General features: G+C 41.7%; 4 protein-coding genes across 13 annotated transcripts in view; 2 read left to right on the top strand and 2 right to left on the bottom strand.

Moving 5' to 3' along the window:
* Positions 1–28,426, bottom strand: part of gbf1 (golgi brefeldin A resistant guanine nucleotide exchange factor 1) — a 95,880-nt gene extending 67,454 nt beyond the window's left edge. For all 7 annotated transcript variants that reach the window (XM_061227564.1, XM_061227566.1, XM_061227565.1 and 4 more), the window contains exons 1-3: positions 28,166–28,426; positions 23,627–23,730; positions 23,267–23,333 (exon numbers count right to left, since the gene is read on the bottom strand). In XM_061227564.1, the coding sequence (XP_061083548.1) occupies positions 23,267–23,333; positions 23,627–23,730; positions 28,166–28,181 (187 nt within the window). In that variant the 5' untranslated portion in view covers positions 28,182–28,426. The remainder of the gene's footprint in view (positions 1–23,266; positions 23,334–23,626; positions 23,731–28,165) is intronic.
* Positions 28,427–32,980: 4,554 nt separating this feature from the next.
* Positions 32,981–61,106, top strand: pitx3 (paired-like homeodomain 3). 3 transcript variants are annotated; one of them, XM_061228239.1, is made up of 4 exons: positions 32,981–33,079; positions 47,033–47,159; positions 52,620–52,825; positions 59,641–61,106. In XM_061228239.1, the coding sequence occupies exons 1-4, from the start codon at positions 33,065–33,067 to the stop codon at positions 60,184–60,186; spliced, it is 894 nt and encodes a 297-aa protein (XP_061084223.1). In that variant the 5' UTR covers positions 32,981–33,064; the 3' UTR covers positions 60,187–61,106. The 3 variants fall into 3 exon arrangements, with proteins under 3 accessions (XP_061084223.1, XP_061084224.1, XP_061084225.1); XM_061228240.1 differs by lacking the exon at positions 32,981–33,079 and adding an exon at positions 33,598–33,774; XM_061228241.1 differs by lacking the exons at positions 32,981–33,079; positions 47,033–47,159 and adding an exon at positions 51,623–51,989.
* A 10,632-nt stretch (positions 61,107–71,738) lies between these two features.
* On the top strand, positions 71,739–80,076 carry LOC133118649 (inactive pancreatic lipase-related protein 1-like). The gene is made up of 12 exons (XM_061228778.1): positions 71,739–71,787; positions 72,369–72,523; positions 72,809–72,931; positions 73,329–73,463; positions 74,167–74,275; positions 74,439–74,558; positions 75,004–75,123; positions 76,100–76,218; positions 77,438–77,567; positions 77,895–78,012; positions 78,547–78,714; positions 80,004–80,076. The coding sequence occupies exons 1-12, from the start codon at positions 71,739–71,741 to the stop codon at positions 80,074–80,076; spliced, it is 1,419 nt and encodes a 472-aa protein (XP_061084762.1).
* Positions 80,077–93,820: 13,744 nt separating this feature from the next.
* Positions 93,821–136,376, bottom strand: hspa12a (heat shock protein 12A). 2 transcript variants are annotated; one of them, XM_061228918.1, is made up of 12 exons: positions 136,074–136,376; positions 114,642–114,715; positions 114,263–114,390; positions 111,636–111,822; positions 110,486–110,590; positions 109,628–109,744; positions 106,147–106,318; positions 102,595–102,681; positions 101,599–101,703; positions 100,174–100,432; positions 96,017–96,120; positions 93,821–94,520 (listed from the first exon to the last, which is right to left on the bottom strand). In XM_061228918.1, exons 1-12 carry the CDS (start codon positions 136,111–136,113, stop codon positions 93,889–93,891), a joined length of 2,010 nt encoding a protein of 669 aa, XP_061084902.1. In that variant the 5' UTR covers positions 136,114–136,376; the 3' UTR covers positions 93,821–93,888. The 2 variants fall into 2 exon arrangements, with proteins under 2 accessions (XP_061084902.1, XP_061084904.1); XM_061228920.1 differs by lacking the exon at positions 102,595–102,681.
* Positions 136,377–144,179: the final 7,803 nt, after the last annotated feature.

Raw genomic sequence — 144,179 nt, 5'->3', positions numbered from 1 at the left:
GTGTGATAGGTGCTTGTAAACACTCTGGTCTGCTTTCACATGAGAAGGGTTTAAGGGCAAATGCTGTTCCACCCGACGATCATTTAACATTCAGTCAGTTTCCAGCTTCTGTTCTTTCCTCTTTTGTTCGTCTCCTTTCCTCCCACTATTACCCAGCAAAACCCCTTTAAGTGTTTGCATCAACCAACTGATTAAGGAGTCTTTCATTAATCAGGCCTTTTCCTCTCCCAATGATAAAATAAAAATAAACACCTGCTTTTGAACCAACTAGGTTTAATGTTAATTATCTGCCAACGATCAGCGTTTCTACTGGACAGAAAAGGGACCTTCTACATTCTCAACCCCACATTTTCCTTCCCACAGTGCACCTTCTGGGGTCCACCAAGGCCCTGTGCTCAGTCCTACTGTCTTTCATAGCTGCAGGATGAGGTTTCCAAAGGGATTAAACCAAACTCAGCTCAGCCTGATGAGGTCATACCGATTCCTCACACTTTCAGCTCAAGCATGGGAACTGACAGTATAACATGTGTTTGTAAAAGAGTAAAAGTCTGTATTCAATGGCTTTAAAGCTTCAATATATTTTTGCTTTCATGAATGGAAATATTTATTTTTGTATTTAAATAGTACTGTTATTAGCTTTAAATGCATTTTTAAAATTTAAATTAATCCTGATAAGCATAGGAATTCATGAGGAAGCTCTTGTTAATTTTTTTTTCCATAGGACTTTACTTCCCGCCAGGGCTTCCAATAGTCAGTTTCTGTATCAGTTCTGTCGAAATTTCCCTGTGTTGATACCCAGAGGATTTAAAAGTAAACTTTAACACACGATTGCTTACATTTATGGATTTGAATGGATTAGTTTTAAATTCCATAACTGCACTCTAGCTTCCTTATACACTTTCAAAGTTGTAATACTGTTTACCTTTTGTCCCAAACCCGGGCACCCCGAACACTGCCACATTATGATAAACTAACAGCCACAGTTAAGAGATCTGATAACACAACTCCGTGCTAGTCAAGCTCCAAAATGTACGATAACTTTTTCCACGTTGTTATTGTTGTTGTTTTTTTTTTTTTTTCTTCTTCTTTTAAACACGTTGCAGAATTCCCCTCTCATAAACGGGAGTTTTGCCGGCCGGTGCGTCTCCGGGCTCTGTTCTGCACACGCAAGGCTGAGCCTATCCGATTGGGCTGCATCACTGCCATGGAATGCTGAAGTCCACATTTTTCCCATTCAGCAAGAAAAAACGGCCTTTCAGATTCAATCAGCTAGAAATGTTGCTTTGTTTTTATTTTTGACTGAACTTCCTGGAACCTATTATGGAGCTGTCAGGGATGTATATTTAGCTGTGGAAACACAGGCCCCTCTGGCCCCCAGCGCCACTGCTCATGTCACCTCTGATAAACAGAAAAACAATTGGCGATCCTTTGTCACCTTTAAAGAAAATGGCCGTACGTGAGGGAAAGGATTTCAGCGGGCCCGAGCGCAGTCAGAGGTGAACCCATCATGGCTGAATGAGGAGCAGGCCTTCTGAGCGGCGACGGATCGTCCCCGGGTGTTCTGCGGGGCTCTGGTGTCGCCTCGGCCCTAAAGCGCTTACGCTGGGGCCCGGGGGAACGGAATGGCTGCCTCTCTCCGTCTCTGGGCCCTCTCCCTGCCCTGCCAGCCCTGGCCTGCAGACTGCAGAGGAGATCATGCCATGGGCATGGGCAGAGCCAGGACATAGAGGAGGCCAGTGGATCACTGGTTTGACACACTACAATGCATCAGAAGCTTAGCACTGACAGTGCGCTAGCTGCTCCTTTACTGAGACAAATTACTGTCAATGAGTATGTAAAAATACCCTCAATATGCATAATCATTTGTGCAAACCAACTACAGATGGTAAACGGCAATAAATGTAGGTTTATTAAAGGAATTGAATAACTAAAATCCTATCTGCCTCACGATTAGAACAGAGATTTAAAAAGCCAGAGATACTCAAATTACAACTCCACAAATATTTCCTAAGCCACTATAAAATGTGTGCCTAATTTGTCTCTAATTTCACCTTGTTTTGCGCTAAAAGTGATCTTAAATGTTGCCTGTGTTGCCTTTTAAATTAGCTTTTTCATCCCATTTTGGCCTAGTCATTCACTTTTCCCTTTTTCTTTTTGCATGTTGACACTGACACTTTTTACACACAAACAAACATCAATCTGCACGTGGCCTGTCCTCTTCCCAATTTCACCAGCAGAGGACACTTCAACAACATAATCAATCATTCATTCTATTTCACCAGTAATATTAGAACAGTGGCCAAATTAGCAATACTGGTAACAGCATGACGTTTTTGGAGAATTCAAGAAATTTAAAAAGAAAGCAATGCAAAATTGCAATGGTCCAAACTTGTGTGAGCATTTCCAGATCCAACAGTCACTTCTCCAAAGAGACTCATCAGCTTCAATAGTTGCAAAGGTTTCAACACATTCAGCAGTGTATTGCACAGTATAACACAGGGCCCATAAGAAATATCTTCAACCCAAAACACCACAATGGCAAGTAATGCTATACCATATGCAGATTAACTTATTAGCTATGGGTATGCTCTCTTATTTGAATGAAATTTAGTTTGCAAAGGAACTGCACAAAATAGTAATCGTCTAAATTTTCATAAAAATTTGAATGAATCCAAATCAGATTTTCTGAATAGCTGCACTTAGAGAAACTGTTGTGGAGAGAAAAAAGGGCCATTGTTTTGAGCAGCTGAGACTGAAAAGAAAATTTATGGAAGATGACCTCAGAATTAATGAAAATGTCATGGAGGACACACAATCGTACACCCCCCCCCCCCCACCCCCTCATAATTTCATAGTGCACTGCGGCTCTGGTATGGCAACAGATTGTGGCAGCACTGCAAAATAACCTTATTCTCAATACATACTGCGCACAGCTACGCTTTTCCAATGGGGTAAAACAAGGCTACTTATGCACTCTCCCACCGTCTCTCACGTCACGAAGACGAGTTCCACCTCCTCTCCTCCAAGGCACCGTGAACTCAATTACCATATTGTTCTGATCTCAGCTCGCGCGTTTTCCTTGGAAACCGCGGCGCGCTTCTATATAAAGGCCAGGCCTATACAGTAAAGAGGAATCTCTGCCTTGAGCCCTAGATTAGACTGACCTATACTTGACTCAACAGCGTGGCTACGGTTCAGAAGTTCAACTCGCCGAAGTTCCCCGTGACCCCCGTGTCTGAAATACGCAGCCCCTGTGCAAGACGCAGCGTTCCCAGGTCGTAAATTTAGGGTCAGCGTTTCAGCACTCATAACCGCTCTACCCCTGCCAGTTTAGCAGGAATTTTACAGTTAAAACCACAGAAGCTTTGCGCATAGCAGGCGAGACTCCGGTCCCACTGCACACGGCCGTTTGCCCTACTTAAAAGGTGCCTGCAAGGAGGCGCCGCACCTCGCAATGCTGTACACTGCAGTACATTACATTTACATTTCGGTCATTTGGCAGACGCTTTTAATCCAAAGCGACTTACAAGTGCATAGGTTCTTCCAGAAGTCAAAGCATCACATCCATAACTAGGAAAATACATGGGTAGTGCTGTTTTAAACATATAGCCATCATAAGTGGAATTTCTTTTTTTATTTTTATTTTTTTGGGGGGGTTTAGACAAGAGGGATAGGGATATCAGAAATACATATCAGATATCAGAGGATACACAACCATACACCCGACAGTGCTGCAGTGTGCATTAACCGCATCTAACCTGCGGCACAGCAGGTCTTCAGCAAATCCCAGAACTGCATGTGTCAGTATCACCCAAATTGTTTCCCCCAAACAGAATGAGACATGCAAAAATTCCTGGTAAACGCTGTTGTGGTCTCACTGATACCAGTGTTTAAGCCAAAGCCGAATATCTTGTTAAATAAAACACGGTAAGGACAGTTGTTGAGAATGAGCGCCAGCCTATTTGACAACAAGAGGCCCATTATGAAAATAGGGTGTGACGCACTGTAGTTCATTCAACAACCTGCCTGGGGACGATGACAAGCTGCATTGTCACTAACTAGTACCCAACAGCTGGAGGTCAGACGGATATAAAATACAAAAAAATAAAAATACAAAGAAATAAAACGTACTGTGTGGCTCCCAATACAACATGTCCACTCCCTACCTCCCGGTAATTTCTAATTAGCCATGCATGTTTTATGCTGTAGACTGTAATTATTGCACTTATGTATAAATATTATAGTATTCTTACTGTTATAGTTGCCAGAACGGTGTTATTGCTAGACAGTTTCTGATTAATCAAGTTACCTGTGTTCACTCCGGGCCTTCCCCCCTAGGGTTTTCAGTGCGCTTGTCACTGGTTATGATTTGCTCTTTATAAGAGCACCTGCCAAATGACTGTAATGTAATATAACAAAATGGATGAAATACTCATTGAGTCACATATCTATTACGTTCATTCTGTCCGCAAACCACAACAGTCATCACTATTACCTGGAATGACCAAGTAAACAAGCATAAAGGCAAGAACTATGACCGATTGCTCTGATATACATATTACTATACCAATAGAAATACAATCAGTACCCAATTAATTTCAGAATTTGTGATAGGTTATCTTGCTAATGCTTCAATCACTAAAAATTGTAATTGGTGTTTTTAACACCTCTAAAAAAAATGTTTTCGTTCATTCGCAAGAAAAAGTTCAATACAGCACAATATACAAACCTGCTATCAATCAACAAATCAATCTCAACCGAAGAAATACTTGTGAAAGTTAGGGGGAAAAAATGCCTAGCTGTCAAAACTCTATTAAATTTAGTTCTCATAAAAATGACTGGCAGTTTCTAAGTTAGGCTGGGTGGAATTCAGTTTGGTCTTTTCCACTCGTTACCATTAACTGACACTAATAAATCAGTCCCATTACAATGGGGTCCACTACTGCATTATACCTTGCATCAATCCTGTGTCATAGGCAAGTGCAAGAAATATGACAGGGGCACTGGAGAGACATGTGTACATAATGTTAGACTCTTATTTTTACTCTCATATTCCCAAGACAGACAAGCAAAACTGTATTTTTTAAAATATATACAGTTGTTTGAAGAGATATTATAATATCAGGACAAAGCCTATTTCCACTTACAACACAAAACAAATAGAAATGTAATCTTTGTCTTTCGCTCAACAAGCAAATCTGTGTGCATACGGTTCGTCTTAGTTTATCCAGTTTAACCCCGAATTGATCTTCTGCTGCTCAATAAAGTCAACATTAGCAAATATCTTTAGACAAACAGCCAACAACAAATACGTTGCTAAAAGTCAGTTTGAATAGGATTTCTGGGGTCCTCATCATGTCAGGAGCCCGTGCGTAGGTTAGTAAACTCTTGACACCGCTTCGATTTCGCACCCTAGTTTCGCTTCTGCGTTTCATTCATTTATTCATTAAATTCAAATGTCATCCTTTGTAGGAAACATAAATAATAAAAGTCAAAAACACAGGAAGCCAGCCACGGGGGGGGGGGGGATCTGACACGGCGGCCATTTAAACGTGAGTGACAGAAGATCTCATAAAAATCACTTCCAAATGCTAGCAGCATGTCTCGCACTCGGGGAAAGCGGAAAGACAGCTCCTCTCGACAAGGTGAAGCTCTGGAAGTGTAAAGCTGCCTGGATCCCCTCTGTGCCCCTGCTAGAGCCGGCCCGCAGGCCGCCAGCGCTGCAATAAAACAGCCTGCCAGTATATCGCCGGGGCTATTTTGCTTCCAGGCCAATCAACACCTCCTTGTTGTCCCGGTTGTTAGCATGTCTCCCAGTCAGCTGCGCGGGGCAGCGGGGTCCGCCGTCTCGCCCCCCTGTCAGCGTGCCGGCTTTTGTCAAAATTTGTATCGGCGGCGCTGACCTGCGTCTATTTAAAAAGAGCATGTCAACAGGTTTAAACGCTGCGCCACATGTCAGCTCTTCGGTTCAATATTTATTGCGCTGGTCCCTGGCAGTTGTTTAATCGCCGACCCGCCCGGTGCCCCCGCCCCCTCCCTCCCTCCCTCTCACCCCCGACTGCCCCGCCCGCCCAAGAAAGCTCAAACCGATGTCACCTTACTACACACTCCTTTCAAAACCCCCCAGCTGCGTCCAGAAATAGGCTTTCCTTTTTTAATTCCCGGCATCTACTTGAAAGTTATTGCCTTGGCCGGCGTTCCTGTTCCACGCTGAAACTGGCAGGCCGATACAGTGGAACATCTAAAGACACTTGTTGGAAGGCCTCAGTGGGGTGTAACAGAGTCCCCCCTGGCTTTCAGTGACCGACGGAGAAGGCCAAGAACGTAGCCTCCTTGTCAATCTCGACGGTGGCTGAAAGGGGGGCCCACACATCTGTCCCCTGACTGGGGGGTGCTTATGAGCCTCACGTGGGCTCCATGTAATGAGATTTACTTTTCCAAGCAATGCCCGGCTGCTTAACGTCCAGTGCACAGGGCCCTTAGTACAATTCATTATATTCATTCTAACTGCAGAATGCAAAAGATACTTTGGGTCTCATTTCAACTGTCATTAACAATAACACAGCGAACGTTGTTTAAAAGCCATTGCCAACTGTAACCTCCAACAGAAATGCCTCGAAGGATAAACACAGGAGAGGAGATGCGATGGCCATCTGAAGGCTTGTGAGCTGCCCAGTGATGCGATTCGAGTCCATGTCATCGGTCCCAACTCTGACAAATGGCGTTCTGAAATCCCAAGTTGCATTCTGGGACAGAAATCAACTGGACGCATGAAGCTTGATTAGCAAATGATCCGGATGATCCCCGGATGATCCCTGGACAATTGTGCATCTTCCATCCGAGGGATCATCTGACTCGCAAATGAACAAGATGATCCTTGGACAAACGTCAATCTTTCCATAAGCAAAGAAACAACGAATGCTCAAAAGTCTAACTCTTCTGATGGTCGAGTTCATTCCAGGCTTATTGTTAAGCAATTAGTCTTGAGGGTGGAAAGGGGTCAAACTTCTCCGTTCACTCTTCTGAGTTAGCTGGCACACTTTACTATAACACCCAACTCACAGTCTAAGCAGGGCAGGATGTTGACTCAGTTTAGCGTTGCACAAGCGTTCACCTCTGAAGACTTAATCAGATAAGTAGCAGGGAGGCAATAATGACAAACTTGTAAAGCCCTCAAGACCAGGGCCTGCTTTACCAAGGTGCCTCTGTCAGGAAAGGGAGTTAATTGACCGAATCAAAAGCATTAGAGTTACCCTCAGTCTTATCCTATTAAGACTACCCCCAGACGCTTCACAGTGGTACGAGTGCACGGCAAGGCCACTCATAAAAGGTAGACATGCAGAGAACATGCCCGTGTCAGATCTCCCCGATGGACCCCACAGGATTCCATCAGTCTGAGTCAGAAGCAGGACTCATCGGATGTGAATTTTCACTCTTCACAGCACTGATCTTTACCGTGTGTTGTGTGTGGGGCGGGAAATTCATTATTCACTAATGATGAATGCCTAAAAAATTCAGGCTCCGAAATTAAAATGAAACCATTTGGGTGTCTCGGTGGCGCAGCCTGTAGAGCACTGACCGCATGCTCATTGCGAGCCGCGACGTCGGCGGTTCCAATCCGACCGTCTGACATTTGTCGCATGTCTTCCCCTCTCTCTCGCTCCCATTCTTCCTGTCTCTCTATACTATACTGTCCAATAAAGCTGAAAAAGGCCTCAAAAATATCTAAAAATAAAAATAAAAAAAATGCAACCATTTAACAAGCCAAAAACCCATCAATCTGCTTTTATATCTCCTGGATCATAAGTCTTTTCTGAGTTGGATATTAAGCAACCAAAAAAAAAAAAAAAAGGAAGGCCTCCAATGAGCTAGCTGGCTGTGTGTTCACATAATGACATTCTATTAGAATTCTATGCGCGCAATAGAGAACCTCTCGCTCCAAAAATGAACTCTTTGTCAGAAAGACGATATATAATTATCTACAATATGGATAAAGGGCACCTGACCCACCAGGAATAAACCACTACACTCGTAACTCAGCACTGTCTGCGTTCAGTGGGAAAAGCAGGGAGTGAGCGGCCATCAGTCCTGCCACTGCAGTCCTGAAATAACAGGAAATTCTGTCAATTTAAATGAGCAATGATGCACTGTCCAGCTATTCCGTGTTGCGGGCTTTACACTATCTGAGGAATAGCAGTTGGTTGACCAGAGGACAAGGAGTAAACTTACTGCATATTTACTGCACACTGAAAGTGCATTTCCTTCCCCCTCACCCACCCCCAAAAAACAAATAAAAGTTTGCCAATTCCCCCCCCCCCCCCCCCCCATGAAACCCAAAAGTGCCAAATTCACCACCCGTAGCTACAGCAGAAGACGCATCACCGGCGGCGTAAACAACGACGGCAACGAAAACGTTCCTGCGATTTTATTTACCCGCGAGTGGGAGGGCGTGGAAATCGCTGGTCGGAAACCAGCGCGTAACAACAATGCCTGTCTAATTGGATATGTGTATTAGAGTGTCCGCGGACGCGGGACCCTGATGGGCCATGAAATAACAAGCAGCTGCTGCTGTGTGGAGGTGGAGGAGGGTTATTAGGCCGGCCTGTCAAGGTTGTCAGGGAGCCGCACTGGGACGCCCCGGCTTAAGACGTGCACGGCACCCGGGCAGGCAGCGCCTCCCGCAATACTAATGCGGCCCTTATTTCCGCGCCCCGCACCCCGGCCCCGCGCGCTGGGCAGTGGACTGTGCGCTTCCTCATCGCCGGGGCGTCCGGGCCATGGGAGGCCATTATGTCGGCTAGCTCCAGAGACAGCAGCAGATCGCTTTATTTTATTTTATTTTTTTTTACCCCCCCTCCCGAAGTTAAAATGCAGCCTGGTGTCCACAATAAGGCCCGCTGATGATAGAAATGACTTGTAGGACAAAACGGGGCTCGATCCAGCGTGACGGCACTGCGACGGGGCAGTTGTTCAAATGTTTGAGACGCGAGTACAGTATTGCAAACAACATTAGAAATGCAAGATTTTTTTTAAGACTAGCATGAATAATGGGAGAGCTGCTTTAGCACTCATTGAGCTTTCATGGATTTAACGGATCCCACGTTTTTCTTGCTTTAATAACTTCAACCTTTCAACAGTTTCCAGTCAGTTTAAGAAAAATGTAGACCCACATCTCATTCATTTTCAAAGAAAAGGAAAAAAAGAATTTGATTATAAAAGCCATCTCCAAACAATGCACCCCAACAATACAGTATCTAAATTAGCCAGAAGAGATGACTTTTCGATAACCAGCGCTGGGCGCATAGAGGGATGTCAATTAAATGAATTCATGTTCAGCTAGAAGACCCCTGCGTGACCACGAATCGTGTCCGTGCATACGCACGTCGGCTGCATCTAAAATTATTCCGGCCTCGCTAAAGTCCAAATTAGCAACTGGGTCATTAACACACTGAAAGTAAACACCTGGCTGCTCCAAAATGGCTGATACCTGGCCCTTTTCTCTCCACCTTCAGACGGCGGCTCCTGCCCGTCAACGTGTCAGCACATCCCAGCCAGGGCTGTTTATAGAAGGGCTCGTCAGGCGCGACACGCACAGGATGACGGGGGGGGGGGGGGGGGGGGGGTGTTGAAACGACCTGAAACCCACCTTAATTCCCCCGCTTTATTAAAGTACTCAGCCCGCAGAGCGTGCGGCCATTACCGCCACGCTCAACTTAAACCCATTACCCCGAGGATGAGCGCTGGGGGACCCGTCGCCTATCGAGATGCACGGGGCCAATTACCACCTCGTAGGAAAATGATTAGCGGGAACATTATGCATCCCAGGTAGCGGCCCCGGGAACTCCCGCGTCGTTTATTTGTTTACGGCTGACGACGCGTCTTCGGCTTGACCTGGACTGATCCGCGGACACCGTACAGGGGGCGACAAGACGTGGAGAACTGTGGCGTTTAAATGTTTGACATTGTCTCGTTGTACGTTTTCCGAAAATAGGAAAGGAACGTTCTGTAATGTTTTGTCTGTTCAGTGCGTTTTTCAATAGCACACCCGGTTTTGTTCCGTTAGTGAACCTACAGCGAGTGACCACCAATTTGTTATGAAGGATGGACACTCAACTTTAGCATAACAGAACTGCATCCGGGCGATGATTTATAATGAACTTCATATAAACCCTATATGGATAGAAAATCTTTTCTAATTCAGGCCCACTCTGCTCTGTACAGTAGCCTGAGACAATATCAGGTACAGCAATAGAATGAGCTAGTAACACTGGCAGTCATTAGTTTTATGAAAATATGTAAAGGCTAGGAAAACCCAATCCAATTTCTGCATGTATACGTCACTCTAAATAACTAATCAAGGAGCGGAACAAACGAGATTTGTATTAAGGCAATATTAATTCAAAGAGCAAAAGTAATTAGCCAGCGATGTTTGTTCATCATCATATGCTGCGCTGATGGGGGGATTATAAGAGAGTTCAAAACAAAAGCTGTGTAATAAAGACTTGAGTAAATTTGCATGTCCGCCCCCCTGCCGATCCAGGATCTCCACCGATCTGAGTGGCACGGGAAGCCTTGAGATTCAAACGTCCTTTTCCTCCAAGGACTCTGTGAAGCAAGCACAGTATCCGCCGATATAAACAGCATGGTGCGGACAGCTGACTTTCCAATTTAACACCATGAAGGATTGTGACATTTTAACGGCACTTTAACTTTAGCAATCGGCCTGTGGCCAACAACGCACCTCCAAGACAGCGCTGTAGACCAATGAAATATGACAGAACTACTAATGTCAACGGGTGGCCATTAAAAAAAAAAAAAAAGAAATCTACAAGTGACTGCAAACTTTCCCTGACTGCATGCGAATGGTCCGTGTTAAGCACTGCTCACGCACCCTCCCGATTTGGCTACACCATTTTCTAATGTCACATTGATAAAGCACCTTGAAATTCAACAGTATCTGGAGGGGAGGGGGGGGTGACACATTCCAAGTAGCTCACGTTAAAAACCATAGTGACAAGCATTAGTCTCATTCGGGGGTGATAAGGAGCACCCCTCAATGAGACAAGAGGGCTGAAGAACACCTTGGGGAATGGGGGGGGGGGGGGGGGGCGTTATCCTTGCCAGTACGCGAGCTCACGGGGTGGGGGGGCAGGATTGTTTTGCTCCTGTCTTGCCCTCTGTTCCTGTCAGCACATCCGGACCCTCCCCCCGACCCCCACCCACCCTCCCAAACCTCTCGCCCGTCCCCCACCCCCCCCCTACCCCCCAGGTCCATGATTAATGTTCCTCTGCTGGGACCCTCCATCCACTCAGCACATTGTTGAGAGGCTCTGAAACAGGACAACAGTTGCATCCCTCTTCGCACTACGCCTAAGCCCGCCCTGTCAGTCCTCGGTTAAAGGACGATTAACTGGGCAGATTTACAACTACTAACCAGTGCGCAGAGGCAGCCTGTCTGAGGGGACGCTTATTAATCATGCCCAGATTGACAGACATTTACACTGTGACGGGCCCCTGTCCGTGCCCCGTGCCTGCCGTCACAAATGCAACGGTACAAGGCATCCCCTTTTATTTGTGATTACGGTAACATTCTGGAGAAAGCCCTTTTATTTGTGATTACGGTAACATTCTGGAGGAAGCCCTTTTATTTGTGATTACGGTAACATTCTGGTGAAAGCCCTTTTATTTGTGATTACGGTAACATTCTGGAGAAAGCCCTTTTATTTGTGATTACGGTAACATTCTGGCGAAAGCCCTTTTATTTGTGATTACGGTAACATTCTGGTGAAAGCCCTTTTATTTGTGATTACGGTAACATTCTGGAGAAAGCCCTTTTATTTGTGATTACGGTAACATTCTGGCGAAAGCCCTTTTATTTGTGATTACGGTAACATTCTGGTGAAAGCCCTTTTATTTGTGATTACGGTAACATTCTGGTGAAAGCCCTTTTATTTGTGATTACGGTAACATTCTGGAGAAAGCCCTTTTATTTGTGATTACGGTAACATTCTGCTGAAAGCCCTTTTAATTGTGATTACAGTAACATTCCAGTGAAAGCTCTTTTAATTGTGATTACAGTAACATTCTGGTGAAAGCCCTTTTAATTGTGATTACAGTAACATTCCAGTGAAAGCTCTTTTAATTGTGATTACAGTAACATTCTGGTGAAAGCCCTTTAAATTGTGATTACAGTAACATTCTGGTGAAAGCCCTTTTAATTGTGATTACAGTAACATTCTGGTGAAAGCTCTTTTATTTGTGTCAACCTTCTAACTAAAGTTTCAAGCGTCAATTTGCTGAAGCACCCATGTTATGTAGTGTTAGACAAAACATCCAAGTATTTATCAAAGCTAAACAAATCATTTTGTGTTAATAAAATTGCTTTTCCACAATAAAAATGGTCTGCTTTTCAAGAACAATGTTCTACTTAAGTGTGCTACTTAATGCCTATCTTGTATTGTAAATACATTAAATTATGTCTAATCAAGTCAAGTGCTGAGAGGGGTACTTTTGAAAAACAGCCAATCATTGTTTTCACTACATCACTATCTGATGTGAGCTTCCAAAAGAACTGAATCACCACAAATTAGTGGATCCCATTAATTAAAAAAACCTAGAAAAATAACATTGAACTTTTTATCAAGCCACCTTATAAAATCTATATTTAAAATATTTGTTTAACGATGCCATTTCATGTTATTAGTCAGACAAAACGGACAAAAAGGTTTCATTCATGGGCAAAGTCAGTCTTGATGACCGACCTCCAGCAACAGGCTAGGTCATTACTCAAGGACTGTCATCCTTTGCAACCGGCATCATGGAAAGCCGAATATCCCTTTATGCACACAAGCACAGCAATGGGTCTCAAGTCTTTCCTACAGGCGTTTAATCTCAGATCTCACTTGATCTTCTGCTGTACTTTCTTGTTGGGAGACAAAATCCTTGAGCACTGTGAGAAGGAGGGGAGGGGGGGGGGGGGGGGGGGGGCGCGCTGGGGGTTTTTGATCCTGCCAGGGTGCTAAGTGTCCCACCCCTGTCCAGAGAGGCGAGATGAAAGCGGGCGAGAGGAATGGGAGATGGGACAGGACAGGGCTCCGTAATGGAATCCCTGGTCTCCAGTTTGGCGCAATGGAAAGGAAGACCGCCTCCTCCCGGGACAGCAGTTGTAAATTCCCGACAGGGTCACAGACGCCTGCGGTACTGTACGGCAAGCCTCTGTGACATTCACTTTGGAGAGTTAAAAAAAAAAAAAAAGAAGAAGAAGAAGAAAAGAATTGACAAGCACAGAATTAAACTTTCCTTTCTATCTGTGGAACAGCGAGGGAGGGCTGGTCATCACACGCATTCATTTCAAAATGCACTATACTATATTAAAAAAAAAAAAAACTTTAAACTTTATTTATTTTTTTATTTTTTTAAACACGCTGCTTAACCACATATTGGTTGCATGGGAGGCTGCAATAACTGAGCTCCACGTGACAGCTCACACGCTCACGCTGGAGAACGTCGTAAGGCAAACAGCGGGAAACGATCTCGGTCTTAATCCGCAGTCTTAAATCTTCTCTTAGGTTCATACAAGGGCAGATCCGCTGAACACACTTGGCGGGTAAACATATTAGCATAAGTGACTGAACGAGATGAGTTATGAGGCCTCTTCTTACTTGGCCTTTGACAAGCGCGCTCCCGCGGTGCGATCTGGAGTGATTTACGGCGGGGGGCTATCGGATGGCTGAGGGCCGGAGGAAGCGGGGTTTTGCAGACGGCTGGAGTCTGCCGAGGGCCGGCCCGGGGGGGCGCAGCAGCTGAGTGTCCGAAAACGCCGCACACTTGACCTTGAACTGCGTTGACACGTCAGCCTCCGTCCAAAGGCCCTCCTGGAGGAGTTATTGCCAAAACACCCAGGACCCCCCCCCTCACAGGGGACACAGCCCTTAGCCCATCGGTGAAGATTTACCGTTCTGATATGCATTTCGGAAAATTTTTGTTAGCACTGCAACTGTGCCTCTGCCATTGGACCGACGCGGATGTCCGTAGACTACTGCCACCAAGCTGTTGAATAACGCTCCACTGTCTCCAGCAGGAGATGTGTAGTAGGTATACATACTGCAAAAATAAATGTAAGAAGTTGCCATTCTAACAGAAAGATTTTAAGTATAGCAACCACAAAAAAACCTTTTAAGCAAAATGACGGTTACTTTCAATCAAAATGGTTGTGAAAATTCCATTCTTCAAAGTACGAAACATCCTTTGGTTTTTCTCAAAAGTTGGCGAGAATATTTCTCACTGAAAATATTCTCAACTTCAAGATAATTGAAGAGAAATAAAATTTAACAGCAATGGTCATCTAGCTCCACTTGCTCGGCAGCAATATTCCTTTGCTTAGTCAAATCAATTGTACGTCACTTTGGATAAAGGCATCAGCGAAATAAGCAAGCATTGAATAAGAGGTTACCTTCCCTGCTGCCATAGAACTACAAGCAGCATTAATTGTGCTTTAAAATGAAAAATTACCATAACATAAGGTTACAATTTCATTACAACCACTGTCATTTTGCCATCACCTTTATTATTATATTGGTGAAATCATCTACACATTGCAGGAGGATAATCTCCAAAAGGGCACGGGTGAGAAAAAGCCGATGATCAATTCATTACCAGCAGTCTGCATGTGATTTCCAGGGCCCTTACAGTCGGCGTGTGATTTTCAGCGCCCTTAATCTGGACCGCTGGTCTGCTCCTGGTGATTGTAGACAATTAGAAGTGTGCTTGTGAATTCGGTTAGTGTTAAAAAGCGTCGAGCAGAACTGTCACTCACACGCAGAGCTGACTCTGAGTCGTACGGGCGTCGGAATCGCTAAACCTGTATTTGTATGAATAAAAATGAGGGGATTTAGCCGGGCTGCTATCTCCACAGACTTGTCAAAAATCTGACCTCAGTGGTGGAGGGGGGGGGGGGGGGGGTGAAACGCAAGGCTGGTGGCTGAAAAAAATGCACCCCCCTCCCCTCAATGAAATGGCTAACATACCAGTGTTCAATCTGCATTCTCCCCCTTCCCTCAAACAGCAGCATATTCCTCTGTACACTCAATAAAATAAATCCTGCCGAATTATACGGCTGGGGATCGAAACAGATTTGCCAGGTCGACGTTAAAGCTAATGCGATTCCTACCAGGAATATTCTCTTGTCATTGAAGGAGTCCGAAGCATCGCACGGAAAGCAAAGCAATACCGCTCCGTCCACTGGTCCAAGGGCCACATTTGAGCCTTCCTATTTTTTTCCCCACCATAAAATATCTTCAGCTAGGTTTCTTTCCAAAAGCCATGAAGACAAACCAAAACAAGATCCCCATCACGCCCAGCATGCCTATCAAAATCGACAATGCTTACGGACACAGAATTACCTGCTTACAAGCCGAACTGCAGTGAAACGAAGCCTGTGTGAAGTAGGCCATTTAATATGATTTAGTGCTCTCCAAAAGTATTCACACTTAATAAAAATATGTTTTTTATTAGTGCTCAGAGAAAAAAAATAAAACTTAATACTTTTCCAAGTTCATCTCCATCTTAGATAACTGTACCGTGGCCTCCCACTGACTCCTACTGGGGCATAAAGAGGATGTCTATGCGTCATCCACTACTGTGCAAAATGACAAATAATGACTAATAAATCCACACAAACAACACAAATTCCATCTAGGTCATTAAAAAAACTGTCAGCCCAAATAGAAAAGGAAACATACCACTTGCCCGGAAAAAGAACACAAGTGCATTACATACGGCAAGACAGACGGATGAGAAGGGAAATTAGGCTAAATGGTCACAGTCAGAGATCTGCAGAGCCTGGTTTTATCTTGGGGACACAAAGTCTCCAAATCCATCATCAGATGCCATCTCTACACCAGCAAGACTTTTGGAAGAGACTGCTGGAAAAACTAACCATATTGAAAGTAAGTAAAGAAATAAGCATCTGGAGCCTGCCAAATGGCACTAGGCTGCAATGGCCATCCGTCTACAAAAGCTGCGGTTATTGAGTCCATAAACACAGACCAAAGGACGGGAAGAACCATGAAACATTCTGTATAAACGAATGGTCAAAGATACCCCTAGTATGTTCACCTATACCCTACAGACAAGGAGTAAGTAGTGATATCCTTGTGAAGGGAGAGTTCACAAAATATTGAAAAAACAGGGGTGTGAATATCTGTGACAGATATTTAGTTAAAAAAATTATAACTTATAATTCATGTATAAGCAATGACAGAGTTTTGGATAAATGTGTGTTTCCATTGTAATTGGTCACTTAAGATATACAGATACAAGGTACATTTACAAAGGCCAATATATAAGGCAAGGAGAATACTCTTATACCATAAACCATATCAACTTCTCATATTACAGCCATATGAACAGGTAGACAAACATTTCTACTGTATAAAGGCACTGCAATTCCCTCAAATGATCAGCTCTATATTTTTGCAGAGAACAGCAAAATGATACCTCAAAATTACTACTGCCAAGCCCATAAACAAATAGCTGTGTTTGTAAGCGTGGCAATTGCCAAATAATCTAGTCTCCATTTTTAAAATAATTGTACACAAATGGCTGTATACGGTTATAAAAAAATGGCCAATAAATAACAGTGTAATAACAAATATGATTTCCCATAAAGCCCCCCCTTTTCCCACCCCCGAAAGAAATTATTCACAAAATATTCCCCAGTGTTTACAAGCTGGCATTGCGAATTCTGAAAGACCCATGTGCCGAATGCAATGCCATGGCAGCGTCTTCCTTGGCTTCGCTCGCCATCCTTACCAATGACAGATTAAGGATTTAGCAATACCCCAAACATCCCAGCACAAGAGGAACCATTGCCTCAAGCTGATATTCACGGGTTCCTCAGGGAGGAACGGGGGGTGGCAACAAATGTTCCACCAGCATGCAATTCCCCCACTGTACGCTCTTTGTGTGAAATAAAAAAAAGAGAGAAAGCCTTGTCCCAGAAGTGTAGGAAATTATTTTTTCGAACGAGAGACAACACTTCCTTTCCCAGAACAATTTATCTCTCAGGCTGACAAGACTCCCTGCTATATTTACCCAACTAAATTTGCAGATGATATACTTCCAGCTGCACTCTATACACATGCTCCTGCCAATCACCGGCGCGGAGCAGGAGGAGGAGGAGGAGAATGGAACCTTCGACGACGGCAGAGCCGCTGAGAAACGCTTCCACACTAATCCACGTTTCCTTCGCCGCTGGCTTTTGTTGTTAAAGGAGATAAAACGCACAGTGTGAAGGGAGTTACAGGGCTTTCATTAGCCGACAGCTGGGCCAGCCCGGACGCAGAGCGCGGTAGCCCACCGCGTAGACCTCAGACAGGGATATCGCAGAGGAGAGAGGCCGGGCTTTTTGTTTGCTGCGCTGCTACGGAAAAAATAAAATAAAACAAAGTGTCGTAAAAAAAAAAAAAAAACACTCGTCTACCCCTTCAGAGGACACACTCGAGTTGGCCTTAGTGGTACATTTTCCCATCTTTCGCCATGTACCTGCATGCACATGCAATACAGACCAAAAACTCTGAAGAATCTGACAATCTGAATGAATCTTTTTTTTTTTTTTTTTCCACAAAGATAATCTGTGAGAAGGGCTGAGATGTGAGTACAAGGGCAAGAAATGAAAGCTAAATCAGCACAGCTCATTAAAATAAAGAGAAGGATATTCTCAGAGAGAGCTTACGACTATGAAACAGAAGTATGTACAGTAGAAGGGGGGGTGGGGGGGGTGGGGGTAGAGAGAAATTGCTTGTTCCTGAAGCCTGGACCCAGAGAAACTAACAAGGCCTTTGGTGTTTGGAGGATGAAAAAGCGTGGCGGATTCCTGCCTTCCCGGGACCAGCAGTGCCTGTCCATCTCGCCAGCATTCCCTGGAGAGTGCAGGGAGAGACCGCACTGGAGGGGGGGAGGGGGGGTGGTGGGGGGATCCATGTGTTCTAGCTGCCGCTGCCAGGTCTTCCATTGTCGAGGCATGACGACACGTAGGCAGACCGCAGTGCTCCCTGCCCAGGGCACTTCCTCACGCCCCCGCCCCGGCACTAACGCAGGGCTGGCGGCCTGATCACTCCGTACAGCTGGTCCTCGGACAGTCACCATTCCCGACGTTTTAACGGTGTTTTCGTTTTTTTATGTCATGTTGGGCAGACAAGTTAAACACGTGCATCCAGACAGATTGGGTGCGTTTTACACAATGCTGTGGACTTCCATCAGGTTCTATCGGAGCCATTTTTATTGTAGTACATTAGCGAAAACTGATAATACAATCTCAACTCAACCAAAAAAAGCCAAACACCCAAAAGGAACCACGGAAATTAGTCTGGGACCTGTTTAGAGGGATACCGTCAGCTGTGCGTGAGTTTTAATCAAAATTTCGAGGAAATCAGCACGCTCGCATATGGCACTAAAACGATAGGTAATTACTAGACTACACACGGGAAGCTCAGCCAAGGTCAACAACAACAAAGATGTAGCCAGTAACACTGCACGTGCGCACATGTCGGGCGGCATCCATTTCAGGTAATTATATTGTGGATCGTCTCACAGGTGTCTCTGCGCAGAGAAGTCTGTGGACCAAACCACTGTCCTCAAAGGCACTTTGAACTTCAGCCTTCACACAATGTGTAAAAAGACCTGCGGCCATAATCCAGCACTTCTGTGACCCGCAGTCTTCAATGCCTTGATGAACCCATAAACTGCCCTCTAATTCTAATCTGCACAACAGGCATGAGTGGATAAAAAGATGGTTAGTAAAGAGGAAAAGCCATGCAACAGGCAAATTCAAATTCAAATTGGGGAGCTTAAGTAAAACACGAAAATGGCGACGTAAAGTCTCTTTCAAGATAATGTTGAAAAGATGTGCCCATACATATGCATAACATATGCATAATTAAATGAATTGAATTAAATTGTAAATCATCTTGATCAGTCAAGGACTTGAAGACCAGGATATATTTTCAGCAACAGGACCAAGCTAGGTCATCGAGAGTTATCTGTCCAAACCTTGGAACACCATCTTATAAACAAAGTTACTACATGCAGTGTGTTCTGGGTGTTTGTATTACAGTCAATACAAAAATAAAATAAGATGTTTTTTCTGTTAGCTTTTCAGTGCTTCATAATTCAATTTGGTCAAGAGCCTAGAAGTGTCACTGTAAGCAACAAGGCCTAACAACACATAAATCACTAGTATGTTCTTTTGTCATAATGTAACCAAATAAACACATCATCTCCCGCGTAAACAGACTAAAAACATCTTGGATTAATATGGGCTCTCAGTGCGTTGCCATTAATTAGTAAATGAATAAAACAGGCCTATTTACATCCATGTTCAATCTTGAATGTGCCCCACGTGCAGTTCACCACAAATATGACGGCAATCATAAATACAACAATATACAGAGTTGTCATTTTTATAATGCGGGGCTTATTTGGTTTCAGCGTACTGCATAGTGCGTTACAAATCCCCCATGTGGACTGAAGTCCTCTGATAGAACTATGATTGCATTGAACACAAGTGTTTTACCGCTCTGAACATTCAAACTGTGGTGGTATAAGAGACCACCCAAAATGCTGACTGTAAAATCAAAGCACCAGCACATTTCCTGACGATTCAAATCCTATGTATTCATTCTCTAAACTGTGTGTGCACATGCATGCATAAGTGTTTAAGCGCACACACTATATTCCTATTGGAAAATAATTTTTAAAAACTGGCCATTCAACAGTGGATACATTGATGAGCACAGAGTGTCTTCGTGCGGTTATGTTCGCGCACTGCAGAACACTAGCACAAAACAGCATAACATTTACCTTAGACCTCCTGTTCATTACAAGGAATTTGGTTAAATGATGAACAAACGAAGATAGAGTTTCCATGGGACTGGAAATGATAAACTAAATAACCCCCAACAGTAAGACATTGGAAGGATAATATTGACAAATGCAAAAGGCCAGCGCTTCTCGGTGGAAATCTTGCGCGCACCTGATTAAATATGCTCTTGTTCTTTAGACGGAAAAGGCACTTTGTGCCCGCAGACTGAATGCGTTTAGCCCTGGGTCCCACCTGACCAAGGTTTATCCTTTGAATGTAGAGAAGGGGAGAAAAAAAAAAAAAATTGAGCATTAAATATTTGGCCTTCATTTTGAGCTCCTGCAGCGTTCTGATCATATGAAAAGAGGATATTGCTGAATCCGGTTATCTGTGCTATAATGGATATGGGAAAGTTGATCTGTATTTCAGAAAGAAAAAAAAAAAAAAGCTAACTGAAATGGTTTTAATAAAATCACCGCCAAGGCTGCAATTATTCTGTACGTGCGGTAAACATGAAACCAGTAATAACCATGTCTTCTGTTCTGTATCCAGCCTTGTGAATATAAATATGCATACTAATGTACATATTTCATGCTTGCAGATCAAGGGCAGGCAATATTCTGTCTTAGGTTTACATGCTGTTTGTACAATTGCGTTTGATACTTCTGCAGGAAAATTACTTCCTCGGTATACATACAAACTTAAGAGACGCCCACCACAACAATATAATTTCATGTTTACCTAAAAAAAAACACCAGGCCTTCATGTTTCTACAGCTTTATAATCCAAGCTCAGAAGCACATTTACATGGCCTGAACGGAGGCAACAACTAACCTCTATGGGCCTACAGCATATATCCTCACTCTGTCTTAACAAAAAGACACTTTCATGGAATAATGAGCAATTTGTTTGCCCAGAGTAAAGAACGCCACAGATTTCAAGTTCAGAGAAAAAACTTTAAAATTTTACTTTCAGAGCAGACTGTGTGCAGATTGACATGAAGCTGACATTTTCTCATCTACAACTGCTCTTACATAATATTACTTATCAGTGACTCAGACTAGGAAGAGAGCAGAACAGGTTTCTCTCCCATATCCTCAGTCATCACCGAGTTAGACAAAGCCTGCTGCTTATCAGCAGTGCTTGAAGGGAAAACTCAGGGCTAAAACGAGTTTTTTTTTACTACTTTTCTTCACCCTTTTACATTTTTCAGTTGCTATCCTGTCAGGCTTCTTCCGTATTGGCAAGATAATGAGTGCCAATGTACACCACATATTAAAGAAGAGCAGAGTTACTTTGTCATCAGAAGCCCATCTTGTCATTAGGGCATGACTCATATTGCAGCATTACCATTACAAACACAAAGCACAAAGAAATGTTTGACGTATTTGGAGAAATTATTATTTCCTTATTACTACAATTATTTGTGGTGAATTTTTGCGTGAATTCTTCCCTGAGGATGTCCAGTTGGGATGCGTGCAGTAAAATCCTGGAGCGCTGCTGCAGGTTAACCTGCTGCATGTGGAAACGCCGTATGATCGGTCCAGTATTTGCACATAGCCAGCTGGCATCAGACGGCCATTCACTGCACATCTACAAAGGCCAGCTGTGTGGATTTCAGAGCATGGATCTTTTGCCAGCCGCAGAGCTTACGCAGCCTGGAAAGATGGGCCTCTGTCTGGCCTGGCCTGTCTTTAGGGTGGGACGACAGCCTCTCAAAGGGCCCCAAGGGCCCACCCGACAGAGGGCCCCACACACCCCCCCAAACACTGTCCCTACCCCCTACCCCCCTACCCCCCTCTGCCAACCTCACCCTCCACAATAGTCTAGAGCAACAAGCATCAAATGAACAAGGGGGGTTACAGGCAAGCACGGCAACCAAACCACAGAGAACGATGGGCTAAACAGCATCAAAAAAGACCATGAGGCTAACAGTGGTGACAAGACTAGCAACTGTTACTGTACACAAGGACAGGTCAGTGCTATTAACATAAAGGACATAGGATATGTACCTACAAACTTCACCAACGATATTTTCCTTAAAAGTGCTGAAAAGAGACCGTTTTCTGATTAATTTTATCAGAGAAAACCTCCCAATGAAGACACAGTTAAAAGGACTTGGAGTGTCTTCAAAGCGAGCCTTCTGCTTCTGTTGCAAATTATCTGGCTCAAACATTACATAACTAGCGGCAGCAAATGACGGCTCGAATGACTAGTACCCACTTAGCTGAGAGACTTCATGCTCAGACGGCATCTAATGAGCACATTTCAAATTTCACAACATTGCTTGAGATAAAGAAATGACTCTCCACTATGATAACAGTTGAGGAATAAGTGCAATGTGGAAGAGCCGAGGAGGGGCAGGAATATGGACTTCAGATTCACACAGTAGGCAGCGGCCTCTTTATACACTCACTGAGCACTTTATTAGGAACACCTGTATACCTACTTATTCATGCGATTATCTAATCAGTCAATGGTGGCAGCAGTGCAATGCATAAGATCATGTAGATACGGGCCAGGAGCTTCAGGAAAGGTTCACATCACCCATTAGAATCGAGAAGAAATGTGATCTCAGTGATTTTGACCGCGGCATGATTGAGACAGGCTGGTTTGAGAGTCTCAGAAACTCATATAAAAAGTAATAAAAAAATTATAAAAAAAAGAAGTCTAATAAATACCTAATAAAGTGCTCACTGGGTGTATATGGTTTCTTTTAAATGCATTTTCAGTGATGGTAGGTAAACCGATGACATCTGTGTAGTTCTAAGTGTGGTTGTGTTGGCCATTGCTTAGATCATATACTTAATCTGAAATCGTGTTGCAAAATAGTTTCTCCCAAATTTTATGAAAAAAGCCCTGCATCCTATAAGCGCCCCAGAGCCTGGGCCCAAACACCCCCCTCCATTAAGATGGGCCTGGGTCTGGCTATTGGTGATGTTGAGTGAGAACAGCTTCAATCAATGTCACCATACCTACCTGTTCTCCATTTTGGTCAAGGGAGTTGCATGGCATTCAACTGTACAAAACATATTATTCCAAAATATAATGGCTCCAAAATATGGTAAATGGTAAATGGCTGGCAATTATATAGCACCTTTATCCAAAGTGCTGTACAATTGATGTTTCTCATTCACCCATTCACACACACACTCGCACACCAACGGCAATTGGCTGCCATGCATGGCACCAACCAGCTCGTCAGGAGCATTTGGGGGTTAGGTGTCTTGCTCAGGGACACTTTGACACACCCAGGGTGGGATCGAACCGGCGACCCTCCGACTGCAAGAGGACTGCTCTTACCACCTGAGCCAATGTCACCCATATATAAGGGGAGCAATAAAGCAAAGGAAGATCTCAGGAACAAAATGGAGGTGAAACCATGATTTGTTTGTGGGCACTAACCTTTAATATTGTTGAGTATGTCCTTAAGGTGGCTGAAGCTGTTGAGCAGTGGATCTTGTTCTTCATCCTGAACAAAGGACAACAAGAAATAGACTGAAAGACATGCACCACCAACCTTCCCGGTTCCAGTCAAGCACCTTAGGCACTAGACCACTTTATCCATACTACTCTACATGCCACCATTTAGTCAGGGCCTCCTACAAAAGGACATGGAACATCTCAAGGGGTTTCACCATGAAAATAAATAAGGTTTCCATTACATCCATTTTCAATTGCTTATTCCCTCATTTTAGGCTATATTTAGTATTTCTGCACACAGAATGCTTTAAGATGTATAAAATAAATGAGGGTTGCACTTACCAAAGGAGTGTGGGTGCTCCATCTAGAATTCCTCTTAATGGCACCCACTACAGTACTGATCTCTCCTTGAACAATGTATATATTCTTGTCCACCATACTGGTACCTAAAAGAAAACACACATAACATTTACATTTGACCACCTAGTTTATCTTTATATTGTTTTTAATCACAAAACTACCTCTCACATCATTCTTGAGATGTGCATATCTGTAGTTGCATTGTCGCCCTTTCGGCTGTTCTTAGCCGGGAGGCCGGTTCAAGACCTTCAGCAGATGGCGAGGCTCCCAAAGCAAAGTTCACCAGAGTTTGTTTATGACAGACGAGCTGTCACTTCTGCACCGTACATTTTTACTAGAAAGCAGCCATTTGGCACATCCCCGGTATGGTCAATGAGGACTGAAATCAGCAAACAACGCAGCAACAGTAACCATGGCCAGCAGGGCCACCAAGTCCACAAGGCACCGACGAAAACGGAACAAGGATTTATTTTAAAATCAATCAAAGATCACCCTTTATGACAGGTGGCATACAGATGCAGGCACACTCTTGGTACCATACCAACTCTCTGTGCGTATCCCATCGTACTTCTGATATTGACTACACATGCACGTTACAAATAGCTTTCAGCTTCTTTTCCCCTCCAGCTGAAACGCAGTGGGCGAATCTGCACTTCACACAACCCAAAGTAAGCGAGTGGATTTTGGCCGAAGCACTCGATCTGACAAACCAATCAGCATAATGCCAAGGTTATCTGGTCAGCCTCTGAACAATGCATAAACTACCCAGGGTAACCACACAATATCAGCTTGACACACTGTTAATATTTGAGTAGGAGTTTCACCATGTAGCTCAAAATGGGAGGATTAACCTTTTAGTTGGCCAGAAAGAGTGTAGGAAGTTATTACAGCACAGGGTAGGTGCAGCTGCACTTGGTTGAAATTCATGAGGATAAGATTTTATATAATATCAGGCAGTGTGGTGAAATTCAGTCCTCGGGTGACATGCGTTGTTTGCCTTTTCACTTTAAATGAGAATTCATCAACATTCAGCCTGAAAAATTACCCCTTCACAAATATACACAACTATTTGACAACACAGAGGTATACACAGTTCACAGTAATATCAGTGAATTACTCCACAGTGCAGGTAAGAGACGTAAGTTAACCCAATTTAACAATCATGCTAACTTACCAATAAAAGAAACCAAAGACTCAGTTCTCAACTGAAAAGCAAAAATACTTAATGGACTTAATTTATCTTGGTCAATTTAAAATCCAGAAAAAACATACATTGTTTTATCAATAGCGTGTGGAAAATCTTTGGCCCATAGGCACCCTTCTTAAAAGGCCCCCAAGACGCAGGCTAAATTAAGTACTATTGCATTAGTCATACTGTTGTGGTGAGAAAACACATTTTTGTCGAGACATTACCACCACTGCCAGTAGAACGTATTATGGATGTATCATTAGAAAGAGGTGACTCAAATAAATAGACTGAAAGTGTCTATTTGACTAAATCAGTGGTCCTGACTCCTGGTCCTGGAAAGCCGCAGGTTGTGCTGGTTTTTGTTGTTACTTAGCACTTGATCGATCAATTAAAGCAGTTAATTACACTGTTAACTCACCTGGCTTCCGGTGTCTAAATTGGTCGCTGATATTGAGGCGAAAACAAAAACTAGCTGCAGCTCGCCGGGACCAGGAGTGAGGACCACTGGTCTAAATTAATGTGGACCAGTCATAACAATGGATCACTGGAGAAGACGGAATGAAGCGACACAATTCTCTTCAAAAGACAGAAGGATGAGATGCACATTAAAACATACTCAATACATGTTTGTCATTGGCAAATCAGAAACATAAAATAAATTCAGCACTAAGTGCAAGGCAGAGAACACAATAAAATGAAAATGGGTTTTATTACCTAATTTGATTGACATTTTTATTTGAGACAATGGCAAGCTGCACTGGGACAGTATTGTCTGGTTGAATACACGTAGGTGCAGTCTGTTACCTTCAGCTCCCCAGGTCTGATTGGCTGATGTTGGTTTCCTCCACTGCGCTCACCTGTGTTTTTTTTTGTTTTGTTTTTTTGAAACACGCGGTATGTAGGTGTGGCCCTTTATTTTGTTTGATTAATGGGTTAAGGCCAGACCTGTCAAAGTATGCATTTTGTCATGAGTGTCACACCTATCATTGAATCCACAAGCTAATTATAAAATAATAATAGAACATGTATTTTCCGTATGTATAAACAGCCTAGATGTCTCCCAAAGACAAGTACTTATTATTATATCACAAGTGAGAGTAATGCTGACACTGCACAAAAGCAGACCTGGTCAAAGTGACAATTTTCCTTAATTTTATGATGCATCTGAACAATGTGATTTTGGTCAAAGGTCAGGTTACATTTACAGCGATGAATAGCCATGCCTTACAGCAGTTATTTAAAAGTTGTTCTGGATTTTCCGGATTCTCTGGACATCGATTTCGAACACGTCTGACAGGTTGATCTACCACATGCGAAGGCTATCGGATTGGGCGGTTGCACCTGCATCTTGTGTGCATGGCGTGCAAGCAGATAACATAGGATTGGTGTGATTTCTACATATGATTGCGGTAATCTCAGATTTGCAAAAAATATATATTATTCTTCACCACATGCTTCATCCCAAATCCATTATCAATGGCTGAGCACAGCTAATGTTAGAGGGAGAACATCTCACCAGAACACACAAGCCATTAAAAGGTCACTCAGCTTTTGGTCTTCTGAGCATGAGCAGAACTAAGGAGTTCTACGTCCGACTATTGATTAATGTAACCGAGTAGCCTCACACAGATCCTGCCTGCAATGATTGACCCCTATAACCTCCACCGAAATTACAGAACAATGTTTTCAACATGAATTAATGGGAAATCAGTTGATATCCTCTTTGAGACAGCCTAATTAAGGTTACACCAGCGATTAACCAGAGCTCTGAACTGCATTCCACTGTGGACAGGACAATCACTTTTTTATTTATCCAGGTGAGTACCATTGGGATAAACAGATAAATAAAAGTGAAGTAGCAATGTTGAAGACTGTGACAAATAAAAAAATGGTTAGGCTTCATAACAGAAAAAGCATCCCAATGCAATGTGTACATCCTCTGACAGGAAAGGTGTTTCAGGGTTTAAAATATAATCAAGCAGAACAAAAAAGGGATTGCACCAGAATCCCCTGAAAAGCATGATTCATTGATGCCAACAGGCTTCAGAGATGCAGCATGCCTTCCTGGCAGTGAGTAGACAATTCTTCAGTGTGTAGTTAGCTACTTCAGCCTCTTTAAATCACAGAAACGGAATGCTTAGCGATGTGACGTCAAGGATATAAACATACAACTCTGGGGTGAAAATGGTATACTCACAGAGTCTGAAGAGTCTGCAGTCAGCATACCCATAAAAATGCTGATAAAGAACTTAATTTGTTCTCATTCAGGGTGCTGTTAAGAAATGTCCCCACAAGCCAGATTTGCATACACTCGTTTCAGTGTACAAATTAACACAATTAACTCACCTGAACCTAGCATGTCAGCTCACCAAGTGCTGACAGCCAAAAAATTGTTCAAAAAGTGAAGTGTGGTCGCTGGTGGCAGCTTGACAATTATAACGCAGTAGCTACAACGTGCAACCTTTGACACTACCAAAACAAAAATATCCGGCTAAGTTGGCTAGTTAAGTAGCCATCGCTTCAAAGCTGACTTACTCTGGCTTTGGGAGGTACATCCCTTCAATGTCAATAGTTCAAAGTACTGGCCCATAAGTAAAACAGGCCTGTATATCTACCTAGCCAGTTCTCAACGAAAACTTACCTAGCTACCTCTAGCTGTGTAGCTAGCAAACGTATTTTCTTAGCTAGCAGGCTACATTAGCATACTGACAAAAACACCGTATGGGGCTAACTAGCAAGCTACTGCTGGATTTTGGAATGGTATGGTTGGCTAGCGTGTCATACGTCCAATAACCCTTTCTTTTTAATACAGCTTTCTAGCAAAGTATGCTGTCTTCTTGGGGCTGGCGTTAGCTATCTTAGCTGTACTAGTTTGACTAGCAAGAACACTTTGGTTAGCTAACGTCGACAGCATTTCAACGTCTGGCCTGGACGTGGACTCAAACTTATTCATTATTCTCACGAAAGATAAGAACCATCCTCTCTTTTAGCTAACGTAATACATCATAATCAGCCTTCAATGTTAACTTAACTATTTAGCAATACGAGGGTTCAACTAACCGAGGTTAAATTCTAAATAATGTAGCTAGCTAACTAACATTAGCTTAGCTAACTTTAACTCTAGCTAGCTACCAGACAGTGCAGTTAGATAGCCAGCTAACAAGCTAGCTGTAGTTATCGTTCTTGCACCGTGGACACTTGCTAGCTGCCCACATACAGCATTCGCATTATGAATCCAGAAAACAGCACCAATAACATTTAGAAGTTGTCACCTGATTTATTCATTCACAAAATGTACAAAACACACTGCTATCGATATAGTGTTGTCCTACCTGTACGGTTGCGCATCCAAGATGGCGGCCTATTCAATTTCAACTGATTTAGCTAGCTAGCTAATGACTGAAAATAAATTAATTAATTACCACATACGGGCAAACAGATACTATCAAAACATTACAGTGGCTGAAATGTCTACATTTCATATAACTCAATTCATGAAAATAACACATTAAACTTTTGCTGAGGCCTGAAGAACTGAAGATTGTGGAACTGTAAACCAGTAACCGGCTCACAGGCTGGACTTCGTAAACTCAGTGACGTGGAAAAGCAGTACTGAGCCAACCAACCTTGATGACTTGAAACGTGACAACTTTTCTAGCCAATCGTACGAAACTGCTCTTTTGCGTAGAACGCTAACACTTTGTGAAAGAAAACTGTATTCAATAGCTCATAGCATTCAAATGTTTCGATGCAGAATTTTTTTAAATCTGAGTAGATTTTATAAAATTGCTGCACAAAAATATCTGAAAACCGTCTTGAATAATTCTGCCTTGACAGGTCCGTGTCCTGTGAGGCGGGATCAGCCCCATATCAAGTTAGGTTATCCTACCGAGTCGGTTTTCCTTGATGACGACAGTGTGGAGGGTATCCTCAGACATTGTACACGTACAACAGCAGCAATTTCTTTCAAGGATGTAAACAACACCCTACTCGTAATGCCAGCGTTATAACTAATGTGGACATACATTTACTAGCTGTTTACCACCAATACAAGTTTGAGTTCATTGATTTCATTTGACTGATTCAAGATATTTCATGATTAAAGTAACACATGGTTATAATTTAAATATTTGTATATTGTAACTATTTAAATGTTTAATGTTATACTGGATGATGTAAAGTGTATCAATGTATAATGTTTTTTTTTAAAGGAAGAGTTAATATGTTTTACATGCAACAACTTTAAAATGCACTCTATGGGATTAAAGTTACGATGCTCCTGTGTAATAATTGAGTTTCTCAGACTTAAGAAAATTTTTTCACTGTGTATGTTCATTTTCAAACCAAGACTGCAATTGAACTGCAGCAAGCTGTTGAGTACATGCTAAGATGTTTTTGAGGGATGACACTCTTTTGGTGTCAAGTTATATTAGAAGATTAGATCATAGCAGAAACCAGTATACATAGGGATGGGCTGGGACTGAGTTTAAAGGGATAGTTCACTTTTTCTCTGACGTTTTTGTGCACAATTATGATTGTGTGCAGCGAAAGATATTTACATAGACGTTTTGTTCACCTGGAGACATTACAACAGCAAACATTGGGCATTTGGGGGGTTTGTGGTCTAAAGCAAGAAAATACACTCCAAAGTAACTTTAAAGCTATAGCCGTAAAAAAAAAAGTGTCACTAGGACACTTGGGATGTAACATTTTTCTCACTTCTACATTAGTGAGCTGTGGATTCCCCTTTATTTGTTTTAGTTGATTTCCTTGTGGCTCAAAGAGCACCTTGTTATGACTATTCTTTTTAATTTGACTGAACCAGTGAGGACCCCCATTAGGCTTCCCCCAATGACAAATTGTACAGAGATGCTTTACCTCCAATGGTTGTCCATAGGGATATAAAATAAAATAAATTAAAAAAAAACACTATAAAATGAATATGTTCAAGCTATATGTGCAGCCTCTGGAAACCTAACGCCACTGTATAAGTCGTTCGGAGTTACTCGAAAGGAGCACATATCCTGGCCCCAATCAACAGGTGTAATATCTATAACACAGATTTATTTTTTTCCCGTTCACCATCTGATATGACTGTATTGCATTCTGTTTCAGACACCCAGTAGCAACTCTTTCCAATCAAAGCTCTCTATTTGTTCTCTTGCAAAGTGTTTGATCACCTGCTGGGTTTGTAATCGCAACATTCCTGCAAACAAAGACATCTGCAAACAAAGGCATGTCACTCCTAGGCAGGCTAATGTATGAACAGCCCAGAAATGAATAGTACCAGGGAAAATTTTGTACAGTTTGTTATGTCCATGAGTACAGCACCTGCTAGGACCTTGTAGAGCTGTGCTATACAAAGAATGATGTCCTGTTAAATCAAACTGTATCAATAAAAAATCTGAACAGCCTGGGTACTTCACAGTAAATTTCATTTAAAATGAAAAGAAATCTGGTGATACTACATACATTCCATTAATATACTGCTCTTGATATTCTGCAATGGATAACTAATACTCAGTGTTAGCTGAAGGTATGACATAGCCCATTTTAGAGGCTTATAGTGTGGAGTTTAATCCATGCAATCGTCTGGTTTGGTTTGCTGTTTTGCACTTTGGATACAATACAGTACAAAAATGTATTAGATACTTCCTATTTTGATCTATATATTGTATCTATGGATGTTACCATGATTCTTTAGGCCTACTCACAAGTGTTTACTTGTGAGCAGACTGAAGGAAAATGTATTGATCTTTATTTTGCTGTTTTGAGACTTCATCAAGTGGTCTGATGAAAGGTCAAGTGATCACAGATAAATGACTTTCTGAGAGCTTTGAGCGTGCAAAGATGAGCGAAGAGCAGAGTCATCCTACCGTGTCTTTCCGAACCTTAATAGGGTTTCCAGACTCTAATAGAACCTGCAACGCTATAGAGCCCCAGTAATTAGCCAATGGTACAGGCTTGGATCCTTCAGACATCTCTATTGTGCACAGGTCCAGTGACTACCGCATGCATAACTGTGGTATATGCATCATCTGCAGGGATGAACTTTGCCTTGTTCCCAACTCTAAATAGGCCATACCTATTTAATGATGGTAAAATGACTTCACTAAATGAGTAGGTGAATCACCAGCTGGCCCCGGTTGTTTGTTCTTGCTAACTTCACCTTTTAGAGTACAGTTGCAACAATACATGAAGCCAGACCCCAACTAGCACCAAGGAAGATAGAGGTATGTGTAAAAAAAAGCTAACGAGAGTTTGAAAAGAAGGATGACATTAACATTGAAAAATATGTTTTTAGGCTAGACATAAAACCTGAGCACTATGACAATTTTATTCTGCTGTTTCGAAACACATTTGCACATTTCAAGAAGAATAACTAAAATATAGTAGCAAGAAGCACTCGAAACCATAAAAATCGTCACCTCCTTTGCTTTACTTGGAATTACTTATTTACTTATTTTTGTGAATTTCAAGAAGTTTTAGGAATAATTTAATTTATTTCTGTGAATTCCATGAAGATTTAAGTTCCCATAACATTAACCATAGTATCTGTGCTGTTTGTTTTCATTGAATTGCGAAATATACTATTCATGGAAAAAAAAAATCATCCTTGCTCTGAAAGTTAACTTTAATGACTAAAAACAACATCAATCACTGGAGAGACACAGTCATAAGTGATTATTATTGTGTGGATATGTTGTTTTTCTTTGTATTGGTTATTGAATTGGCAAATTTATGTTTTCCACACATAAGTCAGGTAAAGGTGTACTTTGCTACTGTTCACCTGGGGCTAGCAATGAGCTAGACTGGAGGCATACTCGCCTGCATGTCAGTTTCTATCAGGCCAGTTCTCTTTTAACCAATCGCACTCCCAGAGCTGGTAAGGGAAACTAAATAATCTCATTCAAGAAAACGGCCATCTGAATCTGATGGTTAAGTGGCTGGCTTTAGCAGAAGCCTATACACGATGTGGCCCACAGGGACCAGGGTTGAGTAATGCAGCACTATTGCTTGAGGTTACAGCCAAGGAGGAGGCAGAGAGCCCAATATTTCCACCATGTTCATTCAGCACTCTTAAGTAAGGAAGTTATGCAGTCACTTAAGACAGAGACAGAGGGGGAGTGGATAAAACCAATGGACAGCAGAGATTACATTTCCCACCTTGGGGAGAAAGAGAAGGGATTAGCCCTGTAGTGCTCTGTAGATAGCCCTGGTGTGCGCCTTGAAGGCATGACTATTTGGATTAATTAAGGCCAATAATTGATCAATTTAGCATTTTGGAATTAAATAGGGGACACTGCACTGCCCCAAGTAACAACATACAAGGCAGATTCATAATCCTTGTAACAGAGGTGGCCAATCCATGGTCCTGGATAGCTGACACAAGTTTCCCAGCTATTTGTCAGGGAATAACAGTGCCAGAACTGGGAGGAGACTATAATTTCAATTGATTAAGGTCCCAATTAGCCTACTATTCAAGTGATTCATTTTTTAAAACAAACCTCATTTACTACAGATCTCTAAGAAAGACATTGAGCGTCTCCACCTTCAGTGCATGCTATAGCCTACAGGGGTCCACCTGAACAAGAAAATATGGGTCAACTATGTTATTCCTTCACATGCCTTCAGAGGAAAGAGAATTACCTGGGGATACAATAAAGTGGCCTTTATCGTTGTTAAATTGTTAAATTGTACCCAATCCCATAAATTATATATCAGTAGACAGAGCCGATCTCTTAATTGCATTAACTTCCCCCATTATGACTGGCCACGCAAAATAATTACACAATAATAAACCACCCAAACTATTATCTATGGAATAGTGAATTGTATTAATTAATTAGTAATAGTAGCCTAACTAAATTAAAAATGTGTTTGAAATTGTGTTTTGATTGCACATGCTACATGGGAAAACACGCGGAATTTTGGGGCTTGTTTACGGCTGCAGTATTTCCTCGGTCTCTTAGTTAATTATACTTGGACGTGTGTCTTCATGAAATTCAATCGGCCTACTTATAAGCTAAGAAAGCGATACAATATTTCCCAATGTGCCTTGATAGACACAACCCTTGTTACTAGTGAAATGTTATTAAGCATCTTATTTCTGACATTTGTGAACGTGTTCCGCGTACGACCCCATATCTCATCCAGGTTCAAGCCTTGGGTAGCCTCCATCAAGAACGCAGGACAATTTCAGACATCAGAAGAGGAATGGGATTAGAGGAATGACTAGTGACGAAGTAATTTTCTATCATTATCTGTTGAATCGATTTGATTGTGTTACAGCCTAACATATGGGTATAGGCACGTATTGTACTATTTATCTTACTTAATGCGTTCATTTTTGGCTTTGCCTTTGCTTTTCCCGAGAAGTGGGCAATTTGCGCATGGAGCAGCTGAGTGTACGCTTCAGGAGGGAGGTTTTATTCATATTCAATTTCCATTACAAATGTGCGTTATGTCAGCGTTAGCCTCCAGGTCAGTACAAATGGGATTGGAAAAAGTGCATATCTGACCGGCGTGGTAGAGAAAACTGTGCTTCACAGACTACGGACTCAGAGCTTCAAGTATTATCGTGGTTAATTCCTGGTAACCACGAAACGCGGGGAGAGAAAAGGGGAGTGAGCGTCAGCGAGGCGTTGATAGCGAACAGAGTGTGTGTGCAAGTAAATGCAGTGAAGTGGGCAGTCCTCTGCGGTGGACCTGTCGCACAAGATATTTAGCATAAAGTCAGTCCCCCGCTTCACGGGGATCTCTTAAGCCCTCACTCTTCGGTCGTCTTCATGTCAGACAACATTGAAAGAAGGAAACTGGCGGTTTTTTCTTTACAAGCAAAGGAACTTTCTATCTGACAGCAACAATACAGGACAACCATCAATCCTCACCAAACTTGTCTTTTCGGGGATTAATCTGTACTACTAAACTGGGATTCAATGTAAGTGAACAACTTCGTCAATCTAAGTACTTTGAAAACATGGTAGTTCTAACCTATGTGTTTTGTGTAACAGTAAAACGGTAGGAAAAGTGGTATCATGTTAGTAGTTTTTTTTTACAGCTTTGGCTCAGCTTTGATTCTGGAGATGACAAGCTCTAACCAACCATTTTGTGCATTCGAAGTCGAGGCTGCGCACATTTTTAGTTCTCTCAAAGCGCCTCATGTAGCCTAGCCTTAATAAAAAATGCCCCATTTATCTTAGAAATACATTTAGTCGGTTTTAAAATAAGAAGATAGTTTGGGGGTAGCCGATAGACCCGAACTGTCAGACACAGAGCTTGTAATGGGATGATGATGTAGGTGATGGTCGTGTAGCCTACCAAAGCCATGGAACTTTGGCAATCGGTGTATTAAACACGTGAGATGGATTCATTATTAAGATATTTGGATATTTTATTTGGTCATGCTATTATCACCCGAAGGCGTTTTTACATTTTGAAAATTTTTACATTTTGAACCTTAAACCATCGGCGCGTACAAGAGACGGAACTGAAATGGACAATTGGAAGTAGGTTGTATGAGGTTCATCTATCATTCACAGTAAAAATAGATGTAGGCTATCCTAAAGGATACAGAAGCCATTCAAATTCACGACATATATGCGTGTTTTCAGCTATAATGAGAAATGCTCATTATAAATGTAGTAGTCGACCAGTTGTGTAGCCTAATATGTTGTCCACTTAATGCAAACTTAATTCTTCAGACTCCAGAAATCGCCCATAGGTTCAACTGCAGTAACAGTGTGTCTTACAATTATGCATCCTACTCCTTTGGCGTCGGTATGCCAATCTCTCATTGATCTCAGGGTGGACCGTTCAGTATTAGATTACAGTATGCTTAGTCGCCGTTAGGAAGTCTTCAGCGATCGATTTTTTTGTAAAGGTAAAAGTTCCCACATAAAAATGTGCTGCTTTTTGGTGGCAAGAACTTGAAAACATATCACCGTTGTGCTTAGGCAGTCAAAATATAAATAGGTGTTTTGTAGCCTATGTTAAAAGCGATATAGAGTCCAAATAAAACAGTGCGATTGCGTAGACATAAACTTTTAAAGTTTTTAAACGGGATATACCTACTTCAGAGTGTTTGAAACTGTGGAGTTCTTATGGAAACATATATTTGTCAACCGTAATAGGCTGCGCGTAATGTATCCCTTTAGCGTAACATAGCGTACATTGGCCTATCGTGCACTAGCTACTTATTATTTATTTTATAACTTATATATTTAAAAAAGAAATCTTCGGCCATGTTTCAAGGTGTAATGTGGATGTATTTTTTTTTTTGAACGGACGTTAACAAAGAGAAATTTTAGAGGTCAATCTTTGGGGGATCTATTCAAAATTGATAGGTGGCAGGTGCTCTCGGGTCACAAGAGACTGCGGTATGAAAAACAGACCCTTTATGCGCCCCCAATATCTCTCTCTCTCCCTCTCCCTCTCTCTCTCTCTCTCTCTCTCTCTCTCACACACACACACACACATGCACATGCACACGCACACGCGCACACACACACACACACACACACACACACACACACACACACACACACACACACTTCTTTGAGGATTCTATAAGCACAATATGTTTCTATACGAGCGTGTTTAAAGTGATATCTAGCCTATATTTTAATACGCGCAATATGTTTTAATAAGCACAGGTAATATCTTTTCGGATGTGCATGGATACGCATTCCAATATTGCTTTATTTTAGTTTTCTTTTTTTTGGATGCGCAAAAGTAAACTATAAGTAATGTATTATCCCGCTATAATATAATAAAAATATATGGAAAGTAAACATATAAAACATAAAACCATTTATATTAAACATAAAATGCTAAATAAACATAATGAATATAATAATGCTCAAAATGGCTACAGTCTGTGGTTATTATACTTTTCACCAATACACAAGCTGTTCGCAACATTCGTTATTCCTTCAAGTTTATGAGTAATTACCTGCATTTTTCCCCGTCAGTAACATTCGTATAGGCCTATACCATTATTTACCTGTGTAGCAGATTATTATATATTTTCTTGCTTTTCTCAAATGATGTATCAATTTAAATATTATCTAGCCGCTGTAAATGTACGCAAAATAAATAATAATAGTTTTGACCCATATTTGGCGATTTATAAAATAAACCCACGTAAAACAAATTTGACTTCGGCCTCGCCACGAGCCGAGTTTGTTTATTTTGATCGTATAATTTGCCAAGACCCCTCGGTTAAAGAATGCATTTTAGGCCTATATCAGTACTGTTTGGAAAATATATATATATTTCGTGCGCATAATTTTGAGGAATTGATATCTGGATGGTGGATGTACGCTATGGGAAAGCAGACCTCCCGCTCAGTTTTAGACTCAATGTAATCTCGCCAAGTCCGTGAGGTTGCAACAAGTCAAGTGTCGGAGGATAATTATATGTTCAGTCGCTCTGCTTTGTCAGTGGTCAAATGCGTCACGTGTAGCCTATATGTGAATGTGCCAAAATAATCACTACTTTGCATTAATCCAAAACATTTGTGATAATTCTGTTTTTTAAATGAATAATGAACCGACTAATGCACATAATTTCTGACAGAATATGTTTTCCATTGACAGCACACATTTCCTGAATTTCTCATAAACTCTACATAGAATTGAATTAACTTTTAATATTTTTCTGTGTATGAAATGCAGAGCACTTTACTGTTACAAAACCAAATACTTAGTATAGGCGTGGTTATTGGATATTTTGTTGCAGTGGTCTATAACCTTTTGCAAGAAATGAAAACGAAGCCAAAGTAAACACGACGGTTGACCAATACATTGTTGGGGAATATAACTTAAAAATGGATGATTTTGAAAAGTACGCCAAATATTTCTTTGTGAAAAGAGAATGTTCAGTGTTAATTTAACTGTAATTGATTTCATGAGTGCAAGAGTGATCAAATGTCTGTCAAAGCAGAATCTAGTTATTTACAAGTACAAACGGGATGAGTGAATTCGTCGTCGAGTAGCGTAATATGGTAGCCGACCAGACGACAGATCATTCCCGGTTTAGTGGACGATTTTAAACCTGGACCCTAATACCCTAAATCGATTATTATGATTTATATTTCGGGTGAGTCGCTGGGATTTGTCTTACACTCTGATATACGTGGTTGTTTTCAGGGTCGCCTCGTAGCAATAACCTCTCCGGTCCCAATGCATACAATATGTCCACGGCTTATTGGATAATTATCTGACTGGGAATTAAATAAATCTTTTTATTACTCTCACGGGCACACTGCTGAGGGAAGTTTTGAAAAGGTGGAATAATAAAGACATCGGTGGGCAGCTGGTGACAAGGGAATCGCTGTATCCACATGATTTTAATAATGATAATATCCATAGGCTATCGATTCATGAATTATCCTAATTTAACCCAACAACATTTCTCGTCTCAACGAAATACACACGTTAATAAAGTGTTCGGGCCGTAGCCTATTTGATATTGAAGCTGCCGTCACAAATTATAGGCCAAATGTTTTTTTCACTCTTTTTACGCAGTCAAAAGTCTTTCGGTTTTTGGTTACTTGAACATATTACCACGTCACAACTGTGCCAGCAAAGGGAAGCTGTCAAATCTATTATGAAAGCGTCACCTAAAAATACTGTTTTCATAGGCTAGGCCTACATATATTTTTTAATTAACATATAGTTTTTATTTTGTACTAGGTTGACTTAAAACGGTTGAAGTAAAACACGTGTACAAACAAATCACCTCCACTAAGAGCATAGGCTATCGTATAGAAGGCCAGCAGTGACATTGTCAGTGCATCTGGACTTTACTTAGAAAAACAAAGCGAGGCCTGTAGTTCACAGGTAAAAAAGTTATGGTTTTTACTGTCATTTTGAGTAAAGAAAAACACATTTAGCCTCACGCTGTCTGAGGTAATATCTGTTTTTGGTGTTAAAATAGTCAACGCGTTGATTATAATATGTAATGAAACATTTAATTGTGTACGCTGTATTGATTAGTAAGACAAAAATGCATTCATTTAGCATTGTATGTAGCTATTCATTCACTTCCAAGCATGCGATGAACAAGTGAGCACAAATAAGCATTTAAATTCATCACTGGGATCATGAGAAAAATATTATATTTCCTTATAGATATGTCAATGCATTTTCTATACAATTATGATAACCCTGAAAAGGGAGCATTTTATCATATTTTAATAAACAAATCGTGTTTGTCTTTGTACCACCATGAAATGTCACGTCTGTAGTGTGTAATCGAATAAACAAAACCGATGTTATTGTGATTTGCAAATTCGACTTAGAACAGAAATCCAATGGGAGGGATCCTTAAAACACGGATATGTGGCGCGGCGAATAAAAAAATTGCGCTTTGACACACGCAGTCATATGCAAATGCCTGTAAGAAGAGGAGAAATTAACATCTACAAACATTGGGCCGAAATTCCATCTGCCGCCTCCTCGAGGAGCTCCTTAATAAGTTCTCAGACAGCAAAGTGACACACATCTTAATCAAGTCTTAATCCAAGGAATTAATTCTCGCCGCGTTTATGAATAATTCCTAGGCTAATGCTCGAGCCCAGGAAAATGTATGCAGTCTGCTTCAGCCGAGCAAGCAGATGGACTCGCCAATCTCCTGAAAAATGAAGGGATTTTTGATTCCATTATTTTTATTAGATATATATTTTAATGAGATCGATGTCATACAGCTTATGCAAACCAGTCAGCTCTTACAAACAGGCTACCCTGTCCTTATTCGCTTCTTCGCCACGTCATCAACACCTTGTTGACTTGTATTACAAACTAATGCTTGTGAGGTTTTTTTTTTTAAGTTTTGTGTTTTTATTTTTTTTATTTTTGGGATTGACTGGCAGAGGAAAAAAATAATATACTCAGTGGTTGGCTGGACATATTCTGTTAGACCTTTTTAGCACATCATGCTAAATGTAGCCGAAGACCTGAATTTGGCTCCAATAACTGATAAGATGTAAATGCATACTCAGTTATTTGCTGTTTCTATTAAGGAGAGAGTTAATTTGCTGAAGGGAAAATCTTTCTTACAGTAATTGTCCTGAACTTGCTGTACAATGTAGGATACTAATTAAACACGCCAACCTGATGAGTGACCAATGTTTTCTGTTGAATACAGCCAGCTACAAGTAAAATTGGGGTGTTATAATAATGCTGTTATGATGACTACTACTACTAGTACTACTACTAATACTAATAATAATATAATAGTAGTAGTAATAATGAAGGTAAGTTTGGTTGGTGATAGTGAAAGCAAACAGCATCACTATTTTCAAGCTGGCTGGGAGCAACGGGGTGTTTAAAAGAAAGATCAGTTAAATCAAATCGTATTTGCCCTCATAATGTCTGCAAAAAGAGTGTAAATTGCATGGCCAGAGGAGGCCAGGGCAGCAGCTAAAAAAGGAACTCGGGAAATTAATATGCATGCATCTGGCTTTAGGTGAAGCATCCCTACTGGTTGGGATGTGACACTGAACGACACTGGTGCTCAACATGCCCAAGACCTCAAGGGAAGATTCATAAGAGACGTACAAGTGATAAATCAATCTTACACATGATTTAAGCTTTGGCTACAGTCACTGACACAACTATCTAGAAAATATGAGAAAATTGGGTGATCCATAGAACCTGCTTGGCATTTCTCCCCTTAATAAATGTAAATAAACGTAACAGCCTGCAGATTATCTGTCCGCAGTACAAAGGCTGTTCACTAAAAGCGAAAAGGTTCTGGGCCATAAAAAGTATCAGTTTCTTGTTATTTAATCCAAGCGTGTGTACCCAACTGCACAGCAGAAAGTGGCACTATCAGAGTTAATGTTCATTTTTTCATCTCAAAATGAGACAAAGAAAATCCAGCAAACATGGCAAGGTGTAACACTGCCTTGTAACAGAGCATTCTCAGAGCTGAAACACTCGGATAGAATCAGTATCAGCAGTATGTAATGTAAGTTTTGTGACTGAAAAGAAATATAGATTTCTTTAGATCAGTACTCAGTGAATTTCATTGCTTATATGGAAGGGAAAACCAGTCGGTTCGTAACATAACACAAATTGGTTGGTGGGCCACTTCAGATTGATTCAGATGACAATGGGTTACTGAAGTGTATTGAACACTAACCCGTTGACCAAAGCATCGATTATGATTCTTTTGATTCACATTCTTTTTGTATTATCATTATGGTAACTGGGTGCAGATTAGGTTTCTAACGTGGTACGTGTGCACAATTAACTTTAATCCTTAAATTAGAATAATGGCCTAAAACAGGAGTTGTCTTTGTGCACAGCGTTCTTGTAAAGCTGTGTGAGATTGGAGGAAGACTTCAGACTAAAACTTAAGTATGTGACTGAGAGCTGAGGATACCTTTGGGGTGTGTAGAGGTGAGGTGTGCTATGCACAGTGTGCCTGTAACCTTGGAGACAAACAAAGTGAGACTGAATGTGATTACATCCACTCAGCTGGAATCTTAGCTTCATACCACTGTTGGATTTTGAGCAGTTATGGTTGAATTTGCCTTTGGTGAATCAGTTTAGGAAAAATACTTATAATTTATTAAATTATATGATCAGCATTCGCTCTTAAATTATAAACTTTCTATTTATTACACTTCTGCACCATTTTGTAATCAAAACTATTGAAAAATATGTGTGAGCGAATGTACAAATATTTATGTTGCAAATATTATAAATAAATTGTTTATGAAATAAGAACAAATTCCATGGGACTTGATTCTGTGCTCATTTTGCCTTAAGACATTTGTGATAAGCACAATTTGTGTCTGTATGTGTGTATGAAAATGCCATCTGCAGCTGTATATGATAAGAGAAGGGATGCCATAAAGAACATCTCTAAAGCTAACCTGAACCTTGTCTATAATTTCATAAGCAATACCTACCCACTCTGAGGGTAATTTTAGGCAAGAGGTCTGTTTTTGCTGTATGTCAAAAGACAATTGTGGCTGGTAACAGCACAATCTCCTGGTTGTAGGCCACGTCTGTGTGTTTGCCTGAGCCTATTCTGCGGCTTGATTTAGAAGAAGAAACATAAGAATGCTCCTGACTCCAAAGTGCCACTGACACCTTGTCCAAGACGAAATAACCCCCCCTGTCACCCTTCGCCTTCGTCAGAAGGTCGCGTACCCCACCGTCACTTCGACAGCCCCATCCATCACTGTCAGCCTGGATATGCGTTTGTGTCATAATCATATTTCTGATTGAAATACCCTACACCTCCAACTGAAACCGGACACAGAAACACAGCTGTCCCTTTTGCCCACAAATGTGAGCTGTGTTGCAAAAACATATAATATAAATATTCAGTCCTTTTTATGGATTGGAATATTTGGGGGGGGGGGGGTTGTACAATTAACTGCTGAAAACAAAAAAAGTGTGCTTTGAATTCCAAATCTGTTGCACTGACCTGGACTTGGCTCACTACTTGGCCGCGATTCGCTTCCAGTGAGTATTTATGGATCTCAAGTGCAAAACAGCTTGGATTGGACTTCACCTTCTTCCCACTGACTTTGTGCTAATCACTTAAGCTGGGCTTTTTTCCTGCTACTTTTCTGAAGATAAAGCCATTCTGGACGGGCAATTTGATAACTAAACTCTCAATGTGTAATATAATCTCATAGAATAGAATATGCTCTTATAGTTTTGCAGTATGCCTTAGTCTTTAAATAGGAATATTAAGCCAGTTTTATTTTTTATTTTCATTTTTCATATATTTCAGTGACAGTCAATTTCATAATGCTGCATAAGAAATGGATTTGAAAAGTCAATAATATCTGGGTTATGTATGACAATGTGTTGGGCTTGAACTGGGTACAAACGTACAGGGAAATTGACAGCTTTCATTTGTATCATTTTTGGGGGGATATTACTTATGCAAATGACACCGACGGCAAAAACTTTTGAATTACCATCCTTTCTAATATGAATTTCCATGTAGAGCTTATGGCCTCATTTAAAGGAGACATTCGGTTAAACCTTATATTCAAATACAGAATATGAAAGATAAGTTTGTTTTTCCAGTGTATTTTGGACTGAAAACTTCTAACAGTGTCACACATTATTTTCTGAGATTCCAGTTCAGTTGACATTGCACTTTGATTGAGCTGCCCCCCAAATTTGAGCACTACAGCTTAGGCAGTGATTGAAAATCAATGGGAAAAGTAATGCCTTCTGAAAGCAATAGTTCTGCAGACTGACCTTCTTCTTTCATTTTGTATTTCAATAAAAATGATGTGGCCTGTATTCAATATTGATTTTAACTTGCTATTTTGTTTCAGTATTTTCTGCTGTAACTGACCCTTGTGCTGTGTGACTGGACTAAAAGTGAACACCACTCACTCGAGAATGAGCTGAAACTTTGACCAACAAATAACAAACAGAGCCTGAATTCAATCAACATTTCAGACATGTGTTTTTTTGTTCATAAACAGAGATTCACAAGTTAATGTTGATAATCACTGAACTTGGCAAGCTGTTTGTGAAGAAAAAAGAATGCTTGCACAGAGTTGTAAGTAAAAAATAAGAATAAATGTTGGTTTAATCTAAGCCTATATCAGCTCTTCCCAAGAAATTCAATCTCTTCTGCCTTGCATCAAGTAACAACATTTGATATTAGTGATTAGCACAAGGCAGAACTGCTTTGAAATCATTTTCACTAAAGTCCTACATGGGGTTGTCGAGGGGGCAACTCATATTCAGAGTGTCAGCTTGGTGCCATTTTTAAAATATTCATTTATCTTCCCTCCAAAATAGTTCTTGGCCTTTTTGAAGACTATTGTGGAAACTTATATTAAATGTCTTTCCCAGAGGCAATACAAACATCCAACAATACAGGAAATTAGCATCAAGCTAAATAAAACCATGCTTTGATACAAGAATAGTTAATATTTCACCATGCACATAGAGCTGAGTTTCCCACCCTTGCTGTGAAAAAAACAAAAAACTAAACAAATTTTGTTACCATTGCGGTTTGTGCCCCAACTAAATCACATGTTTGTTATGTCTCCTAATCAATGCTCACAGCCATTGCTCCAGTTGTAACCTGGAATGTGAATTGGCAAAAAAAGCAGGTTTTAAAAAAATAAATAAAATAAGTGCTTCGTACCCAGTGACATTTAGTGTATAAAGAACAAAGCCACCAAGCGTAAAGTTTTGACCTTTGTTTACTGGCCCTGTTGTGTAAACACGTGTGCTGAAGGTGTGGGGCCTAAGATATATCATGAGAAAAGTAAATATCAGCACAAACAGCATTTTGTTATCAATGTCAGTTGTTGTCGTGGGTTTTACACAGCAGGAGGAATTGCAGATTTCATGTAAAAATGAAGCAGTTGCCTGTGCAAGTGTGCGTGTGCATTTGCGTGTGTGCACTGTGCGTGTATATGTGTGCACAGGAGACAGTTTACAGGCCGGTGTTTGACTGTATGCCATTTGTTTTCTAAATGCAAATTGGCCTTACTTAAATAAGAGAATCCCCTGCTGGATCTCACTGAATATTTTCCCCATGTCCAGCTTTTTGGAAGAACATGGCAGAGTTGTTATAATGTTTCCAGATACTGAGCTCATGAATGCAGAGATTGAATTCATATTTTAAAACATCATTTCAATACAACTTTATTTTCATGAAAGCTTTTGGGGACAGCAGTGAGATTATGGGAGTGATTGAAAAGCACATGTCTATACATTAGTAAATCCTGTACTTTTAACTGTAAACAGTGCAGTGTAAAATGCAGTGTAAGGAATATGTTAAATGTATGTGTTTTCTTTGGAAGCTATAGTTCTTCATCACAAACAATACAGCAACTATTAATTCCATTTTCAATCGCAATATATAAACATAATTGGTGTGTCCTACAATGACATTCTACAGGAAAATAACTTGTAACTGTTTTATTTATTTTGCATTTTTCTTACCCCAGTGGAAACTGCAATAGTAAAAAAAAAAACGACTATTCTTCCTTTAACAGCACACCACTAAGCATAGGTCATATAACTGGTCTGATGTCTATCAAATGGGTTGGCATTCAAAATGATTGCTCAATTCTTACTGACAGTGAAACAATAAATTTGTATATGCAATAATACATACTTATTGTATTGAATCCAAAGTTTTGTTACTACTCATAATGTAGGATTACGGTGCACTAAATTTGATCATATAAATATATGTATAAGTGGGAATTCGTGATTAAATTTATACGACTCGTCATTTCATACCACATGAAAAGCAATTCCGTGCACTAAATTAATTTTATTTATTAATACATATAATTATTCTTTTTATTCAACAAAGGGAAAGCATGCATTTACGTCCTTTCTTCATGGACCTCAGTTCCTTTCTGAGAAATCCCCATTAAATGTTGCCATAAAAAGCAGGTAACAGGTGTGCTGGCTGTCTTAGGACAAGTACAAGAATAGGTAGAAAGAACGTTGGTATTATGTCTGAAGATTCTGTTGCATTTCTGTTTATTTCCATGTAATTCAGAAGTCATGTCATGAAGTGGAATGATCCAGTCTCAGCAACCAGCTCGTTAGCTTTAACTGGAGTTGCTTGCTGAAATACATAAAACTCCATAAAACTGCATACATAAAGAAATGTTATTCCGAGGTGCGGATTTAAAAAAATAATAAGAAAAAAAAAAGAGAAAGGGTCTGAGCTATCCGTCACCACATGCGGGAAACAGTATGCGTGGACTCTGAGGGGAAATGTATAGCACAGCACTTTGTAGACAAAGAGTGAGGTGTATTTAGCTTTAGCTGCGCGATGCCACTTCCATGTGAGCTGGCTTCCCTTACCGTGTTCTTCCTAGTGGATTGGGGTACTCATTACTGTTGGTCATATTGACTGAATTGGTGCTATAAAATGACACATATTGCACAATTAGCATATTTTTTATTTTATAAGGTGATTAAGCATTTTTCTTTCAAAGCTTTAAAAATCGAATCAAAAGCTCCTGTCTGATCCTTCTCCCAGTTCATGTTTATATTCCTTATCTATTTTTGAGACTTCATCCGGTCTGGTTCCATGGAAGCAATAGATACTGACTACATAGTTTCCTCAAAATCTCAGGTCAGACTTGGGCGTTGAGTCCCCGCCCCTCCCAAAACAAAAGGTGACTTCGCATTTTCTGCGCAATCCTCCCAAACGAAGAACCTTGTTTTGGTGCGTCAGGGCTACACTGATACTGTACAATTTCACTGAACTTTCTCTACTTGTGTGTTTACCATATTTACTTTACGGACTTACAGACTTGGCCTACCTACCCTGTGTACTAAACGTATGTTCATGAATGTACAACCGATCCTACGTGAATTGTACCATATCCGACCTGTTCTGTGTAGTTTGTTCTATGACCTTGGTATGCTCTTTTTTTGTACATCGCTTTGGATAAAAGCGTCTGCTAAATAAAATGTAATGTAATGTAAAGTTGAAAAGTTAAGTGCTGTGAGAGTAGCCTATTTTGCTTGTTCCTACATCAGTTGGACCACTGGAAAGACGCAGATTCCTGTAGGCAGTAATTGCGCATACCACTGAATCACGATGATCCGAAAATAACAGCCAAGCAAAACGGATAATCGTGAATTGATATAGAGCCACAACTGCCTTTCTGTGTATGAATAATTTCCAACTTCGTTTTGGAAAATTTGTATTCAAGTTCAAAATACATAGTTTTACGAAGTTCAAGCCATTCAATTATCTTCTCCATTTTGTGGGCTATACTGATCAAACCTCGTCAACGTAGCCTGTGTTTAATTGCCTATCAATATTCAGTTCAGTTTCAGCATGTGTAAGAACTATTGGCATTATTTACAATCGTTGACTATTTTCCATGATTTTTTCCTATTAGAGATTAAAGTTAAGGCTATTAGGTCTATATGCGTGGTCAACATAATAGTTCTCAAATACATAATAACCTATCTAATGGCAAAATGGGTCATTTCTCTTACCAATAGTATTTTATTTTCGAGATAATTTGTGACTCTTAATAGTAACTCTTAAATGTCAATCTGAGTTCATATTCTGTAGCCTATCTTTAGATTTAGAAGGGTTGAAATATATCTGGTCATATTCTTTATAATATACGTTTCGAGGCCTCTGTCACTTCGTGTCAATCAACTTCTCTTTCCGAATAAAATGCTGCAGTTCACGATTTTGTTCCCTTTTGGGTATTCGCGAAAAGGAGTTGAGAGGCGGTTAAGTAGACAGGAACCTTCCCCCGTCGTTAAACCCAGTCATGGCATCATAAATCTCAAGAAGCTTTGAGGGTGTGATTGTGTCCCCATATCTTAAAGGTGTTAACTGCGGTTGTATAAATAAACGACCTGTTATTTTAGGCTCCGTTACGTATCAGCCTCCCTCACGAGGCTTCTATTTTCGTCTGAAGTGTCACCAATCTATCTTGTCCCTTTTACCGTGAAGCCCAACAATAGAAGCAAATACTTATACCTATTTTGGATATTCAAATTCAGGTCATTCGAATCAGCATTCATTTTATCGTCTAATTTATTGACGGTATTATTGGACACGGCAATAATAATTCAGTTCATGTTAATCGTCCGTGTGATTTATTGTCTATCTCATCAGACAGCGGTTATTTTCGACAGTAGCCTACTGTTTTTACCATGTTTTACAAAATGATCTCGGTGCACCTGTTTTGAAGGCTAATGCTACACCTGATCGAAATTAAATCCGTTGACGTATGTCTACATATGGAGTATCTTCATCGTAGTGCACCATTTTTTGCTTCCTTGAACATAAAATATGTGCAATTTGTCCAAACTCACAAATGTCAGTACAATGTCCACCTTACAGAAGTTTCGCTTCAACAACTTCTCATGGCAGGACACATGCTAAAATGCCATCTAGCATGCTTTTAGCCTTTGCAGAACAATATCTCAAGTGAAAATGTGTTCCTTGGGGCTTGAGCGAGAACCCTCACTGTACACATTAATAATTATAAATACTTGCATGAAAAAAAAGGCACGGATACCACTGTTTCCCCAATACAGTAAGTCTAGCTATAGGCCGTGTTGCTCGTGTCAGTTTTGTGGAAGAAATATGGCCAGAATACTTTGAACTGTTTGTGAAATACAGCACGGCTTCGTGTCTTTGTTTTGTCGTGCTTTTGGTGACTGAAATGTGTCGCATTGCTGTTGCAGAGCCTGGCGGCCGGGGTTATGGATTTTAACCTACTGACGGACAGCGAGGCCCGTAGCCCGGCGCTGTCGCTCTCGGACTCCGGAACTCCTCAACATGACCAGGGATGCAAAGGCCAGGAAAACAGCGGTCAGTTCACATGTTGGCACGCGTTTGAACCGTCTTGAAGAAAACCAGCACAGTGGAATGCCTGCCTCGACTAGAAGATGACACCCACTGGTTAGAGGCCAGGGGGTCACATAAGGGTTATCTACAATTTTAAATTTACAGAATTATAGCCTACAAATTAGAAACAACAATCACAGTATAATAATAACAACATGATATTCATTGTAATAGACTAATTTTAGAAATAATAAATGCATTAGCCTATTATTCACGATTAGGGAATTGAGAACGTGCGAGCAATGAAATATAGTTACTTGCAATGCTTGGAATTGCACTACAATAATTTAAATCGCGCATTTTCATCAGATATTTCCGGTTAGTTTCCGGTGGTAATGGGAATAATAAATAAACAAAGACGATGACAAAAATAACAAATCCATGGCTTTAACAGGCTGTCATGTATTGTATAATTATTACGTAGCCTATTTATCCTCCCTGTTATGATAGGAGTTTGTGTCTTTATTGTGTTTATTTGTGTCTTTATTATAAAAAGGGTATTTACAATTTACTGATCTCTAGCGTTTCATGGGAGTGTGATTTATCCAGTATTGTTATCTTTATTGACAAAAGGCCCTCTATATATATATTTATAAATATTGTATATAATATGTATATATATAATCTCTGTATCCTATTTCTATATCCAAATCATTGCAATTCTACTAACGTACATTTTCAATATGGCAAGGGATATTATGCTACAATATTATTTGCATATGTTGTCTAAACCTGTATGAGCATCAGGGCCACATTCATGAGTTGTGATACATTTTGTGGAAACCGTGGCTTTGCCTTTTTCGAAAATTCCAAGTTCTGAACTTTAGAGGTTTAATTCTGTGAGACTGAAACCGCGCACGCGCCGTCTATGGAACACATCGGCCTATATAAGGGTAGGGCTACGGGCTATACATCATTTTAAATGGTGACGCATGGCGTTCAGTTTAATCCCATATAAACAATCGGATCAGATAGTGGCTGACATGCTTGTGTTTCCAGACACGCATTTATTATAAACTGAAAACCATTTTGATTTATTCATGATGTAGACCAAGTGCCCTCTAGAGTCAGATTATTAATGCGTCATTGTCACCTCTTATATTATTATATTATTGGCTAATGTAGTTGTGTGTGCAGCCTATTCACGTGACGAGAACAACAACAGCAAAAAAAAAAGTTACGTATGCCTACATTTTTACGAGGTAGCATACCGCTTTCTTTGGTCGGACAGCTAAATCGCATCTACTTCAGTCAGTAAAACCGCCTGTCCCGAAGACGGATGAAGTTGAAAGGAGAAAGGGCAAACATTTGTAATGTCCGTGCGAACTCGCTGATGGAATTTCATTGAATCAAACAGTTCCATCAGACTTTACAAGTGTGGACAATGTAAACTGAGGACAAAAAGTACAATTACAAACGTGTTCACTGGCTTTATGGGAATGAGGGAATGTGGACAAGGGATTATGTATAAACGACCGGGAATGATAACGAGGTGCCGAAGCAAAAATATTATGGGGCAATAAAAAGGTTTCCAAGGTAGTTAAGATAATCATTTTATTTACTAGTCTATAGGCCTACTTAACCGTTACACGGTTTCACACTGCAGGCATTTTATAATATTGCAAACAAAAAACTTAATCTGTGTAGACCTTGACCCACACATTTAGCCACGATTAAGACCTGAATAGCAGGCGATTACAGATGCAAGTCAATTCACTTTCTAGGAAATATTAGTCGTTTTTTTCCCCAATTTAATTCCATTTTGGACCCTAATTGGTCTGACTAAGTGCAATTTGGGTATAGCAGCTATATTTCGAGGCATGAAACTGGAGCCCATCTGAAACACTGAAGCGAAAATAAACGACGCCTAATGAAAACACCTTTTCACACGCCGGAAGTATTGTTTCGGTTTGATTATTTGTTTAATGCATTTCTCAGCAAATTGAAACGCAGTGCTCATGGGTATATGTACCACATCTAGTGAATAATTGCAGATAGTGAAATAATACATTATAACGGTTTACAATGAATAACAAATGACAACCGTCTGACAGGGAAAACTACCTTTTCAAGTGGACGCAATTCTTATGATTTTGGACAAACAAAACAATAGATTTATATCACTAGCATATATATCCCTAAATACCAACAAACCAAATTGGTCAAAGGCCTATACAATACCCTGCCATGTATTGGACGTCTTAATAAGAGACGGGCTGTCCATGAAAAACAGCGTATGGTATTATTATCATTACCCAAAACACCGCTCCCAAAGTTAAGCAAGACATGTCATTTTGAGTAAAAAGACTCTCCATTGACAAAGCACGCGGCACAAAATATTGCCACACACCAAGGGTCTGCGTGCGGCAGCAAGCTGATAAATTCAGATTTAATTACAACCATCTGTGTCAGGCCGCGCAGTTTGCGCTCGTAAATCCACCTCTAACAAGCCTTCAGACATCCAAGAGCTGAGAATATCTGAGCATGTCAGCCAATCCAACTTTCAAAGAAATGTTTGTCTTTGATGGTCCTCCCGAGGGGAAAGTATGTGTAACTTTATCATATACGTTTAGCGCACCGACGAATGGGAATTTTTATTAACATTCTTATTATTCCAATTCCTATAACGCTCACACCGCGCCTTCACGTAATGGTCAAATTTACATGAAACATGCTCTACATATTTAGGCTATAAGGCTTGGTGGGCAAGCAAAATTTCTCTATGGACAGAATTTCATAAATAAGATGTAGTACATCAATAGAATAAAATGAAGTAGCGTTTTTTTGTTCAACAATTAAACCAAATTATAGACTTCATTACATACAAACATGTTCCAAATGATGTCATTTTGTGGTGTTATCCAAAAAACCCTGTTATGCCCTTTGACCATCCTCGATTTAATCCAAACCGGGGATTTTAACCTAACTGAGTTAATTAGGCAAAATAACACTTCGCCCTTAGTAATTTAGTAATAGGCCTATTTATTTTGCCTTCTTAAACCCACTGTTGAAAGATCTTTTGCAAACGTATACACGATGAAATAGGCTTACGTTTATCAATCCGTTGGGAATAACAATGCAGGTTTTTCACAGACCACATTTTGTGGGCATATTTTTTTAATCACGAAAGATATCTGTAATAAAATGGCAATACTAGGCCTAATAATATTATTACTATTATTATTATATAGAAGAAGAAGAAGAAGAAGAAGAAGAAGAAGAAAATGGGAACATAATAGTAATAAGAAGAATAAGAATATTAATATAGGCCTATGTTTTAGTGGAAGAGGAGCCCAGTTGTCTGCCGGTTTATAATTATTATTCGACCGACCATCTTTCATTAACATTTCATCTTAATGGCCTCTGGACGCTAAAGATACTAATCTAAATTTTTGTTCTCAAGTCCTAATTTAATATAGCGGCGCAGGCATTCAATGCATAGAAGGCGATTCATTTTTTATCGAGTGCTGCTTTTTATTGCCTTTGTCGCCTCCAGTTTGATTGAAGGTGCATAGTGGAAGCCAAACCTAAAAAAAAAAATTAAAAAAAAGGTTTTGCTTCCAAAAATAATAATAACAAGCGTAAAAAGAGAATAATTGTTCATTGTTAATTGATATTTTATTTTATTAAGTCTGCTTTTTTGTCATGGACAAAAGGAGTCAATTATAGAGTGAACAGAGTTTGGCATGAATTTAATCAAACTTTGAATAAGGCTACAATTAAATGGAGGTTCACAAGGTGCATCTTCAGCAAAACAAATGGAAGGGTTCAGCAATCATTGCAATTAACTCGCCCATGTATTTCATTTAAACGGTTACATTTATTTGTATGTCAAAGCTGAAGACAAAATGTCGATTTAATCGACGCCCTAATGATGTATACATGCCTATTATTTGTGTTTCATAGCCAATTCATAAACAACAAAGTATCTGACTTAATTGAATTGCACAATGAAACCTTATTTTTAAATAGGGGTTTAATTTGTTCTTTAATACACAGTTTTGACGCTGTTGGACAAAGCAAGTGTTTGTCTATTCAAATGTATTTTACCATTCAATAAAAATGCCAGTACTTTCCTGCCAGTAAATACAAATAAAAACAATTGCACCTGCAAAATTATCTGAATTCCTATCCCAGTTGCAATAAATAACTTACTCTGCATTCGGTGCCGTTTAATTGTCCAATTCGTCTTTGTTGACAAAGCACTCAACCATAGAATAAATAATGTTGTAGATATATTTTTCTTTTTCCGGTATGCCTATGGGTAATTATTTGACCGAAACGCGTTTGGAGGTATTTCGCAGATGCTTAGAATGTAGGATTTTATGTTTTTGTGCGTGGATTAGCAGGCTAAGTTAGTGTCAGTTTACTTGCTGATAACAACGGGGGCTTGAACGTCATTGGTTCTGAAGGTGGCCCGCCGGAGTCTTCTAAACCACGTAGATCATTTATAACTGCTCCCAAAGAGCTAAGCCTATGCCAAACAGCCCCGAACCTGCCCTGTCACAAACGCCTGATCCCTGGGATTAGATGCCGAGCTAATTTCGCGCTTTCTGTGGGGTCTTCAATTTGCAGAGCTCGGATCCGGAGAGATAGGATTTTAGCAGACATAACATTGAATGTTTGGTTGTGGCGTTTACTCCAGTCTTGTTGGGGTCATCAGGGATTAGTGATTATTTTCGTCCTTTTTTTCCACGCGGGGAAACATGTCAGTCGCTGAACAATCCTGCCGGAATCCTAATGGACTTTGTCAGGCTAATAAACCAAAAAGTGTCGGGGGACGTAACCAGAAAGGTAGAGAGCCAATATAATTTTCATGTTTTGTGAAATGCCAATACTGTTCATACGCTTTGATGATATTCAATTTCAGAATGATTAGACCATTGAGGTTGTGCTTGCTTCATTTTTGATAATGATTGTATCATTTGTGTTTAGGAAGTTGATATGGAAAGCTTGTTCGTGTCCACTTCATAGGCGTTTTTAATACTAGCCTACTAGCCTTATTTTATGTGAGTAACATTTCGTTAATGTTTACGTTTCTGAAGCAAGCTTTAGGCTACATCTATCCATCAAAAGTGATTCTGGTCCACGTGTGCTATGAATGCCATAAACGGAGATTTGTTGGCAAAAATATTTTTTTCTATTTTATATCTCAGATCAGCTTTAATTCCCAAATCTTGTTAAATAGCATACACTAAATACTCTAAAAGAGTTCGTATATATGACTAATTTCGTATAGTAGCTATTGATACATTAATTTGAAATAATCGTCGCATCATGGGACAAATTTTATTTAGCCTACTTTTACGTAGTTATTTTCGTGACAGACTAAATTAGCTGCAAACAGACTAAGCACCAGTGGTTGTCTGTGTCTAAGGTGAAGGTTTGTCTGAAATTCTTTCTCTTTTTTTTGTATATGGGAAGACAACGAAAAGTCTCACCAGAACCAGACAGACGAGTCCAACGCGGAGGACGGATCGTTGAAGAAGAAGCAGCGCCGACAGCGGACGCACTTCACCAGTCAACAGCTGCAGGAGCTGGAGGCGACTTTTCAGCGGAACCGCTACCCAGACATGAGTACGCGAGAGGAAATAGCCGTGTGGACGAACCTCACGGAGGCGCGCGTAAGGGTGAGTCGCGTGTATCGAGACGTGCATTTCAGTCATTCTTAAGCATGCATAAGCGCGTGCTTGATATTCGTGCATAGGACTAGTGTCTCACAAAATCATAATTATTTCAGTATTATGCATATCTGGAATAAAAATTCCATCATGCTATGTTTTATAGCCTTGGTGCCGCTTGACTGGGAAGGTCTGACCACGGGTTGCATTTATGAATTGCTATACTGTTGCATTGATCAGTTGAGAATCACTTAAGCCTCTGCTCCTTTTGTTGGCCCAGTTTAAGTAACCTGTAGGGGAAATTGACAAAAGAAAACCACCGTAAAATAAATGAATGCTGTTCTGCAGCTCTTGTCAACTTTATTAAATAATTCCAACACATTCCTGATCGAGATTCTGCATCAGTATTACCACAATGAGCTTTGTCCTGAATTTTGAGCCAAGAATCAGAGCAAATGTATCTTTCCATTCTTACACAAAATCATGGAGTCAACAATCAAAGAAAGCGACAAGATTGACCAACTAAAATAGGCAGCACTTGTTAAATTTTCTCACTCAATATCAAGGACTGTACACTGGAGTTAGGATCAATATGAACCCTGCTTTTTGCTGCAGTAGTTGCATAGATTTGTGCAGTTAATTTATAAAGATAGCTCAAGAAATCAGGCACAGGCAATTTATTTTGTGAGGAATAACAACAGCGGGGGTGGGGGTGATGTACTGTGTAGACATTATGTAATTTTAAAAAACAATTTTATGTACATAGTTTGACAGAGTTGAATAGGTTTTCTCACTAAACTGGCATATCCAAACCAGAGTAAGTCTTTAATCTCCATTGCTCAAGTGAGAAGTTGTAGCATTAAGAATCTTTACCCCCCTTGTAAGACTGGCAGCTGTAGACAGAGCGCGTTTGCATCATTTTATTAATCCTCTTGTGTTATGCGCAAACCATTTAATAAAAACCGAGGCTATATGTGTTTACAGTGCTGTTTTGTCATCAGCGATGTCTCTTGGTTTACACGATGGTGTCACTTGCTTCGCTGAGTGTCGACTGAGGATGCGGAAGTGATGAACTAATCCGGTGGAAGTTTCTGAGAGTCGACTGAAAGAAGAAGCTGATTTGGCTTTGAGATATAATTAACACTTAAGGAATAAATGTTGTAAACTGGTCTTGGTCTTCACATTCGCAATCCGTGACTAAGCCGTCTAAACCCCTTTAAGGCAGCATTTATTGATATGAAATAATTTGGATTAGGATTGATTTAGAGTGTCAGTGTCACTACTTCATAAACGTCAGGTAAGACACGGTATATCCGTTCCGTTATTTTATTTTTTTTGGCCCGCAGTGTCAGAAATGTCCAGTCAAGCTTATAAGGCTGGACACACATGCTACATACTGCATCTGAGCACGTTTTGATGGATGACGCTTGATTGGTTGAGCCTCTGACGACCAGTGGATCAGATTCATATTGGCTGGAGGAAAGGTCACATAGCACAAGGTCTTGGTTGTTGTTTTGAAAGAACAACAGAACGGATGCTACTCAAGTCCTAATATCTGCCAGTGGCCTGCTGAACCCCATGTGTTCCACATTAATCCGGGCTGGTCGCATACTCTGACTATATATCCAACATACATTTCTGCCTAGTTGAATTATGCAATTTAAAAACTATGTGTTCCTGATACATTTCCAAGTCCAGGAACTGGGATCAGGAGCTGGCTTCTCGGACAATTGTCCTGCTGTCCTGTGTATTCCGTCCCCCCTTACAAAACAAGCTGCCAAATCAAATCTCTGGAAATGAAGCAAAGATTAATTCTCAAAGAAAATATACTTAGAAGTATGTAAGTTTGTGCAAAGTGCAAAAATACTGATTTAATAGGAATTAATTCACTAGAACGTGGTCATAAAATGATGTACTGCAACATTTTCTCAGAATTAATGCAATTAATATAGTTAATATACAATTTGCTTTTTTGGATTGAATGCTGGTGCTGCGATTAGCCATCATCAATTAGTAGATTTGCATGCTGGTATACGAAACAGTCATATTAGGGTGTAGGGTGGTCCACAACACCCAAGTAAAGGATCTAGTACTTACATTATTTTGAGATATAGTGCCCTCCAAATTATGCTTACCCTTGATAAAGGTTAAACAAACTATATTAATTAAATGATATTTCCATTCTCAAATTAAAAATATTCTACTTTAAGATTTAAAGCAGTCTGCCAAAATAACCATTTTGTCAAATACATTTATAATAAAAAAGTGTTAAATATTTGCACTCCTGTTTCCAATATTTTGTACACCACAAGGTTATTTGCAAGGATACTGAGTGTTTCTGTGAACATATTCAGCGGGATATAAGACCATTCCTCCAAGACAGAATCTTTCAAGATCCTTCAGCCTGTGCTTAGGGACTGTTGTTCTCAATTCAAACCACACATTTTTGACCAGGTTCAAGACTGGAATGGCCATTTCGTCATGGTCAATTCATGGGGGACTTAATAATTTATTGGTGGATTTTCATGTATGCTTGCTGAGAGACCCAGTAGATGCCCAACAAGTCCATAACATCACTAACATACGTATTTCACCATGAATATCTTACAACACAAGTGTCCTTTGTCCTGTTCCAATCCCACAAGTGGCGTGTATGGCCACCAAAAGATAGATTTTAGTCTTATCTGACCAGAACACCCACTTCAGTCAAAATTCCCATGGCATTTAGATATTTATTTTTGTTGATTGCCTTCAATAGTTTGTGGACTGGTGCCTTCCAAAAAGTCTGTTGGCATGGATGTGGCATCTTATGGTAAATTTGGAGACTTTGTGTCCCTGAGATACAACAGATCTCCAAGTCTGGCCCTTTTTGCCTCCCAAACCATCTGTCTCTCTGCCTGGCAGCAAGACACACTGTGTCCTCTACCAGGCCAGGCCTTAAACTTCTTCATTATCCACCTATAGTGGAAAGTGGTCTTTTTGTTTGTAGCCACCTCCTGTCATGAAGGACAACAACCCACATAAAGCAAAGCAAAGATAAACTGAAAATGTAGCATGTTAATGCAGATTCAATTTTGTTGGATTTTATTTCCGATAATTATTAGAGGTATGCTTAACTGTGATACACACACACACACACACACACACACACACATATATATATATATATATACACTCTTTATTTAAGGTGTAAATGGTTTGGAGGGCACTGTATAAATAGGAACCATATAAAAGTATAATTTGAAGGGCACCTGCGGCAGTTTTTTTTAAACAGCTTTTTTATAATCAGTTGAACACTCATATCAAATCTGAAACTGAATCTTTCTGAAAAATGTTAAGTCAATAAAAATCAAGTCACCCAAGGGAGAGAGGTCAGAACGGATGGGAATCTTACAGGAAGAGACTGGTCATCAGTGAGCAGTTTCATGTAAAGTAGGCCATGCTCGATAAGGTCAAATAGATATTTTCCTCTGGACAAATGAAACTATGTGCCCTTTAAACTGCACAGAGAAAAGTGTCGGCTATTCTGATTTTATACACGAATCCGCAGCGATGACACGGCGGTCGAGTTTGCAGTTGTTTGCATGAAGGAGATTGGGAACGGCGCCCGAAAGCTGGTCTCCACAGAGAATTTGACATGGCATATAAAGTATCGGAGAGCAAATAAATCCAAACTCGAGACAGAAGTTTGGAACTGAAACGGGGCCCGTTGTGACGGACGCAGTCAACAAAGCCAACTGCTCCTGTGACGCTCCCGCGCTGCTGTGAGAGGGGCATGTTGGAACGGGGGAGAGCAGATATCTCTCTCTCTCTCTCCCTCTCTCTCTTTCTCTTTCTCCCTCTCTTTCTCTCTCCCCCTCTCTCTCTGTCTCTCTCTTTCTCTCTCTCCCTCTTTCTCTCTCCCCTCCTCCCTCTCCCTATCTCTCTTTCTCCCTCTCTCACACTTGCATACAAATGAAAAGCAAATAAATATGCAGTAAAATCACAGCAGACCTCGGTTCTCGGAAAGCTCATTCGACTGAGCGCACGCCTCCCTTCCACATGTGATACACTGACCACAATAGACAAATAAGGGCCCGGCGTAGCACACTCTCGCAAACATAACACAACGTAGGGGCACTGCTCCACGTCTGTCTGCTCTCTGTAGTTAGCACGGTAAACGGACACCAGCGCAGCACGTGGGTACATGTAATGAGATCGTCATTTGGGACCAGAGTAGTCCTGCTTAACAGAGCGGAAAAACAAGATGTCTTACACCATCAAAGCTAAGGCGAGCCAAGGCTGCCGGTCAGCACTGGAGCAATACCTGCACACGCACGAGGCCTCACTGTGCCTCACTGTGACGCTCAGTGTGAAATACTCTCGGACAGAGTCCATATCGCACTGGAGTATTTTCATCCAGTGTGGACTTGCTTAATGAACTCTGCTGACACATTAATTACACTCTTTAATAATTGTGTTGCCTTAGCTTGTTCCGTAATTTTTAATGTTTGCTGATTTGACCGAGCTACATTTATAAAATAAGACGTAGGTTTATTTTATAAATTTAATTGGAAATCGCTCTGTGTCACTGCAGTGATACTAATTTCAGGTGGATAGATATTAGAACTGGATTTTGATCCCTGACCAGGTACACAGGAGAGCAATCTGCTGAATTGTTTCAATTCCCAGCAACACAAATGGCACAGGCACTGTTTTGTTTCATTTGGCTCCTGCCATAAATCCATTAAATTTTTCTATGAATTTGGTGTAAAAATGACCCGCCACACAAAAATAAATTGTGTGCTCAAGAAATGAATCATATCTCATCTTTCCCCCTCAGGGGAACCTGACTGAAATGTCTCCTGTTTTAATTTGCTATTATAACTTTAATCTTCCTCGTGCCCTCCAAAAATAGGACGTTAAAATTGACAAAACGGGAAGACCTGACATTTGCATTCAGCAGGAATTCATAATTTATATAATTGAGTGATTTAGTTTTAATAAATGATCTTCAGCCTGACTGTTTAATAAGACGGGTTCATGTCGTCAGATACGTACACATTTTCACAGCAACTCTCTCGGCATTGTCCTGCGCCATTTTGTGGCCAGCCCTTGTGAAGCCCGTCGGTATTGTACATTCGTACAGTACAATGTTATGTACTGGCATTGTGGCTGCCTGATGAAGCATGGCTGTACAACTGTGGTCCAGGAAAGCCTGTGTGTGTATGTGTGTGTAAGTTTTTGTTCAAGCGAATACCCCTGGCAATCATTTGCACATACTGGGGATACACAAATGCCAGTCATATTGGTATCAGGTGATAATGGCTTAAAATAAGTGTATTGGTATCAGCCAATAAACTACAATTATGGCAGCTGTGATTCTACAGTGTGACATGCAGGCGCCAGTTTGGCGATACATTTGATGCACCGCTGACACTGTAGCTGAAGTGAGAAAATGTTCAAAAAGTAGCGAATCGTAGCAATATGAACGTCTTAACCTGAAAAAACAGGCCAAACTGTGCGGAGACTCGTAGCTCTTAACTTAAATTAAGTGATAACGTAAGCAAGCTCAATTACTTTATGAAAAATGTGCTACATTTTCTCTGCGTTTCCGCATCGTGCGCCCCTAGCACACAGTGAAATGGATCAGCCCTTCTTGTGCACCCCATATTAAAGAGTTCAAAGTCAGGCTTTGTGGTCAGTGCCCACCCTCCGACACAAGATGGCTGTAGATTCTGCTCCCAGTCTGACCCCAGTATGATCCCTCTTGCCTTCCTCCTTGAGGATTATAGAAACGGTGTGTGGTAAGAACCTTGCGATGGACTGGTGGGGTGGAGTGGGATATGCTACACGTCAGCCTGCTACACAAACTGGAAAGAGTCCCGAGGCCCAAATGCGGTGTCCACCCCCATACCTTTCGAAGAAAATTGGCACGTTTTTGGGTCAGACGAGGGTGGGACCCATGACTCAGAAGGCGATTAGAGTTGTCTGTCTTCAGGTGCAAGGCTATGGTGCAACGCTTAGTCTACGACAAAGGGTTAAGGTTGAAAGCTCGGCTAAGAATGTTGCATTTTTGAGTACATTAACCGACACAAGTCATCCCTGACGCAATGGGAGAGAAGGTGGGCGAGACGATGTGTTTTTGAGTTTCAGTTGTGTGTCTGCTTGCACAAAGCAAAAGGTCCCAGAGTTTGGCCCTGTGAAGCCTTAGGCGAAATCTATTTCATAATGAGAACCCTAATGCTGCTACAGTTACGATTGTTTATCAGTCTTTTTTTTGGCACTGAATGAAGATGGCGTCCTCAGGGGCTTCTTAATGCGCCTGTATTGTGAGGCTTATCTCGGTTAAAAAGAGGGACGTACTGCTCCACCTGTTAATGCTGTCCTCAGGCAAACAAATGAACACACGTCGGGTGGATGAGCACAAGCACCTCGTACATGGAAGGACAGTGTGTCTACCACAGTCGCAAACACTTAATGAGATCATTAAGTTCATTGCTTGGTTTAATTGACGGGCCTTTTTTGACGTGTTTTACAGGCTAACCTGTTTTATAGGTTAATTGGCTGATGTGTTTTGCAGGTTAATTGGCTGATCTGTTTTACAGGTTACCTGGCTGATCTGTTTTACAGGTTACCTGGCTGATCTGTTTTACAGGTTAACAAGCTGATGTATTTTACAGGTTAGCTGGCTGATCTTTTTTACAGGTTACCTGGCTGATCTGTTTTCCAGGTTAATTGGCTGATGTATTTTACAAGTTAATTGGCCGATGTATTTTACAGGTTAATAGGTGTGTTCTGCGGGTTTAACGCGCTGACGTGTTCTCCGTCCCGTCCCCCTGCAGGTGTGGTTTAAGAACCGCCGGGCCAAGTGGAGGAAGAGGGAACGGAACCAGCAGGCGGAGCTCTGCAAGAACGGCTTCGGCGCCCAGTTCAACGGACTCATGCAGCCGTACGACGACATGTACTCCGGCTACTCCTACAACAACTGGGCCACAAAGAGCCTGGCCAGCAGCCCGCTGTCGGCCAAGAGCTTCCCCTTCTTCAACTCCATGAACGTCAGCCCCCTGTCCTCGCAGCCAATGTTCTCCCCGCCCAGCTCCATCTCCTCCATGAACATGGCCTCCTCCATGGTGCCGTCGGCGGTGACCGGGGTGCCCGCCTCCGGCCTCAACAACCTGAACAGCCCCACCCTGAACTCGGCCGTGTCCGCCAGCGCCTGCCCCTACGCCACCTCGGCCAGCCCCTACATGTACAGAGACACGTGCAACTCCAGCCTGGCCAGCCTCCGGCTCAAGGCCAAGCAGCACGCCAACTTCGCCTACCCGGCCGTGCAGAACCCGGTCACAAACCTAAGCCCCTGCCAGTACGCGGTGGACCGGCCTGTATGAAGACACTCCAAAACCCTTCCTACCCCTATCCCCAGTCACCCCAAGCCTCAGAACTCCCCGCCCCGTAAACACCTCCCCTCTCCTCCCTTGTGCGCTATCGCTGACTTCGAAGAACCGCGCAACAAGAGCAGACTGGTTAACAACATGTTTTGTTTGTTTTCGTTTTCTTTTTTTAAAGATGATGTACGCAACAGGAATAAGCTTCTCAATAAACACCGCTTCGCGACGGACCACACTTCAGAGGAACTCATTCAAAAAACATTTTGGAGACTTTTGTTGAGACCTGACCAACTGTTACGCAGAATTTAAAAAAAACAAACATGTCCTCTGTCATTTTGGACTGCATGAGTAGAGTGAATAGGGAAAAAAAAACAATGCTTTTACAATACTGGCGGCCAATGCTGGTGCACGCAGTCATCAGTGCCGATTACAACCGATGTAAAAGGGACCCGCGGTTGTAACTGCAGCTAGAGGATGTACATAACTGACTTTTTCCTTGTTTTGTATGTGACAACAATATCTATAAAATGTAGTACTCTGAAGATGAAAAAGCATGTTCTTGAAGAGCAGGATCTAGACTGACGTACTGTGAGTACATCCTTTAGGAATTTCCATATCTGTTACGAATTCCATTTGCTTCAGCAGGTCAAAGGGCTGTCGATGGATGAGGCAATGTCGGCAGCAAGTAGTCATCGAGGGAAAAAAAAAATACGAAAAATAAAAACCACAAAAGAAACAAAACAATAAAAACAACAATTTCTACATCCACCAGAGAATGATAATCAGAGTTAAAAAAGAGGCATTTTTAAAAAAGCCATTGAATATATAGATTTGTGTGGTGTTACAAAAAAGGGAGTCCATGACTGTAAAAAAAAATGTATGTAAGAGTGCAGTTGTTATAAAACAAGATTTTTTTCTGGTGTAGCCTGCTTTGTCTGTTTTTATGAATAGCTTATAATAAGAAAAACTACCACTGAATAACATACCCAGTTCTCTTCTAATGTCTTTATTTCTGGCATGCAACCTTAAAGACCAGCAACCTCGCTGACATACAGCATTCTTGCGACATTGCCGTAAGGTTTTAACAGCGTTGCTGCGATGTTGCCGCAATGTTACGCAACAGCCTGGGCGGTATTCGTTTACTCGTTCTGTCACTGATATGTTTGACCTACACTTGGAGTGACAGTCTTGGTGGGCTCTCTGCGCTATCCCTTAACGTCGAAGCGTTTCGGGTACAGTGCCTCTCGGATTGTTCCGGACTGTGTCGACATTACTTAAGCATGCAGGCTCGCTTCCCTGGAAGACGGAACGAAGGCAGCGTAATGGCAGCCTTTCGCTTCCAGAACTGACATTACATTACATTACAATGTGTTCATTTTGCAGACACGCTGATCCGGGGAGACACTCACAGCCGAGCAAGCAACTGCATTAAAATAGGATTAAAAGGGCAGCCGAGCTACGGAGGAGCACTGCGGACTACACACGTCAGAATCTCATTAATGTCTGTCGCTTGCTCCCGCACCGAATCATTTCAGCTCCTGGTTTTTTACAGGAAGTTGGCATGGTTCTATGAGACCACAAAACTCAGGGCACTTCTTGGTTCAATGTACAGTATACCAATAAACTAGCTGTTGATCTGCCCAGCAAAGACACTTTCCTCTGGTTCACACATCTGCTCTTACCCCAGTAAAATCTATGAATGAAATTAAAACGGAGAAGTAGAGTTATACAGCCTAACTGGCAATTTGATGGTACCATTAGACATTTTTTACAAATACAGCACAACCGCATTTAAATGTAAAATGTGATAAACTGGAAGGGAGTATCATGTAACATACCAGTTAGACAACATATGTAAGAAACAGATTCATTCTTTAAAAGTCTCTTTATGAAAGACCATGTCCTTGCTCATTATAGCTACCATTTGGTTACAAATTGCAGGGCATTAGCTACAGTCAGTCTCAGAATCACACAGGGTTAGACTTTTTGGTTTCTTCAGTCCAGAGTCATTCAACATTTATTAAATGTAATGCACAAATGAGACTTCCTCTCTTACATCTCAGTAGGTAACCTTTCAGGATGCAGTACTACATTTCTACAGTACATTATAAAATGTTTTAAATATTACTATTAGGCTATCAGGGATAACATCTGTGGGAATCTGGCCTGTGGACCAAACTGGCTAGACCTCTATGTCCTGCAGACATTCCACTACTGACTTTGAAGTTTACAGAATCAACATCTTTCCAAAATGTAAATGACTCAAAGCCTCCTTGTTTATTCTGGACCATACCAGACAACAATTAAAACATCTCAAACCATAATAGCCACGAATCAAGGTGAACACCAATACCCGATACCTAAGTAATGTTAGCTATGTTCAGTTAGGCTGTAGATTTGATCTAATCAAATAATTTGTTTTGGATAGATTTTTAAATAATAATTACAATTGGGTATATGGCATTATCATCACTGTTTTACAAACCATTTAGAAAAATATTTCAAAATTTAAAATGCAACTCTAACAAATACTTTGCTTTTATCTTAAATACACATATTATAGTGACATAATGTGTTGTCTACAACATGCAGTGTACTTGCATAAACTGAAATTCACAATGGGCGCAATGTTACCGTCATATTCCTTTAATATCTGAAGAATGCTACACTTTCTTAGAAAAAAACCACTAATGTATAGCTTGAGTTACAATTTTATATGATTAAAAAATAATATTTAAAATGAAAATTTTCTAAATGCTCAGACCGTATCTGTGACTCAGGCCACTGAAGCCACACCACATGATGATGAACAGAAACACATCATTATTCATATTCACAAATGAATAAAAAGTACAATGATCCAGGAAAAATAGGTCTCATTTTAAGGTATGAATAAGATGCTAAAATGTGTTGGTCCATGTCAAATGTCCTGATGAGACTTTGTTGAAACAATTACTTATAAATCAGTAATTTGTTAATTTGTTGCAGAGTTTAGAGTGCATCCAGCACTGTGGAGCAGAACCATAGGTGTGAAAAAGGTGAAGATGGTCTTGTATATATGCACACACACACACACACACACACACATACACACACATACACACACACACAACTGAGCCTGGGTTTTCAGCAGGGGGTCCCTGTACAGACATGACTATATATAGATTTGGGAAAATATTTTAAAATATCAAATATATTTTAAATATAACCCTTTTTTAAATTAGAATGGTGGTTCTGTAAATACCTTTGAGCCTGGGTCAGAAAAGGTTTAAAACCCCAACAATAGACTGAAAACTATGGTTAGTATTTCTGGGCAGCTCTCAAAAAAAAAAAAAAGTTCATAAACATGAGCCTGATCAGAATTGTGGGAATCAAAGAGGCCTTAATCACCATTCAGCCAACAGTGTGGTCTCCTTGAGTTTGGCAAGGTGAGCTTAGATTAAAACCCTAATGCTCTGAAAAAGACATATTAAAATGCCAGTACATACAGGTTAGAGATATGGCACACAAATATCCAATGTCAGAGAAGATGCTTTTTATTGCAAATAATCCTTAATGCTTGAGAGGTTTGGTCTTGTGATGAAAACCTCAGTCATGAGTTTAAGAGGATGAATATCCTTCTCTGTTTCAATAATAATATAAATGAATGGCGTTCCAATACAGGAATGTCATTCGGGGTTTGTACAGTTGTGCTGTTTCAGAGGACCATGCATGTTTTGCCCACATAAGATAGATGAGGACTTCCCAGAGTGTGTGTGTGCAAATATACCCCAGGGGTCTTTAGGAAAATAAAAATAAAAACATTTTCTTTTTTAAAGAATTCCTTTAAAAAGTAATATTGTATCAATCAAATCTGATCTTTACATCGTTAGTACTATTGTGATCACTGTGTTTATAAACCAGCTAAACTGTTTGAAATACATGTCATATAGATCCATACTATATTGACTTTATTTCATGTACAGAGCTGACATTGCATTCAGTGTTGAATAAAGGTGTGAAATATTAACCATTCTCTTAAGGAGCAGGAGCTACCCCACAAGGAGAAGAATACCAGGCACACCACATGGAAAAGCTTTGGGGACCCAAACATAGACAATATTCTGTGTGGTTATGCTATATGGACAGAGCATATTTAATACATATTTTCAACATAGGAATAAAACATTTACATCTAAAACATGTAGTTACTGTATGTTTTGAATATGTAATTCATGTTTAAGGAATTTTGAAAATGCTTAACAATAAAAGATTTAGCCTAATTGTTATAAATGTACACTTGTTTTGACAAAATGTGAAACATTTCACATTTTTACAACAAACATTTTTTGAAAAATGTTTTTCCTATGTTTTTGTGGCACATCAACTTGTGTTTTAGTGACAGTCTGTACAGTGTTCCCATAGCCACATATTCTGCCCGTTCTGATCTGAATGAACAAAATGATATAAACTCGACCCACCCCAAATGTTGTATTTAGCTACAGTCTTATTTGTGCTATGGCCAAGAAACATTACATGGCATATGGAGAAGACCAGTATTTGATCTTGTAACAATTTAAGCCTCCATTTAAATTTCCTTGGGACCAATACTGCTACAATTACAGTCAACAACAGATTAACATTAAGACCACAGACATTAAAGTCTCCGTTTACACACTATAAATATCTATGGGAATGTTCGGCCCTCCAGGAAAGCAGGGCCATGCACTGGGCAGTAGAAACAAAGGCAGAGGCCCGTACTGCAGCTCTGCTGGTCTCCCGGACTCAGCCGCAGAGCCAGGTGAATAAAAAACACATTTCAGGCTCAGCAACACTACACAGAGATTACTGCTCTAAAAAGTGCAAAGAACATTTCTTGAGTTCGGCAGATGTGGAGAAGGCACATGGCGGCCTCAAACTACCCCCGCCATTGTTGATGTTGTTGCTGCTGCTGCAGCTGCCAAACAAAGCTGTTTTGTCTTGCTTTCGCTGTGCCAGGAAACCAGAAAAACGAATTTCGTACGCACAGCAACGTAATGCAATTTTTCATTTTGTATGAATATGTAATTGGATGGCCTTAAAGCACCCCTTCCAAAAACAGATGATGAATCAGGGTTTTTATCCTAATGATAAGATTAATAAGTACTAAATAGTACAAAATATTATAATTATAATAAATAAATTATTATTATTATTATTTTTATTATTATTATTATTATTATTATTATTACTGGGAAGAAGAAAAAGAATATGGAGAAGGAGAAAGTGGAAATTCTAGCAAACCCAGATACATTTTCAAAGCCCCATTAAGCCTTCAGATGAGGGCTCTCATATATTGATATGGCATGACATCACCAAGTGATCACTCCTGGGCCTGAGTGACTCTGGTGTAAAAAAGCTGGCTTGGTGAACACAGTACCTTAAAATCTCAATTAAAAACAGGCACCAATATCCACACCATGACCAGCGAATGGCATGACTATATGTGGATTATAAGACATTCAGGAAGACTGTAATTTAATCTTCCTGAATTTAATAAAGAATCAGCACTATCATACATGTTCCAATGGAAAAAAATGCTTTCACAAATGAGAATTTCATTATGCTGTAATTAAAGTCTGTGCTGTCATTACAAACAAAAACAATTGATGAAAATGAACGAAGGCAGAAAATGTTAGTAACAGCAGCAGCAGTAGACGTTCCACTTTATTATTCTGATTCCTTTGGGAGGTTGGAAAGCCAGTAGCAGTAGCCCGCACACCTCAGTTGGAATAGCCCCCAATTTCGGCAGTGTGTTTTTCTATGGCTTACAAAATGGGGGCATAAGGACAAAAGAGGTTATACAGGTGAAGATATAAACCTAACAGGGTTTATTCATAAATGCTTTTTATGTGCAAGTATATTCCCGGGTCATGTTTTCATACAGGAGGATCCGAGGGACCTTCAAAGAGCCTCTGTTATCAGAAGCGTGGGAGTGAAGTGGCCTGCCACAGCCAATCCGCACTGCTACCTGCACTGACATAACACTACCTACCAACACAATAATATGATCCAATTTAATAAGGAAATGCAGCAATTACATAAGAACCGCATGGAGTGAAATATCAGACCCATCTGTGCCATCCTCAAGCTAACTAATTCACCAATTACAAGTACTGTTTGAGAAGATGGTTTAATTATTGTTCATTATTTTTTCATCAAGTACAAAGTGTATTGATGTCATGAGGCCGGAGTATTGAATTAAAACTTTGGAAATGTTATTCATATAAGTGGGACCTTAAACAGAAAGTGGCTTCAAGGTAATTAGTATTAAAAATATAAACAGAACAGGCAAAAATGTCAGATCTTAGGGGCTCTTTTTGCAATATGTTCTAAAAGAGGATTAAAGAAATTAAAGTCTGAAGGAATGACTTTCAGATCTTATTAACAATACAAATTAATCAGAAGAGAAAGACAGCTCGGGGTGCTGTTTTAATATATTGCTTGTTTCGGGAGCTATTTGCATGACCTGCCAAATCTTGAATAAATTTAATGAGGAATTAAACTTTTTTGGTTTACGGTGAAGGTTGGCAGAAGACAGAATATGACTTTTGGAGACTGAACACAGCAGACTAGTTCTGAACCGCGCCTCGAGAACACACTGCGGAAACTTGGCATTTCACAACTTTCAACTTTCCTGTTGTTAACATGCTTTTAACTTAACTTTGAGAACCAACCCTGAGGGAGAATTTTTTTCTCACATTTACATTACATTACATTACTTCATCTTTTTTTTCTGCTGAAAACCTGTAGAAGTAATACATGAAGTGAGGAGGACAGTAATAAACGGAATATATAAATGTACATTTAACAACCTGTACAATGAATGTGGGCAGCAAAATTAGCATATAATACATTTTTCAATCAAATTTTATACACAACGAATAATATGTCTGAATAGCCTTACAGAAAACAGTAATATAATGTACATATCTTATAGTGCTATCTCTGTTGGGAGTCAATTTACAAGCCAGAGACGTTTGACAATTTGGCACAATTTCCCATAATGACTTTCCGAAGTTGTAACTTGGAAGAAAAACATGGAAGCGACAACAATCAGAAATAGTTTTTCTAAAGAACTCGCCCTTTCCATAAATTGCCTCCATATCATAGGTTTTCATGAGGACTTCATCTTCACCAGGGCCACCAAACCCCAGTACACTTTTCCCCAAGCGGTAACTGAAAAATATTAGTGATGATGGAAAATGTAATTACAGTGATTTTATTTCTAATAATTACATGCTTCTGCACATGTTGAAAAATATCAGACGGGAGTAATCCCGTGCCTTTTAGAGTCCTTTATGGGAGGCATTAGGCAGGCTTTGTGAATGGTGGTTGGCTCTAACTTGCCCTCCTGTTGTTAAAAGCATTTATTTATAAACTTGTCTGGGGGGCTCTCAGACTTTCCTTTACTTGATAAACGTCCCACAATAAGAACACGCTCATGAGCCCCCGGGGGTGGGGTGGCTGGGGGGGGGGGGGCGCGGCTCGGAGGACCACACAGCATGGAGAGCAGGAATTAGCCAATCTATGTAATTAGCCAAGGCAGCGCTTCCCAGGACAGAGTCATAGCTGGATGAGACAGAGATGACAGCACAATAGTTCAGAGTCTACCCTGGCCGATGGTGAAAGGGTGCCTCTTTCATTTCGGCTGCCGAAGCCGCTTGAAAGGTGAACCTGTCTAAACATTGCCCCTGAGCGAGTCTAACGCCAGGGAGAGCCAGGTTCTTTTTGTTCTTTTTTTTTATTTTTTATTCACGCCCACAATACGACAGCGCCCTTTTTTTTCTTTTTTTTTTTTAAGCGAAGCCCTTAATTGCACTCCGGAGTTCCTGCACATTATCCTCAGTCCCTCAATGAAAGCTCCTGCTGTCAATCATCTCTGTTGCAAGGCTTCTGGTGCACCCCCACCTTCCCACCCCCCCCCACCCCCCATCCCCCAGGCCCAGCCCGGCCCAAGCCGCGGTCTCCGGCCCCAACTGTAATACATTAGCGGGATTAACATTCCGACAGTAAGCCAGCAGACCAGGCGGCTGCCCCTCCTCCCTGCCTGCCTCCGCCTGCCTGCTCCATCTTGCACACCAGTCTCCGCCCGCGTGCGGTGTACTTACACATCCAGGAGCGCAACATCGCTCCCTGCACCTATTCTCTACACACAGCACTGCACACAGCGCTAAACCCGGTTAGCCTCAAGCGCCTTAGCCCGCGATGGCCTTTTATTTTTATACCAATAATGAATATTCACTGAGACTGAATATTAACCTGAAAATTAATTATGAATTAAATTAAACTATTTGTTTCTCTCCCCCCCCCCCCCACCTCTATTAATTTAAATGGTGAGACAACTCACTCAATAATGTGTAATGAGCAGTAACACTACCTCCCGCGAGTCACAGTTAAGTACTGGCATTGTTATTGCGCTGACTAAATATTTGCGGGCACTTTGTAAGTTGCGCTGGATAAGATCATCTGTCACTTCCCTATTGTGGAAAGAGTACAAAACGACAGCAGACCATTTCTGAACACGACTGCCGGCACTGACTGACATAGCCTCTTATCTACTGCAGTATGACAACTCATTTGAATAATATAATACAGCTGCCAAAAAATGACATAACTTGATATTATTTTAAAGGGCACATAAACGACGATTTGAAGAACATGCAATAAAAAACGACATTCAAGGGAGTAGAAAAACTACATACACTGCAGGACTATGTGAACCAAAGAGTAAAAACTGCACAAAATATTATGCAACACATGTTACTATGCAACTACCATTGCAGTTTGTATAATAATCATACTGATAATTATTATAATCATTTGAATCCAATAATATATATATATATATATATATATATATATATATATATATATATTATATATATATAGAGAAGGCTTCTTGGTTCTCTTTCCCTCAGAGGAAGAACATTCCGTCTTCCTGTTTTCACTCCCCCCTCACCCACCCAGACACTTTCAATTAAGCTCTGTTTGTGTAAGAATCCTCCAGAAAAGCTTGAGCACCTTGGTGGTGTTTTTAAACAGGATTACCCCGGTCCTGGGAGAACCCAATTCCACAATTACAATCCATATGCCTTCTTAAGTCTGCCACAAGACGACAGCAATACCTGCCCTTTCTTACTTTCACAACTATATGGGCATCAGAAATAGTTTAAATTCAAGAACTGGAATTATGCCATTAATGATTTCCACATCATACAATGTTTTGGTCTTTTAACAAGGGTAGTCATAGTGACTATGTTAGTGTACACGTACTGAACATTTATTTCTTATAACTTCAGCCACGTTACAAATGTCTCAGTGACTTTCACGTGTCTCTACAAAATTCTGTATATGCTAAACTTACAACATAAAAAAAAACAAAAAACATATGCTTATGAATCCATGAAACACCATAAAGGTGCAAGTAAATTATGAGTATAATTATTGAATATGATAGATTAGCTAATCTTTCGGGCCTCTCTAGAAGTACCTTTTGATTGAGTAATCTTATCACAAAACTGCAGCTATAAAATAAAAATATGGCATTGGCATTTGGAGGGGGTAATTATATATACAGAGGTGAAAAAAGCAACACATTATCTGCTTACCTTATTGAATAGCTCAGTTATTTGAGAATCACTGGACAAACTTTTTCAGCGTGGAGCCTGAACACACTCATGACTCTCTAGCACCATCTCCTGGACCAAGTACTCAGAACACAGAACACTGGAATATTCTAGAACACAATGATACGCTTTAACATTTCTTCCTGCATTCCCACCCATCTCATAACTCCAGTTAGCCTCTAGCAGTGTCTGCCCCAGCCAACGCCCAAGGACATGGCAATGTAGTCAATCACAGATGCAAGACAAGTTTCAAAACAAATTATATGGGGTTGCTGGGAGTTTCAGGCACCATTCTAGTGGATCGATGGGCCGGCCATTTTGAGATAGATTCCCAACTACACAAGTACCGACTGTGGCCAGTAGCCCGGTGAGGTGACGTGTAATTGGTGGCAGCCTGGCCAAGAGTGAGGTCAGAGTTCAGCGGGCAGGGCTCCATGTCTCATCTCGCTTGGCGAGCGGGGCCCGGCCCGTGAGTCCGCCAGGCGAGCCGCACTTGAAGTGCCTTCCTCCCTCCGAATCGTTTCTCTGCCAGCTGGACTTTGGAGGCCACGGCGGGATGAGAAGTGGTGCTTGGCATCGCAAGCTTCGAAGGCGAGCGCATGCTTGCCTGTACTGTCCCAAATCACCCGAGGTGCCAGAAATTAGTGCTGACACGCAGGACTGGACCGTCCAATTGGGACAAAAGAGGAGGAAGCATTACAAATTTTTTTTATTTATTTGGTGGAGAATCCTACATGCAGGAATTCTTTCGATAGCAATTCATGCATTATATTGAATTACAAACTGCATTATACTGAAATAATGACTTTCCATGATTGCAGCATGATTCGGAAACTGTTGTGATGGAAAATGTGACCGTAATACCAGCCTATGTTTGGAACCTGATCTCCATTACATCGGTATACAAATGGCCCAGATGTTTAAAGGTTAAAATCAGGAGTGAGAGAGAAGCAGAGAGTTGGATCAGGAGCATTTCCCCTGGGCCTAGCTTTCTAAGAGGCCTTTCATAGGGTCATAAGAATGCCTGAAGACAGAGCGCATTACTTCAACACAGCACACTGATGTAACTACTCTTTTAAAACTGTGATAACATTTGTGATGTTGAAGTACTGTTACGATACTGATTGACATTTTAAGTCATTACATACAGCATGTTATAAAATTTCGCCGGATAACATGCCGCATATTTCAGTCTAGATAGAAGCTAAATGCAAAAAAATGTTAAAAGCATAGTCTCGATGGTTTAGATATTGGAAGCCATCTGACAGGCACCTTTAACATAGATCTACACACTGAAAGAGGAGAGCAGAGTGAAATAGTGTGAATAGTCAGAAAACTCAAACAGCCGCAGAGGTAAACAGCCCTTTCCCCTGGCCGTTGGGGCTCAGCTGGACCTTTCCCAGTGTATCAGACACAGGTGACGCAACACCTCTATAAAAAGACCAATAAAAAGGACAGGAGACGATATCTGGAGCCGCCATCCATGGTAAGTAGTTCAGCTGCAATTTCTGACAAAAAATAATAATTAATATAAATGTGTAATGCACTTTAACATTGTCACTCTACAATGAAAATATCTTGTGAAATATTATTATAATAACCATTATTATTATTATTATTATTATTATTATTATTATTATTATTATTATTATTATTATTAGTTGTAGTAGTAAACTAATCTCTATGTCCATGGCTGTGGATAACAGATAGTTCATACAAATTGTACCTAATCCGACCTTTTTGTTTCAATGACCATTGGTATGCACTTATTGTACGTTGCTTTGGATAAATAAATGCATGTAAATGTAGTAGTAGCAGTTGCAGCAGCAGCAGTAGCAGTAGTTCTACTAAACAATGATTAGTAAACAGTAGGTGTCCTTATGTTTTTCCCTAAACACATTTCAGATGCTTTTGGTGTGGATTCTGGGCTTGTTCCTGCTGGGCACTGTCAGGGGTAAGAATGAAATATTTTAACATAATTTGACTTCAGAGACATCTCTGAAAAGTATTACGTTTGTATGTGCAGCGTTCAGTAGGTTCCACTGCTGCAGAAACCTTCTGCCACCATTCTCCAGGTCAATGTCCAAACGCTTTGCTTTCTTCTTCAGACACCCCGCTTTTGTTCTCCCAGACCAAAACTTCCCAAACTTTCAGTCAACCTTTGTCATCAACTTTAATGCTGCAGGTCCTAGGTTTTTCTTCACGAACACAGTTCAGCAGTGATCAAAATTAACTAACCAAACTGTGTTATACAACAAAAAAAACAAGATTGCATTCACTGCAAATTTAAGACAAATGTTGATTTAACCGGGGCTCTGCGTTATTAATTCAGGAGGGTATTTCAAAAAAGTATGACTCAGGAAATAACCCGATAACTTTCATTAATATTTCAAAGTAACTTGGCCTTTTGCCCAATCAGATTACATCAGCTGAAAACATTGCTAAATGTTTGCTGCCTAACTCCTTAAACCCTACTTTATGAAATACCTCCCAAGTAATTACATGTTTTCGCTTTTTTTCTTTTTGCACCGACAGGCGCTGAGGTGTGCTATGAACACCTGGGCTGCTTCTCAGACGACATTCCCTGGGCGGGCACCACGGAACGGCCCATCGCCCAGCTGCCCTGGAGCCCGGAGAAGATCGGCGCCCGCTTCCTGCTCTTCACCGAGCAGAACCCCAACAACCACCAGGCAAGTGGGCAGGAAGCGAGGGGGGCAGCAAACAGGAAGTGACACAAAATAACGTCAGGGAAGGAGGTCGACCAGATGCATCTAGACCTGCACAAATCCGCCTTCAAAGCCCATTTAATCAGTGTGTGAGCTTAGTGTGTGTGGTTTAAAAAACATAACAACCTTTTCCAAGCATGTCACCCTCAGGTCCCAGTTTACAGTAAATGTTACGTGACGACTGTAATGTGTAATGCAGATTGTGTCCCTTGCGTAAAAAGGCCAATTGACTGCCCTTGACATCTGCAGGAGATCACAACAAAAGAGGAAGTCCTTCAGGCATCCAATTACAATGGAACCAGGAAGACGCGCTTCATTATCCACGGATACATAGACAAAGGGGATGAGAACTGGCTGATCGATATGTGCAAGGTAGACGGCGCATTTGTTTATTTCTGACCGGCGCTCCCGTCAACTAAGAACTTCTGTCTTTCATAGCAGTCAAGATGTGGAGCATATGAATCATATCACATTAATATTAACTGGAGGAAACCTGTCCTAGTGTTGTATAAGTTGAACTTTGCAACCAGACAGAATGCCTCTTCCAAGGGATTAATCGCATTGGCACACCCATAATTAAAGTTTAGTGCCTTTGTCTCCATGAAGTGCTGCAATCATTTTATATTAAAGACGAATATCATGAAATAACTTCTTACAAAATCTATTAATATTTAGCAGGGACCATGCAGTGCACATTGGTTGCACCAGAGTTAGCGATGAAGCCAATTTCCTCTGAAATGTCTCTGAAATGTCTCTGAAACGTCCTCAGCTGATGCTCCAAGTGGAGGACATCAACTGCATCTGCGTGGACTGGAAGAAAGGAGGGCGGACGCGCTACACCCAGAGTGCCAATAACATCCGCGTGGTCGGGGCGCAGATCGCCTACATGATCCAGCTATTCAAGGTAGACACCCAATCGCGGCATGCGTTAAGCCATCAACTTCACTCACTCTTGGGTTTACGCCAAGGCATTAAGGCTTAATAGCTGTACATTCAGCGTTATGTAACGAAATACTATTGAGCCGCATGTAATCGGTAACATTAAAAACTGTGAATTATGCCGGGAAGGGGCAACCCGTATCCTTATTTATTGTGTCTCAGCACATGTCTAAATTCAGTAATTTCACTCCAAGCTGGGAAATTGTTCTGGGTTATCAGCATTACAAGCATGTCATGTCCATCTCAAAGCATCATGTACCCATAACGGTACATTAGGTGTTGGGTGATTGTCAACCTTTGGGGAAAAGACAAAATTTGCACTGCCACTGTTTATTCCATTACAACCATCCCTGATTTTTTTACCAAACTGCCAATAATATACAGTACAACTACTGATACATAGGACGGTACAATTTCACTCTCAATGTGTATACTTGTATACTTTCCAGTAACTATACTTTCCATTCAGTTAGCCTGTACATTAAACATATAAACCACATCACTTTTGCAAGGGACACAAAGTTGTGTAACAATTGCTCCTCTGAGCAGCACACCTGCTCTGTGGGGAACATTCACACGGAGAGCAAACGGAGCGCTTTCCCTGGAAGGCCACAGATATCGTTCTGGGAATAACCCGCTTGCGTGTTTTCTGTCCGCTCCGTGTGAAGACGACCTACGGGCAGAGGGCCGAGACGGTCCATGTCATCGGGCACAGTCTGGGGGCGCACTGCGCAGCCGAAGTGGGCCGGCGGACCCCCAACCTGGGCCGCATTACCGGTGAGGCCCACACCCCCCATGGTGCATTGGGGCATATCCCGGCATATTACATGGATATATTACGGATGGATTTTATTTAAATATCTTTGCAGTGTATTGTTTTTCTGTAAGAGAGAGGCAGTTGGTTTAAGGTCAGCGCCCATGCGGGGATTGTTTCCTTCAGGTTTGGATCCGGCTGAGCCGTACTTCCAGGGCTGCCCCGCCCTGGTGCGTCTGGACCCCAACGATGCCAAGTTCGTAGATGTCATTCACACAGACGCCCTACCCATCATCCCCTATGTCGGTAGGTCTCACATTTATAATATGGATTTTCACGGGTGGACAATAAATATACACATTCAGTGCTATCCACATTCCACAAAAACCCTGGTTGGTGCTACTATGTGATATTTCTTAAAATCACAGTACCATAGAGAGCTATTTGAGGAATCAATAATTTGGACGTCATTGATAAAGTGTTTCATTTTAATATGGGTGTTATAGTGTGGTCATTCAGAATAAGATTCAAAGAAGGACTAAAGCTATTCTGAAGGCAAAGGGTGGCCATAGCCCTTAATAGTTAGTAAATATTCACATATTGTTTGGTGTTTTCATGATTTCATCTAACCCCATGTGAATTCTACTATACCGTAAGTTAAAATAATGTGATGCAATTAAGCGTAATTAAAGAAATAAGTTACTCCCAGTGAGTAAAAGGATCTGTACGCTGATCTAAAAGTCTCATGCAGGGATGGGAATGTCTCAGGCGGTGGGTCATCTTGACTTCTACCCGAACGGAGGGGAGCACATGCCCGGATGCGACAAGAACATCATTTCTCAGATTGTGGACATCGACGGCATTTGGGAAGGTGGGTGCGTGACCGAATGAAAGAACTGAATTTACCGATATTTACAGAATTTACCATGATTACAGGCTTGCTCAAATGCTTCTTTCTGGGGACCTGGTGATTCTGTTAAAAATGGCACGATTTCAAAATATTTTCAAAACTATGCATCCTATTTTGAACGAATAGGCAGTTTGCACACGTGTGTATAGAAATTAGATGCGTGATCAAAATATGCACATCGTACTTTTTATTTTGTCACCAGTGTGAGGTATGCGGTGCAGATGCAGACCTGGACATAGTTGCTAGTTCTTATGCATCTAAACAGAACATTTCTCCCTCTGAATGATCAAAGAGGCATGCGTATATCCGTGGCGCTCCGCCAGCTGAATGGCCTCGCCGTAGACCGCAGCGACAGAGCAGCCAACGCCACACAGGCTGCGGTCCTGAACGTCTGCACGCTAGAGGTCACACGTGACCGTCTGTTTATGCCAGGACCGTACGCTCGGATGCCACGAGAAAAACGCCCGGCATACCAAGTGCACTAGCGCCGACTCGAGCGCACACGCTGAAGTGACTCACCGGCCTCACGCGCTTTCTTATCCGTGGCTCTGGTACCGACCTACGGAACATTGGAGCGGGACCAACGGAAAGTCATGAAAACCATTACCAGTGCTCTTTCCCCAGTTGGAATCCCCCCCCTCTCTCTCTCTCCGCCCCCCTCCTCCCTCCCCTCCCCTCCCCCGATCAACAATAAAAGGCAGCGGCTCCGTTTGAAATCCGCGGCGAGATAGCAAGGCTCAAATGTGCGACATTCACGCCGTGCCTGCGCCGGGCACAGCTGAATGAGCCCACTTTTGATCCTATAGATAAGTGAGAGCGAGCCAAATATCTCAGGCTGTCAGGGCGCCACTGGGTGCCGGGGCCCCGCCTCCCACCGCCACAACAACGACAAGCGGGTGACCTCTGCCGTCTCTTCTGCCCCCTCCCTCTCCACCAGGCACCCGCGACTTCGTGGCCTGCAACCATCTGCGGTCCTACAAGTACTACAGCGACACCATCTTAAACCCCGAGGGATTCACCGGTTACCCGTGCTCTGACAAAGACGTCTTTGAGTCCGTAAGTTCTCGTCTCCTCGGGCTTCAAGGTCCCGTCCGTACCCCAGTGGATATTGGGAGTCGGGGTGGGGGGTTTGAGCAGAGGACGAGGGGTTTGGGGGGGGACACCCTCTACACCAGCCCCCCCCCCCTCACCACACTTCAACCGTGACTACAAGTTCAAAAACCAGGGCGACAGAGTCTCCGTGTCGGATCGGCGTGGGGACCACCTGTTGGTTCACATGACACTGATACGGTTGTGAAGCGTTTCCATGGTTTTTGATATTGATTCATGGGGGGTGGGGGGTGGTTGGAGGGGGGTTGCCCCATGTGTGCCCGCAGCTGTCCGTGTTCATGATAGTTTATCCCCGGTTTGGGCGGATTTCCAATTAAACCAAAAGTGGGGGAGGGACTGGAGCATGGCCTTGTGTGACCACACTGACGGGGACGGATGCCTCCTCATTCTCCATCTCATAAACGCCCTTGAGTTTTTATCCCTCTCCCCAGTTGACAGCCATAAAGTCGCCTGTTCCCACACTGTAAACCACGGTAAACCCTGGTCATCCCGGTCTTTGTATTTTTAGGGTGGCTGATCTCAGCCACACAATATGTGAGGCTGTGGGAAAAGTCTCCGAAGGCTTTCCCCTGTCTTGAAGACACTTGGCTAATCTGCCGGTGCTGACAGCAGCATTCCCGAATAGTGAGAAGCAACAATGAGAAATGGTTCAGATTCACACACAAGCCCCCTGAGGGGAACAGAGCCTTTGACAGCGCTTGGTCCTCAACTTTTCCTGGAAGGACTTCTAAAATTCACCTTCAAAATAATTTGGTGAGGAGGGTGAACATATTTCTGAGGACACCAAGCGCTGGCTTATGTTTACAGCTAAAAGAGCAGATGCCAATCTGTTTCTGTCAATCAATCCATCAGGAGGTATGGAGGGATGTAAACGATGTCTAAGTAATAATTCTCATGGGCACTCCTGGCTCGAGTCCTCTGCGTTACATATAGAAATATGCATTGGCACTCAGGACATAATGTATCGACTAAAGCAATTGATACGGTTGCTCCACCGTCCATCCTCCACCAACACCTCCCCACCCCGTTCAGAAGAGCCCCACAGTCTCCCCTCCATCAGCCCCCCGCGGACTCTGGGGCCGGAGGGCACACTGGGAATAGCGAGGACCTCGGTGCGATTTCTTACACGCCTGAAGTCTAACGACTCGGTTTCTTTGCGATTCAGGGCCGTTGCTTCCCGTGCGCGGACGGGGCGTGCCCCCTCATGGGTCACCATGCCGACAAATTCCACAGGCCGAACGGGGCGGAGAAGATGAAGTTCTACCTGAACACCGGTGACGCCAAGCCTTTTGGGCGTACGTGTTACACCAGCGACAAAAACATTGCTACAACATTCATACAACATTAATTACCCTTTCACTTGCAAAAGGGTAATCTTTGCCACTTGCAGTTAACTTAGAAGCAGTAATACAAGTGGTGATAAAATATAACCTAAATAATACCTAAATAAATATTTATATATAATACCTTTATTGTCCCTGACAGTTCCGATATTATTATTATTATATTCTTTGAAGACATAAAACTAATGGTAACCAGTCCACCATCAGTAAAAACCAACAAGTTATTGATGCATGTTAAATGGCCCTTTTCACCATAGTGTCACCTTCTTCTGATTCCAGGATATCGCTACCACGTGACGATTACGATCGCAGGTAAACGGGCACTGCTCCTGACTGGGTCTATGAGTGTGGCCATATTCGGGACCCAAGGCAACACCAGACAATATCAGATTCAAAAGTAAGCACAGGTCTGGGGAAAGATCAGCAAAACCCAAATTGTCATTTCAGACTTCTAACGGTCAAGAGGGGAATGAATAGCAGCAACAAACACCTTCAAACCACACTGTTTATCCCTATCCCTTCTCTGTAAATGCGCTGAAGTTTGTTTAAATGCCATTGGCTGTGGCAATTAGAACCAATTTTCAACCAATGAGCTTAAATTATTGCACAATTATACAATGTTTTGGTACGGAGTGTCAGGCCGTATATTTTGAAACCCAAGTTTAAGGACTATGAACACAGGCAAAGGGTGAGTCAACATGTCAGTGAGCCTTTTTCAATGATAGGAAGGGATTTACAATGGTCTTGTAACAATGTTTTAACACAAAAATCGTATCTATTGTACCTTTAACTATACACCTAATGGTTGGACAGATCAGTGCACTCAACCTAATACCCAAGTTGAACATTGTTGTGCCGTTTTTTCTTTGCCCTCCTGTTTTGCCCGTTGATCCAGTGATACACACTGACACTTTGATTCTAATTCCCGCAGGGGAATCCTCAACCCTGGCAGCACCTACGAAGCCTACCTCGACACAGAGGAGGACGTGGGCGAAGCGACCAAAATGAAGTTTATTTGGAACAACAGTGTCATCAACCCCATGTTCCCCAAGCTGGGCGCGGAGAAGATCATCCTGAAACGGGGAAAGGACAGGCACATGTACGTACCCCCCACCCCCCCCCATGCCCCCCTACCGAAAAACTCACTCCCACCACACCAGATGGTAGGACAGCTGCTGTTACCTCTGGCCAACCAATGACAGGAGCTTCATTGTACAAATGCGCACCCTTGTGGAAGTTTGGCCTCAACATTTCGAGAAAAAAGTTGCAATTTTGAGAGCTTAGAATTGAGGCGGATATCTGATATCTCAGTCGAAATTTTGATATGAAAGTTGAAATGCCCTTTTTATGTATTTTTTAGAAGACAGATTAAATGATTGAAATTAGAACCACTCAAGCTGAATCAAATACAATGCATTTAGAAAATGGGGACCTTCTAAAACTTGATATCGATTGTACTTACAGGTAGAACTACATAATCATGAGAGCTCAGTTTATTTCAGTGCCTCTCACCTGTAGGTCCACTGGTCACGAAAAGCAGTTGCTAGAACTCCGGGTCTTCATGACCTAGAGTGGATACAGTCTGTTTTAACCTTGTATCCATTAAATAAGTCACCAAACCGCCTTCTTTAAATAGATATCATTTTTTAATCTAATCAAACTGCAAGTGCTGGCTTGTATCTTGTTGCAAGAGCAGTATTACTATAATATATAATACATTACTATACATTATATTATTATAATCAGATTGCAAAAGCAGGACAGCGTACGATGTATATTTGATAATGATACATAGACTTTACATAAGCATTATTTAACCAAAAATAGGCCTTATTCAATGGAAACATACAGTGCATTACAAAAAGTGTGTACATTTGTGCAAGAGACACAGACAAGAGACATTCATTTAGCAGACACCCTCCCAACATAGAGTGCTCAATGTAAGAGAACACACAAGCATTCACCTGATTTATATTAGTAAGTGTGCCAGACCTGGTGAACAACATGCCCAGATCAGCGAGTATATATGTAGTACGAACCAAAGCACTAACACAAATTAACTATATACAAATACTGAATACATACATAGCATCCATAATAAACCCAAATAAAAATACCTAAAACCATCAAAATACGATAACCTGAACTGACAGAAAATGTAGGAGTGACAGGATATGGGGATAGGTGGGGACCCAAGATGTAGTCTGCAGAGGTGGAGTAACAGTTATATATAGCCTATATGAAAATGTGAAAACATGAAAGCCTTTAAAAACCACCACACGTTTTGCGAGTAACCTATCGCCAACACTAGGGGGCAGTTTTGCTACATGTGTTATGGATATTGAGACGCATTCATTTTTCTCACTCTGTCTACTCTTCCCATTTCAGTTTCTCATTCTGTAGCTCTGAGACTGTGCGCGAGGAAGTGCTGCAGACCGTACCTCTGTGCCCAGCTGCGTGAGGTGCAAAATGCCAGTCAGAACGCTTCAATAAACTGTCTAACCAAACGTGTCTTTCACTTTTTGACCATTACCACAGCATCACAATAGACTGAATGCTACAGTTACACTTGTACATTAATCAAAGTACTACTGACAAAGGACCGGTATCACCAGAGGACAAAATGCATATTAAATTAAGTCGGCTATTACCTGAGCACATGTGTATTTCTTCAGTGGACACTTGGACACGTCTGTAATTTTCTGCAGAAATGTCACACATGATTACTATCAATGGGTGAGCTATGTCATTCAACGTAGGCCTATCTTTCTTCTTACTTTGGGTATGTCATCTTAAGTTACAAGTCCAGTTCCTTTGCCACAATCCTACCATCCGACAAATACGTTTCTTTTTAATTTATAGTCTAAAGTTAAAGTTAGCATCTGGGTGTAGACGTGCCATTACGCAGTAAACCATATCGAATGGTGAAGGAGAAAGCAGCCCAACGGTAAGACTAATCTCTGGTATCTTGATCTAAGTTCTAAAGTTTGCTTTATGAACGCGAACTCCGAAAGAGTAATACGTTTACTGAAACACTTCCGGAAAAACAGCACAATCAGTCGCAAGGGCTCGCAGTTTCCATGTGATTATGTGATGTGCTTCTGCCGAAGACTTTAGCGTCAGGTCAGAGCTACGGATTGGCTTTCATAAGCACAACTATGAAAGCCTGTCTATGATGGTTTCTATGCTCAACATATGATTGTAATAAGAATGAATAAGAATACCAATATACTGGCGGAGATCTTCCCATCTTGATGAACCAGGTGTATTCGATTTTACACATAGGCAACACTTGTATTCGATAGGCCTAAAACCTATAAATGAATCGTAGGTTATTAGATACAGTTTAGAATGTGTATTTGCTAAAGTTTCCACATATAATCACATATAAGCTAAGGTACTTAAGGTAATAGAAGATAATGGGGGTAATATAAGTAATATTGTGTGCTTCATAAATGCAATGCAAACTGTGTCTACATTAAAAAAGCAATGCTTCCATTTATTTGTCAGTGTTATAGAACTTATTCACACATTATTCAGTTGGAATAATCAGACCCATTCCATGAAAACAAATGGTTATTTACATTGCACTGTTCACTCTGTATGACGAGATGGGTGGTTGCCCACCTGTGCTTTCCCTTGCCTAAAAACACTCCAGGAGTAGTTTCCCCAATTTATGGAACATGGAAATCTTCTGGAGGTAATTATGGTTGTAAGTTTGCATTTCTGCCTTGCAAACTGGTCAGAGCCTTTTAAATACAGATACACACTATGTAGGGTTATGGTTCATTAATATGCAGAGATCACATTAGCATATACATCCTTTCATAGTATTTTACTAAAGCTAAATCATAATTTGTTTGTAATACATGCCCTCAATTTCTCAATTCCCAGCCTCTTTCCTTCTTTAGTCAAAGATAGTTGTTTATTAGTTGACTGTTATTTTTTAAGTATTGGACTATTGTATCTTACTGTATCTTACTGTATTGTGTAGTTTTGTATAAACTGGCGTTTGTAGATTTGCTACAGCCAACAAGTTCGTCCAGTGTGCCCTTGTTGGTAATGTGAATTTTTATTTCAGACCCACAGTCGTGTGAGAGGCCTGTCATCTGTTCAGGCATAAACACTCTTTTCTCACTTAATTTAAGATAGAAAAATGGTAGACTGATAAATATTACCCTTTATAATGTTGAAAGATTGAGTGTCGAATTTGCGCAAACAGAAAATCGGAACCAAATTACACGTTAAGATTATTTCTCTTTCTTTCTCATTTCGACACAATGTGCCCGAGCCAAATTCTGCAAAATGTGTCACTTATATATATAATTTCAATAGGCCACATATGTATGCCGTATTCATTTATCTGTCCTCTGGCTTTTCACCGACTTATAAAGTCCTGATTGCGTCTCATTGTTTGGAGCTCGTTTATTAGAATTCTCACCCTATAATCAATGTTGTAAAATAAGGCATTAAAAGGCAAGCTGCCATTTCCATCATAATGCTAACAAAGTGCATTTATATTCATGTTGACTTTTCCCAGCCAAAGCCATCAGCTTGCACAATACCAATCAGAACAATCACGGCTACAGAGCTGCGAGCAGGACTACATTATAGTATTAAACGTTGAATTAGATGTCGGGGGTGGGTGCGTTTCCTCAAGTTCCCCGTAGACAGCCATCATTTCCTTTATTTATCTTTTTTTATTGTCGCTTTCAATGAGGAGGCTAATGACAAAATAGCCCACTAATTCCAGTAATTACGACCGTTTGTCTGGGGGAATTTGATGATGACAGCGTTTCATATTGATGGGCGCGACATGACTTTTCGAGGGGAGGATTTGAATCAAGCGCAGGATGGGTCAAGAATTAGCAGGGTATGTTTAAGGAAGCTAATGCACAGCGGATCTGTGGATGACTGTAGCGACAGGCCGTCAGACCAAATTAACACAACCTCTTTCACTACATCTTACAATACACTTAGATCGCCCACTTTTTCATGCCCTCAAATAATTGAAATGGGGAAATAACACTATAATATGCAAATCAGTCTTGTGACAGTCCTGAAAAAAAAAAGGTTTTGCGCAGAAAGCTACATCAAAGAAAGTGTGATATCATATTCATCATAGTGCTGGATATTGTGCTAACAGATTCTTTGGCTGAGGACTGTGGCCCTGATCATCCTTGAATCTGTAGTGACATCTTAAGATGACTGAGTCCTGTTTCAGTCAGGGTTAAAGACCCTGTGTACGAATCACCTTTTTCCAACATTTAAATTTCCTCAGTATTTTTAGAGAACAGCATTTTAGTTGAAGAGCACACCTTTAAACATTCTTGCAGTATTGATCAAATGTGTGTGTAGGCCTATCTATGTTAGAAGTAGGTTAGTATGTCCAGATGGTTTTATGACTATGACGTGTTATAAGGCACGTCTGGGGTTTGCTTCGACACAAATGACAGCTAACAAAATGCTCTGATCTTCAACTTTCTTTGAATTACTGTATATCTTGATATGCCAATACATTGCAGCCAAAATGTATTCTTAAAGTGATGAAATAAAATAGGTTATTTACTGTATGCAGGAAACATGGCGTCCATAATACCAGATCCTCCTGTTGTGGGAAGTATCATTTTAGATCTCAGCAGAATAAAAATATGCCGATTAAAACTGTATTTTCTTTGGTTCTTCGTGTAAAATATTATAATTTCAGAAATTACCATTTTGATTGCACAGGTCTATAAACCACATTTCTGGCCTCTCCCCAGACAAAGATAAATTGCTATGTTATCTGACCCACGAAGTCTCTGCGCTTCGGTCTGAGCGTCTAGCGTTCTCTCACACATTGCACCCCTTGACTGCGAAGCCTACAATCTAAAAGGGGAAAAACTGAGGTTTGAACAATCACGCCTATTTTATCTCTCTCATCCTACCCAGAGGGCTAAACAAATACTACAGCCACATAGCCACCTCATCACCTTATTACCCGGATGAGAGTGTCTGTTAAACAAATAAACAACAATGAAATGAAATGACTGTGAGGTGTGGCGTGGAAAGGGAGGTGAAACCGTGCTACCAAAGGCTAATGCGCCACAAATACCGGAGAATGTGTCAAGCCCCCACTCTCAGCCGCAGCGTTTTATTGGCGGACGGAGCACAACATCCCCGCGTTTTAGCGCTCCCTGGAGTAGCAGTGTGGGCGGGAGCACGTTGGAACTGGAGGGCTTTTTTAACAGCAATCTGGCCCTCGAAATTGCCGTAGCAACTACAGCGGTTCCACGGATCTGTGTGTTCGGAATATGTTACCCACCTCTCCCGTTCCTGCCGCCTCTCTCCGCCGTCTCCAACCCCCCCCGTGAAAGTAAGGCCCTGACCTGTAAAAGGGTTGAGAGGCACTTTTTAACACACTTGTGCTAAATTAAAATAACACACTCACACTGAAATGCGTAGTTATCGAGTCAGAAGTGGCCATGTTTAGTTTCACATTCCCTTTGTTTGATCGTTAATGAGTGCGATTAAGCTAAACGCAATTAAGCGACACCATTTCCTTGCACAGTGCAGACAGAACTCCTTGGTCGAAGCCAATGGAATTCATTTGCTGATTTATCTATGTTTCCCGACGAGAGGGGAAGCTATTTAAAGGGCACATTTTTGAATAATATCAAGTCAGTTTTCCGTACGAGCAGGGTATTGAGGGACATTGAGCCAGACAGTATGCTTTCTAGTTTAAACAAACTTAAATTCATGATTTTTCTTTTGGAATTCTGGGGTCATATTCATAGGCGTGTGACCACTGCAATTCCCAAATTATGCACAGCAGAAGCAGGGAGAGAGGCCAGCAGAGACTCGTCCACCCTCCCTCAGCTGGGTGGAGGTTTAGTCAATTCTCCATCGGCCTTTGCTCCCGCCAGCCATATTTAGTACAGGCAGAGTTAAGCCCCAGTACCAGATACTACAGCGTGTTACTGCACTGAGGGGCAGTGTGAGAGCAGGACACATCTTCGACATCAGGGGTTAGGAACCGTGGTCCTGGAGAGCTGTGGTCTCTACTGTTACTACTACTGTTACTCTGCATGTATATAATCGATTCGATTAGAAAAATGAGTTATAAATCCACCTGACCTGGTTTCCTGGGTCTTGGGTTGCTGATATTGAGCTGAAAACACAAACCAATTGATCCTGTGACTCACAGGACCGGAGGAAAATCATTAAAAAAATGAGTAAAAAAAGAAATATCCTGAAAATGAAATGATTACTCAATATAGAAAACGACTAAAAGAGTTTCTTAATCTGTGCCGGTTACCCACAAATGCTCCCTTGGCAAAAAGCTTTCACTGAAATGTAGAGACTATGAACGTCTTTTTCCCGAATAGCCATTTCAACATATTAATTTGGGTCTATTTGCATACTGTTCCTTTTTATTTGAAATTGGACCAAAGCCAGTTTCCCCCCCCCCCCCCCCCCCCGAGTGTGCTCTGGTACAAAGATTCCCTAATTAACAGCACTGTTATGGTGTCTGGTGCAACAGAGAAGATTAAAACAAGATTAAATTGTGATTATATTTATCATTTTCATGCTGTATCATCAACCACAGACCACATCCTTTACACTTCAGCATAACTCCAAACAGCTTTTGCACAAATTTAAACTCTTCGGTAAGTTTGATAGCCATGGACACACAGGGACAGAGCCAGCCTGGGAAGGCACGATGAGAAAGAGTGTCACATAGCCCAAAGGAAATGAGAGACCATTTTAAAGATATTATACATTTCGAAGTCAATTCAAAGTCAATTAAAAAAAGTTAAAGGGAGTGACTGGTTACTGGTCAACATTCATTTACCCCTTATGGGCGGATGCGACCTACACGTGACATCTACCCATGGCTAATTCTGCTTCTGACGGCACAGCAATGCCGATATTCTGTTTCATTTGGAGTCTCTCAATGTCACTCGTTTTTAAATTGAGCTTTTAACATGGCAGCATTTCATAACAGCTCTGTTCAATATTCTGACCATTGGCATTTGAATCATTACGTTTGATCTCAAGCTGAATCATCAGAGGCCTAATGGAGTAACAGTACCTGCCACCCAGGATTCACATCAGTTTTGTGTTGGAGGATTTCCAGTGCCCTCATGCTACTTCGTGTTTTAGAGTTGATTGTGATCGGATAGTAACGTTATTGCATCCTTTTATCCCTGAGAACGCATTGCCATCCTTATCTTGCTTGAGCAGTTTTACTTGACTGGCTGACAGGTGAAGAACCTTGCTCAAAAATGCAATAGCTGACTCTGTTTGAGAATTAAACCCACAGTCCTCATGTTGAGCGTGCAATGGCCTGACCTCTTCACAACAGGCCTCCCCGCACTGGAACTCTGTTCTGGACAAAAACCAAAAATAAACAGCCTCACTGATGAGAGCACAAATCTGACATCCTTTCCTTTCAGCATTTTGTGCAGTTTAACATGAGTTTAACAAATGGCCAGCTCTACAGAAACAAATAATACACCAGGCAGTATACAGTATAATTGTATGGAGGTGTAATTAATGGCTAGGCGGTTATATAAATTATGTTACTATCAATTGATTGGGTTATCGCTTCAAAAAGTATCTAAGTAAGCAGTGGTAGCAAGTGCAAGACCTGAATACAGGAGAGGAATTAAGCCATTAAAACTACCAGCTACTGCTACTTAAAATATAATGGCAAATAAATGAAACACTAAAAGAGAAAAATGAATTCAGGGCAAATAATCATTGGTTAGTTGTTTTAAAAATAATAAACCCTTGTAAAATACATGTTTTATTGAAGAGACTTGTCTATCAACATTAGTCTAAAATCAAAGGACGGCAGTCCTACATGAAGACATGAAATCAAATTATGAAAGCAAGTAGGGATGGAAAGTCATTTATAAAACTGTGCTTAAATCTAAATGAATCATTGCATTAATAATAATACAAATACGCAGGAACCAGAGGGGGACATGCATGAATGTAATGAAATGCATCAAGGGCAAATTCAAAACAAAGACAGTTTCTTCGCAATAGTATAAAATTATCCACTGGGTGGCAGTGTTGTAACATCCATGTTCACATGGCCTCCAATCCTCAAGCTGCAAACAGAACTCAGCAAAGCTTGATCTACTTTGTTCAATGACCTGCAGATGAAATGTTTGTGCTTTTGTGCCTTTTCGTATAAAGTTCATTCAGTCAGCTATGATCAAAATTGAGTTATATTGTATTGTTTTCAGATGCAACTGCTCACTTAACATTTTAGGGCAGTCATTCTGCTAATTATGTAACAGAGTATTGCACTAGAGCTCTACCAGGGCAGCCAGATGTTCTTCTAGGTAAGGCACTCTTCTAGTTCTGGCAAACGGCTGGACCCCCCCGAGTCTTGTGCCAGTGTTAACTGTGCCAGAAGGTGTTCTTGCAGGGAAATGGAGGGGTGAGAGTGTCTTCCAGGGTTATGGAGAGTACAGGCAGGGATCATCGCTCTTTAACAGCATCCGCTAGTCAGTTAGGTGCCTGCCAGTCAGCCAGGTGCCTGCCAGTCAGCCAGATGCCTGGTAGTCAGCCAGGTGAGCCGCACGTGAAGCCTTTTCCTGAACTCATCTCAGCGCAAACCTGAGCTGTGCTGTGCTGTGATAATACACCTGTGCTTCGTGCTGCGTTCTGTGACTAGGGGAACGCGTTTGTTCTCCACTGCTCCCTCAGATCAGCAGTGGAGGATCCAGCAATAAGTACGGATGGATATTACAGGACACTCCAAATCAGGGAGAAAATGGAGGAAAGAGTGTAGAAAGAGATCGTTCACCAGCAGCTCAGGAAAGCGAACTGTGGTGTTAAACACAATGCACGGCAGCCCTGGTAGGTTCTGGCAGGGCTCTGTAACACCGGATCCAGCAGAACGGCTGGCTCTGTAGATATTAGTTGTTGATCAATACTTAATGGATCAATTAAAGCAGAGGGCTACAAAGTTATCTTACCCCCACAGGTACTGTAATCCTGAGTGCTGATCTTATTGCGAAAATAAAAACCAGCAGCTCCTGTGGGGTTGCAAACCCCTGGACTATACTAATGAAGAAGTCTGAACTCTCTCTCAACTCGGAGAGCATTAGTGACTCAGAACCATCAGTGAGAAACAGAAGACGGGATACACAAGTTCTTTGAAATACACATACATTTTATTTGATGACAGTTTGGCTGTGGATAATTGACATTCACAGGAATACAACGATGGCTCGAGTGCGCAAAAATGGCCAGAACAGTAAGTCAGTCAAACTGAGGAACTTAAAAAAAAAAATTAAAAAGAAATCTGAAAATATTGGCTCAGAAATTAAACAAAGACTTTGAGATGGTGTGAAACACTCTAAAGTGGATATTTTTTGTTTTGTTTTTGTTTTACACAAGAGGCCAATTAACTGTTTGTACAAGCATAGAATCTAGAATGTGTAACTCCTCAACTATACAGAGTCACTTGGTAAGTTAAGCACTTTCAATGGCAGTAGTAAGAAGCCAGCAAAAAAAGACATATCAGTCCATTTAATAAAAAAAAAAGAAGAAAATAAATTCCTTCAACTCCATTCCAAATGCAGAAATGAAAGCGCATAACAGCAGACTCTGTACTAAAGTAATGGCCGTCAGCCATTGCTGTACTGATGATTGATACACAGCGAATTAATTTGAGGCAAACAGTTCAAAGCTTATAACAGCTGGTTTCCAACATTCAGTGACAAGGCATCGTTTTTTTTCATTTATTTTTTTGCTCACAAATGAAGTGGATAAATATCATCTTGCACTTGAAATACTATTTGATGAACAGTAACGATAAAAAACTGCAGCAGTTTGCAATGAAAAAGCGGGATAACATTCCAGCGATTAGAGGAGTCCTGACTCTTTTCTTCCCTTGTAAAAATCCTTGTCATTGCTCGTGTCACGGCTGCCATGTTTCAGAAGGCTTAGGCCTTGAAGCCTGAGATGCTTCAGCATTCCACACTGACGTCACTTTCCAGAAAACCCAGCCCAACAGCTCGACCGAAACCATGACTCCCCCTGGACGGATTATACTGCCGTCGAACAGGGAGCAGTATGCACTGCGAGACTTGCGAAATGAGAAGCCATTTCTGAATTTTGAATTCATTGAATTTTAGATTTTTTTTTTTCTTAAACACTTACATGAAAGCACTACATGAACATAGTGTGATATCTGAGTGCATGTGTGTCCTGGTATTTCATGTGCGTGCATACATAATATTTGTACTAAAACTGCAATTATATTTTTAGCTACTGCACGTGCACACTCAAAAAGATTACCAGTCTTCTCTCTGTAGCCGTATTCGGTCGAGTGCAATCAGGATGCCTAAAGTATACTCGATGGCTTAAGTGTATTTATACCACAGATTTTTTAGATGTTACATGCAAATGACAGCATTGCCTCTGCACACAGGACCTTGCTGTCTAAGGGGGGGGGGGGGGGGTTTGCAGTTCAAAAACATACAATACCAAATGGGCTTCCCTGGGACAAACCATAGGCAATAATCTGGGAAATGAGATCGATCGATGGGGGGGGGGGGGGGGGGGTGATTCAAGTTGCTGTAGATGCATGTGTGGGTTTGCAAAGACATTTAATGCCCTTCTTGGGGGTTGGGGGATGGGGGATGGGGAGGGGTATACTTGTGCAAGAAAGCATGCCCTTCGTTTAACAGAAAGCTACACACACACTCACCACTGCTCAGCCAAGCCACTTCAAATCTACTTAAAGAGTAGTATGAGGAAAGTACTAAGGAAAAGGACTACTGACATTAAGCCCATTTCATTCTGTTGAGATTTAACAAGTAACAAATTAAATTATTCATGAGACTATACACCATAAAGTGGAACACTATATAGTGTCCTGAGCATGCCATAGCACCCATCCTGACATATTACATATTACAGTTTGCAACAAATAGCATTATGTATACCACGATCAGTTAGTTATTTTGAGTTCTGCTTTGACAAATATCCTGTGGCCATGATTATGACAGCATTGTGCAGGCTTTATGGCATATAGTTTATATAGCAACAAGTATTACTGAAATTTTAATAGATTCCAATCGACAAAGTTATTGTACTGTCAACTAGAGTAGGTACCAAAAAGGCTTTTATAAGCATTGTTTTACGTTAGACCAATCAGAAGTGTGTCGGGTGAGTCAACTGCCAATCAGAAGAGAGCCTGTGCATATCCATTACAGAACAGGCAAGTTCAAGCTCACTTGTTTATAAATGACACAATGTACATCAAAATAAATTATATTCCCATTTATACATTGTTAAAAAAACAGAAAAAATGGCTTAATGAACACTTGAAATGTAAATAAAGTTCTTCCACTGAGGGTTTTGATCACACTTTATATGTCCCTGAAAATGTCATTAAAAAGGCTTGGTGAAACATTGAAGAGGCATGACCAATGCCCTATTCTTCAAAATGTATTTTGTGGGGTAGAAAAATTAGCTTTCCTTCATTCGGTTCATAAATGTAAGCATCAGACATAGCTAGCATGGTGCTAGTCCCAGTTACATTAGGCACTCATGAGATAACAGTATGGTTATACTAAAATAGTTTTAGGGTTTTTTTTTGCTCACACAATGGATATATGCCCCATAGATGCATTGCCGTAAAGAATTCTTATGCCATTGAAACTAACAGAACTAATGCAAGAAGGTAATATATGTGCACAGATATAGTCTGCTATGTGTATGAAAAAAAAAAAAAAAAAAAAACCTACAAAAAAGAATTAATGTTTTTAAGGGATCACATTATATTGGACATGGGCTCTGGCCAGGAGGCCCATATAACAGCATGTGATTTGCCATAGCATCGTTCAGGGTGGGGAGGTTTCATTCGGCAAGGCTATCCCTGCCTCATCATTAGCCGCATAGGTGCTTCAGTGCTCTGCCACAATGAATGCCCTTACAGAAATAAAATGTACTAGAATATTTTCAAAATAAATTATCATAAAGAGCAAAAATATATTGCAACTAAAAATGGAACCCTTCAAAATATGTGGGAAAATATATTTTCATTTTCTGATATCTGATATCAAAATATATTTTTCCAAAATACATTACTGTGAATATATTTACTTTCCGAAATATCCTCATGTTTATAATATGTTGTAGCACATTTCATATCTGTAAGGATGTGCTGCTCGGCTGCAGTAAGGCAGAGAAGTGGCAGCTGCCAGTATGCATTGTGCTAACGGGAACCTTTCTGAACTGACAGAACAAACCAAGTGGTTATGAAGTTTGTACACCTCTATTCATGAATTATTTTTTACCCATCATCCGTAAGTTATTTTACCCATATCCAGGGCATATAGCCCATTTGTGCTAAATTTGTGCCTAATAATTAATGCGGTAAGGTAAAAGAGCTTCAAGAGCATCGCTGAAGGTAATCGATAAACTTCTTTTCAGCAACATACAGGGCATGACTCGGTGGCCTGGCCAGGATCCAAGAGAAACAGCATCTCCAAGTGACGGAAAACGCAAACACGGTCAAAGGCTGACATGGGAAATGCACCTGCTGACTGCAGTGCATCATCTGAAAAGCCATTTTACAAATCTAAATTTGATTCTATTTGGGATAAATATTGCAATAAAAGGTAAAAATAGATGCATATAAACCAGCTCTGTGTGTCTTTGCATGAGTTACAATGGCATAAGAAAACTGTGGCACTTTAACACGTATCCTAGGGAGCATCAACATTTTAAATATTTTTTATTTATGCTTAAATCAGTTAAAACGTGTCTTTTACACCAAAATAAAAACAGATTATTTATATTGGGATGGTGGAAATGAGAAAGATCACTTGATATCTTACTCGACTGTAATAAATCCATTTCATTTCCAAGGACAAATGTGGCATATTTGCTTGTGATCCCTCCCTGTTGGAGTAATTTTGCTGTAGTAAATCCCTGTGGCTAAAGCACCTTAACTGGACCAGTGGCGGCTTTATGTAATAGTATGAGATCAAGTCAAGAGCATCGCAGAAAGGGACAAAGGATTACTGCTAAGAATTCATCGGAGTAATAATGTAACTGAGTAATGCACAATAAACATAGCACAACAACCAGTATTAGCTGAGCTACAATATTTAGGGGATTTTAGACATACAGGAGAGCCTCGCCCAAGCAGGTGGGAATGGTGCCCTGATTTTCCTGAACGGGGAAATCTGTGAGAACTGTACAAGGCTTCACAGATGCAAAAGATCTATGCATAAAGTAGGAGTATGTTTTAGGCACAATACAACTGTGGTTAAAAGCTACTGAAATAAACATGTGATTACTTTATACATTTACACAATAATACAACAAACTATGGACTAATGTGAGTATTTCTCTGACCCTGGGTCATCAATAAGGGAGAGTCAGACAGGGAAAACAGAGTCTCCCATTTCAGCTCCTGTGAGATTTTTTTAATGGCAGATCTTAGGAATCTTTGGAACTGTTAAAACTTGGCAACCTGTTCTCACTATTCATGAAAGTCACACAATAAATTTCCTGAAGTACTTAAGGCCAAAACACATACGCTATTCACATATGCCCAAATGAATGAGACTTCCAACATTTCTCTTCGTTCTGAAGATCAATGCAATTTTAAGTTGAGGGCTTAGGTATTTAGGTTTTTTTAGTAATGATTAACAAGGCAACATACAAGCATACTAATGTTTTTTTTTAACCAATCCATCCTTCAGTCTTAGGGCTCTGCCTTTTCCCCTCGTTTTAGACTGGTGAGAATAATGAAACGGGTATCCACAAAAAGCAAGCACACTTTCCCTTCTAAAGCTGCTAAACTAATACGCCTAAAAAAATCTGTACAACGTTTTAAATACTGTATTTACAGAAATAAACATTTTGTTTCCTTAATCGCTTTCTCATTCCCAAAGGGCATTCCTCTGAGGTGAACGTAAAAAAGCACATTAAGTGGCTCTTTCCCCACTTTGAATGGCAGGAATAACAAATTAAAGGCAACAAGCATATTGCTATGGCTATATTAAATTGGTTTGCAAAGGACAGCTAGCAGCATTTTCTACCTAGCCACTTGCATTTATATCCCTTATAAAACATTTCACATTCTAGGATTCATATTTATTTTTTTCAGCGCAATACGCAGACCAGTGAGGTGGATTTTACAGGAGGTTCGAGAGATGAAAACAAGGGCCTGTCAATCATTAGCTCTTCAGAGCACATCAAACATCATTTGCAATGAATGGCTTGTGCTGCAACATTCATTATCTAGGGCATAACTGCATGCCAGCTTTGAGTTTCTCTTCATGAATAAAAAAAAGTAAAATAACACTAAGGTGGACAAAGTTGACTTTCTTTCATGACTTTGAAATTGTTGCAATAACAATGGTCTGAAACTGCCCTTTATGCAAAAAAAAGAAGAAAATAATGGAATAAAAAATAAAAATTGAATAAAATATTCATCATGGCCATTCAGCTACACACGAAGATCACTTGAAGGCAACACACGGAAAAATCCATGATAAAGATATTCAGCATTCAATTGAGCCACAAAGATTTCTGGGTAAGTGAAACCCTTCTCATTTTCTTCCGTCAAAGCACATCTATTTTGAAAGAATGAATAAAATGTATGTGGGAATTGCATACATTTCGCTGTGGTAATGGGGGGGAAAGTTTGAGTTCTAGGTTTGAAAGCCACCCTGCAGTGTTCTACTGAACGTAACCTCTCAGGTCGAACCTATTTGGAGTTTACTGGAGAAACGGTAAACGCCCTATTCTTTTTCCTTACATTGCAATCTTCATCTCCAAACCTGATTCCCGAGAGCCCCATCCGTACCAGTCACCTTAACATCAGACAACATCACTATCTGATACTACATACGAGACAAGCTTCAAGGGAACCACAGATCTAAGTGTGGTAAAAGGTGGTTTTGCTAAAGGTAAAGGGGAAAGTTCAAAACTTCTAAATCTTCAACTGCTTGCAGAAGGATGGGCGCTCCAGGAATCAGGGTTGAAGAGGACATCCCGCGGGTAGGTTTGGGGGAGGGTGTGTTGGTGAGGGTGGGGTGGAGGTGGGGGGGTGGTGGTGCTGGAAGACCTTGGGCTGTAGGAGAGGAGTGAGGCCTAGCCTGGACTCACTACAAACCACAGCTACCTCTCTCAACATTGCTTTAAGGTTATAATGACGCTATTTTAGTGTTGTTTTTATTTCGGTGACGTTTTGCTGCACGGGCCTGGCGGGGCTGGCGGGGGGGGGGGGGCGTCTTGCGTGGATCTACTGGCCCAGGAAGTTGATGCTGGCCTTGACGCTGCGGGAGGTTGCCACGTCCACGGCCATGGCGCGGATCTCGGTGTCGCCGAACTGCATGAGCGTCTGGATCTCCCGGCGTGCCGCGGGGCTCTCCGTGCCGCTCACGTCCAGCCGCAGCGTGCCGCACTTCCGCACGCCGGCGTCGCTGATGAAGCCCACCTGCTCGCGCTCCGAGCAGTAGACGTTGATGACGATGACCTGCTGGGACGGCTTGGCGGGCGTGTAGCTGCGCTTCACCGTCTCGCCCAGCGCCACCGACTGGTCGCAGGCGATGAAGGTGTCGAAGACGTCGGTGCACCAGCGCGTGCCGTCCTTCACCAGCATCTTGTCGGGCGGGTGCTTGCCCTCCACGTAGCGGTTGAGCACGCCCACGCCGTAGGTGAGGGGCGAGCGGCGCACTTTGATGACGCCGGGGTCCAGGCCGAACAGCACCGCGCCCTTCAGGATGGTCAGGCCCACGTCGTGCGGGATGATGATGCGGCTTCGGCCCTGCAGCATGGTCTGGATGGCCTGCTGCAGGAGTGGCGACTCGGCGAAGCCGCCCACCAGGAACAGGAACTTGATGTTGGTCACCTCGGGCTTCTCGAAGAGCTCGCCTGGGAAGGGGAGAGGGAGCGTGGGGGGTTAGCGCACCTGACCTGAATGGTATGAGCTGTGTAAGAATTGACACATCCTTTCAGTAAGCACATGTCCCGTTGTCTTCCTTCTTGAAGCATGAACAACATGGATTACCACTATACTCCACCTATGTAAACCAATTATAAAATATGTGCAAGAATTTTTGTTTCAGTTACATTAAGTTACATTATGTTTTATGCCATTTGGAAACCTGAAATCGGAATGCTACTATACCTGTACAAAATGTTCCCTTCTTTTGTTTTATGAAACCAGCTCTTAGGAAGGTGTGGTATAATTACATGCATCTTAAAACATCCAGTGACTTTTTTTTTTTTTACTGTGCAAGGTCTGTCTTGATCTTTTGTCTTAAAAGACAACAGCAAAGATAATGGTTTTGCATTTTCCACCCAAAGTTTGCCATTTGTTTTTTGACCCAGCTCCAAAGAAATCAGACAGCCAGATGGACCAAACAGATACTTGTAGTAAGATAATGTGATTTGCCTTCTCGTTTCAAAAACACAGCATGAATTATTAATGGTACTGTTGATAAGAGGCTGAAATCCATCTAGCGTGCAGTGGTTGTGGCCTCACAGGGCTTCCGCTGTGTGAACTCACCACCAGACTGTTACTACTGCAGGCAGTCAGTGTTACTGAGCACAGTAACATAGTTCCATGAACATAGCAGTTCAGCCAATGATGGGACAAGCAAGGAGTCAGAAAACTAAAAACGGGTGGGGCTACTAAATAAACTAGTGTGTTACTTATTTAGGCCAATCGCTGTGCTTTGCCGTGGAGAGCAAAACATTTTTAATTATTCAAACAATCTGAAATGTGTTTGGCTACACCAATGTTATAATAACAGCTGTGCGACTGAGGTTGTACTCCAGGGGGCACCACTGAGCTGCTAGTCTGATTAAAACACATTGAGGGCTTCAGTTTCCCTATACGACTGAATTTACCATCATTGTTCACAGAATTTAAAAACGCAAGACATTCATCTGAAAACATTTTCTATGATATGCTATAAAATATGACTAGCACATAAAACATTTCCACCCATCTCAGTAGATACATATTTTTATTTGTTCTTTATTAGTATAAATGAGTATATAGTGCTTTTCAGGTGATAAAACAAAGGTGGATGAATAATAGGCTGCAGGATAGATTATGTTTATGTATTATGCATAGATAATTCCATGGCTGGGCTTGTTGCTTTATTGCACATTTATTTTTATTTGTTAGTCAAATTCATTGCTGCATGAATGACAAATGGCCTCCAGTGGCATGGTCGTTTGGATGAAATCCGTCAGCAATTCAGCGCAAAACACCCAATATTTCGGCTTACAAGGACGCGTGTTCAGATTTGCTGAATCATCACCGAGATCGACCGCTACACAATGGAGTGGACAAGTGTATACACACACACACACACACACACACACACACACAGGCGGACACACGCGGGAACACTAACCCAGGTGCTGGATGATGTGGTCGATGGTGGGCTTAAAGAGGGCGTTCATCGCGTCCGGATTCATCCGCAGCATACCCTGGGACGACCATTTCACAAAGTCCACACTGCAGGAAGGAGCGAGAGACACACACCCCAAACGCGTCACTTCCCGGGACGTTACACATTAAATAAATCCAACAATGCTTTTGCTTTTTTTCCATTTTCCAAATATTTCCACAATATAAATAATAACACTTTTTTGGGAAGACATTCATTTGAAATAAGTCATTTTAGAATATTTACAACAAAAATGATAAGATTACGGTAAAGATGGTTAGATGTTGTCGTGTTGAGGGAAAAAAAAAACCCTTCCTAATGAACAGAAGCATATTACATGCTCATATTATACTGTGGTCTGTTTTCTAGTCCATTACAGACCAAGGTCATAGAGGTTATTCTAGCGATCAATACAGGAAATGGTTCAAAATATTCTCCGTATTTTATGAGGAGTAAATATAGAAATGAATGTTTCATTTTCAGACTTAAGTCTTCTGCTGCTGTAGCCTATTCACTTAGAGGTTTGATGCATTGTGTGTTCAGAGATGCTGTTCTGCATACCACTGTTGTAATGTATGAACTGCTGAATTGCTGCTAACTAGTTGTTTTTTGTTTTTTTACACCAGCCTAGAGACTGTTGTGCATGACAATCGCAGGAGATGCACCCTGTCTGCACCCTGTCTGCACCCTGTCTGCACCCTGTCTGGCACCAACAATCATTCCACGGTCAAAGTCACTGAGATCACACTTCTTCCCCCATTCTGACATTTGGTCTGAAAAACAGCTGAACCTCTTGATCAAGTCAGAATTTTTTTTTCTGCATTTAGTTGCTGCTAAATAATTTGCTGATTAAATATTTGCAATTACAAGCTGGTATACAGGTCTACCTAATAAAGTGCTCAGTGAGCACATATTACATATTGTATATAATCTATATTACATAGTTACATATAAAATAATGAACCATCAATTATAAACTTTGAAGCATACTGTATGTAATTCTCAAAACGGCAATATATTCTAGCCACATGCCAATTTCCTCCCATTAAAGCCAGCTTATTGGTTTAGCTGAGGAAGGCTTATCAATTATCGATGGGTCCCTCCTCACTGTACTCTCTCAGGTGTCTGGGCTTCCAGTTAATGACGAGATCCCTTTTCGATAAACGAGAGACCGGCCAGTACTATCGGACGAAATATCTTGATTTATGAGTCACATGACCCACAGGGGCTGATAGGGATGAGCTGATATGTGGAGAATCGCAGTCCTTAAGTGTCCGCAGGGGGGCCACAGGAGAATAAAAATCTATATTGAAGCACGTCATCCCCATTACAGCCTGGGCTACACAATGCAGCTCGCCATCAGCTGTGTTATTCATCCAATAGGGTAACACTCCGGGCTAGGGAGCAGTTATAAATGTGTCATACATTATTAATAACTGTATTAGGCGTCATTAAAAATACATCTTCGATCTTCAGTGGCCACCAACAACCGTTATAATGGTGTGAGGAAATAAAAGGCATATGTTGAAAAAGCTCCACAGTTACAATACGCACTGTGGAGAGGGGAATTCAAACAGTTCACACTGGAACCGGGCAAACGGTAAATAAACGACATTATCGGTTTCTAGTATTAATCTAGAAATCTTGACCTTCTACATTATATCATAAATATAAATAACAGTCTAAATTCAATGACATAACATTCAAATTAATGTTGGACTAAAATTAAACTGTACTTTAAGGAAGTATAACTTCATTAATAATGTTTTAATAATTTTAATTTGACGATTAATTGCATTGCTATATATTCTTAGTATTAATAGAAATATATGCAGTATATCCCAGTATAGTGTATTTATTTTATTAACAGACTCATAAAATGAGCAGTGAAAATACTATTTTCACAGAACTTAATGGAGTGTGTAATATTGTAGTGTGCGGTTATGAAAAGCAAACTGATCTCAGTTTCAATGACCGAGTTTGGCACTGCCCTTAAACCCTTAAGCGGTTTATAAACAGTCTAAAAAGCTGCTTTTCGCCAGTGACTAAAGAAATCAGTGTCCTTCTGAGCAGTGGAATGCTGTTCATTGAATTGATGGCTAACACATCCTGTTGTAAATGGCATTGACAGAGCCAATCAATCTCATGAGTTCACCTCGCATTCCTCTTTATTGGGAATGTCGCAATATCCATTAGCTGAAAACCCAACCATAGGATTGCTATTACGGAAAATTACAGGAATGATAAAAATGCTAACTCCTGTTACTAAGTCGGTTGAACTTTAGTAACATGGTGACGAAAGTCTACATCGATTATTGTAAACAAAGTAAAAAAATACACAGGAAAAAAACTCTGGTTGTGTTGTGATCAATCTGGGGACATAAATCATATTGGATAAATAAAAAATTCGCTTCTTCAGCCATTAGCAAGGTAACAGTCCCGGATAGCTTGGAATGCGCATGTACACAAATCATGAATGCACACAAGAAAGATCTGATTGTCAGGTCCCTCTCCAATGACACAGAGGGCTCCATGTTCTGGCCGGTGCCTGGCGAATAGTAAGCTTCCATACTGGCGTTTTCGTATTTCAATCATCTGTTTAGACGATCTTGACCCCTCTGGTAATTTTGGGTCAAGAGCAAGCAGCAAATTGCTATTCCGATAATAATAATTTTCCGATCGGAGAAGTCCGTCATTTGCCCCTTTTGCTAGCCACCTGTTCAACCCTATGGCGTATTGCTCATAAGTGCATGATCGGCCTACTCAATTATTGTCACTGATCGTATGCCGTTTAGTTTCCCACATTTCTTCTTCAATTTAATTCCTGTTCTGTTTTTCATTGTTTGTGCCTGTATTCAATTATTTTTCTTGCACCTGTCTCTATTGAGACGAATGACATAAAGCAAATTGAAAAATATTTTCCTTTTTATTCACGCGACTGTAGTTATGATAGCTAGAGTACTGGCACATAGTTATGGATAAACTGCATTTATAAACTGTGTTTGATGATTAATGCAATATTTTGTACCAATTTCTTGGCATAATAAATGTAAGATCAACATAAAACAAATATGAAGACCTGCTCTGAGCTCTGCTCTTCTTGCCTGTTGTCTGGAAGATGCTAGCATCTTTAGTACCCCCACCCCGCGCCACTGACCCCGCCCAACGCACCGTGCGATACGGTTTCCGGAGAATAGGACCCAGAGTAGCACTAACATTGATTATGTCGAGGAGCTCAAATATGGACCCTTCACTGATAATAAACTGCCATAGAATGTGAGCACCAATTCAGTTGCATTGGTATTTCTGTTTTTGCCGCAAATTATAACTTATCACATCAATCACATCAAGTTATCACATCAATATTGCCTATGTTTGCTAACAGATTAGTACACAACATGATTACTTTTTGTAAACATAATGAGTACACATTTTCTGTACGAAATAAAAAACTAAATAAGGAAATTGTGTGGTACAATTCTAGGTGTCTTACTGGAGGTAACATAACATCTTTGTCCAAGCAGTCCATGTTCTCATTGATTACTGTTGACAGGCAATTAATACTGTACATTAACTGTTTTCAGACAACTGCTGAAGGCTTTGTCAGATGGATTTTTTATGTTTATGCTCAGGTTCTTGTGCAAACACAATCCCTTCAGGGCAATGAAGGTTTTATCCACTCAATAGTGCTCTTCATTAATGGCCACAGACACATTCAGAGGTATGAAGTGAGCGCTGAAGTCTACCAGCAGGTTGCCTTCAATGATTTCAATCTGTTTAAGTGCAACCCAGTCAGCAGTGGCAGGAAGAGCAAGCCACACACACAAACACAGACAGACACGCACACACACACAGATGCACAAAGACACACACACTCACTCACTCATGCATACACACATGCATGCACGCACACACACACACACACGCACACACACGCACACACACGCACACGCACACACACGCACACACGCACACACGCACACACGCACACACGCACACACGCACACACGCACACACACAGAGACAAACACCCGCACACACACACACGCACACCCACGCACAACCACACACATGCGCACACGCATGCGCACACACACACACGCACACGCACACAGACTCACTTGCTCTTGCGCAGGGCGTGCTCCACGCTGTGCCCGCGGAACTTCTTGTAGTAGTCGATGAAGGAGAAGGGCAGGTTGATGTTGAGGGGGTTGGTCCTGTCTGGGGCAGCTGCTCGTTTTCGGGACTCGAACGCGATCATCAGGTCCACCCAGGCCGCTGGCCGTTTGATCTTGAACTGGTCGATGAAGTCTGGGCCAAATATTTTGCAGAGGAGCTTCTCAAATTCGTAGTCCACGCCAATCGAGCCATAGGGGCCCCCTGAGAGACACACAGGAACACCTCTCAGACTACAGTAACGCCTCCTGACTGGAGACAGATGTCTCTCGGCTTCTTGCTCATTGTAAAATTAAATTACTGGTTTTGACATTCAATAAAAGTGCAAGTCATAGCCAGGGACAAGTGAAAACCCTACCTGCATTCACATACCCTACACACGCATACATTTTCAGTTATGACAAAAACCAATCAACCAAAGACCAAATTGTAAGTTACAATATGATGAAAATAATTAAGATACAATGACTATGATAACAAAAAATAGGAAACAACTGTACTTTTAAAATGTACAGCTAGCCTATTTGTGTACACATACTGGAAGTGTCATTGTGAATCTGCAATTATAAGAAACTGTGCATCTAACCTCCTTTAGCTCTAAAACCATGGATTATTTCATATCTGATTTTATGGGCCTCACAGCTGCTTTACCCAAATGTACCTTTGTAGACTTAAAAACATCACATTTTCACTTAAAACCAAGCTCCGTGTCTGTTACTACAGTGAGGAATTTTGGCTATTATTGGAGGGTGGCTCTAATTGTTTTATATTTTTGTTCCTGGATATTAAACGAGACCTACTATTTTTAGACCCAAGAGCCTAACAGTGGTAATTACATAAAGTATGTCTTCTTTTTGAGGAGCAATAGAAAAATGTCTGGACATTTTTTTTTTTTGCTAAGAAGGATGACTCCAACCCCAGTTGTAAGGAGTTTAACATTTAACTGCTGAACAAGGTTTCCATGGTAAGAATGCTGCACAGATTCACTACAGGGTTTCCTCTGGGTACTCCGGATTCCTCACACAGCCAAAAGACATGCAGGTTAGGCTAATTGGAGAATCTAAATTGCCTCTTGGTGTACTCCTGCTGTTGCCCTTGACCAAGGCACTGGCCTCAGAACTGGAGTTCTGGGTCCCTGGGCGCCATACTATGACTGCTCCTAAGTAACTAGGCAGATGCAGAGGAGGCACTGAAGAAAGTTGAATCTAATCTACAGCTACACTCATTTGCACTGTAATACCACAGAATGAGAAACTCCAGACTATTTTTAGTATATCATTTTCATTAAAAAAACCCCAAAAGACTGGACAGCATGTCAGTGGATGTTGGCGACATTAATGGTCGTGCACGGTCACCCACGGTCACCCTACCTGAGGCTTTATACAGTTCCTTCAGGTGGCCCTCAGGCAGTCGGATCTGATGAACCGTGAGGTCCACCGTGCCGCCCCCGCAGTCCACCACCACGTAGCGATCACCTGGAGACGGGGGCAGACATGACAATTGGGGAGGAGGAAGAGGTGAGGGGAGGTGAGGGGGGGGGAGGGGGTCCCCATGATACAATCAGGCCCCGGACAGCTCTTCCCACTCAAAGAACGACCCCGTTGGGGAAACATTGACCAAGTACAATCACAAAAACACAGCACTGCCGATGCCCTTCAAACCAAGAGGGTATTTGTGACCTAGATTACCTATTCAGCTACATAGTGGAAAAAGACTCTCAAGGTAAAAGCCAATTCCCAAACAGGCCCAGATTTGGGGCTTTCAGTCTTTGAATAATATGTACAATGGACTTGCTTGAAAGACTGTACCACATATTGTTTTCCACAAGGACGGACCAATAAGCACAAAAAATATATCTTTTCAGGACAGAACTGCTCAAGAATTAACTGCTTTTTTCCTTATAATATGACATTAATTCAGTCCAATTTTATAATAGCAGAATAATTGGCTCCTTTGTTCCTTTGTTCACTCATAACTTTCAACAAAACACAAATATAGACTCATGAGGCAACCCCATTCCCCACACATCCCAAAATGTACAGCATTATTCGATGCACAGAGAAAATGAGAAATCAGACAGTGGATTGAACAGACGGGCATCCAAACGTTAACCGCTACTGTCAAGCAAGCAAAGCTAAGAATCTAGGGAGACCACTCAAAGGAACCATTGTTATCATAATGACTATTTCTACATTTTATACATTAAATTTCTATATTATTAAGGGGGGGGGGGGTGGGGGGCAGGACGAAGGAAATCTGTGTGAATGGTAGCAGCATCAGAAACAGCAAGAGCAAATACTCTGGGAGAGGGGGGGTTGGGGGTGAAAAGATAGAAAGCGAGAGAGAGCGAGAGAGAGAGACTCTACCTTCTTCCAGCTCCGACCAAAGCTCTCCTACGACATTTTCCACCAAAAAGGTGCGGCTCTGTCGGTTGCGGCGGACGAGCTCCTTGGCTGGTTATTGACAGAGAAAGAATGGCGGAGCGTAAGAGGGCAAAGCGCCGGGGGCAGAGCCGCGCATCACAAACCTCAGCAAGCGACAGGATGACAAAGTTTCAGCGGCGGAGCGAAAAAAAAAAAATAATAAAATAAAAGTGTGTGAGAGTTCTCTCAACGTTGACTAAATGTTGTAGGAACAACCTGGGAGTTATCGTATGGAGAGAGTCGAGTGGGTCTGTTTGCTGTGGATGTAAAAGTAGTGGCCCGTGCGTTATTTGTACTGCATTTCTCAATCCCTGATAATTGAACCTGTTTTTCAGATTTTGCGTTGCATTTCGACAAACTAGTAATGCTAAAAATGACAAAATTGTTCAGCAATGTTAAACAATGTTAAACATGTTCCAGCCAAAACTGCTCCCCCAGCTCCTGATTTTGTCATTACAGTGACATGTAAAGAAAAAAAAAAAGAAAAAGAAAAATATATATTAATGGGTGGCCCTTACACTGCCCGAAGGCACACATCAGAAAATGTTCAGCTCTTTGGATTTGGATGTCCCTGTGCAACACAATGATGACATTTACATATTGTTGTGAACACAGGATGAAATGTGCAATTAAACCAGGTCATTGACCACTAGAGTCTTGTAAAAAACATAAGTGTTTCCGTAAGGAAACCGCAGTCGGAAGCTGCAGTCCAGTGACCCCCCCCCCCCTCTTTTGGGACCAGAACGTCAGAGAAGGCCGTGCTCCCTCTCACATCCGTCACCAGGAGCAAACGCCACGGTGACGGGAACGCACGCCGCCCAGGGCCAGAGCAGGGCCGCAGCGTTGCAGGGACGTTACGGGGAACGTTGTGAGAGCGTTAGTATTCGGACAGACCCGACGGGTGAAATAACAGGAGGAAACGGCAGCAGATGCAGGCGGAGAGAGTGCTTTCCTCTTTCCAACAGGCCTCCCCGCAACACGAAATGCTCTCCGTTGGAAAAAGCACGCAACATCCTAACGGTCAACTTTAAACTCTGAGAGGCATTAAACTTGTGCACTTGTTAATTTTTTTTTGGCATTTTTAGTCAAAAGGAATATAAGTTTAAATATCATTCCAACATCACAACGAAAAGTAGGAATTTATACATCTCCCACTCTTCAAGGTTAAAATACTGTATTCTGGGGGCAATAAATGTATAATATGAGAAGTGTCATTTTAATTGATTCCACTGAATCATGATTATAATAATTTCCAAATGTTTTACTATTTAAATATCTCTCCATACATGTATTATTTAGCCTTTTTTTGGTCCGTCTTTATCAAGGATTTTAATTATTTTGGAGGACACCATAAATTCAAGGCTTAATTAAAGAATCACAGTTTCAAAAAGGCTGTTTGTTATTGTGAGACTATTTCAACTCTTATTCAAGACCACTTTACAAAAAACACAATGTAGAAAAAATGAAGTACTTCTCTTGGGGTTAAGTAAATATCTGTACAGTACAACAGGGAGGAACAGCACTTTATCCAGCCTCTCCAACAGTGACTGGGCTTTGACTTTAACCCACAAAATGGCAGAATGGAGCTCATTGGGACTCTGCATTCACACTGATTAAATAAGTGTTTTAAATGCACACTTAACACGATTAATAGGACAAAATGACAGGCAGTAATTGCTGACCTTCACAGTAGTCATATGGCTGTCTTCCTGTGTATGATAATGTGACCGTGAAATAATAAGCTTAAGAATAAAAGACTTTGAATTTGTCACTGAGGAAGTCCTTGTCAGTGATAGGTGCTTCAGATATAAGTTTAAGAAAATGCGTTTTATTTCAATTTAATTTATTATTATTATCTTTTTTACATTTTGTATAGTGCCAAACATATAATGTTTAGAAGGAAAGTAAAAGAAGGAACATGGTATGTTTACATTTAAATTAAAAATGGGAAAATAAATGGTTGAAACACTGAGGAAAAGCAAGGCTCTTCTCTGGAAGGATAAATCAAGTTTGAACACACAAGCCAAACCTGAACCTGCAAGAAGCATACAAGCGAATGCATACATGAGTGAAATTCAGCCCCACATCAAAAGCACGGGTAAAGCCATGGGACTGAGGTAGCAAAAGCTACCGCGCTTGCAAAAATCCAACTTATAACAAGTGCATGAAACTAATGAAATATTCAGGTTAAAGAAAGCAGTTCACACACCACATTATGAGGATGAACAGTTCTTTTGTTCCCTTCATTTTTTGGGGGGTTTATAGCATTTTCAGAGAAAGCACTAAGACAAAAATCTCATTTTGTCAGATGACCTTGGTCTTAAAAAAAAAAAAAAGAAAGAAAAAATAATATAATAGAGAATTCAGAAAAAAGGCAGTTTTTTTCTCCTCATTAATAGAAGGGTGGTGAATGCACTCTTTCTTTAACCACTAACAGAAGAGACATATGAAAAAGAACAGAAAGTGGTAGTTGGGGGCTGGGGGGGTGGGTTGTAATTAGCCCTTGATTTGCTATTGCCGTTTCATCTTGCGCTGGTAAAATGAGACTTTGGGATGAGGTGAATTTCATACAATTTATAGCAGAGATTATATAGAATATATTTCATAATTGTATTCTTTCCTACACAAGAACATAGGAAATCCACCTGGCCATCCCAACTTCAACGGGAATGCTGTGAAAGTGGTTCACAGGTTTTCACGGGCATACTCCGGACATGGAGAAGAAAGGATGGCGTTGGTTAACGTGGAAACCAAGCTGCATGGGATGCAATGAAACAGCAGGACATGCAGGCCACTGAAGACCCTGCTGGTTACTGCATGCTTTTATACGCAGGGTGAGGATGTGAATGGCAAATGTTGAGTTTGACATTCAGAGCAAAACTGAGGTTTGCGAGGTCGTGCGTCAAAAAGACATGGATGCATCACGTGTTCTTTCAGATCAGGCAAGTTTGTTCAAAGAAATTGGTCTGTGCTATGAAGCAACGTTCCTCCAGACAAACGTGCAATAGATTCAGGCAGAAGATGATTGACCTTTGACCCCACGGGCAATGTTAGACGTACAGCAGCACTGCATTGCATTTACTAACCTTTCAGAATCTAATCATTAGAGGTTTTCTTTGGTAAATTCTGCATCTCACTACAGGAAATCTTCCACATAAAACCAGTATAAATGTCTAAAATATGTATAATATATATCAATATATATTCATGTATTCATGATTAAAATGCTTCTTTTAAATGCTGTGTGCAGATACAAATATATTTTTTTTTAAACCATTTTAAACATTCACAAAGTCACTGGACAAGCATCGCACCTGTACTGGCATGTTAACTTAAGTTGCGATGTCCTGCATGAGACTGAACACATTAAAGAACAGGATGTGTGTGTTAATCATGAGAGCGAGGTCAGGTTTAGGTATGACTCCTGGCTGCTTAGAGGACATTGGGGAATAGGGGTTAGTTCTGTGGGGAGGAGGGGGGTGGAGGTGTTTTTACCCTGGGTCATTCCCGCCCCCACGTTGTCCGTGGGGCTGTAGCCATTGACCGTGCTCTTGGACCCCAGGTCGATCATCTGATGGAGGCGGAGCTTGCGGCAGTAGATGGAGGCGGCCTCTGGTTCCAGAGCGATGATGAGCTGCTCGGGGTTGTCCCGGGGAACCAGGCTCGACTGGGGAACGGGAAGGAGGGGCGGGGCATAGACAACAAGAGCAGAGGTCAGCTCCAAAATAAACACGCGTTCAAATGCTCCCCTGCTCCCCGATTCGACTGTATGCTTCCTGAAAGATTTGGGGAAAAGTAGAATAGATTACAGGTCGTCGTGTTTCTCCCCTGCAAATAGAATATGCTTATATTCCTACCAACAGTAACAAATGCAGTGCTTAACACACAAAGAGATGGGAGAAAAAAGCTAGATATAAAGTACGATCAAGGCTGAAGTCAGATACTTTCACAGTCTTAACTAAAGATATGCAGCAATTGTAATAGAGTGGAGTCATCAAACTATAGGATATAGGTCTGCAGTAATAAATTGCACATACACAAAGATTTCAGATGAAATACAGCATCTGTACACTGAAGTAGCTCTGAAAAGTAATGAGATTTTCTTTGGTGCAATACAATAATTCATAGTTTCATAGTTTCTAACAGGGAACAATGTTGCTTTTGGGAGCCTCTCTGTCTGGATCCTGCAGTCTGGCCATAATAATTATAGCCTGTAATGTATCAATGTCACATCTCCTTGCCCTTACGGAAGAGGAAAATACTGCAACATTTAGCAAATAAAGCAATACATATATTTCACAGCAATGACAGGTATATGGCAATATCAAAAGTCAGAATAATGCGTACACTTGTTATTACTGTGCAATACCTTATCAATACCTTTTCCGATGTTGGTATGAATTTACAGTGGGATATTTCATATGGCCCCACCCATCCCTGCAAGAGCCCCTGTTCTAAGCTCAATAGTGAAGCAGGGTTGTGTGTGTGTGTGTGTGTGTGTGTGTGTGTGTGTGCGGTGTGTGTGTGTGTGTGCGAGCTCTGTGCGAGCTGTGTGTGTGTGTGCTTGAGTGTGTGTGAGCTGTGAGTGTGTGAGAGTGTGTATGTGAGTGTGTGAGAGAGAGAGAGTGAGTGTGTATGTGTGTGTGTGTGAGTGTGTGAGTGTGTGAGTTAGAGTGTGTGTGTGTGTGTGTGTGTGTGTGTGTGTGTGTGTGAGTGTGTGAGTGAGAGTGTGTGTGTATGGGCTCTGGTTTCCCCAGTAGAATAATAAGCCTCACTGTGAGGATGCTGAGTCACTGCGGATGCGCAGCTTGGCACTCCCCACTGCAGATGTCAGGTGACCTGGCTCATCTGCAGCACCGCCCTGCTGTCCCCGCCTTCCCAAAACCACCACTCCTCCCTCCCTCCATCTCTATCTCTCTATCTCTTGCACTTCTCTCTCCCTCTGGCCCCTGGACCTCATTCTTTTCTCCTCTTCCTCCTCTGTTTTTCTTTTCCGCTCTCCCTCTCCCAAACCCCCCCCATCCACCCACCCCCATCCTCGCCTCCGGCTTTCATGTCTCCCTCCCTCTCCTTTTTTGCATTCCTTCCCTGGTCCTCCCTGCATTCACCCCTTTCTCCTCCTTACCGAGCTCTAACCTTCGGTCCCCTCTGGCACCTGCACCAACAGTAGCCGCCGCCCCTTCCCCTGGCCTCGGACCCCCCCCAATCTCCCCTAACCCCAGCCCCCACCTCTCGGACCCCCCAAAGTCCCCCACCACAGCCCCCCCCCCCCTCCCGTAGAAGAAGAGGCCTGGTGAGGCGGCCGAGTTTATTATGCACAGTCATCCTTTTTATTTTTACATTTCTCTTTTAATCCTTCTGTACCCGCGATCGACCAACAGACGGCGTTTTCCTGTACGAAACGAGAGCGGAGACCCACTGTGCGCATAATCCAGCAGTAATTCCTCGCACAGTGAGAACGACTATTTTCCGTCCCCGCCTAACTTTCCCCCCGCCGGGTCATTAATGGGACACCTTTTCGCGACTGTCCACTAGCTTTGCCTTTCACGAGTGCTAATGGAGGCAATTTCCTCAGGGAGAGCCCGGCAAATGCGTATTAATTACACCCGTGGGTGGGGCTTCTTCTCAAGGCCTCCAGCCTGACAGCTGGTTTTAAGGACAAAGGTTTGAGCTGCCTCTTACATATCAAACCAACTCACAGCCTCGTTTAGATACTGTGCCAGGTACATCGTTCAAAACGGCACCAGACAACAGACCTCGTTTTTTGCCACTTGTACGAAAAACACATTCACTTAAAGAAAAACTTTACAAAGTTGAGTTACCTGAATTCAGACGGCACATTAGTATCAAAGTTGATGCTAATCAGAGGTGTATGCAAGTTTAGGAAGGATGTCTGAGTTCTACTCTAAAACTATGAGGAGAAAAGCTACTTTCAAGTACCATTTCCATTGTAGCTAAATGATTGTCAAGGAGCTCCTTCAAGCAAGATTATTCAAAACTGTGAGAAAGCACACAGTCAGTGGTGTTAAAGAGGCATCCGTTTATTCAATTAAAGGGAGGGACACGCACTCACACTAACAAAGTGCAAATCACGGCAATAATATTTACCAAAGCACAGGTCGCGCACACTATTTCCACCAGTGTGTAATCAATAGACCAAGCAGCCTTCCTTTCAGTATATTTAATCATTTTGTAATCAACAGCCTGTTATCCTCATTTTCATTCTTTCCTGCGACGCGCTCTGTGAATAGCACTGGCCTCGCTTTGACACCAGACACGTCCCACAGTGCGCTTCCTCAAGCACCTTTATCAGGTAGCCTTCACATTTTCCCCAGCAGTTACCTCGCCGCGCTGAATACCGCAATGAATGCGTTCATTCTGCCGTGTTTTCTTACACGATCAACAAGTAGAGTGGGTAGACAAGCTCGCCGGCTTGCGTTCTAACAAGTGTTCAGGCCATCATTCTGCTCAAAGTCTACGCTCTGCTTGAATATTAACCCATTACGGACTAAGGCACCCTATCAAAAACCCATAGAAAGGCCTTGGAATCACAATGCATTTTAACGGTCATGTGTCTTTAAGAACGGTAATTTGATCAAAATACAACGCTGGTGTCGCATCTGTCTGTTAAGGGAGATGTAACGCGCAGGTCACATCCGTCTGTTAAGGGAGATGTAACACGCAGGTCACATCTGTCTGTTAAGGGAGATGTAACGCACAGGTCACATCTGTCTGTTAAGGGAGATGTAACGTGCAGGTCACATCCGTCTGTTAAGGGAGATGATAATACATAGATATTCAAATATAAAGACACAGTCTTGATACAATCTGGTAACAATCTGTGGACACCGTTCATCTTTGACTTCCATTCTCATTTGTTCCTCTACTCTGTCGCCGCATCGTCGGAGAACTTCCAATAGGTCCTCCTCTCCCTGTCCTTCCCTCAGGGACAGACCTGGGCAGGAAGGAGACATACCTTATACGCTGCCTCTCTCATGAACTGCTTGGCTGGCTGCTTCCAGATGGCCGGCACCGTGATCACCCATCTCACGTCCGCGTTGTCAAACTCTGTGCCGACCTGGTCACTCAATTCCTGCAGCAGAGATTGACCGCAATATGACCACAATCTGTCGGCTCCAGACATGTGCTGTGATCAACCCGGCTCCTGTCTCCGTCATTCAACCATTCAGCTTAGCATAATACAACAGTCATATTCAACATGGATCACCACAGCTGGGTTAATGGCGGGAAGTTAATGGGGCAGCCTGTAGCGTAGTGGTTAAGGTGCATGACTGGAGCCTGCAAGGTTGGTGGTTCAATCCCCGGTGAAGCCACGATAAGATGGTACATTGCTCCAGGGGAGAACTATCCCCAGCTTAGTCTAATCAACTGTAAGTTGCTTTGGATAAAAGCATGCTAAATAATGAAATGTAATTTAATGTAAGTTCCTTCTGGCTTTTAAACGGAACTGAACATTTAGTCCAACATGGAACTACTGTTTTTTTCCTAATAAAGAGATTCCTATGGGAAATTTAAAGATAACTGTTGTAGTGCACTTTTATGGTTCCCATAAGTCTGCCAAATGCCAGAGAATCTGAGACATAGGCCTCTAGCCAGTGTTACCACAATCCACAAAGTTCCAAGCATTGAGCAACAAATACATACATGCAATCACCCCCCACAGATACAGAGCTCAAACATGTGCTTTAACCATTACATAAGAATTGCATTATGGGTACACTGAACAGAGGTTTTACTGTGGTCTATTCCAGCACAAAACAGACATTGGATTTCTCCTTCAGGAAGTGGGAACTGTGAGGATGCAGTTTAGTACCTTCAGCGCCTGGTCCTTGAAGAAGCCCAGAGCGTAGGCGAAGATGTCCAGGGCTTTCACCCTCTTCCCATTGGCTGCATGGAGGTCTGTGTCGATCGAGAGGTTCTGTGGAAACACAAAAAACTTATGCTGGATAAAGGAAAACTGAATTTCTTTTCTTACATTACAGTTAGTCATTACATTAGTTATTACTTTAAACAGATATGCTAAATCCTGTCTCCCCTCTCTTTCCTCACTGTCCCATCTTCCTCAAAACTCATCCACTCATCCACTCATCCACTCATCCACTCATCCACTCATCCACTCATCCACTCATCCACTCATCCACTCATCCACTCACTCTCTCACTCTCTCACTCTCTCTCTCATCCGCTCACTCTCTCATCCGCTCACTCTCTCATCCTCTCTCTCCATTTCTACATCTCCTTCCCCTACAGTTGACTCATTGCTCAAGTCAACAAAATCTGAAACGCACACATGAAAGCGTTGGAAATTATCGCATGCTTCACTGAATCACAGGCAGCGCATTGTGTGGTGGCAATGTTTTTTAATGTGTTTTCAATGACAGATATGAGTTGGCGCCCACTAACAGAGCAGTAGTTCACCTACGGGAGTCCTGCAGAAACTCAACAGCTAAAGTGCATTGCAATCCCATACTCTCTCGTCTGAAGTGATCTGAGGTCATTATGGTTGCCTTATCCATTTGGACAACAGCCAGAAGTACACTATACGAGATCTGATTTGACATCACGTCAGTTTATCTAGCAAAATAGATAATTCTGTTTAGTGCCTTTCGATAGCACTGCACGGATCTAGTTCTGTTTTTTTGGTTAGAGTTTCAGAATCTCAGCACCAAAATTCTGTTCCAAGCCACAAGCCAAAGTAAATTCAATTCATAACGGACATGAGCAATCCTACAATTTGCAAAGCAGCATGTGGGAGCTACTCATGTAATCCCCCTGCTGAAAAAGGGTTTTACGATTTTTCAGGAGGGACACGGTTTCTTAAGCTGGTAAATTCATCCAATTTTGTTACATGCCCTGGGTGGTTATATTGTCATGTAAAATTGTTTTATATTTGGGTGGATGTTTAAAATGAAACCCAAAGGGCCTTGGGTGGTGCTGGCTATAAGGAAAGGCCTGCGTCCTTACCGCCGTGGTGTGAAGCTTCATCTTAAACTTCTCCAGGTAAAGCCAGTGCTTGGTCTCGGTCGGGTCCAGGTCATGGTAAAAGTCGCGCGCCGCGTAGCCAAAACTGTGGAACTTCCTGTCGGGCGTCAGCAAAATGGTGGTGGGCGTCTTCTGATTGGACACCCCTGGGTCCCCTCCTTCCCAGCGCCTGCCCACCAGAAAGAGGTCATGTGACTTCCATTAGCTACCCCGACCGCCACTCAGTCTGCAGCAGTGAGGGATGTAAACATTACCCATCTGTCACTGACAGGCACTTGTGTCTGCTGCCAAAGCCTGCTGTGGCTTTTTAACATTTCACAACCAACTGGGCATGAACATATTCAAAAAGGGAGCTTCTAATGGAAAAACAGGATTATCAAAGCAGAGAGAATGCTAAATAAGCATCTCCCATTTGGGCCCCGTTTCAAAGTTGCTTACTCGTGTTGTTATTAACAGTAAAAAGGCTAATATTGCGGCACTATGAAGAGTCATTTGATCCTGTCGACTGGGCCAGAGGCACAGTTTCCAGTGAAGGTTTAGAAAGGTGAGTGAGGAAGCAAGCACCAGGGACATAAGCTTGTGTTGCTTACGTATGCTCCATTATTAGATGAACAACACATCTGATCAAACACTTCTTTTAAAACAGCACTGTACTCCTCCATTAGTTCCATGTGAATTTATTTTCTGGAATTCATTGGTATTCAATACACAGAGGAGACGACTCAATTCAAAATGTCTGCCACTGAAACGGCAGAACACCATACAGTACAGAATATGACGCCTTCTGCATATTCCACAGAACAAACATTTGTAGGTTCCAAAAAAAACTAAATATGAAAAATATATTATATTTCATGTAGTATCACATACTTTTGCTCAGTTCATTTAAGGATAAGCGCCGCTGGCACGTCTCGCTATATATTCAGGCTTCAAGGAGAATCGCTAACAATGAAAACGGGAGACCAGAGAAGAAGAGAAAGGACGTTCCCTCATTGTTTTCTGGAGCGCCTCCAGCAGACGACATGAACTGAATGAACACTGACCACAAAAAAAAAATCTTGGTTTTTGGCAATTAAGCGAAGGATAATTAGCTTCATTCCCACAGAGAATGGCCTGTGTTTGCTAAGTGCTCTGATGGGATTATCGGGCGCCTTGCTGAGAGGGGCATGCTGCGAGAGGACACTTGGAAAGATCTGGAGAAACACTGGAGGCTCACCGCCCATCTATATCATGACGGAGATTACCTGACAACCTCACGCAATTTAGGGAAATCGGGGGACGCCTAATCGCGTCGTGCCGAGGTGTTGACAATGATTCCTGACTGAGCGATTCATTTTCTATTGTTAGCTTTAAAAATACAAACCACGTGATAAAAAGCATAATGCGTAATGGTGCTATAATGCCATTATTCGACTATTTTAGCATTGGTCATTGAGAGCACGGTTTTTATGGCTATAAGAGTCTGAATGACAGGCACACATTCTTATTGTTGTTTATAACTAACAATGTTCCTGTTAAATTAGTAATGAATCATTTTTGGAAAACCGTGGGTAGACGACCAGCTATCAGTTATTTCAAAACATAGCTTGAGCTGGTCAAATTATATCAAGCTGGGACCTGGTCTGAATTGGTTAACCAGCTACCAGCTGTTTCAAAGCCTAGCTTGAGCTTTTCCCTCAGCAGAGAACAAAAAGTATGTAACTTTTTGGCACAATTTAAAAAATAAACCACTATAAAGTGGCTTCATACAGTTCAAGTTTAGAGAAACCAGTGTTCTTTGGTGAGCCAGGTTCTCACCAACAACAATCCCCAGCCTCCATTTTGAGTCAGCCTCCTCTGGTTTAATGAGCGTCATCTCTAACCTAGCTGCAATAAATAACCATTAGTCACCTTTGGTGCCTCTCGAAGCCATTGCCCGGAGTCTGAACAGCAAAGCACATATTTATCCTCTACGCTTATCTGACAGTGCAGAAATTTGCTTAAGGATCTACACAGCATATGGCCAAATCCAAACCAAACAAACCTTGAGGTCCTCGGTCTCAGTACTGTGTTTTTACTGCTGGTCTGGTGGCAACAGTAAAAACACCTCACGAGGCTTTCATCTGATGGCGAGAGTTAATGAACCAAGAGACGGCTCCTGATTTGTAATGTCGAGCGGCTGGCAAGCGCCTTTTGAATTTAGCTGCCTTACACCTGGACCTTGGGAAACATGGCAACCCCCCCGCACAGTACTGGGTTCCAATCGCAGGGTTCGATATGAGTTAAAGTCGGAGCTCCAGATTTCACATGAAAGGCTTGAAGAAAACAAACGAGTCCTTTTTGATGTGTCAGCAATCTGAGCGCAGATATAGGCATGATCGAGTGAGTGATGTAACAGCACGTGACCCTACTGCAGTCTGGAGGCTGACTGTACTACAGAGCTGCATGTGCTCGGAGACTCTCTTCCCTTTACCTCAACGGTCATCTTACGCTCTCTTGAGTCCGTCACTGTCACCCTTGCTCCTTGCTTCTCTCGTGTCTCATCTCTTTCTCGTGCCTCTCCCTCTCCCTCTCTCCATACCCACAATCTCAGTCCTTCGTCTCTCTGCGGCACTGCAGTGTCGGCTCACCTCATAGTGTGGATGCACTCGGGCTCCTTGGTGAAGCTGTAGGCATACCCACTGGACGTGGTGCCAAAGTCGATGGCCACCACCACCGTGTACGTGGGTCCCGTCTGCAGATTCTGGTCAGGGTCCTTCTGCAAGGGGCAGCGGGCAATGCACTTTCACCAGGACCAGCACAGCGTACGGTACAGAAACAGAACAACTCTGAAATGTATGAGTAACTGTCGCATTTATTATATTCCGCGTACAAAAAGTATACGCATATTTTATTAAGCATGTAAGCTATGAACAATTTAATGTCCATTTTCTGTTGTGACTGTGCCAGTTCAGCATTATAATAACGGGTACAGAGAGTTTTGAGTGGATTCTTCCATTGGATTCTTACCATGGAGTGCGAAGGAGACAGAGGGGTGATGCCAGGATCCCCCAAGCTCTTCGCAGGAGATGGAGTGACCACATCTGGGGAGAGAGGAGGAGGAGGAGGTGGTGATGGAGGAGTCTGGTATGGAGGTTCATTCCAAGGCCAACCCAAAGCCTAGTTCACTAGTCTAATTCCTTTAAATAATAAAATTATTGTTTCCAACCTATTCATTTCCTAAAAAGTAATAAGGTATATGTGAATGATGGCTACAGCAAACATTTTGAAAGAAAGTGAAAAAGAAAGATTAAATATTCTTCCAGGTGAAATTAGTCAAGCACCTACAAGTCACCATATTTAAAAAATTGTAACAAATACACAGTTTCTGCCTACAAGGTTAGCACGTTAAATTAGACTTGCAAATTCATCTGATTTTAACAAGCATCTAAGCCACCTGACAAAGGTAAACAACCATTTCATGCAAATATTGGTGTAAATACTTGCACAGTCCTACTGCATTAGTAAACATCTAAACCAAGGTAGAACATCCTGTATGTATCAATTTCAGTGATATTTGTCTGTTTCGCGGGATGCCAATGAATGCCCTACATTAAAACTTGAGCAACTTATTATTTGAGCCCAAGATAAAAAAAAAATGATATTTTGGAGAACATATTTCTGCTCATTAAAATAATGAACCTGTGCACATTTAGCCAATGGTACTTGCATAAAATAACCAGTTTAAGACTCATAACACATCATACTTTACTTTAACTTCAAGTAATTTGAGGCCAGTGGAGTCTCTGTTCCGGTTTTCACATTTCAATTTAGTTGAAAGCACACCGCCCATGTGCTGTGCTTTTAAACACAATGACATTTGAAGTGAATTAGAGAGAGTATTTGTACAAAGCACAATCCTCATTAGCTTCACTTAATAGCATTTGATAAAGGTCTTAACAATTCACAATAATGGCTGTCCCTGTATATTTAAAGTGCCTGGAGATTGTCTCGCAACAGGACATCGTTATTTTGTCGGTTTTCCAGATTGCTTGCCTTTTTCCCCCTACAGAGGGACTGAGTGGTCAGAATCAACACAATGCACTTTACCAGGTAATTACTGCACTGGATTAGGGACCACCTGTAGCTAGCCTCCATCTACCCAGCCAAATTTGTCTAACCTTGAGTTTTATTTAAAAGATGACAACAAAAGTAAAATCAATACTTGGGAGTAAAATGATTGTCCCTAATGGTAAATGTATTTGAAAGCACCGCTATTCAAAGAATCGTTCACACAACTGCGCTTTTTACAGTTCCATTTTTTTTTTTTTCTCGTATTTACTGCTTTAAAGAACTTTAGTCCCTTTATCAAGGGGAGAGGAATACGTGACAGAAGATAGCATTAAGGTATATTAACTTCTGCAGCATGAAAGTCAATATAAACAATTTAAATGGAGAAACAAGTGCGCTGCTGATGATTGAAGTACTGGCCTTGATTTCCTTGCGCTGGATTGTATACGGGCGACAATTTCAAAACGTTTCTTTTGAATTCATTTGAATTGCTCAAAACATGATGGGGAATTCAAGAAGGATAATAGCCGGCCTACAGTGTGTCGATCCTCTGTTTACAGAAAACCAATCAATGTCTTTGAAAACGTGCATTTTCATGTATATTTGACAGCATTAATTCACGGCTCCATGTTTGTGTGCAGGCTCATGGCTGTTATTCCTTTGTGTATTGAATAACTATGAGCTGGGCTGGAGCCTGCAGGGCAAGAAGTGTGTTCATATTACATGCACTCTCAAACACAACCAGATAAGCACACGCCCACACGCACACACAGGCACACTCACAGGCACACGCACACACATGCACACACATGCACACACACACATGCATGTTAAATGCAGACTTTTTGGTCAGATATCAATGCCCGATTTTTAAACAGGAAAATAATACTCATTACAGAGTCCCAGGTAGGCATCTCAACTGAGAAGCCTTCTAAGAGAGTGTTTCGTAAAAGTCGAAACCGAGAAAATAAACACAGAACAGTGTCAGACTCTGTGACGAAGCCAGGATATATCCCAACCCATTTCCCCCCCGAGAGAATACGGGCTAGCCCCTCGCAAGGAATGTTGCACAAATACTGACAGGAAGCAGAGAAGGTCAAAGGACATAACTCAGTAAACATCAAGATCTGCATAGGTCTGGATTCACTACCCAGCTCAGGATCTTCCCCTAAAGACATGCATTTCATCCCGGATGTGAAATTAGTGAGTCACCAGACTCACCTAGGCATGGTTCACATGCCTGAAAAACACTAAAATACCAGCACAAGCACAAGCACAAACACCGAAAGACTGGAATATCTGAGGATTATGGCAGAGGGGTGTTGAACCCATAAATTCTTACTCAGTTTTTGAATGTTTCCTACAAGTGTTTCTACAAGTACATTCCTTTCCACATCATATGAGGCTTTCGACTTCAGACATCAGACTTTAGAGTAGTCTGCCCTTGAAACTGAGATGTTGACTTCAGTCTTTCTGAAAATCACCTCCAATGAAAGGAATTTTTTTTTTTGCCAACTATCCAACATTTGATATCCTGACTTCTACACAAAATATGCGGAGTACTATTCTGTACAAAAAAAAAAAAAAGACAAATCGGCCACCAGCTGAGCTATATACATTTTAATCTATCAATTATTTAATTCCATGGGGAAATGGCATCATATTTCCAACAAAATGCCATTAATGTAATATTAAATTGCAATATATACTGGGTGTGAAATGATGGTCACTAACTACAAACTTTTATTCTTGGGGAATTCAGAGGAGAATATCTGCTTGTATTGGTGGCAGCAGCAGCAGCAGCCTTTGTCAGGTCAGGACAGTACTGGGATCTGCAGTCCTGGTGCCAAATGACCACAGAACCTGGGACTGCCGCAGCCACACTGCAGAACCATGATGGACCAGAGACCCAGAAGCTCAGCTTGGTCCAGCTCCTCTTATCACTGCACTCTACTACGAGGTAGCTGGTGATTTTGAGGGGGTCATAGCTGGGTTCTCGCTCATATTTTCTTTAATCTGCCATCTCCTTGACTTCAGAAAAAAACATAGAATTGAGGAAAAAAATAAGTATATAAGAACATAAGAATAATATGAATGGCTCGGGGATAAAAACCTACGCACATAATTTAACAACCCCATTCATACATGCCATCCAGTGCAGATCAGAGAAAAGTTACCAAGCCCGTTTTACAGTAACAAAGCCTACACAGAGCCTACACCACGCAGAATGTGACCATGTTCCCATCACTGATAAGCTATGACATAACCCGTCTTATCAGTGCACAGTATCAGATGTGCATGAAATCAGAGGTTCCGAAAGCTTGCAGACCATGAGGCTTTGCCAGGGAACAGTGACTCAGGATAATGAAAATGTGGATCGTCCATTTCATGCTTTTGACCCCGACCCAAAGTGAGGAGGTGGAAAATGACATCATTGCAGTCTCTCCTCCGCCACTCAGACAGCTGAGCCCCAGACTACGGAACTGGTATCAAATGCAGGAGGCTGGAAATTAATCTTCTATGGTGCCACCCCCAAAACCCCCACCCGCGTCCCTCTCTTTACCGCGATTCCACTTCTATCTGCCACAGCAGCACTCAACGGCAGTATAAGTACAGTGACGTCAATCACAGAAGCACTCCCATAGTTAAATCAGGGAATACATTCACCACCCAGGGACCACGCTGAATGAGGCACAAGGGAGTATTCTTAAACCCTCACTCCATCAATCTACCTTTCAGCCAATGACGTGTGCATTCTGACACACTGAAGCTCTGACACAGCCCCCAGCTTACAGTGGAGAGAGACAGATAAATTCTTTCCAAGACAGAAATGAGAAATGATCATTCATACTCATTCTCAATCGTGCTTATTGGGAGAAGCATTCCAATGTCACATTTTCCACACACAAAAAAAAATCTGGCCTAAGAAATGCTGTTCAAATTAGCTCTTTAAGTAGGTTCCGCTATGTCTAGTTCTCATTTTATTTGAAGCTACTTTTTAGCCATGGATTGCAAACAACACTGCATGAGAGGTTTAGTTTGAATTCTCTCATCAGATTAGCAGTTTTAGGCTTGAATTCTTCCATAGCTCATTAATGGCAAGTATATAATTTTCTGCCCATGTGGATTTAAGCACATTTCTGATGTGTACATGTATGCCTGCTTTTTTCCCCCCAACCCCTGAAGTATAAAAGGCTGTAATCGTTTTCCATTTGAAATATCTAATGAAGGATGGTCTACCCTCTTTATGCCGCATCAAAAACAATTTTCTACTTACTTTAATTTTATATTCCATAATTGATGGATGAAATTAACTCCTAAACACGGATAATGTGGACAACTGGTGATTGAATCTAAAACACTAGAGGGAAACAAAGTTTGGTAGCAAGTCAACCATATGTCCATAAATGCGTTACAAATGTATGGAACTTCATCTAATTTCATTGCATTAATTGAGGGATTAGGTTTAACAAAATCCAGCATACATGCATACAGGGTGCACAATTGGGAACCTCTACTCTATGTCCAAGTCAGTTTATGATGAATCAACTTTTTGCCACAAGCATTTGTCTTAACTACAAAAAAATAAAAAATCCCAGTATCAGGACACCAATACCTTTCTCTCCAAGCTGCAGGACCAGACCCCAATGCTCAACTAAATGGTAAATGGCAGGCATTTATATAGCACCTTTATCCAAAGCGCTGTACAATTGATACTTCTCCATTCACCCATTCACCCATTCATACACACACTTACACACCGACGGCGATTGGCTGCCATGCAAGGCCCCGACCAGCTCGTCAGGAGCATTAGGGGGTTAGGTGTCTTGCTCAGGGACACTTTGACACAGCCCGGGCGGGGGATCGAACCAGCAACCCTCCGACTGCCAGACGACTGCTCTTACTGCCTGAGCCATGTCGCCCCCACGACACTACACACAGATATCTATCTGCATCCAAGATCATGGATGCGACTAATTACAAGAGATGGAAAACTAAATAATTTATTGCAAACATTCCACTGCAGATTAAACATATGTGCTGTGCCTGGTTACGAATATCACCATCACAACATAACAAAAAAATTTTCTTGCCATTTCCTTGGCCTTTTCTCAGGCAAAGCCAAGCCAATAAATCAGATTTACACTGAACATTTTCACAAAAGAGACTTTTGGACACAAAACGTAGTGAAGTATGGCCAGCCAGACAGTGCATCTGGCCAATGGGGGAGGAGCATTGTCAAGCCAGTGATACTGCTAAAATCTGCAGTTACCTCGCTGCAAAAGACACAATACTGTATTTACTCAAGCCTGTAATGAGAAAGTTACCGGGTTTCAATGTGAATAATACTGAATCAAGGATATCTCACAGGAGTAATAATTAGCAGGGAGAGAGGAATAGAACACTATCAGACACCACCCTCAGACCAGACAGTGGAAATTACAGGCCAATTGAACACGTTTAACAATCCATGGGCACAAGCAACCAACCTTTACACACAACCAAGGACAGGTTTTCCGAGCAGCAGACAGTGCGGAAAAACACAGTAGGGGGATGGAAAAAATAAAAATAAAAAGGAAAAGGAAAAAAAAACAATGAACTACCGACACCCAGACTAAAAAAGAGGCATCCCATTAAAATCACTGTTCCACACATCCACTGCCAAAAACACATCTATCAAAGGCCTGCATTCATGCAGTCGTAGGGGGGACCGGTTTGGTCGCTGCACCTCCCCTGAGAGAATGCCCCAGTTCTTCCACAGCCTGAATGTCCATTCATGCTGCGGCCCAGCAAGTCATCAGCACCGAGCGGAGAGGCTCATTTCAGCCCGGTCCAGCTGGCGGCCATCCCAGACACGCAGAGCAGGGGGAGAAAAGCCTGGCAACAGCTGAAGACCAGGCATCATACTGTGTCCCCATCTACTGCGTGTGTAAATGCACACACACACACACAACCAGGCAGGGTCGTACTGCGTCCCCATCTACTGCGTGTGTAAACGCACACGCACGCACACAAAACCAGGCAGAATCTTACTGCGTACCCATCCACTGTGTGTGTAAATGCGGATACACGCGCACACACATACATACACACATACACATGCACAGAGATGCACAGAGATGCAGAGACCCGCATGCACGCATGCCCGCACACAGGCATACTCATACACAGGCACACACAGCTGAGTAATCCCATGCCTTTAAACCCTGGAGTATGCACAGCGAATGCTTCAGCACAGCATACGGCAACAGCTAAGAGCCATGCTCCTCCTACACAGACTAAAAGGCAGAGCTTTAGGAAGAATGAATATCTTAATTTTCCCTGATCTAACCTCAAAAGACCACATTCTATACAAAAAAAAACCTCTTGGCAGATCACCGCATGTTGTATTTGTTGCTGTGTCAGGCCTTTGGAATTTTTGCGATGGTTGCCATGAATCGAACAGGAGGGGGTTGTGCATTCATTATGCACATACGTATGAGCTGCCTCTACCAGCACAGCTGAGGGTACATTAACCTGCTTACAGACCTGGAATGGCACAACACTGTTATACAAAGGAGGGTGCAGTGTTCAGACTGGTGGAGAACTGAATTGTCTGTGAAGGCAGTTGCCTTGATGGCTTGATGCCTTGATGCCTCGTTGCCTTGCTGCCTGATTAGTCAGTGTCCTTCAAAGGCGTCTTAGGAGGTGCTTAAGCAGCACGTAATCAGACACTTATGGCAGGAAGACGTCAGAAAGACATCAAAGTACTGTGATTACGAGCAATTAAGCTGCCTAGTTCATGGGAAATCCACAGAGGCTTAAAAACATTAAAAAGGTTATTTCACTGTGTTAATTCATTCATGTCATTTAAAAAATATAACTACAACAAAATATCAAACTCGCTGTAGATTTGCAGGTACGTGTGAGAAGATGCGGCTCGGTTTTGCTTTCTTTTGTCTTTGTTAATTAGCTATATCTGCAGGAAGGGGGGAAGACTTTTTATTCTATATTTTGAGTCGCTGTGGGCCTCTCTCTCCATGTGGTAAATGACAGTGCAAGCCTAGAACTGCCACTTCTCCCACCCAGGCATGTCACATGCTGAGTGGCAGACAGCCATTTTCAGGTCTGGTTAGAATTTTTACTCAGACATCAATGGGCTTTTTTTAAACATTCAAGAACATCCAAAAATGTTATGAAATAAAAATGGTCAAAGGCAAATCAACATCAGTCAAAACTTTATAACTCATTTTAGCATCTTGCTCACCGGACAATTCACCATTACATATGCAACTAGCGTGTCCTTGGAGCTCCATGAGACAGCCGGCACCAGTCTAACAGAAACCGGGCCTTACAGATCGATAGACTGTGTCTGCAGTCCATGGTCAAACGATCTTCCTATGCAATGAGTCGGACAAAAAAATCATCTCCATTACTGAGCTGAGAGTGAAGCTTAAACTGATTATCGTTGAAGTAGGAACAATAGAACATGGTCAATTGTAATTGTATCAGCATGATAGGCTTAGCCACCTCTTAAGAGCCCTCACACCACACACATGCAATATTTCAGAACCCATCTGTGATCCCAGTTTCAAATAGGGCACACCACATAAAAGCAATTACTGTAGACATCATGTTGCACCTGTACACAGAAACAGGTGAACTCTTATGTGGAAATGCACCTACCAGTTCAAAGCTGATCTACCGTTGCCAATATGCCTTCCCTTAAATAGGACACAACACAGCAGCGAGTAATGCGGAGATAAACTTCTGAATCTTTGGAGAATTTACAACAAAATGAGGACATACACGTATCCAGGATTCATGGGAACATGAACTAACTAGAGAAATCGTGCTGAACCGCGTTTCATGTTTCAAGCCATGTTTCAATTTGTGGAAGTGATTGAGCTTTTGTTCCTTTGAATTATAATTATCTTATCAATTGCTGAATGATTTGTTGCCATGATTAACAGCTGTGCTATACTTACAGCAAGCTGGATCTGAAAGGCTGGCTGAAATGTGTGTGTTTTGTTCCCCTACTGCCTTCAGTACAATAAGCATTCTTTTGTAAAGTACTGCGTGCGAACCATTTATTTTTCTAAAGCTTAACATCCCAAAAGACTACCTTAACTAAAATATACCAATTTAACGGGGAGGAGGGTCTTTTTAAAAAATGCACCATTCTGTTTGCTCAATAAAGATGAAATGTGAGCAAGAGAATCTGTTGGTTTTCTTACAATCCAATCCAAATAACCCCTTCCAGACCTCAAGAGCTCACATCTGTCAAACCACTGTAACATAAACAAGCTGTATTACAGGAATCCAGCAGGAACCGCAGAGATCTGTTTGAGAGGGTGAAATACAATGGCGGGATACCGTCAGTCTTTAATGTAAACTAACATGTTGGAGAAGCAGAGTGGCATTCAGGTCTTTTGCTTTTTGACTGCCCCTAAAGAGACAAACAGGAAGTGGTGACCAGGTGGACATAACCCCATGCAAATTCTTCCCACTTCTGAATCATGTTTCAGGAATGTGCAGTTTTGGCGAATTTGTATATTAGTGTGGGTGCATTCCTTATTCATCCCATTTAAAAAAACACAAACGGTGGACCATCTTCAGAAAATTCTGTGACGTGTTAGCAGAATTTTCTAAACAGGTAAAACTATAAAATCCAAATCAGAGCGTTTATTCCAAAAGCAAGTGCAGTCTGCGAAGATATTAAAAAAAATAAAATAAAAAAACTGTTACAGTTCAATATGCTTTTTAGGTACGAAAACCTGTGTCATTCAAACCTAATGCGTGACCCTCCTATATTTGTTAAACATCTGAAAACCTGATAAAATGTATTTGAATAATCTTTTATGCATATAATTCTAATTTTTAAACCTTTAGAAAATCCAATATGACAGAAATTGATGGCAATGGGTGCACTCGGCAAACGACTTAAAACTTGAAAACATGACTAAAGGTACCTCCAACTTAGACCTGTTGGTGGCACTAGAGTACTCGAGACGGATACCTGAATCTAATGGGTCTGTCCCCAATCATTGTGTTAAATTTAAAAACTTTTTACCAAATGGTTCTAAGGGCTACCATAGACACTCTCGCCAGATGAAAAAGATGATGATGATGAAAGTTAAGAAGAAAAGGTAGAAACACACTGTGATTAACACAATTCATTCTAACCGGTTGTCATTTGTTGTACTGGCAATGACAATTCCACGATGGCATTACATTACATTATTGGTATTTGGCAGATGCTCTTATCCAGAGTGACGTACAGTTGATTAGACTAAGCAGGAGACAATCCTCCCCTGGAGCAATGCAGTGTTAAGGGCCTTGCTCAAGGGCCCAACGGCTGTGCGGATCTTATTGTGGCTACACCGGGGATTGAGCCACCGACCTTGGGTGTCCCAGTCATTTACCTTAACCACTATGCTACAGGCCACCCATCTCCAACATACAAGCTTAAATGCTGAAAGAAACATAATTGCAGGCAAATTAGCTAACAAAAGTAGCGTTTTTCAGGTAACCCTTCCTGAAAGCTAGCCTATATGTTTAAGTTACCTGCAAAATAATTACAGTCGCTCTGTGTGCAACAATGGTTCTTTTCAAGGGCAGATGATTGTAAACATTTTCTATACTGGCAAATAAATGACTGAACCTTTGGACAGCATTCAAGAAATGGTGACTGTATATAAACACTCTTACATATTTCTTTACGTGCAGTTATTTATGTCTTTTAGTGAGTACTGGAAGCAAGCACGTACAGTAAAAGGTCTTGTGACGAGAGGAAGAAATTGATCTTTTGTGTAGCTGGGATAATTACTGCAGTCAGCATGGTCAAGGCAGTTCACTGCAGGGCTCCTTACATGTGACAAGTGAGGGTTGTGCTAGAGCAGGATGCAACAGAACTGCAACGCTGAGCACATACTTGACACAAGTGTTCTCCATAGAAAACCCCTCTATTTACTGAACAAATGCACGGAGAACGACAATGGTTCTTTAAAAAAAAAAAAAGAAAAAAAAAAAATTTCATCATTTAACACGGCAGACACAATCGTACAGTCAAACGCAACAACCTACGCATCTGTGCAGATGCACTTTCTTACATCAGTAGGGAGGTGAGGGAGAGGTGACTGAAGGAGCGCACGGGCGTAGGCTGCGAGCACGCGTCCTCAGAAGAACAATGGTCTTCCTTCCTGTCATTTTGGGGAGTTGACCGCGACAGGAGCAGTATCTCGTAACGCACGATCCCCGAACTGACAAGGTCAAGCCAAAAATAGCTTGTGTGTAAAATACTGTCAACACCCCCCCCCCCCCCCCCCACTCCCCTCCATTCAGGAGCATCGCTGTGACCCACTGCAGGAGGGACACGCCTGAGGCAGCGGATATTACCTCACTTCTTATCAGCGGCTTTAATGCCGTGCTCTCATTTCCAACCCCTCCCACCTGCCACTGGCTTCTAAAACCGCATTTAAAATACAGCACACCGCCGATCCCAAATAGCAGCGGTTCCCCCGGTGAAATCGCTGAGCTTACAGAGAGCCGGGCATGAGAACAACCACTGCGATGCATCATTGTTTGCAGCAGTGTGGAACTAGTGAGGTTATAGGTTCAAATCCCAGTTGGGGCCCAGCCACTGTCCCCCAGGCCAAGGTACATAACCTGCACTGCTGCAGCAAATACCCAGCTGTATCTGTGCTGGGTATATGAAAAATGTCAGCTGTATATGTTGCTCTAGTTAACAGCGTCTGTAAAAAAGGCCAAAATGTAAAATGTCACCCGCGTAGCCACCACATGCGTGTTCCTCTGCCTTTAGCATCCAGAGACTGTGGTTACTGTAAAGACTGACTGAATCAGAAGCATCTGATTTATTTCTAATCCTCTCACGAGGAGGCAGATCACCAACATATTCGGCACCAAATGCGTAATAAGTAAATAAGTAATCTGAATTCCTGCCAAATTACATTTGCTAACATGCTTGTATCCACAAAAAACTTCTAACATACCTATGTATTCATATTCATTTTCTATAGCAGAAGACAAATAAGTCCAAAAAATAGGTCTAATAAATTCCTAATAAAGTGCTCAGTGAGTGTGGATCCCACTCATAAACTATGTTCAATGGACTGAAAACATCCACCTCAGAGACTTCATCTGGAGGTCCACTGAGGTGACCACTCAAACCATGACCTCCATGAACTCCATGACCTTGGGGCCAATGGTGTGTAAAGCAGGCTTAAGGTTGTTTGGACAGGGCAGTCGGTTTTCATCTTGTGGTCACAGACCAGGTTCAGCATGTAAGGACTAATCCCCAAATACATGCAATGTGCCCCAACAGTATCATAAATTAAGATATATTTACAGCATTTACAACATATTTACTCAGAACTAAAAACAATGACATTTCTGCATATGTGCACAGTACGCGGCATAAATCACTCACAAACAAGGCCTGCGGGTGAATGCCCTCTGCTCCAGTCCCACTTCCTGTCTGCGTCCAGTGTGAATACATTAAACTGACCTGCCAATCATCTGGTATTATCTGTGAGTCACAATGGGACTGCTGGCCAGCCAATCAGCTAGGATTATGAAAGAATCCCAATGAGAAAAAATGCAGGCCAGCCAGCAACCAATGGCTTGGTTCTGTTCCACAAAGTACACTCACACCGAAACTACAACAAAAGAGAATGAAACCAAAACCTATAGTTACCAATATCTGATGCTCCCAAATAAATGAGCTTATTGTGTTGTTCCCCCCTAGATGTGCTGGTGCCTGTTCCACCCCACCAAACAGCACTAACAACTAAGACAATACTAGAACATATTTAGACAAAAGGGACATGCTTATGCAGGATTGTTAATGATGCTTGTTATGATTATAGTTTGTTGATGGAAAATACAGTACATCAAAATTATAATTGGCCTGGACTGATGAACAATTTTGATAAGCTGGCAATCGTAAATGCTGACTGCCGTGATGTTAGCTCAGATAGCTAGGTCTTCATAATTTAATACGACAAAGCCATCCGGCCAAGCCCCCTCAGCACTCTGTAGGCTATTCTGCACAAGGTCTCATAACCATCATCTTCACCTGACTGAATATCACTCTATAACTTTACTACAACTCACAGAGGAACATGTGTATCATATCTTACATAACATAAAAATACATAAAGTGAATGAGAAACAATATTTTTGGGGGATAAAAGTCGACGAAGAAAATTAAACGCGTGCAGTGTCCCAAAATAAGACCGTTTTAGTTAGGAGCAAGGTGAATTATTTAAGAGTGTGAAATAATTCAGAGGTTCTCTCCAGCCGAACCGCCCCGGCGTCAGACATGTTTCATGATGTGATCTACAGCCTGGGAGGTTATTTGGGTCAGGCTGTTTCTGGGTGTGGTTCCACGGGTAGGAACCGCACAGCCAGACGGCACAAAAACGGGAACCTCTGGAACCCGCATCGGCAGCACAGAGTCAATACGCCAGACCAGTGCAGATGCAGCGTCGCCATGAACCCGAGTCTACAACCATCAGACCATCAAACCATCTCTACATGAACCTGTCTGTCACACTCAGGCTCCGCGAGTGTTAATAATATCATTTTAACAGAATTTTACAGAACAGACTCCAAATGCCGCTCTACAAAAGCAACCATGTCACGCAAGATGAGCCGGAATTCACACACTCTCACACACTCTCACACACACACTCTCACACACACTCTCACACACACAGGTGTTTTCACAACCTCTACTGTAGCCAAACTAAACATGACAGAATCAGAGCAGAATAAAAATGTTTAAAAATATAAAATAAAATACCTTAAAATTCCATAGTCTACATTCTTGCTAATCTCAATCAAGGCTTGGGATTTTCCCCAAGAATATAATACGATTAATATTTATATTGAGACGCATATTTATAAAGACACAAGCTGCTAAAAAATTAGCAGACAATTAGTGATTTTTTCACTCCAAGCAGCTCTCTGAGGGAGCTGACAGAAAGAGGGCAGCGTGTTTGATGTAGGCTGGTCTCCAGTCCTGGCCCACAGAAACAAACGCTGCATTATTGCCGGTGTTACTGCACAAGAACAACAACGGATGTTGAAAAATAATAAACTTAACTAGGTCTCCGGCCAGTAAGACCAGTAACATGAGATAATACTCGGTGAGTGTTCAAAATAAGCAGCAGCAAGTTTTGAATAAGCACCACTAATTGCTACTTTGTCAGGTTGTAACTCTGAGGGAATGTGCACATACACACGTACACACGTACACACGTACACACACGTACACGTACACGTACACACACACAAAGTGCCCCTCCCATCTGTCATCATTCCCAGTAAGCATTGCTGCGTGTCATGACTGCAGAAATGAACCTGCTGACAACGTTTTGTATCCATTATGCCAACGTGTGAAGCAAAACTAAATTCAAACCCATGACAGATCTTATTACACACATGTGAATAGCATGAGAACATTACACTTCATCCTTAAAAGGGAGTGTACTGCATGTAGATTTGGCAGTATAATCGGCAAAAAGCACTCCAGGAAAGACAATATTCAGCCCTGTGTTCATTCATAAGCTGTGTTTGACAGAAACGACACATAAAAACAACATTCCAGGCGCATACGCATACGGAGTGCCTCCCTGTCGGTAACGTGGCTTTGGCTGAGCGCCGAAGCCGAACAGCTGGGTTTCGTTTCTAAGTCCCGGGAGGGCCTTAATTTCTCTCGTCCTGCAGACAAGCAGCCATTCCCCAGAGGACAGCCCGTGGGCCCTGCCTCAGAAGATCCATCTCTGTCCCCCCTTTCCTCCTCCTAAAACACAGCCTTCCCCCGAAAGGAACGCAGAGCGATCCAGCGCCTCCGCCTACAAGCCCACACAGAGCAGGACTTGGTATTTCCTCTTTCGATTCGGGGGCCTCTCTGACTTCACTTCAGCACACTATGGCGAGAGACTTTTTTTACAAGGAAAGGAAATACACACTGACCGTTTCCATTGATCTAAATGGAGCTGGACACTTGCACACACTGCAAGAAATGTGAAAGAAAATACAATCCAGGATTGGCCACTGTAGAAAAAAACAGTCCCTGTTACGATGTGATATTGTTTTCTTTTCTTGGCCAGTGCTTTGAGCCATGGATAACGATCATGAAAAAAGAATAGTTCAGTGGCACAAAGCAGGCCAACATTTTCAAGGTTATACATCCTGGAAATAGGATATTGTCAGACAATACATAAGGCTGCTTATGGAAGTTTGAATGCATCCATTCTACAATACATCATTTGAGTCTTACCCCTTCCCCGTGAGCCAAACCCTGTCTTATGCACATAATGTGGCCATGGAGCGATGCCTGTTGACCCAACATACTGTAATGGCCACATGACTGTGATCATTGGAAGATTTGTCTCTTTGAAAATAAATCAAATCCCCCCACATGGATAATCTGATTTCATAATCTGATGTCTACTCGTAGCAATAAATTCCATCCTTGGAGGGTGGTGGTAATAACAACACACCTAAGCAGCATTGGAATTTCAGGTCAAGTTATTTCTATTCAAGAAGATATCGATGCGATATTGGATATCTGCAATTAATGACCAAGGTATCTTGTTCATGTTTTGCTTGTGATTAGAAATGCTTCTGAGTGTTGTATGTCACCTGTATTCCCCCTCGTAATATGTCAGCAAGTGGCATTTTATAATGTTTATCATTTTAGCCATAACATACATTTTACCCATAACAACAAGACATCAAATTTGCCTCCTATAATGATACATTTTAAATTAATTTGATTAATTTCCATCAAAGTTCTTCTTCGCTGACATAAATATTAATTTGCCGTGCATTTCATTACCTTGCCTGGTTGTACAGGACAATTCATAACCTTTGACAACAAAAATATATGACATAAAATAAATGAGAACACATGACATTGAGCCCAGCAATTTAATACTTACGTAAATATCGACAAATGCGCATTACTCTACATTTTACTGACATTCAACCCAGGGGAGTTAACTTGACCACAGAACGGGTTTCAATCAGTCAGCAGTAAATCGCCCGCATTGATCTCTGCATACAGACAGCAAGGTGCGCATGAAGTCAACAGCAGAAATCACTACACCTTCCTGTCTAACGAGTCAGCTCTTTCCCAGTGCGCTGACGTCGGTTAAAGGGAACCATATGTCCGCATTCAAGCCAATGATGTAACTGCCTATACTAACTTACTCCTTTACTGAAAGAAGATTTAGGCCTTCACCGTGAATAAATACCATGAAGACCTTTAGCAAGGACGTATGTTATTATTAAAAATTCCAGCCATAGCAGTCGTAAACTGCGCCTTAAGGAGTCCATCTTCCCCCCCCTCCCAATCTCACCTTACCCCATTACACATGTATGTGCTCAATATCTGTCTGGAAAATATATATATTCCATGAGTATCAGTATCATGATATACAATCACATTAAATATGTGGAGGCTGAGAAGGCAATGACTGAGAAGCAGTTATGACGAATAATAGCACATAATGGACAACTGAGACCAACTGGAGTGGTGTGGATCAGGCTATGAAAAAACGAAGCACGTCTGAATTTATTTTCTTTTTCTAAGGAGAGGAGACGGTCTGCCCTCCTTTTATCCAGACGGGTAGAAAGCGAAGATAGAAACAGATTGAGAAGGGACCACCGCTAAGAAGGTGCCAGACCCATGATCCCCAGGCTGTGTAGTCAGGGGGACTCGCATATCCAGAAGGTTTACTGTGACTGGGGACTACACTACACATCTCACCAGGCATTCCTGGACTTCTGTAGGACCTTTATTGGGCAGTCCAGCCATAAGCACTGCTTCAGACAACCAGCTCATCACGATAAACCATCATCCCACTATCACGTATGCATGACTGCATTAGAAACAGCATTCATACTGTATGTGGAAATCTATTTGGATACACTTAACATTTAGCATGATTTAACCAAACTTAAAATTCAGCATGATCCAATTTCTGCTACGCGGCTGCCTTGGATTTGGTGCACTGCAACTTTGGTGCACTTTTTCTCTTTACCTGTCGGTATATGAGTGGAGACATGTGCAAGCCTTATGTCTGCGAAAGTTCACTCACATGTTCCAAAGGAAAGGACAGATAGAGAAAGCCATGAAACAGGGAACAAATTGCATATGACGTTTTACGAGATTATTATGATTATGATTAGCATAGGGAAATTAGTTAAGCACATGCATGAACTCCCAAAAGCCGGAAAGTGAGGCAAAAGAAAAACTCGGTGGGAAGACATCTCGGGAGGAACCCTGCTTTGAGGACAAACAAATATTGATTTATATTCATTCTAAATATGTGCAGAGAAATCTCCCCAATGTCCACAACAACCTTTGTTATTGATTGACATCCTTCCCTCTCTCACTGAGCAACAGCACTGTGCTCCAAACTAATCCTAACATCAAGCACAGTCTGCAGAGGCCTCCTTCCATTAGAGAATCTAATCAATCAACCACTTTCAGTAGATCCCACCACAAACACATTTCCATCACAAACTGACCTCGGCCAGTTTATGTGTACGGATTATATAGAAAGGGCATGATAATTATTACAAATTAAAAGTTATGTATGATTATTCCATGTGTCCAAACAAACACTTTGTGACTTAATACATTTCAAAGAAATATTTTTGGCATCTGTGATACAGTCCCATTCACTCAGTGTTTCTGTTCCATGACTGAGTGCAGTCTCCCTACACAAATAACATCTTGTGGATCAATAGACGCAAAATACCACAGATTATTTCTATCCAACTTTCAAACTGTTTTGAACATTTACTTTTTACTACCATTGCACTTCCGTTTAGGACAACCAGATGTATCCATCTTATATAGCAAAGAACAAGATTTCACAAAAAAGAGACAAACCAGCAGCCTATGAAGCCAGATGCAACACTCAGAGTGACATGCTCCTGCCACCAGTACAGCACAGCAGCTCCAAAATCCTTAACTGCATGGTGGGCGCACCCACACACACACACACACACACACACACACACACACACACACACACACACACACACAACCCTGCAGCTTTTTTCCTGTGCTTCTGCGTGCTACAGTGGTGACTCAAAGGCACACTTTTCATTCTTAATGTCTGATGAATGGTCTAGGGCCTAGAAGACAAAATTAGCAAAGCATCCCTTCTGATGCGACAGTCGTTGCTTTTATTTACGGTCAATTGAAGGGCCTGCTACACCAGGAAGACCCGGCTTCACCTTGTTGTCCAACTTCTGAGACGTCCTCCAGCCTCGTCCGTCAACGTCTGCCACCAAATCCCAGAATCTTTTTCACAGCGTTTCTCAAATGCATGGAATGACTGACATGAGCCCCTCCTCCTAAATACATTCTGCAACTGTTCCCCTCCTTGCAGCAGCAGCAGAAGAGACAAAAACACCCTGGCCCAGGGTATCGGCTGGCCAGGCCACACATGCTGCGATCCCGAACATAAAGCTGGGACACGAAACAGCTGAGCCACAAAGGGCACCAGAAAACGCCGAGGTCAATTCCCGCACAAGTCAGCAGACACAGGGAAAAAAAAGGGCCCAGGCTTTCTGGGTTTCACTCAAGCAGTCTCAACTTGACAGGGTCAGTACAGGAATACAGGCTTTTTCAGCCAGAGGCTAGTTCACGCAGTCTGAAACATGACAGTGCAGTGGAAGGATGAGAAGAGATGGTAAACTACAGACACTCGGCTGGAAGCAGGGTAAGATGTCCTCCATAATAAACCCCTGCCTTTGGAAAGGTTGCTAAAAACACTTGACATTCCATGCATTTGCACGCCCTTGTTAAATTACATGAATGTTTGCAACATCTTGCAACACAATAAACAGAATAGCGTCCCCTTGACTCAAGAACACGGAATTTTATAGCAGGTGTGCTGACATGCCATTTCCATTGGTCTGAACACAACCCTGCCATAAATATATACTGTGCTCTGCTCCAGCTTTTCTGGCAGTTAAACGTGACGCGCGATCCATAGAATGGCCGACTATCACCCAAATGCAAATCCCCCACTGGATCCGGCGCTTCCAATATCAGCAAAGTCACTCCCTATATCATGATCTTATCTTTATCAGTAAGCCGAATCCTCCTGACTGCATAAAATTTCGAAAAATACAAAATGAAGGCAGACAAAAAAAACATGCAAGACATGACTTGAATTAATGTATGACACACACGTGTTTCTGTTCCATGACTGTGAGTGCAAACTCCCTACCCAAATAACCATAGGATGGGTTTTTTGTTTTTACACACAAAAGAGAACATATTGAATAACTTGTGCACAGCTCATGATAACATGTAACCGGGGAAGTGTACATAAACAATATCCTTGTGTACGCACAATTAACAAGGTATTGCAAGCTCAATTGTGCGAAAGGCATTTTGATATCCATTCAGCATAATTGAGCAGCATTGTTGAAAGACAGAGAGGCTATCTGCACTCTATAGGAACAATTTAAAAAATCTCTGATTGGTGCTAGTAGTAGCATTCGATACAGTTCCTCATAATTCATAAGAGTTTCCGTGACTCATACTAATCCTTCAGGGACAAGAGCTATTTGCAATGAACTAATGTAGCCTAATCAAAATTAGGTGAGGTTTAATTAGCACTGATCTAGGTGGGGAAAAACCCCTCCACCCAAGAAAGGTTGCGGTATAGTTTTTTTAATTGCATGCAGCAAAAGCCTAAACATGCATCCATAGTGTGCTCTGTGCCAGCACTAAGGAGCAAGGTATCTACCTCGCCTTGCCTTACGCCATGCCTTACGTCTGCATTAGGACAGCCGCCCTGCTCTCCAGGGATGGGCGTGCTCAGATCAGCCATGCAGAGAGACGGGAGAGCAGAGGACGTCTGGCGCGATCTGACTCAGCTCTCTCTCTCTCTCTCCCCCTCCCTCCCTCCCTCCCTCCCTCCCTCCCTCTCTCTATACGCCATCTCCACCCACATCTGCAGAGAAGCTGTGCTGGGAGGAGGCCTGCCTGCAGCTATGGCTAAGTCTCATATGGCTGACGACATTCACTGCTGATGCAACTCTCCCAAATCAGATCTGAAAATAAAGTAACTGATAATTACACTTTAAATATAGCTTCTTTCAGACGATTTAAGGCAATGGCATTCTAGAACACTGGACTAGAATTTTGGAAAACATTCAGAAAAACTTCAAAAGGCTGATATAAAAGATAAAAATCAGACATTTTTTGTTTGTTGACTGGGCTTTTTGTGTTGGCACTTCTATTTTAAAAAGTTTAAAAATAAAATTATTGAATGCACATTTATTATCTGCAACTACTCACTGACACTTTAATTCATGTTAATGAACCTGAAATGTCATTCTTATGACAAACAAAATATTTGCGCAAAAGCACAAATTTGTAGTATGGTACTTTAATTCAGGCAAGATTATTGTTTAGTCTTTGGTCTTCAGTATAGCGATAGTGGTATGCACTTTGTGGTAAGAAACAGGCCTACGATACATAATAAAAATGGGTTCCAAGCTTGCTGTCTTTTTTCCCTGCCTGGGCCAAGATTTCTCTAACCATGACGGCCTAACATACGTCAAGCTGTCGGAGGCCCTTTGAAATTGTCTGGCTAACGAGTTAACCTTTTCTCCGCCACAGTGTGGAATTAGTTCCCCCCAAGTTCTTCTGAGGGAATGTGCCATTGAGGCCTGCTCCCCCAATGGCTGAACAATGGCTTCTTTATACCCGCTACGGCAAAAAGACCGCAGCGAGAACCTGACTGACAAGCGTCGCTTCGTGTCAGTAACTTGGTTGAGAAGTTCGTAGGCTTCACTCTTGCCTCGGCGCCAAGGAACGAATAATCTCAAGATACTGACAACTTCTCCAAGTTGTGGCTGGTGACAAATGGTCCCTCTGATCACCCCGGGAACCTGTCATTTCACAGGCCTGCTCAAATGCACGGTTGTTAAATGTCAGCGGGAATTCTCTCCTGTGTCCTGTGTGCGTAGCAGCTTGTTTGATAACTACTCAACAACTTCATGTTTACCAAGCGAATATCACACTTCAGGGCCGCACCTTCCAGGGTTCTTAATCACACAACACACGTCTAAATAATCAAGACTCATCTGGTGGCATTCTCTGGTTGCACGGCTTTGCTTTTTGGCTATTTGGCCAAGTCCCCACTGACACACTCCCCCTTATTTGCAGCTTTGATCATTATCAGGACCGTGAATAATTGCCACTGAAAATCTAAAACGAAAGCACGATTGAGTGACGATTAAGCCCCACAAACGAGGTTTTTCGTAAAATGTGTACATATATCATGCATGCGTGCTGTTCAACTGCACGCTCTAAGTTAATGAAGATCTTGGTTCAGCCTGCTGCGGCGCCCCTCCCGCATTACATCACGACAGCTGATGAATACGGTGTCCTTCCAAAAGGACACTGACGCCTTTATCTGCATCATTTGCTCATGTTTTCAGACATGAGAATAAATACGCCGGTTTTGATATGTGAATTCGTCTCTTCCACGCACACAAACAGGCTACTTAAAATAGGCTATGCAGCAATAGCTAACAGTAGGCTATAAATAAGGGGAAATAAACGTAGTCGTTGAGGTGTCAGCAAATGTCTACAGCTCTTTTGCAATACACAGCATCAAGGCAAACGGTGAGACAGTGCAGTCGAATTCTCCGTGAGAAGCAAACGGGTTAAACGTCTGCGTCCTGTCGTCATTTCACCTGGCAGGAGAAGCACGCCGAGTTTTGCTGCATTGAATCAGATTCCCGTAGGATTTGGCCATGTGACCAAACTCTGCACCGCTATAATGATGGAAGTCTAAACTCAGCTGCGCGTTCAGCTAGCTCATTACATATCGGCCCTACATTACCCTGTCAAATAAATGTAGAAGAATTGGAGGCTACGTCCACTCGTTCATAATGACCAAATAACGAATTGTAATATGCTAATTAGCTACAATGCCATATTTCGAAACGTGCTTGACATAATCACCTTAACATGCCCCGAAACACTGCAGTCCTTTCCACTCGCCATGCGGCATACGAATCACCCACATAAACCATCCTAAAATGTATCTTGTCTAAATAAGATTCAGCAACAAATGTATTCTAACGCCTTTATTCAGCCTTTTCGCTTCGATCAAGGAGCCAGATTTAACTCCCAAGATATATCCCAAAAAATCTCTGCAATCTCTGAAAAACCTTCAACGCGCAGGAATTGGCAAGAGTAATAATGCAGACTAAAAATAAATGAACTACTGAAAATACGCGCGCCTCCTCTCGCTGGCCATTCTTGCTGCAACAGCAGCAGTAGCTACTCCGACAGACCCAGTAAGGATTACATAAAACATTTTTCCTGTTTACCTGCAGTTACGTTGTCTGTGGCTGATTCTTTTTCAGTCATCGTATCCCGGTGTACTATCTGTCTTTGGATCTTCCACAAAAAAACAAACAGTTAAACCATGTAGCTAGCCTCTGGAAAAAAACGTTCCTAGATTCACTTTGCGGTGTGTAGGCTGTATATTGGTGGTTCAAAAGCTTACTTCTGCACTTCCCAGGATTTTATTTCCCCCACCTCCCCTTCCTTTTCCTCCCCTTTCTCTACACTGTCCGGAAAATACCCAAGGATGGCGCGCTAAATTGCACGTTTAAATGATGCTATGCGAAATTGACCCATGGAGCTGAAACGCCTCTTGTTGAAAGTAGCTGGACTGCTGGTCTCTGCCCCCCCCAAAAAGGAAGTCAGCTTTGACTGTTACTTTCCGATTTCTGGTCTCTCTATCCCGCCCCTCCCATCCCCTTGGTCAGCACGGCTGTTCTGGCAGCGAATGCTTCTCATTCCGCAGTAAGTGTACTGCAACCCGGACGGTGCAGAGATGCTGTGCAGATATGTTGCTGAAACTCAGTTCATAGTATTAATGCATAAACCCAATAGTCTATAACCGGGCATTTGACGTTCACATACAATTAATAGCAGGTAATTTTCCATAGTTTTCACCTTCTTGTGGTGTTTTGGTCTGCTGGTATTGTTTGGTTCTGTGAGTTAAAAGTAAGGAAAAGGAAATGTCCATCCTAGAACATATAAAGTTAAAAGTACACAGGCAATCGGTTTACATGTCCTTCTGTTGCATTAGCTGCCTTGTTTCAGTAGTACATTTATTCAGTGCCTTGGGTGCATGCTCACGCCCCTCCTAATCCTCTTGGTCCGCACTGAGACTGCCAGACCATGGTCAGGGTAAAGGGTGGGGTTATTACAAGTGGCTTGTCAACAAAATATGGAAGCAAAATATGCAACCACCTTTCAGTGGGAGAATGACATGACAATATGATGTGGTATGATAGGGATTTAGAGTGATGTTGTCACCTAGTAGACCGAAGGGTGGACAAGCAAATGGCCCTGCTTTGGCATGAGGCTAAATGCGTGAAGTTACAGGCTAACAACACAGGAGGTGTGGAAAACATTGTTTTAATCATGGAATGAAACTTTAAAAAAAGAAACACTGCAAGATGTTTTCTATTGGCATAGAAGTACTGTTGCCAAATGGCACGCAAGTGCATAGATGAAAACCAGCCCTTGGCAGACATGATGTAAAGGTGTTACTACTATTGCTAGGTACATGGTTTTCAGTTGGTACTTGTGTTCATTACATTCTCTGCCAAAATCTGAATAATGAAACTATTAAAAAAAATGTAATGGGAGGGAGCTTTTTCACATGACATTTTTCACCAATGATGCAAAACCTTTACCACTCACACGTGTGGAAAAGCTTCTATTTTGTTGTAAACTGGAACACAAAAACCTGCTTCAAAATCCACAGCGACCTGATTCTATCTGTAAGTGGTAAATGGTCACTATCAAGAGTTCAACAGCTAAACTACAATAAAAAATACTTTAAAACTAATGAGAAGTGTGCATATTTAACAGTAAGCAGAAAGTCCTTTGTGTGTCCTTTTTCTACTGACTTAAAAATAAAACATGCGTTATTAATCAACTTATTTGCTGAATTTTTAATTTGCCCTCAATAGCAGTCCTTCTGTATGCAGTCACACATTAAAAGAAGGAATACATTAGGGGCGGTCTGTAGCGTAGTGGTTAAGGTATATGACTGGGACACGCAAGGTTGGTGGTTCGATCCCCTGTTTAGTCACAATAAGCCACATAGCCATTGGGCCCTTGAGCAAGGCCCATAACCCTGCATTGCTCCAGAGGAGGATTGTCTCCCGCTTAGTCTAATCAACTGTACGTCTCTCTGGATAAGAGCGTCTGCCAAATGCCAGTAATGCATGAACACTGCCTTGTGGCTGCTTTTTTCTGAGTTTGTAGTTACACCTGTTTAATCTGCTTTGCTCAGTTTTATTTTGAACCCTGATTTTAGTTTTTTTGTGCATTGCCAGCCAGAGGTGTCAATAATTCTGGAGCCCTCTTTATGTTCAATTGTTTCCTTTGTGCAGTATCTCGTCTTGATTCCAGGTTTCTGATTGCATTTTGAGTCTGTTATCGGTGTTTGTGAACATGAGGACGTGAGTTGTAAACGGTTGGCATTCATAAAGCGCCTTTATCCAAAGCGCTGTATAATTGATGCTTCTCATTAACCCATTCATTCACACACTCACACACCAACAGCGATTGGCTGCCATGCAAGGCACCAACCAGCTCGTCAGGAGCATTTTGGGGGTTAGGTGTCTTGCTCAGGGGCACTTTGACGGACCCAGGGTGGGATCGAACCGGAGAAACCGACTGGCAGACGGCCACTCTTACCTCCTGATCCAGTGTTGCCCCGAGCGAATGAGTCATGCCAACGAAAGTCAAGGAACTTATTTAAGGCTGAGGAATAAGAAGGCAGCCAGAAGCATGGGCCTTAGACTTACCAAAATTAACTGTTTGGAACATCATTGAGAAGAGAGAGGAGCCTGGTGGGCCAAGGAAAGAACAACAAATTCTCCCCATAATGAAGATAAAATGCCCAACACCTGTCCAACAGATAAGAAACACTCTTCAGGAGGCAGGCGTGGATGTGTCAGTGACCGCTGTCCGCAGAAGAATTCAAAAACAGAACTACAGAGGCTACACTGCAAGATGGAAATACAGCATAGTTGGCAGCAAAAACAGGATGGGCAGGTTACAGTTAAGAACTACCTAAGAAGTATCTAAAAGGAGCCTACAGAGTTCTGTAAAAAGGTCTTGTTGACAGATGAGATCAAGAATCATACTGTATCATGGCAAGAGCAACGCTTGGAGGCCAAAAGGAACTATCAGTGATGCACGGCACCCCTCCTCATCTGTGAAATATGGTGGTGGGGGTGTTATGGCTTGGGTATGTATGACTGGCTCACTTGTCTTTATTGATGACGTAACTGCTAATCGCAGCAGCAGCAGAATTAATTCTGAAGTGCACAGATGAATCTTATCTGCTCAAGTTCAACCATGAAGCAGCATCAAAACTCATTGGACGGTGCTTCATCCCACAGCAAGACAATGGTCCTCACGCAAGAACATTTTTTATACTCTTTATCTTAACTTTCCCTTACTTCTGGATGTAAATGACCACAGAAACATGATGAATTCCAAAATTTTTGCATGTTCATGAGTATTGTGAATTGGCATAATTGACACTCTAAAAATGCCTTATGAGGCTAGGCATACTGCCCCATTTGTCCGGAAGTGTCATTCATAAAATTGGCATTGAAGAAAAAGAATATTATGAGTTCAGAGATTGAAGTCCTGCTACACGTTGCCTCAAGTGCTTTATACATTGCGCTCAATTGAATGAAGAGCGCACTAGACAAGCTTACTATAATTTGAGGCATATTTCATGAGAATGAGGTGAGCTAAAAAAATCCCTTGCTGCCAGGACGGAAGAGCTCAACTTGTCCGTCACACACATTGCATGTTGCACTGTAACACAAGGTGTTGCATCTTAACACATCCTTGAGTCACCTTCGGTGATGACAGCAGTGCAGCAAACAATGCTAATTTCACAATGCTGCAAAGCTAATAACAGTATCCTACTCATTAAATTCTGTCACAGAATATGACGTGGTAATTCTGAAGAAAACAGGAAGCGATTACATGTTTTCTTATTTCTTGCCTTTATGTCAATAACATTATGCTTGTAAGTGTGAATTATAAAATGAGTCTCTTTGAAAAACCTCTTTAATTTACTGGTTGATGTTAGAAAATATCTGGTGCTTACCCGTTAAACAGCCTTCTATTTGGCCAGTATCTGCAGACAGAGGAAGAAGATGGTTCTGATAAGCGCGTAACAATTGACAATGTTGCATATGTCCATCTGTATAAAAGTCATTTGGTGCAGACCATTTCTGCAGGTAGCTTCAATAGGAGTGCTGTGCTGCCTTCAACGCCATTGCTTTCAATTTCAGGTAAGGCAGACGTCAGGCGTCCAGCTTTAGTTCTACTTTTATTCTTTATTTATCCACGTTGAGTCCCACTCAACGACCTCACTCACCACTCGGTGTTGGGGGGGGGACCAGTGAACCTCAATCTTGCTTAGCTGAGGCTTGATGATGCCCCCATGCAACACAAAACCTGCCAAGGCGCCATGAAGGCCAAATGGTATGACCACAAAACGGTATAAGCCACTTGGAAGAAGGCCACCAGGTCCTTCGCCAACTGAGTCAAGGGAACTTGCCAATACCCCTCGCACAGGGTCAAGGGTACTCAGCAACTTTGCCTTGCCGAGAAGCTCGACCAGCTCATCCATGCGAAGATTGAGTCAGGGTCAATGTGACAAATTAATATGCAGAAGGGCAGATTACTGCACAATTTGTTCTCAATGCACTAAACAGATGGCGCGATGTCGGATGCATCCACAATGGGAGCCCTGGCCAAGAGAAAGCTTATGTCTCTGCACTCTGTAGCACTCAACTCTGAATAAAGCCAGTTTACTAAAGACACCTTTAGAACTGGAGATGTTTGGCCAGGGGAGGTAGACTTGGGTCCTGAAGGGCCACAGTGATCTTGGGGCATTTCAGCAGCTAATCCAAGTCACCGATTTCTTTTCCACACACTTTGCTTCCAAGGCATAAATTGGCTGCTGATTGAAAGGTTGAAAAAAGCTCAACATTGTGGCTCTCCTGAACTTGTGATTGAGAAACTGTCAGATGTCTGACTGAGAATGATGCATTTGATTTAAGTGTAATGTAGCATAGTGGTTAAGGTACATGACTGGAACCTGCAAGGTCAGTGGTTCGATCCCTGTTGTAGCCACAGAGCAAGTATTAACCCCAAATTGCTCCAGGGGGGATTGTCTCATGCTTAGTCTAATTAACTGTAAATAAATTAGTTATAGCCAAATAACATGTAATGGTGGAAGACAGCTGTCTGTCTATGATGCACAGATGCCAAACAACACTATTTGTTGAGACATTTTTCTTATTTCTTTTACTTTTAGCATTGGACAGCCATAATCTTAGATGGTCATCTGTCCTTCTTCGAGGACAATAAACATTCTAACAAAATAACATTTTATTGATAATCACAAACTGTTGATGACTTGTCCCACAAAGTCAGACTAAGACTAAGTCACAGTGCATCTTAAGCAAAAAAATGCCGGTAACGTTCGACGCATTAATGTGCAGGGGATAATGCAGTTAAATTAGATAAGGGTACCAGAAGAAAATAACTGCTACTAAACTTGATTGACAACACCTAACTTTTCACTTAAATGTGCATAAGAATGGAACAGAATATTGTTTATTATTTTTCTATAAATTAATCCAACTGATAGCTGTGACATGGGTATGTATACAGAACACAAAGCAACACAATAAAGAAACAGCAAAAGCTAAGCAGTGGTTATAGTCACGTAAGCACATATTATTGGTATATTACTCATATGAATGGTCAAATTCCAGGTTATGCAATACAATGTGATATACACTCTTCAATAACAGCACTAACTCAGCAAACAAGAACTGTTATATTCCATGATACACATCCATGAAAAGTATTTTTCTAGGAGAATATTCTGAACAAATGTAAGAAAAATTGCTGAAATACCTAAACCCTTTCCCTCCATACTTTCAGAGAGATTTAAATCAATTCCCTTGCTAAACATTGACAAGCATATAAATAGCTTGCCTTTCCCTCATCACAGTTTGGATATTGTTCAAATCAGCGTCTTACGCCATCTAGTGGTCACTTGAGGCAGTTGGGAGCCCATAACTGTCACTGACATCACTTGTATGTATTGCTGTGCTTCAGCATTTTACAGTTAACAAGTTTCCCACTCTCTTCATGGCAAAATTGTTGATGGATTAAATGTTCTCTAATGGAGATTAAAAATGTCAAAATGGTTCCATAAAAGTAATCTTATCCATTCCTAATAACATAAACATATCGCAATATACAGGTAACATTCAGAAAAATTGAGAAATATGCGGTGTCCAGTTTCCCAACATTGTTTGTGTGCACTCTTTCTTACTTTTCAAAACTGAATTATCATCTTTAGCCTGTTTTAAACTCACATCATCCATACGGCATCCCAGTCAACAGATTTGAATTTAAAAAAAGCATTTATCAGATATTCTGGAGTGATGGTGGAGACTGCATTCTCCACTACAGTGAGCTATGTTAAAGTTGATGCTGATAGACAATACCATACCATGACACAAACAAGACATAATGGGCACCCGAGGAGGTCCAGCACCCACTTGCAGTAAGTTACTTTTTTGCTTCCATTTTCCTGTTACCTAACCTGACTACCTGAACCGGCAGTACAATTGATACTGTCAATATGAAAACCGTAATTTTACGAACAGTTGCTTTGTTCATTAGTCACCCAACCACATTTTATCTTAAAACATGCTTTTTGAAAATAGAACCAGAATAAATAAAACATGAACACACTTTGAGCCACTTAAATTCCAATGAATACATCCCTATACTTTAGTCTCTGTACCATCTCCTTTCGACAGGGAAATGGACTCTTTTAACAAAGAATCCATTTCCCTGCCTCTGTATTTTGGGGTCCTCTTTGTTTCTCATCTCTCTAGAATTAAACCTTTGACACCACTCAATATTATGGCTTCCGTGACAAAATTGCCAAAGTTTCAAAGGCCTGCGTATTGCGAGCGTTGTTTTGATAACCTTAGCGGGTACCTAGCTTGGTGCCCCTCTGCCAGCCATTTCCTCTTCTGCTCGAGTTGACAGGCACTTTGACGCACCACTTTGTTTCAATACTGTTACCACTGAAAATAGGCAAATTAATAGATACAATATCTACCACAGAAACACTGCTGGCCTCGCCAGAGGGTTACCTGTGCTTCTGCCTTCAAGTGAAAGGCCATAGAACACGTGCAAACAGATCTCATGACACTTATGTTTAATCCCCTGAGTTGAGCAGGACATAAATGGACGAGACAAACATATTCTGCTTTAAAGGGTGAAGGACAGCCTTCAATTACTCCAATAATTTCATTACTTTGACTTCTCTATCTAAAAGATTTCTTAATGCAACCTTTCACACAAATTTCTTTGAAAATGTTCTTTTTCACTAAACATTAGACTACTACCTGTTGGCACATCATGGGAACCACTCGCAGACAGGGGTGTAATAAATTACAGGCTTTAATCGTAGTTTCGCAAAAGCAGGTCAGTGCACGGCAAGCAGGGCAATACAAGCAAAACGGTTTCACAGTCGAGTCCAAGCAAAGAGTCAGAGTCCAAGCAAACAGGGAACTGTAGAGTAGGCCGGCCGAAATCCCAGGACAAGCGGAGGTCAAAGCCGGGTAGGAGGGTAGGAGATGGGTTTGGAAGGCAGGAGGGCTGGAGCAGTGGTTGGACGGAGACGGGATAGCCCTCACTGAACACAATACACAAAACCAAGCCAGCCACGCCTGTGCTGCATCTCCTGCCCGTCTCAGGGGTCAGTTGCTTGAGGTTTTCTCTACAGCATCTGAAACACATTTTCAATTCCATTCAGATCAGATGAATGACTTAGCCTGACACGAATTTGTGGCTGTGATAAAACTCCTTGGTTGCTTTAGCAGTTTGTTTGGGACAATTGACTTGCTGTTGGATGAAGCACCATCCAATGAGATTGGAGGTCACAGTTGAACTTGAGCAGATAAGATGCATCTATAGACTTCAAAATTAATTCTGCTGCCGCTATCAGCAGTTGCAGTACATTATTAATGAAGGCAAGTAAGCCATCTCCTGTTGCAGCAAAACATGCCCAAACTGTAACACCCCAACCATCTTGTTTCACAGATGCTGTAGTTCTTGGGCTGTTCATATAGCCTCCATACTTTGCTGTTGCTATCATTCTGAAGTCAATCTCTTATGTCCACGAGACATAACTCTGCAGGCTTTTTAAGGGAACTGTAACCTGGTTGTCCTGTTTTTGTGGCCAACTAGTGGTTTGTGTCTTGCAGTGTAGCTTCTGTAGTTGGGATTGTGAAGTCTTCTGTGAACAGTAGTCAGTGACATATCCATGCCCACCTCCAGAA

This window comes from Conger conger, chromosome 18 (assembly GCF_963514075.1).
Source record: "Conger conger chromosome 18, fConCon1.1, whole genome shotgun sequence".
Classification (NCBI taxonomy): domain Eukaryota; kingdom Metazoa; phylum Chordata; class Actinopteri; order Anguilliformes; family Congridae; genus Conger; species Conger conger.
Note: the sequence above shows the minus strand (reverse complement) of the source record. Positions and strands in the feature narration are given on the sequence as shown.

What these genes read in the sequence shown, in the direction of transcription:
- pitx3 (XM_061228239.1), top strand. An exon ending in CAAAGGCCAGGAAAACAGCG is followed by an intron (nt 47,160 to 52,619) that starts GTCAGTTCACAT and finishes GTATATGGGAAG; the next exon opens with ACAACGAAAAGTCTCACCAG. An exon ending in TCACGGAGGCGCGCGTAAGG is followed by an intron (nt 52,826 to 59,640) that starts GTGAGTCGCGTG and finishes GTCCCCCTGCAG; the next exon opens with GTGTGGTTTAAGAACCGCCG.
- LOC133118649 (XM_061228778.1), top strand. Translation starts at nt 71,739, where the DNA reads ATGCTTTTGGTGTGGATTCTGGGCTTGTTCCTGCTGGGCACTGTCAGG. An exon ending in GGCTGATCGATATGTGCAAG is followed by an intron (nt 72,932 to 73,328) that starts GTAGACGGCGCA and finishes AAACGTCCTCAG; the next exon opens with CTGATGCTCCAAGTGGAGGA. An exon ending in CGGGGAAAGGACAGGCACAT is followed by an intron (nt 78,715 to 80,003) that starts GTACGTACCCCC and finishes TTCCCATTTCAG; the next exon opens with TTTCTCATTCTGTAGCTCTG.
- hspa12a (XM_061228918.1), bottom strand. Translation starts at nt 136,113, where the DNA reads ATGACTGAAAAAGAATCAGCCACAGACAACGTAACTGCAG. An exon ending in GAGTGCATCCACACTATGAG is followed by an intron (nt 111,823 to 114,262) that starts GTGAGCCGACAC and finishes TCTGGTGGGCAG; the next exon opens with GCGCTGGGAAGGAGGGGACC. An exon ending in TGAAGCTTCACACCACGGCG is followed by an intron (nt 110,591 to 111,635) that starts GTAAGGACGCAG and finishes GTGTTTCCACAG; the next exon opens with AACCTCTCGATCGACACAGA.